A 143,222-nucleotide genomic window follows, 5' to 3' on the forward strand; every position below is an offset into this window, starting at 1 on the left:
TGGAGGTGATACCACAAATACCGCTGTCCTATCATAGGTTATAACCAGCATCTTGAATTATATTTGAATATCTACAGGAAGTCAGCACAGATCCAGAATATAGGTGTCACATGAGCATAACGATGAACTTCCATAACTACCTGCTCTACTGCATTCTGAAATAACTGAAGCTTTCGGATGATTTTCAAGCCCTGTTGAATAGTGTCTTGCAATAATCCCATTGGGAAGTGGCTAAGGAGTAGTAATCATGATTAAGGCTGCCCAATTCAAAAATAGGCACACATGGTTCACAGGACAAAGTTGTGTAAAGTTTCCCTTCATAATTACAAGAACTACGAATCCAGGAAGATCCACATACTATGTGCTGAATCTTGAGTGGCAGAGTGCAATTCTGATGAAATTTCTCCAGTTCCAGGACTCAAGAGGTGCAAAACTCACAGCGGGTCTTGATAGAATTTTGCTGGATATTTTCTATTAGGTACTGGCTTCAACCAGTAGAGACCCTGCTTAAAGTTCAGTTAGCGTTCCCCATTAGTTCTGAATTAGGAATTATGTTTAAATGGCATTTAATTAACATAAGAAACCAAGATCACATATTGGTTTATTAATGTTAAAAAACCTTAATTAAAAATTAATGGAAACTATTTAGTTGTGAATGAAAGTATGTATGTGGCCAATTTGTATAGATTGTATTTTGGCTATACATACTTATTGGGTAAAAGGCTATTGCTTGACAACATAATGGCAATCCCCATCCTCCTAAAGTTTATCCAACATTCCCAAGTTTTGCTAATTCTGTACATTAGAAGGTTCCCTGTGACTTCACACACTTCCTTTCCCCTACATCCTGGCCAGGAAGGGAATTTGAGATTGTCCTCGATTTCCCAATCTGGACTGATTAGTTCAGGGAGTCAGTCATCTAAAAGGCTTTTTCTGATGACACTCTTCTGTGTAACAAATAGTGTTGCTGATACTAGACGTTTTATAACTGCCCTCAAGGTGGCGCTTCATTTTATAAAATATTTAAATAGGGAGGAAGAGGTTGGTTTCTCTCATGCAATGTTGCACAATATGAAAAACATTATTCAACATGTAACTTAGGCATAGTAAACTAATCAGCCAACTCTACATTTTCTATACCTTTGGGGAGGTGGCACTGTTTTTATTTCAGTGGTTGCAAATTTTACAATCCGAGTTATTTCATTCTCTGCTCCCTGCTGAAATGGAGGCATTTCTGCCAAAAATATAAACACAACCATGAGATAAATCTTCCTGTGCAAGAGTGTAAAGCAAATTCATATCAATGGAATTTATTCAATAAAAGCATTGCCTGGAAGAAGAAGAAACCCTATTTCCAAGGGCATCTGACATCATCTGTTAAAGTGCAATATTAAACATTATTTTAAACATAATCACCTATAAATGCTAATTATTTCTTCAAGAGCTTGCCTTGCCTTGTAGCAAATAATGGGATCATTATAGTTAAATAAAGGTGAAAGCATAAACTGGTACCTGAACAGCAAGAGTTTTAAAAGGTGTGATGCCAGCTGTGGAATGAGTACGACATTTGAATTCTGCTTCAGGCAGCCAAATATTTTTGAAACTGCATTTTGTTTTAATGTGGAAGGGGAAGAAAAGGGTGAGAGCATTCTTCTTAAAATCCACCCCATTCTGGCATCTTTCACATTATTGCAAAGTTGAAAATAGACCCCTAACCACATTGATCAGGGGTCCCTCTATCCACTAATTATCCTCTGCATAATTCCTCTGCTACTGTGCTATCTGCCATTCAAGCTTGCCATGGTAAAGAGAGAGAAAATTCTTCAAATACCAAGTGTAGGAAGCGAAACCAGTCCTTTCTGCTGTCAATGGGGAAAGTAATAATCCATGGTTACATAGCACGGCAGATCTCTCCAAAGAGAAATGGCACAAGGAGAGAATTGGTACTTTTATATTTTTCTTGTCACAAGCCGGTGGCAGTTGACAGCAAAGGAGCAACAGTGGGTAGGAATCCTCCCAAAAGATCTCGCTGAGGGATCTCTCAGCTCTCTAAACCTAGAGAGGACCTAAAGCCAGAATCTTTGGTTTTCTTCTAAGGAAATAGTTTTGAATGGGATAGTTACCTTTCCCCCCTGAATTTTCTGCTTGAAAGAAAATTCCATTCTAGGAAAGGAAACCTGATTCATTTAACTACTAACACTGCCAATTCTTTAAAAGTACAGTATTGCTTTAAGATGACTAACTCTAACCTACACAAACATTTTCTAAATGGGGCTGGGGGGGGGGGGAGAAACCCAGATGTCAAATACTTTCACCTCTACAAATTTCATCATCTTGGCAATTCCTTCAAACTTAATTTCAAAATTTTGTTTAAAACACAAGGCTGCAATACTGTCTCCCATGGGGTCACAATATCATTGGATTCTCCTCATTGAGGTTAAAGGAATATCCAGTTGGATTCCAAGTGCCATCTTTGAGACAATTATTGATAGAAGCTATCTCCCTCCCTAGTTCACTACATCTCCCAAAAATGTAAATCACACTGAAATAAGTAGGATGGAAATACTTATTTTTACAAACAAGCCCAAGACACAAGTGTCAGTAGGCCAATTGGCTATGCTAATGCTTTAATTATCATTGGCATTTCTGTGCCCAAAAATGCTTGAAACAATTTTGGATGAGAACATATTGACTGCATTCACTTACCCCATTAAGCAGTAATTTTGGCTTAATAAACACACTGCACAATTGTATACAGTACAGTATAGTACAATGCAATAAATAACATCTGATGGCAAAGAAACCAGATGATGGTTTAATATAATAACCTGATCTGGTTCACACAACATATTAAGACAATAACTGTTTCTCAAGCCAGTTTATTCTAGTTGTTAAGGCACCAGGCTAGAAAGTGGGAGTTCAAGTCTTGCCTTAGCCATGAAAGTCAGCTGAATGACCTTGTGCCAATCATTCTCTTTCAGCCTAACCCACCTCACAGGGCTGTTGCTTTTGGAGAAAATAGAAGAAGGAAGGTGTGTTCAATAAAGAGGAGGAAAGTGTATTTGATATGTTCACTGAGTTATTTATAAAAATAATGAAGGTGAGATATAAATAAATAAAAATCACGTAACCTTATTTTAACTAGGCTAGCGAGCTACAGGTAGTTCTCAACTTACAACAATTTATTAAGCCGCTATTCAAAGTTACAACAGTGCTGAAAAACATAACCAACAACTGGTCCTCACACTTCCAAATGTTGCAGCATCCCCAGAGACATGTGATCAAAATTTGAGTGCTTGACAATCAGCATGTATATATCCCAGTTATAGCATTCTATGGTTATATGATGACTATTTGCAATCTTTCCAGCAGGCAAAGTCAGTAGGGAAAGACAGATTCGTTGAACTATTTTGTGATTCACTTAACAACTTTAATGATTTCCTTAACAACTGCAGCAAAAAGGTCATTTTAAAAAAGGGACTCGCTTAACAAGCACCTTGCTTAGCAATACAAATTCTGTTCCCTATTGTAGTCATAAGTTGCTGACTATCTGTATATGTCCCCAATCACTGAGAATAGAAAAGAAACTGTGTTAGATTTTTTTTTAATTAAAGGGGTTCGTTATTTGTTAAATCATAAATATTCAAATATGTTTCAATATGTAGGCTGACATACAGTCAAGATCTAACCTAAAGCTTCCCATACATATTGGACACTATATACAATATGAAGTGGTATAGTAGGAGCACCTTAGCCAAATATACAGAAAAAAATAAAGAATTGCTGTCCTGCAAACCATGTTTAGCTTTAATCCACCATACATTTTTTAAGAAGAACCTTCATCAGTTGGAATTAGTCCATGTTGCCTGCTAAAATGATGTGGTGCTGACTGGGGATATTATCCTGTTTTATTACATTTTAATCTATTCTAGAAAAAAAAATTTCTCTGGGAAGATTATAAAGGTATATGGCTATCTATTACAAGAATACTACAGGAGAGAGAGAAAAACCCATTAATCTCTGTCCAGCTTAACTGATACTTTTACAGATCCATCCAGTCAAGAAGGCATATTGGATGGATCAAAACCATTTTGAGACATTTTGGAGATGAAGTCTACACATTTTAAGAATTGCCAAGATTGAGAAACATGGGTATAATTGTATTGTATTGTATTTGGTTTATTTGTATGCCGCCCTTCTCCAGGAGGGACTCAGGGCAGCGAACAACTTAGGGGGGAAAGGGAACATAAACACAATACACATAATTAAAATACACAAAAATCACATGCCATACCAGTCGAGAGGGGAGGGGAACTCATCAACCCCAGGCCTGCCGGCACAGCCAGGTTTTGATGGCTTTCTGGAAGGCCTGGAGAGAGGTGAGGGTCCGGATCTCCACAGAGAGTTCATTCCAAAGGGCCGGAGCTGCTACAGAGAAGGCCCTCCCCCGGATAGTAGCCAGATGGCATTGGCTGGTGGACGGAACCCGGAGGAGGCCGACCCTGTGAGATCTAACGGGTCTTTGGGTATAAGCAACATTAAAGATTCAGTCTCTAAACAGAATGTCTGAATATGACCATCATGATAGCAGAAGAAACCAAGATCAATTTAAAGATTTTGTACGATTAAAAATTAAACAGGAAGCTAATACATTAGAAAGCAAATGAGCACTGTTTACAAGAATGTCCCTTTGCCCAAATAGGCATTCTCGGGAAAGAAAACAATAACTGATAGCAATCCCAGAAAAACATTGGAGAACTTTTATAAAAACTTTTATAAAAGTCTGAGCTGAAAAAAAAAACATTTAAAACTAAGGTTTATGACATTCATATTCACGACCATTGCATGCATGATCATGTCATCAGAGTTCAGATGCTTGGCAACTGACTCATATTTATGATGGTTGCAGTGTCCTGGGGGTCATGTGATCACATTTTGCGACCTTCTGACAAGCAAAGTCAATAGGGAAGCTAGGTTCACCCAATAATCATGTTACAAACTATATAACTGCAGTGATTCATTTGACAACTGGCAAGAAAAATAATAAAATAGGGCAAAATTCACTTAACTTCGCAACAGGAATTTGGGGCTCAATTGTGATTTGAGGACTACCTGTGCTTTCAATCCAACTCTTTATCAGATGGTAAACTAAGTTTGGAAAAGTAATAAAGATTATGTGTGAATCTGCAGAGAATCATGGAGTTGAAAAGAATATTGGAGGTCTAGTCCAAACCTTTGTTCAATGCAGAATTCACCAGAGCATCTCTGACACATAAATATTTGGTCTCTGAACATCTTCAAAGGAGAAAACCTCACTTCAGGTAGCAGCCTGCTCTACTGCCTCACAATTTGTATATTCAGGAAGTTCTTCCTGCTTTCCAGCCTGAATATACTTCCTTGTAGCTTTAATTCACTATTTCTAATTCTGTTCTCTGAAGCAATAGAGAATTAATCCAATTCTTTTTCTGTTGGTAGCTCTTGATTTATGATCATAATGGAGCCTACCAGTAATGGTTTTTTCTTACCTTCACTACTGGTTCAGAACTGGGAGTGTGTACGCATGGGCGCTTTTGTCATGTGCGGAGCTTCTGTACATGCGCAGAGCATCCGTGATGACGTCTGGGTGGGTGGATGGAGCCTCCCGCCATTACTGGTTCACCTGAACTGGGGCAAACTGGCAGAATACCACCTCTGGAGTCTACCCATTACAGTCGTAAATCATAATGGTTATGCAGCAGGTCATACTGTATCCAACACAATTTTACAACTTTTACAAAAGTTGTCAATCAGTGCTATGGGCTCTAAGTGAACTCATTCACTATGTGGCATTTTTGCTAAAAATGTAAAATAAACATTTGGTTTTTGGCAAAAATGATGTAACTTGCATTCAGATGCCTGTAGGATGCTGTAGACCATGGGTGTCAAACTCACCATATTACATTGTCATCATGTGACATATCACGGCGTTTTTCCCCCTTTGCGGAGCTGGGGTGGGTATGGCCTGCATGTGATGCATCCAGCCTAAAGGCCACCAGTTTGATACCCCTGCTATAGATGGTCACAAATTTGGGCTGTTTGCCAAGCATCTGAAATATGGTCATGTGATCATGGGGGAGGACAGCTGTCAGAACTTTGAAATAGCTTGTAAATATCTTTGGGGGGGATCCATTGTGATTGATAGCTGAGCAACTAATTGTAAATTAAGGACTACCTATATATGCCAACTCTTCAGATATTTGTAAACTACTCTCTGACCTCCCCACAAATCAGTAAGAGCCGAGGTGGCACAGTGGTTAAATGCAGCACTGCAGGCTACTTCAGTTGACTGCAGTTCGGCTGTTCAAATCTCACTGGCTCAGGGTTGACTCAGCCTTCCATCCTTCCGAGGTGGGTAAAATGAGGACCCGGATTGTTGTTGGGGGCAATATGCTGACTCTGTAAACTGCTTAGAGAGGGCTGAAAGCCCTATGAAGCGGTATATAAGTCTAACTGCTATTGCTAACTCTTTTGTGGATCAAACACATCCAGTTCCTTTAGCTATTCCTGATGGGATTTAAACACCTGACTCGGCACAAATCTAATAGCCTTTCTTTGAACTGGCTGAATTTGTCCATCTTTAAAAAAAAAAAAACCTGATACCCAGAACAGAACATTGTATTCCAAATGAAGTCTGATTAGGGCCCAGTAGAATGAAACAATTAATTCTCATGATATGGACTTGATGCTATACCATAGTAACATTTATCATTTTAAGTAACTGTAACAATCCTAGATGCTCTTATCAACCCTGGGGTTGATCAGACACCAGATCTGTTTCAGATGTATCAAGTTTCCCCATCTTAATCATGCCTTTTATTTGTACTAGGCAGATTCAGAATCTCATTTCTTCCTGTTAAATTTCATTTTAAGTCACTGCTTGAGCCTGACTAGATCTAGATTTTGCCATACATTGGGTAGGGCTATTAAGATTAATGAGTTTTTTGTTTGCCAAGCCCTATTCCCATAAGAGTGCTGTAATTCTGGAACCAATCCATGGCTCTAGAGTAAATAAATAATGGAAGGTGTAAAGGAATATATGAAGAAAGATGGGTCCAAGATCTGAGAAATAAAATGGCTTTGGAAGGTTGGGGAAATACATGATCTTGTAATTATAACCTCTCTTTAAATTAAATCAAGAGAGAAAACTTTTTTAAAAAATAGAGTAGCATTTTGTTACTGTGTTTATTTTCCATAAAATAATACTTTATCTTCAAACATGAAGTTTATACTCCTTGTTGGGTTTTTTTTTAAAGAACAAAATCTTCAATAATTCCAATAAAGTTTTAAAAGATCACAGATGTTGTTCCAATGTTGGAGCCAGCTGTGATTTCTTTAAAGTTTTAATGAAACAATCTCAGAATTACCTGGGAAACAATTTCACTCGTGGGAAATAGGCTCCTGTTGTAGACCCTCATCTCCCACCCTGTGACCCTGATCAAGGACATTCGGTGGATTTTGAATTTACCGTAATTAGTGCATAAACAAAAAAAACCACGTAAGAGTCATAGCCTAACACCACTCCTCTCAATTAGCCTCCAGTGCCCTCCCTCTTTTTCACCGTCCGGAGGAAGTTCCTGAATATTCTCTCTATAAATACCCCCAATGGAGAACAGTTTGATTCACAGCAACCCAGGCACCAGCTCGCCAGTGACCTCCCGCATCACAAGTGCGTCGTTTTCAAAGAAAAGGGCGGAGAAGGATGAGTTCGGCACGGAGTAAGTAGCATTCGGGGCAGGTCCTTCCTCGTCGCGGCCGGGCGGGGCTGGAGACGAGAGGGTAAGTTTCCTCGTGGTGGCACCTTGCTCAGGCGAAGGTAGCCTTTTTGGCGTCTCTAGGGGCGAGGGCTCTCCGGAGCGCTTTTCCGCCGCCTTTGGGACTATTGCCCACCTTTGCGGCTGAGGAAAGGAAGAAGGACGAGTCCCGGCTTATCTTCCCGACCGCTCGCTATTCCTTAGCACCGCCTTCAGGAATGTTTAACAAGTTTTGAAGTGGCCAGATTGCAGGTCCGGGTTTGATTGTAGGAGAATAAAACTCTTAACCGGTTAAATTGTTTTATTTCCAGAGGTCAGGACTGGCCTTTGTGCGTTTAAGAAGGAAGGAAATTATGGTATTTGCCTCGAAATTCTCCCAAAAGTTCAGAGAAGACGCGGCTTCGTTTTCCAGCCTACTGACATTTTCACCTTTTTCAAACGAGCTGGGCAACCGGGTTTCGAAAAACCCGCCGTAGCTCTTGTGGGGACTCGCGTCAAGCGAAGCCAAAGATTGCCACGTGATAGAGACGCCCCCGACTTGGAAAGGTTGGGGAGATGAAAGCAGCAGGCTCGTATTTTAGGCTGAGTTCCACTGAATTTGCTGCACGTGCTAGAAGAATGATAAACTAATTCTGACGGAATCCGTCTTCCACCCTCTTGCGCTCATAGTTTCGTCTTGGCTCGAGCTATGAGGAGTTGAGCGGCGTCCCTTCAGATTGGAGCTGTGAAGCTCCAGCTCCACTTTTCCTTGTTTTAACAGAAAAGCGGCAGAGATGAGATAGTAAGTGAAGACTGTGGGCTGGAGCTGATAAATGATAATTGATCATATTATAGCTATCTAATGGTTTCAATCTTTTATATATTAGTTATCAGCTAGATATTTTAGTGCAGTTCATAGAAGTGGTCCAGTTTGTTTTTTAAACGACCAGTCTCTCCTGACCATTGTATATTCTTTTATTTTCCCAGGTGGTCTTCTTCTTGTCAGTATTGCACTTTCTTGGTTAATGTGCTTAGCTGCACCTCATGCAGAATTTTCTGGAGATCCTGGTTTACATCAGTTTGTTTCGAAAAATAAGGAGTTTGCCATCCGGATAAAGGCTGATCTCCTTGCATTGAATAGGCTTGTGGTAAGTATACGCTGGGTAAAGAGATCTACAAAGAGATACATATAGTTTGTCAAACAAGTTTCTCAAAGTTATTTTAAAGAAGTTGGGGCGATGTTATCAGCATTTATGAATTGGCTTTTGAATCAATATGTATTAAATTGCTGTATACCAAGTTTCTTTCCAACAAAAAGTAAAGAATCTGTAGTGGGAGAGGGAAACAAGTAATCTATAGATTCCTTAAGATATGTTGATGAAAATATTTGCCAGCCATATTGGGTAAATTCTCTACTGCAATGATGCAAATAAAGTAGATATAAATCTTGGTAGTTTTAGTTTTTTCTTCCAGTATTGTTTTAACAATATTTTTAACCTGGAGATTTGCATTTGGGACTAGATTTCCAAGCCAGTATGATTATTTACTATGAAAGCCTAGACATTTATGAATTTGAGGTGTAATGTAGCTAGATGAAGTCCTATTTTTAAATTAATCTAAAATTTATAAACTCCCTATTATATTGAAATGATACAGCAGAATCTCAGACTAATGGAAAATGTTGAATAGTGGAAGGGGAACAAAGTTGCCAGATTAAATGTATTGAAGTAATAAACTTGAAGTCTTTTGATTTTCTTCCACTGAAATGTTACTTCATAGAATCCCAAAGCTAAAAAGACCCTTTAAATCACTACTTAAATCAATGCATAACTTTAAATAACAAGGAAGGATTTGGAGAAGAATCTGAGTAATATAAAAAACTTATATGTGATAAGGTAGCACAAATGTGGCTTTAAACCATTACTAATTTTGATGGTGTGCTTTCAGTCTACACTTAGATGTACTAGTGTACTGCTTTACTACTGATATCTTCTGTAGAAGTTCTTCTTGCATTCTTGAACAAAGGAATTAAAATATTAATCAGTAGACCAGTTAGGATACCTGGTTATAACTATGACCATGCTACAGTAGAGAGTTTGCAGTTGACATCTCTGTTAGTAGAAGATTCTTCATGTTATAAAACCACATGGGCCTCCAATGCAATTGTTGAATTTGGTCAACAACCTACCAAACCCATCCAAACTCTTGTGTGAGTGAGAAACTAGTAATCTTGCACATGTCGAATTTCAACTTTTAGCACCTGTAATGAAGAAAACCAGCAATTAAAGCCAGCAAACTACTGCAGATCATAGAGTTTAAATTTAGGAGTATGGAAAACTTGGCATGAAGAGTGTTACTTAGAAATACCTTGATGCCCATTGTGCCAATATACCTGCTCCTACCATAGTGACATAATTGAGAAACATGATAGATTAAAGTAATTAGAGCATTATACATACATAAAACCAAATTCATAGTTGGCTGAAATTTTCCCATAAACTACTTGGAACATCATTCAGATATGGGTTCCTTTGCTAGTACTTCCCATAAATTACAGCTCAGTCTTCCAAAAAGCCTTAATCTTACGCATTTCCTAGCATAAAATTATCTACTAAAATTACACAAATGTTTCTGTCTGGTGCTTCCAGAATACATGTAAGATTGTGCCAATTCAGAGTGTCAAAACTCAAAGGAGAAAATTCTTTGCAAACAAGCCAGCAAAGTTTGGCATTCTTGATGCATTCTTCTTTGGGTGTTGGGAGGGAATATTTTGATTGAATCTGTCAAACAAATAAATATATTATAATTAAGATTTATTAAATACAAAGGGAGAAAATCCAACGGAGTGGAATTACCTGCTTGATGCTCCTTTGCAATTCTTTCAAATAGTTTTTTTCGTTTGGATTGTGTGGATAGTGATTCATATAAGAGTAGCTTATGGTGAACAAGACTCTAAATTCAGAGGTAAAATTTAGTATTTATTTTAAGAACAATATCCTCATTGTAAATTGTGCCAAGTTATACTCAGTTTTAATGGGTTGAATCGAGGTTTCACTGTACTTAAGGGGAGTCTCAATGAATCCAATAGGATTTTTTGACAATTTCTCCACTGACTTCTGGTGTCTTCATAAAATCACTCAGATGTTATTGAAGTGATATTAAAGTTCTCATTACTGTTGTTTTGGTCCAGCAATGGCTGGATAACTCCAAAGGTGCTGTAAGCTATTAATGAAGAAATTACCTTAGTCACAGCTAACTTTAAGTTTGATTGGTTTTCACTATTTAGCTCTGTGGCTGATATGCATTCAACTTCCTATTTTTAGTAGAGCATAATTTGTTAATTATGAAGATGATGAATAGATTTGTTAATTATGAGGAAGATGAAAAGAACAGTCAAAATCTCTTAATTGCTGGAAGTCATATCCAACTGTACTCATTAGCTGCTGAGATTTCCATAGACATTACTCATGTACTTTAAAGCATTCTGCTTAAAGATTTAGAAACTTGGTGGGAAATTTTAAATAGTGAGTCTCAAGATAAGTATTTGCTGTGTCAGAATGCAGCATTATTCAGTCCTCTTCCATTTTGCTATTTGCATATCAGCCACACAGAGCTAAATAGTGAAAACTATTCAAACTTAAAGTTAGATGTGACTAAGGTAATTTCTTCATTAATAGCTTACAGCACCTTTGGAGTTATCCAGCCATTGAGAGACCAAAACAACAGTAGTGAGAACTTTAATATTGCTTCAATAACACGTGAGCAATTTTAAGAAGACACCAGAAGATAGTCAAGAAATTATCAAAAAATCCTACTGGATTCATTGAAGCTCCCCTTAAGTATAGTACAGTGAAACCTGGATTCAACCCTTAAAATTGAGTGCAATTTGGCACAATTTACAATGAGGACAGGATTTAGGATTATTAAAATATTTATATTCATATAAGTAAGTTAATATGCATTTTAATAAGTTCATGTCAGTATTAAACGTTATTCAGATTCTCTGAGCTTTGTTGGGTTTTGAAGTATAGTAAAAATAGGATTGTGGGAAGGGGAAGGATTTTGTAAAATAGTGCTTTTAGGGAGCAAAGATATAAAAGCACTCACATATGTTTGCTCTTTTTTGGGAATTCCAGAAATGTCTTTTCAGACAATATTTTCTTTTTTTCCCCTCCAGCGTAAAGCATTCAGCTTTGGCAGCAACAGAGAACTGATAACGATAGAGAAGCTTTTGGGCATTCAACAAGTTAATATCTCTCATTGCCAGCAGGATCCCTGTGACATGGTAAGTAGCAACATCCATCTCATTGTAACTTAAAAGCATTTTCCCTCTCAATGAAAGAAGTACTACGGTAGCAGCACATAATTTTGTAAGAAATCATGGCAATATTTGGGATTTTTAAGAACATTTGTGAGTGTACTCACAAACAGCCTATGTGCTGTTTGTAAAATGGCTGCCTAGACTCAGCAAATTTAAGATATATGGATTTCAGCTCCTAGAATTCCCCAGCCTACATGACTGGCTAAGTGTCCTTCCTTATAAGTAAGCTGATAAGAATGTTTTTTAGTTACCTTTCTAATTTTTGGGGAGCCTTTTTTTACCCAGACTGGCTCTTTCTAGCTGCTGATAGTTTTGTCTGAGAAGACAGAGCATTTGATTCCAGCCACTAACTATTTTTAATTTCCTAAAAATGGTTTTGGAAACTATTTGGTTTTCAGAGGTATACTTGTAAGCAAACTGCTTTATTATATTGCCATCTCTTTTTTTCCCCCTCTTTTGGCTGAAGGAAAATAAATGTCTTTAAAATTAGAATGAGGTAAGACAGGACCTGTGCTGGTGCACATTAACAATTTACATATGTACAAAGATACTCTCTGGGGCTATATTATCCATAATCATATATTATAAAGGAAACAAAGCAGAAATAAAGCAATATTGATTTTTAAGCCAATAATGGGACTCACTCCTGCAAATGTCCACCTACCTTGTCTGTGCATAAACTCTCTTACTGATTCTATCTCATATTTTTTATACATTCTCCATAACAATAATATGCACCCTTTGCTGTAGTTCCATGTAATATCAGTAATCATGTAAATCATTAGCTTGATTTCACTGGAGCTGAAATAATTGCATTGTCATTGGCCCATCTTTTTTCTAATCTTAATCTTAACCTTTTTAATGGGGCTTCCACTGACAATACACATGCATTAAGTGTAATATTTGACAACTTTATTATAAAGTGTGTAAGTACACAACTCCTTGATGGGTGCCTACTTTAAATTTGGCCATTAGTTCTACTGGTGTCAAATTCATTTTGGCAATAATGGTTATTCCTTAAAAGGTGAACACTCAAACCCTAAACAGTAATGAAATATGATACTTATTCTAATATTAATTTGCTTCTGCCATGCCCATGTCCTGGTTCTAAAAATGTGCTCTGGGCACATTTATTTTTATTTTTTTAAAGCAGACCTGTTTCAGAGTGTTCATATTTTACATATCTACCCAATATAATAATTTTGGGCTAGCCAACATCTCCAGAGAAGAATATTACAAAATAGGTTAATATCACTGATAACAGCATTAAGAGAAAATTCCCCTGTCTGTTTTCCCAATAAACATTTCTTAAGAGCTATAAATTCAAGTGTAGTGCATAGATAATCTACATCTATTTTATTGTTTAATTAAAATGTATGTTTATTCAAATCACATTTTTCTGGCTACCACTTTTTATAACTTTGTCAATTTTTCCACTATTAATCTATTAATTCCTAGTATATACTGGCTGGTCATTGCTTAAAATGGTAGAGAAATGGAGTCACTCTTTATGCTTTAGTTTATCCTTTATTGCTTAATTTAAAAACAGTAGAAATTGTCCATATTTATCCATATTAAGCCAATTCTAACATTTCATCCTGAAGAATGTCACTGTTTCCTTACCTTGTAATTAATATAGCTTTTAATTGTGGCACAGCAGAATCGGGTTTGTTTTCAGATTATGTATACATTTTATTGTGGAAATAACTTTTTCCATAATTTCAATAACCTTGTCTACTTTCTGGAGAACAGAGCTTGACTTGCCTCTCAATGCAGAAGTTGTACAATACCATTGAAATCAAAGAAATATTTTATTGAAATTTGTGTAAGAAAGGAATGCATAATAATTTTTGGTAATAATTTCCTATAATATTTATATCATGTAGGAAAGCTGCTTCAATCAGATACAGGCAGGCCTCCAAACCTACTCCGGCTATCTGTCATATATTCACCAAATCTTAACAACTTACGCTGACCAAGTACTTAATATTCAACTGGATATTTCCAACTTGTCCCGCAACATTCAACAACAGGTGAGGAGTTGCATAAATATTATTTAAGTCGGGAAAGGATCGAAGCCAGGTAGTGAGGGGAAACCACCCAGTTCTAAGGGGAATATAAGAAATGTTTAGTATATGTATGAATGTATGAATCTGCTATAATTTAGCAGGTCACCTACCTAGATATTAGCAATGTTCTCTTGGGGAATGTTGATGAACTACGAAGGTAAGTTTCTAAAAACTGCAGATATGGAGAGTACTTTAGATTCCATTTCCAAAGGATACATGGGCATGAATATAGCATCTGTTGCAACACTCAAGGGCTGTATCCTTTTCTGGGATCACACAATAGGTGTGAAAGGGGAAAGCCATTGGGATTTTCCTGCTATTGAACACAGGGGTTATTTTCATATTCCAGAGCACTTTTTTTAGTATCAAATCCAAAGTACTCTATGGCTTTAGTATTTGCAAGATGCATACTACTCAGTCCTCTTAGAGAAGCCATGTCCTTTATATGGATCTAAGAAGCAGACTGCTTCAGCACTCAAATACACCCCAAAGTGCTGTGTTTGCAGGAAGATTCTTTTAATTATTCCCCCACTTCATCTTTGGGAATAACCTCTGTTGCTATTACTTATTGTACAGTTGTATATCCTGAAGCTTTGCCTTTGTCATTTTGGAAGCATAAATTTCAAAGTAGTAAATACTTAGGCTTTTGCTCTTCACACTTTGAATAATCCCGGGGCTTGGTTTTTGCACACTTTTGTACTGTACTGAACTTTATTTTATATGATATGAGCATTTTTCCTGTTCATGCAATAATCCTAACATAGACAAACTGCTGCACTCCATGAACTGAGGCAATCCTTCAAGCTTGCCTTATAAAATTGTTGCTGCAACTATGGTGGGACAGAGAGTAGGATGCATGGGGAAGTGAATATATCTGAGTGCATTATCTTGCTTACACTCGCTCAGATATGTACTTATGAGCAAATCCCTTGACCCACTGCTCCTTGTGGAACAAAAAGTTTTCTCTCTGCTTTTCAGAAGGCTGGGACCATGTTTTTCCCTGCTGGGTTACATCCCATTGTCCCTTGCCATGACAAACACACAGTTTATTTATTAAAATAAGGTCATTGAAGAGCACTTGGGGATTTGAAAGTGACAGCATTGGCTGCAATAGGATTGATCCAAGAGTAACATGCAAGGCTGATTTCGATACTGTTGGACTTAATATGCAAATGTGAATTATTAATCTGAGGTTCCTCAATTTCTTTAATGTTTGTTTTAGATGGAAGAAAGTAGTCTGACCAGTGTTGTCTATCCACCAGCAGAAAACGAGCCTAAATTTGTGGAAGTTCAAAGAGAAATTGGAAGCTACCTGGTTCTCTGCAAACTCCAGATATTTATGGATATGATTTTCCGGGCCCTGAGGCACTGTAGTACATAAAGGGAATCTATGGAGAATTCTCACTAAAGACTTGGAAGCTGAAATAGTTATGTGGGGAAAAAAGGAAGTCCTAAGACTTGCTTTTGCCTGACAGGACTGCTTTGACGGGTATAATTCCAGCTTCTCTGTCTTTGTTTTTAATTTATTTTAAATTTTTATACATCATTTTAATACACTGAAAGTAGGAGACAATAAAGTAATCCAGATAAATTTAGCTCTAAGAGAAATAAAAATATTAGCTGAGTTTGTGCAACATGTTAGATTAGATTAAAGCGGAGCTGGGTTGCTAAAGATTCAGCATGTTGTGAAAAACAAGCCATTGTCTTACATCGTGAACATTCCATTCTCTTAAGCCATTGTTTCTCAACCTCAGCAACTCTGGCTTTGAGGAAAATTGAAGTCTTAAGAATTTCTGAAGTTGAGAAACACTGGGTTAAGTTGTAATTTGTTTTAAAACAGACTGTAAATTTTTATAGATTAGCATTCACTTCAAATGATTATTGGTACGGTATTGAAAGAAGAGCATCTCACATGTGTATAGTACGTGGAAATGGGGAAATTTGCCTTCAGATCTTTTACCATTTGAGAGGTTACTGCAGTTAAAACATCAGTTGTTTAAGACTGATAATAATTAACTTGTAAGAAAAAATGATTTTTTTTTCAAATATCAAATATTTTGCAATGAAATGTATTCTTATGATGGCAAGTTCCCAGTTCACCCAGGCTCTTCTTTCCCTGTGGAAATATCACTGTGATCGGTTTTTAATAGTTTGTTATTATTTTAATTTATTAGCATATTTAATATTTATAGTGTCGGAATTGTTGAATCTTGAATTTGGACTTCAGTACTAGATATTTATTTATTATTTATACCAATGCTGTCAGATGAACGTAAAACAGTTGTTTAGATTTCAGCCATTCTTGAGTGCACAGTTCACAGGGCTATAGCCACATGTGGCATATATGTTGAGGTACATACAACATTAAACTACTGTTTAATATTTAAACATAAGAGTACTAGCTGGTGGTAGCTAGCTGAAACTACAGGATGAAACATAAGAGAAGTTTGCAATTCCTGTCTTTACTAGTATTTGGGGCCTACAGTATAGTCTGTGTCCTTGCCATTTTTTTACCGAGGCTAAATAGACTGCAGGCAGGCATGGTTTCTTTTTTAGAAGAGGTTCAGTTCATAACTTCCATCATCATCTATCATTAGCCACACTATTGTGCAGAAAATAATTGTGGTGTAAAAAGGTGAACAACTCCCAGACTGCTTAACCTTGCTTTATGTACAGTAATCCTGGTCCAAAATAAATTCCTGATTTAAGCAAACTAATAAACCTCTGCCATTGTGTCAGACTATTTACCAGACAGTTTCTGATATCACCAAGCCACCTATGTTATGTCAACAAGCATCATCACCACCCTTTTAAGAGTCTAGTGATAGAAACAGACCGACTCATTCTAACAAGGTCAAGTGGTTAAGTTGATAGCATTTCAAGCTTTAAAAATTCATAAGTATAAAGTGTGTGTTCATTTGCTATGGAATTCTATGTAGAGGTATTATTTAATAATTATCTATGGATCTTATTTATGTTACAGTTGAATTAAGTTATCGTTTAAATGATTTGAACACAAAGGTAAAAAAGCCACTAGAGTTGCACTCAGTTCCTATCTACTTGAATACTATGTTTGTTTAAATGCAGTCCTTTGCCAAAATCGATTCTGATTTCTATGGAATCCCATTGGGTTCAAAATAGCTATTCATTTTGGGAGAATGTTATAGTAAATTTATGTGTGTGTTTACACATTTACGTTTACACATAATTCTTGTCATTCAATTTCTCCAGCTGCTAGTGTCTACTGTAACTGAATGAATTTGAAATGATATTGCTTGAATATTGTACAGTGTCAGTATCTTGAATCTTGTTCAAAGGAGCAATTTTATCAACACCTTTGACAACTTTTATTTTCTAAATGCTGTTTTATATTTGTATTTAATTGTGGTATAGCCATCACATTCCATTTGAGGTAAAATGTCAGTATTTCTATCTGTCAGTTCTTTGAAGAGATGAGAAATAAATTGTAAATGGTTAATCTAAGCTGTAACCACTTGTATGATCATGACACTAAGTATAATGTTACATTTTTATCTGTTTTAAATAAATTTTATATCATAGCAAACTCTAGTGCATTATTATTATTTTTCTAAGCTTTTTTTAAAAAATGAAATTGAATGAGGACCATATAAAGCTACAGTTGTAATTTTCAAAAATATGATTAATGTAATGGCTCCTGACACCTTGCCCCCTTCTGCATGAGATCTGTTCCCACTCTCCTGATCTTCTATAAGGCCCAGAAGATTTGCTCTGCCAGGAGAAATTGGTTCACACTGGAAGTGGTTGATGGATCAATAGCACCTTCCCCATGCTTCCCCCACCTCTCTTTTTACCATAATTTTAATAATTTATAGTTTTACTGATACTAGATGTATATAAAACCCAAGAGGCAGAATAAGGCCAGGATAGCCTAGTGTTTTTACTGATGTCAGTTTCTAATGAATAAATAATGCAATTGCACCTGGGCTTTGAGTAGTACAAAACCCAAGCATGGAGGTACTCTCAGTGCAAGTTAAATTCTTCAAAATACAAATACATGCCCATGCTCCATTCTAATTTAAATAAAGTTTTACTGCAATACAATGAAAACAAACCTCAAATCACTATTGAAAACCATGTAATAAGTGTCTATCATTTGCAAACCAAGTAGATTGTGAGATTATAATTTATCATATATGAATGATATATTGGAGCTCAAGAGCTCTCATGGAAGCTGCTAAAGACCAGATGATAGACCAGTAAACAAAATATGATCTTTCCAACACCCCCCACATCCTGTCACTAATTTTTTCATTGCCCCCATCATCCTGCCAGAACAGATAAAGCTTCCTCAAGGAAAAAACAGTCCAGTTGCCTTTTGAAAAAGCACCTTTGAGACAACTTTGACCTGGATAATTGAGAATTTCCATAAGCTTGCTACCCCAACACTTTCTCCAGTCACATAATTTAAAAGGTACAGTTAATTGAATCTTGGATTCAATTTTGCTAAGGACTAGGGGAGGGACTACGGGAGACACGATAGCAGTGTTCCAATATCTCAGGGGATGCCACAAAGAAGAGGGAGTCAAACTATTCTCCAAGGCACCTGGGGGCAGGACAAGAAACAATGGGTGGAAACTTATCAAGGAGAGAAGCAACTTAGAACTAAGGAAGTTAGAACAATGAATCAGTGGAACAGCTTGCCTCCAGAAGTTGTGAATGCTCCCACACTGGAAGTTTTTAAGAAGACGCTGGATAGCCATTTGTCTGAAGTGGTGTATGGTTTCCTGCCTAAGCAGGGGGTTGGACTAGAAGAACTCCAAGGTCCCTTCCAACTCTGTTATTCTATTCTATTCTAAATGTAAAAGATCTGTCTACCAATCGTAAACAAGAGAGAGAGAGAGAGAGAGAGAGTATATTTTGTGTGTGTGTTTGTGTGTGTGTGTGTTTGTGTGTGTGTGTGTGATATTCTTACATGATTAATCATGTGGCCAGAGTTATTTTGGAGCTAAGCCAGAGGTGAAAAAGTTGGGGAGAAGGAATCCAGTGGACACTGTATTCACTGTATCCTGTCAGGACTGTCGTGAGAAAACATGACCCAATTTGTCCATTTGAGTTTACTAGGGTTAACTCTCTATGGCAGAGTTTCCTAGTTTCCATGTGCTCCTGAGCCTAGTGCAAGTCAAAGTTATGATACTATTGATTCTTTTCTTATTTTTTTATGAGGGAAGTGCTTGAGAAAGTTATTATGTACTATTTTATAAACCAGAAAAATCAAACCAGATACAGTATATCAGGATTATCAAAGTAATTCTAAAACTGGCTAGATTATTTTAGATGTGAAATTTAGTAGAAAATGGCATAGCAGAAAGAGGAAATTAAAGATTAAATGCTGATTGAAAACTTTGTCAACAGCAGATAAAAGTTTGGAATAAAAAACAAACAAAAAATCATATTAACAGCTTTTTGTCTTTTCTCTTGATGTGTAGGGCATGAATGGAAATGGTGGGTATGGGATCTGCTTCAAAATCTTCCACACACTTAACTATCAAAATACAAAGAGCAAGAGTGTTCTTAAAGATACGCACATGGCAATTTGAAGGTGCTCAGGATTTAACTGGATCCAAAAATGAGCAAAAAAAAATCCAGGTGCCATCTGTATTACCCACCCCTCTCTTAACCAACCAACTCCACTCTCAAGAATTAGGCTTCCCCTGACCCACTAAGAACTGGCAGACAATCAAAAGCATTTCTACTTATATTAAAACATAGGCTGAAATCAGTGGTGGGTTTCAATTTTGTTTACTACCGGTTCGCTCGTGCACACATACACGTTCACATGCACAGAAGTGTCCAGGTGGGTGAGCAGAGCCTCCTGCCACCGCCACTATGGCCCAGGATCTGGGCCAAACCAAGAGCAACCCACCACTGGCTGAAATTAACAAAGCACGTATCCCATTAAGAAACCGACAAACTCCCACTAAGTTAAACATACTAAAAGAAGTCTTCGCAAATCATGGAAATCTTTTAGCCACACAATGACAATACCCAATGTCACCAAAAACCCAACATTCCAATACAAAAAAGATTAAGAATTAATATACCCTGAAGCAGGGGTGAAATTCAGCAGGTTCTGGAGAACTGGGAGAGGAAATTTTGAGTAGTTCGGAGCCCCAGAGTGGGGTGGGAATGGAGATTTTACAGTATCCTTCCCCTGCCATGCCCACCAAGCCACGCCCACAGAATCGGAAGTAAAAAAAATTGAATTTCATCACTGCCCTGCAGGGTGAAAAAATGCATTTCTTCCCAGCAGCAACACCTCTGTAACCAAGTTCATAAACAAAGAACAAGTTTTTGTATAAATATTGCTGACTCTGCCATTCAATCTGTGACCACCTACAAGAGCAGTGCTCTCTGTTATGCTGCTGAATGAAAAGCATCCTCCATCTCAAGCATGTTGCCCAGTGTGTTTCTTCACAATTGGCTTGGAAACAGATCAAATAATGTTCCTCCAACAGTATAAAAAGGTAAAGGTTCCCCTTGCACATATATGCTAGTTATTCCTGACTCTAGGGAACGGTGTTCATCTCTGTTTCAAAGCCGAAGAGCCAGCCCTGTCCGAAAATGTCTCCATGATCATGTGGCCGGCATGACTGAAGGTGCACAGAATGCTGTTACCTTCCACCAAAGGGGGTTCCTATTTTTTCTACTTGCATTTTTTACATGCTTTCAAACTGCTAGATTGAGTAGAAGCTGGGATAAGTAACAGGAGCTCATTCTGTAACGTGGCACTAACGATTCAAAATGCTGAACTGCCGATCTTCTGATTGACAATCTCAGTGTCTTAGCTACCGAGACACCATGTCCCTTCTTCCAACTATAAACAAGTCTAATGAATCAAAGGAAGGAATAGAGAAAAAAATGGCATAATCCCTGCTGCCTTTCACTTTTTATGATTCTTAATAATTTAAATAGTCCTTTCATAAACAAAATATAATCTTCATATCAATTCATGCTCAATAAACATTCAGTTAAGAGCAACCAAAGGTTACAGTTAGGGTTTATACTAGGTTTATTTTTTAAAAGGCCTACCTCAAGTCCTGGATTTGGGCCAGCCTTAGAAAGACATTCTTTATCAAATTTGACATAACATAACCGCATTAGGCAACATGAATCATATAACCATGAGGAAGAAATCCTGCACAAATTCTGCCCCATACCCTTTATTCAGCTCCTTGTCATGCTGATAAGACTGTTTTCCCGAAAATAAAATCTATCCCAAAAATAAGACCTGGCATGTTTTCCATGTGCACCTAAGTCCTACCAGCCAAAATAAGCCCTACTTAAGAGCCTATGCAGCCATCCAGCCAGCCACCCATTCTGTCTGGTTGCTCCCAGTGCTGCAGCCACGAGACGAAGTGGGTGCCTCACATGCTCCACATTGGCTTACCCCCGCAGCCAGGCCATCCATGCCCTGAAACCTGCCTGGGATGGCATCACCAGCACTCATGTGCAGCAGGAGCCCACATGGCTGCGGGCCACTTCTGTTTGCTCATGACAGGGCAGGAGGCCATGAAGTATGACAATGCCACTGATGCAAGGTGGGGGAGAAGAGATGCCCAATGTGCTACATACCGGCTTACCTCAGGGCCCCCGCAGACAGACCATCCAAGCCCTGACATCTTCCTCATGGCAGCAGCACCAGCATCCATGTGCAACTGATGCCTTAATAAAATCATAAAACTCAAGCCAAGCGTCAAAAGAAATCCAGTTGCTTATTAGGAGCTTCATATCAGCCCAGACCAAGTGAGGCCAACTCTGACCTCACTTAATTTGCGCCTTGGCTCTGGCCCTCTCTCCCCCTCTCCCCAAGGTGTGTCATCAGCCACATTCCCCAATAAAGCAATTTCACGGGTTGTAGAAGTCACTGCCTCTGGCCACTGTTGGTCTCTGTGGATATGACTTTGATGTTGCTGGCTGGAACGTGCTTTGTTTTGACTGAAATGAAAGTTCTTTGATGCAGCTGCGAGGCTCGGTTCTCTATCCCTCTGCCTATGGCAACTCGAGAGCAGGTCAGGAATTCTTCACGAGTTGACAGTCACTACATGACCAGATCCAATTTTACATTTTTTTCAGCAGTTGTTAAGTGATTTTTTTTTTTACTCATTGGCCGTTTTTCGCTGGAAACCCAAAATTAAATATCAGGAACCAAAATTAAAAAAATTAAATTGTGGTCACATGACATGAGATGCTGCAAACTGCCTTAAATCTAAACACTCAAACACTCAAAATGTGATCATGTGACTATGGGACCATAGGCAAATCATAACTTCAAAATTAAATCCCAATAAGCTTTCGCGGGAGTCTGTTATAACTTTGATGATTGCTAAGCAACTGGTCATAAGTCAAAGATTACCTGTATAACAACTCAGGCCTATTTTAGAGAAGTGGGAAGGTAAAGAATGTGTCTACTACTTTCAGATGCGGACATATTCACATGCCCCTATGAAGAAAGAGGTTAGAATAATTCCCTCCTCCCCTTAGGGAATGTATGAAGACAGTAAGTTATGCTAAAGCAGGACTTTTTGTAGTCTTCCACAACAGTCTTTTTTAGCATAATTGCTGAAGATCGGTCAGTTGCTCACTATTCTGAGATCGTAAATACATAAAAATGATTAAGAGTAAAAACTGGCATTAATTTATGCCAAAATGGAGTGGAAAGTCAAACTGACATAATTAACATATCGTTAAAGTATCCTTGGAATCAAGAAATAGTCAGGCTGAATTATCCAAACCAGCTGCACAGAATTAGGACTTTGTTGGGGCTTGTTGATTCGTATCTATGGGTCCAGGTTCCCAGGTATCTTGCCATGACGTAGGAAGAAAACTTTCTTCACAAACTTTCCCAAATTGCTACATTTCTTTGGGAAAACTTAATGTTTATTTTCTTGTAAACTTTGCAAGACCAAAAATGTAAGCCAAAAAGCTGTATTACATTTCTTTGGAAGAATTTCATGTTTGTTTTGTTTCAGATTTACCAGAACAAAGATATAAACAAAAGGAGAGGTTTCTTTCATCAAAAAGCTGCCCTTGTGACAAGATTAGCCTACAGAAAGAGAAGGGGTAAAATGCAAAAATTGGATTGGAACAGATATCCTTTTCTAACCTGTTTTCTTTAAAAATGTAACAGTTTGTGTAATACTGGAAAAAAATGCAAGGCAAATTGCTTCATATTTCAGTGTTAAGTAACTGGAAACTGTGCTCACCACTTAATAACATATCCATCAAATGTGTGTGTGTGTGCGCGCGCACACACAGACAGACAGACACACACACACACACACACACACACACACACACATACATACATACATATATTGTAGGAAGAGAAATCCGATCCAATTCCAAGCCAAGAAAAAGGTAGGTGCTGGTAATAAAATGGAGGCCACATGGAAATAAGGTCTTTGTTTATTTGGATGCCAGAAACTTCAGTGACAGAAGGATGTTTCTGGGCTGGATGACCCCTTGGATTAGGAACAGGTGGATTTTTATAGGGTTTGGCATGTTCTAGGGCCCTGGTGGTGAACCTGTGACATGTGTGCCAGAGGTGACACACAGAACCTTCTCTGTGGGCACATGCTCTGTCATGCCAGCCCAGCTCCGTTGCGTTTCTCTGTCGTATTTCTCGCCATCATTTGCAGGGAAACGAAAGTTTGAGAGACTAAAAAAAAAAAAAGTGTGAAACAGCATTCCAACTTAGGTGCAGTACATTTGCCCCCATGGCCTGCCCCTACTCTTACAGCACCTTGTACACTGGGTGCTGAAATTTAGCGTGGAGGCCCAATGCACACTGAAATTTAGCGTGGAGGCCCAATGCAATCCTGCGTCAGCTGGGCAAAATGAAGCAACTGACATCCAATCAGTTGCTTTTCCTGCAGAGCTGCCTGGGTTGGGATGCCCTGTCTCCCAGCTGGTCTTCGCCATGCTGCTTCTCAGTTTGTTGGCCTCCAGAGGTCAGATTCCCACCACCCAGCACCAGTTCAGGAGTTCCTCCCCTCCCCCCCAGGGAGGAGGGAGAAAGAGGTAAAGAGAGAGAGGCAGAGAGAGAGGGAGGGAAAGAGTGGGAGAGGCAGAGAGAGTTAGGGAAAGAGAGAGAAAGAGGAAGGGAGGAAAATAGGGGGAAAGAGAGAGGGAGGGAAAGAGAGAGAGAGAGAGAGAGAAAGGAAAGGAGGGGGGAAAAGAGAAAGAGGGATGGAAAGAGAGAGGGAGGGAAAGAGAGAGAGAAACAGAGAGAGACAGAGGAAGGGAAAGAGAGAGAGAAAGAGAGGGGGAAGAGAGAGGAGGAGGAAAAGAGAGAAATGATATTACAAAAGTTTTTCTTTATTTATTGTTGCTAAACATAGTATTTCAAAAAAGCAGAAAAAAATAAAGGGGCATAAAAGTGCATTTATCATGTTTTTCTTAGAACAATTAGCAGAACTCTGTCTTGTTTATCATTATTTTAGGTAGTAAAATCTCATTAATCAGGTTAAATTGCCGTGTAGGCACTTTGCGATAAATAAGTGGGTTTTGGGCACTCGGTCTTTCACCATCACTGTTCTAGGGGGTTGTGCAGTGTAATGAGCTTTGTGTGTTTTGGTATTTCAATGATGGTGGATAAATCCTATTATGTCCTAAAGGCAGTGGTGGGATTCAGCCAGTCCGCACCACTTCGGGAGAACCGGTTGTTAACTTTCTGAGCAGTTTGTTGAACTGGTTATTGGAAGAAATCATTAGGGCAGAGAACTGGTTGTTAAATTATTTGAATGCCACCACTGCCTAAAGGTCATGTCCTGTCCTTCTTAAACCCATCAGCTGAATTGAAGGTGTTTTGTTAATGAATAGATTGGCTCAGCCTTTCTTAATGAGCACAAAATATCCATCTCTAAAGATTTGAGGCTGGTAGGAAAGACAGAGGTGGTTTTCTGCCTTTAAGAACATGTTTTCTCTATTTTTTCCCCTATTTGCCTCTTTTAATATTAATATTAAGAATAGAGAATATTTTAATCTGGGGAGGGGGGGCTTCCTACACTATTTTAAAAACTATGTATGCCCAGAAAGCAGTTGTTTTGTATTTTGCAACTCCCTAAAGGACAGCTTTCCCTGTTTATCTCTTGAAGTAATAACTGTGGAAAAGAATATGTAAGTAAAAGAACGAATACTAGAAGTAGTGCCTAGATCAGTGTTTTCAACCTTGGCAATTTAAAGATCTAGAGACTTAAATTCCCTGAATTCCCCAGTCAGCAGAAGTCCAAACAACTTAAAATTGCCAAGATTGTAAAACATAAGCCTAGATGAAAGAAGGACCTCCCTTGGAAATGTTAAGAGCATGTGGCAGGTGCCAGGGTGGGATCCAGCTAATTTAACAACCGGTTCATCCTAAAGACTGGATGGGCATGGCTGGATGTGGGGGATGTCATGTGACTGAATGGACGTGGCCAACTCAATGTCACTCACGGCAAGGCGGGACGGTGCAGGCAGGCCAAAGTGGAGATGGCAGGAGCCTTAGACTTACCTTTGTGCAGCAACAGTGACTCTCCAACGCCTCATCTCTTGCTGGGTTTCATTGCCTGACAGTCAGAATTTTTAAAAAAGTTTTTGCAGCAGGAAACGGCGGGTGGCTACTTCCGGCCTTTGTTGGTGCAGCTGGTCACACACAACCCCGAGAAACTGGCCTGCAGCCATTGCCTCTTTTTCTATGCGAGAAGCCTGCAGCCCCTGGTCTTTTTCAGCACAGCCATTTAGTAATATGCAAATGATGTTCTTTAGCATCTCTGTGGCATGGGCTGGGCCCAGCAGTGTTGGTGGAAATATATACAGCTCTATACAGTACTATGTTTGTTTCATAGTACTGTATACCAGGTTCCTCTCTGATTATTATATATACCAGACAACTCATAATCTCTTGTCATTTCCTTACCAGATTCCTCAATGCCTTCAACTATGCCTTCTAATGTACTTGAAAAGTTCTTAAAAATTCAGGGAGATATTCAGAGTTGTACCTGCTTTGAAAAAAGTTTGTGCTGAACTGTATAGTGTGCCAAACATCAGCACAGGATGACTTTTAAGACTTTGCATTGTTAGAAATGGTTTTATGATAATTTTTATGAGATAAAATGTTCTATGCAAATTGCCAAATTTTAGTTCCATATAAATTGTGGGCCCCCAACTTTGGACACCTTTTGTAATTTAGCACATTTGAAGCACCTTATTGTCCTAAAATACACCATTTTGCTCAGTTAAAGGGTACAAGAAAGAGAATTTTAGTAATATACATATGTGTGTGCATGTGCATCAGAGGTAGTATTCAGCCAGTTCTCTCCAGTCCGGGTGAACCGGTAGCAGCAACTGCGGGAGGCTCCGCCCACTCCCCTGACATAATGCATGAGCATTGTGCATGCGCAGAAGGTAGTGTGCATGTACAGATACAGCAGGTCAAAACGAAACACACATGCACTCACATTTGCAAACTGGTAGGAAAGGTAAGTGAATCCCATCATTGATGTGCATATACACATACGGTATATACAGATGTCTGCGCACGCGCACACACACACACACACACACATCTCTTAGGTCAAGAAGACATATCTCTTCTGCCTCCTATCCCCCTTCTAAAAAAAGACGTTTGTGAGACTGAAGTGGGTTATAAGTGACTGGCTTAAACTAACTTGCCCAGTGAGCTTAAATCACCTTGCTTCCCACCCTCTTCTTTTTCAATAAGAATTCGCAGTGATGTCTTCACTTTTTGTGACGTGAGCTTGTCTGTCCACAAATAACCTTCTTGGGTTTTCCCACTCTATTTTTCTTCTTTCTTCTTATGGAGGGGGAAAAAAGATAAGAACACCCCTCTGAAATCCTTATCATAGCAGTTCTTAAACACTGGGGTACCAGCAACTCCAAAAACATAAATGGGTTTATTCAAACCAGGGCTGGGTTTAGTCTAAGGCCAAATACAAGGATACTATATCACAGGGGTCAGCAACCCATGGCTCTGGAGCTGCATGTGGCTCTTTCATCCCTTTGCTGCAGCTCCCTGTCGCCAGTCAGCTCCACAATTGATAGGGTTAGGACAGGTAGAGGAAAAAGGAGGAGGCACTAGGAGGTAACTCTATGATGGGGGAACTGGACTTCCAGTTGCTCCAGAATTAAATGGGGGGCTTCCAGTTAGGACCTTTGTGGTTCTGTGAATGTTTAAGGTTGCCAACCCCTGCTATAGCCTAAAGTATAGTCTAAAACAGTGGTTCTCAACCTATGGTTCGAACGACTCTTTCACAGGGGTCGCCTAAGACCATCGGAAAACACATATTTTCAAAAAAATATGGAAAACATAAAATAATTTTATGGTTGGGGGTCACCACAACATGAGGAACTGTATTAAAGGGTCGCAGCATTAGGAAGGTTGAGACCCACTGGTCTACAGAATAGCCTTAAAAGCCTGGTGTCCTGAATGTAGTAAGGGCCATATTTCCCAGCTATATTGCCAGGAGGCCAACTATGCATTTATTTTTGATGTTTCTATTGTTTTTATTATTTTAAAATATTTTAGTAATATATTTTTTAATTGTAAGCTGCCTGTAGTCATTAACTAAGATAGCTATAAAAATTGAATGAATGAACAAATGGATGAATGAATGAGCACTAGCTACCAAAGTTTCCCAATTCTTCTAAAAATGCAAATCTTTGCATTGACAGGAGATGGCGCCAACAGTTAGTGTGACCCAGGGGTGCCATATACCCTTAGGTCAGCATTGGCACAACCCTGTACCCCCACCAATAAAACTAATGATTTCACTGAGAATCAAATTGGATTAAAAAAAGAATGTACTTCTTAGCTTGAATAGCTACATTTGAATTTATATACCCCAGGACTTCTCAACTATATGAGGCTGCAGCTGCTTGTTGCAAACCTATATAGGAAAAAAGTAAGAGCAAAATCGATGGGTTTTCTCAAGCAATTACACATGTATTTAAGCAAGCCTGATTAAATTTTTAAAAGTTGTGACTGTCTCTAAATTGATAGTGAATCACAAAGCCCTGCTTTGTGAAATAAGGCATAATGTGACAAATATTTCTGTGGATGAAATTAAATGCTGGGAAATAATTTCAATATTCTGTTTACTGCTGCCATGTGTGTGAAATCCAGATGATACCTAAAGGGCAACAAAGAGTTAGGGAATTCAGAACCTGTGCTGTCATGTAATATATAAATATAATATAATACAATACAATACAATACTATAATATTATATTAATTATTATTGCATTACATTATATTTATTATATTATCATATATCATATATTACCTTATCTTACACTCTTATATTATCATATATCATATGTTATTCTATTATATACAATTTACACACACATACTGAGGATAATATACATTATATGTATATATTCATATATTCTTTTGAGGCTTTTAACGTAGTTGCGTTTTTCCTTTTCTTGCATCCAAATCAATGATTTACCAAATTTTATTTTTAATCTGCTTTACAAAGGAGTGAAAATAGATTTACATTCAGAATTTTTTTTTATTTTTAAAAACTGGACTTTTTAAAAAGCTGACTTTTCATACAGCTCTTTAAAATACATTTACTATTTGTTTTTTTAACTTTTGCTCTTTCCTGGATCAAATGAATTGGCTAACTATAATACCTCCATCTCCACTTCAATTAGGAATTTCATCAAGAGATTCCATTGTGTCATTTTCATCACTTTTTAAAAATGCATTGTTTATATGCTTGTGATGTAATGAAATATATAGCATTGACAAGAAATAACAGATGGGATTTTTTCCATATTATTCAAATTGATTATTAATTTTATTGTTTATACTTTCCACTGGGCCCAAAGGCAGTAGGGACATCAATTTTATCCTTGGAATAATTATGCAGTAATTTAAACTGAAAAAGAAATGACCCATAAACATGCAAACAACTTTGTGGCTAAGTTTGGGTTTAAATCAAGGTGGCAATAGTTAGCTGACCTTGGCTAAACTAGCAATAGCTAAACAGGGTTAAAACTCGGATAGGGGACCACTAGGGAACAGATAGATATGATGGGAATTGTAATCTACCGCATCTGGAGAATCCCAAATTGGTAGTGCTAGATTAGACACAGTAGAGAACTGAGTATTATATCACACTGGTTATCTCCATTGATCTCAGCTTGTTACTTCTATAACTTACTGTATTGCCATAAAATGAATCATTGTAAAAGCCATTGGTTTCTTGGAATTATTTTCACTTCCTTGCTTGGTGCTGACATGGTTTTGTAGGTTAATTCTTCGATGTTTTCCTCATTTCCCCCTTTTTTGCACTCTCTGATGAGCCCTGCAGAAGCCTCACTTCCTAACTGAACTTGTTTTCACAAGACAGGGTAGGGTGGGGGTGCACATGAGCCAACTCATGACACGTTGAGACTGGAAGTCAGAAGAACTGTCACTAAGATAATAATTGCATCACCTAAAAGTTTGCTCACAACTGCAAAAGCAGTGAATCCATTCAAACTATGGTTATGGATGGGGGATAAGAACAGAGAAGTTAATAGGGATGCATTGGGAGTTTTCTCGAATGTTTTTTGCTCACCTATTGGCTTCTGCATGAACACTACATTTTGCCTTGTTTTGTTTGATAAGTAGATGTAATAAGTTCTGAGCAACTTATTTCCAACATTCTATTGGACTGGAAAGATCAATAACAAGATAAGAAAACAATAAAGTATGACTTCTTGAACTCTTTCCAATCATTTATAAACATTGGCCATAAGAAGTGTTTCCATGTCTTTATTACAGTAAAGAAAATGTGAACATTTCTTATGGCCACGGTTTATAAATGGTTGAAAAGAGATCAAGTAGTGTATTGTGCCTGTGAGAAGGATCTAAGGCAAATGGATGTTGTATGTATATGTTTCTTCTCTCCCACCTTTTTCTCAGCAAGTTACTGTACATCTGGCATGCGTGTATACATATATCTGAAATACATGTGAAAAACAAATGTCCTGATGAAATGCATTTTAGAATATTAGAGGAACTGGCTGAAGAGTATTAGTTAACTCTGAGGAATTCTGAGGAATCCTGGGGTAGTGTCAACAGATTGGAAGAGTAAATGTAGCATTTTCAAGAGGCTCAAGTAGTTAGTCCAGTAAGCCTAACCTTCCCAGAAAGATGTTAGAGCAGGAAATAAAGCAGACCATTGTAAGTATGTTGAAGGCAATGCTGAGATTCATAAAAACCAATATGACTCTGTCAAAAATAGATTGCATGAGACAAAAACCCTTCTCTTTTAACAATTTAACAATTGGTGAATCCAATGCTGTTGGTTACCTCTCTTCTGATTTTAGCAAAGCATTTGACAAAGTTCCATATGGCATTTTGATTTGGGTGGCTCTGTGGTAAAATAGGTCTCTAACAGATGGGCTTACCACAATTAAAGAAGTAGAGTAATTAAGTAGCATTAATTACTTTACTTTGGCTTGGAAATCAATAATTAGTGGGGTCTTCAGGAATCTGTATTCTGATCAGTATTGTTCAATATTTTTTTATTAAAATCTTGGATAATAGGATTGAAGGATGCTTGTATTTTGGCCCTTATCAAGATGACAGAATACAATTTCAGTCTAACCTGGATGGTTTGGAAGATGTGGCTGAGATGAATAATATGCCCTTTAATATCTTATTAGCAAAATGTGAGATAGATTAAAAAAAAAGATGGGGAAATCATGACTTAGAAACTGTATCTGAGAAGAGCTTGAATGTGGACATTGATCAGTGACCACAATGATCAGGTAAACATTGATACCCCACAGTCACATGATCAAGATCCAGACACCTTGCAATTGGCTCACACTTACAATAGTTGCAGCATCCCACGGTTGTAAGTTGCTCCCGCTGCTACTGCTTTTTCTCCCAAGGAGCCTAGTTATGGAGCATGCAATCCCGGAGATCTCATACTCCATAGTGTGTACCCATCCGCATTCCATAGCAGATACACACCTGCCTGGCTGCTTCATGCAACAGCATGGTGGCAATAACACGTCATTCTTCACACAGCAGTTACTACCCCCAGCTGGTCCATACTGGCTGGGGAATTCTAGAAACCAAAGGCTGCATATCTTAAAGTTGACAAAAGTTGAAAAATACTACCTTACAATATTAAAGATGAACTTTCTGTAGTATACAAATATTCTCTGGTTAATAACAGTAACTGAGACCAGAATTTTCATCACTAGGCTATACAGTCATAAAACACTATGGCTGCATCGTTTAGAAATGGCAATCCCAGTATTCCTGATAGTCATTGTTAAGCAAGGACTACAGATCCTTAAGTAAGTCCCAGGTGGCTTACAAGCAGGGAAGCGCAATGCAAGACGTTGTGCACAAACACAGTGGGGTTGGGTTGCTAGGAGGGGAAGGGTGTGAGTGACATCAGAGCAATTAGCAGCCTTCCTTGGTGGTTTCTCCATTGACTTTGCTTGTGAAAAGCTGTAGAGGGAAGGTTACAAATGGTGACTGTGGAATGCTGCAACCATCAGGTGTCCAGATTGTAATCACAGGTCTGCTGGGATGGCTGGAAATCATAACTATTACTTACTAAGAGCCATGGCAGCACAGTGGCTAGAATGCAGTACTGCAGACTACTTCTGCTGATTGATGACTGCCTGCAATTTGGCAGTCTGTATCTCACCAGGTTCAAGGTTGACTCAGCCTTCCATCCTTCTGAAGGCCTCCAGATTGTTGGGGGCAATATGACGACTCCGTAAAACCGCTTAGAGACGGCTGTAAAGCACTGGGAAGTGGTATATCACCCCACTGTAACTCTGAATGGTTGCTAAAAGAGTAGTAATTAAACAAGGTCTACTTGTATATCTACCTGTAGTCTTCGACTTATAAACATTTGTTTACCAACCATTTCAAGTTACAATGGCATAGTAACTCTATGGTCATATGGTACAAATTTGGGCACTTGGCAGCCAGAATATATTGTTGCAGTGCTCTGGGTTCACATGATCACTATTTGCAATCTTCCCAGCTGACTTCAATGTGGGAAGCCACATTTGCTTAAGAACTGCAGAGATTTGCTTAACTGTGGCAAAACTAAGTTATAAAATCAGGCATGACTCACTTAACAACCAACTTGCTTTGCAGTGGAAATTCTGGCCTCAATTGTGATCGTAAGTCGAGGACTACCTGTAATGTTTATGTTGAGGGCAACCATTAGGCCTCAAATATATTTCCACCTTTTTTTGTAAGCCTAAACTGAAAAGTTATAGATCAGTGGCAACTTGAAATTTCAGGCTACAAGACACATTTGTTCAAAATGTTAAATAAACAGTAGCACAGAACATCAAATCAGGCAGTTTGCTATATGAACTTCCATTTACCTTTCTAAATGAACTTCCCATTTATCTTTCCAAAAGAGCTAGTTCTTTTTCTTACTACAGTGGTGAAATTCAAAAATTTTCCCTAGAGATTCTGTGGGTGTGGCTTGGTGGTCATATGACCGGATGGATGTGGTTTGGTGGTGATGTGACCGGGTAGTCATGGCTGCACAATTGACTCATACACAATGTAAAAGCAGCTAGATTTCACACAAAGTGGCCCCTGCAACAAGCAGAAACCTCACAGACACAACTGATTGTCACATAGCTAACTGTCGGAACTTTAAAAAAAACCTTTTAAAGCATTTTTTTTAAACTACCAGTTTAGGCGAACACACCCGAACCTATAGCATTTCACCCAGTGGTGGGTTCCGAATCCCGTTGCAACCATACTGGTTGCAACGGGGCTTGGCGTCCACTAAATGAACCTGTGCAGTGCGCACGCATGCATCCTTCCCTCTTGCGACGCCTCCGCAATGCTCCAGCTGCTTGGCAGAGTGTTGAGCAGGTGCCGTGAGCTCTGTGCGTGGAAATGCCGAAGAGCTCAAATATAGGTAAGGAGCTCAGGCGGGCAGGTGGGCCCTCCGGAGCACCATACTGTAATGGTACCCGGTACTCCGGGCATGCACCGGTATGCCCGTACCGGGGCGTACCACCTGCAACCCATTACTGATTTCACCCCTGGTTTGAAAACTAACAAATAGATGCCAGTTCCTAAATTAATTGGTAGAAGACATATTGGGAAATAAAGAGGCTGGCTTTATTTCAATGTAGCTAATAAGACCCTCACTTCTGAACAAGGGGTTCCACTGCTGTTTCCATTGAAGTGTTTTTCCAATAATTAATTTAAATCTGCCTTCCTGTAACTAAAATCCATTATTTATATCAAGGACTCTGAAACATGAAAGAACAGGTCTTAATTTCTTATACATGACTTCCTGGTATTAAAAGAGTGCTATTATATTTTCCCAACATTTTTTCTTAATGAAATCAAGGCTTTGTTCATTCAATCTCAATTTCTTAGTACCTGGTTGACCTTATTACCCCTCCCAGAATCTCTTCCAATTTCCAAACCTTCTTAATATGAAATGCTCAGAATCGAACAGAAGGTTTGAGGGTGGTCTGACCTAAGTAGAATAATTACTTCTCATTATGTGAAAACCATTCTTCTGCAGAGGCACCGGAGAATTGCATTTGCTTTTAGAGACATGATGAAGAATTTAAAATGAAAATAAATTGGAGATTGGTTGAAATGAAGAAAGAGAGACAGAAAGATGATACTTTTAGAACAACTACATTAAAAGTAGATTCTTTACTCGTAATTCTTACTCATTTCATGTATTTGTCTAGGTAGCTTTCTTGGTTAAAGGAAGTGCCACTGCATTTTTCTAGGTTTTTTTCACAATTTCTCAATTTAATCTGTGGCCCAGGAATTCCCCAATGAATTCTTGCTGAGCAGGCCTGACCTTGCTTGACTTTGAAACTTGAACACTACTAAAATACAAGCAGAAAACTATTTGAAAGGTCACCAGTTAATATAAGAAACATTAAAAAAAACCACATAGTATACAGAATGGAAGAAATAGAGAAGAAAAAAAGAGACGAAAAAGGTGGGAACACAATGCATTTTAAGCTTGTACTTTTTCTTAGCAATTAAATGTGTTTTTATTTTCCATTTTCATTTCATACAGTCACATATATACTGTGCATAACCGGGGCCATATAACATTAAACAATAAACACAGCCATTCCTCTTGTCAACAATACCCCCCAAAATAGAAACCCAATGTACCTCTTCGACCCTCCATACACCCTTTCTTTCGCCCCCCTCCAACTTTCCATCTTCCCTCCAACATTCCCCTCTACCCTACTTCCCCTTCCCCTCTACCACTCCTCTCTCCCAGTATACTCCCTCCCTTCCTTCTCACCCTCCCTCCCATCCTCTCTCCCACCCTCTCTACCCCTCTTTCTTCTATCCTTCTACTCCTCCCTTCGGTGTATTTCTACTATCTATTAATATATTCAGCTATTTTTACAGTGAAATTAAAGAACAACAGTATACAAGTGCAGTCACGTTACTTTAAAATCTAACACATACTATATATCCCCTCTCCCCCCTCCCCCCTAACACCCCACCTCCCTTCCCCCCCCCCGACTTCCCAGAGCCCGTACACGGTATAGGTTTTTAACAAATACAGTCTAAAATATATTAAGACAAAGGAAATAAAAAAAAGAAGTTAATAACATCTCTGCATTAAACTCAGCTTCTTCCTGTTGCACTAACTTTAAGCAGTTTACATTATTCCTAATCTTAAACATAGGCTATCTGTAATTTCTTAGTCCCGTATTTGTTTTGTATATAGTCAATCCATTTTTTCCAGTCTCGTTTATATCTCTCATTTGAATGGTCTTTAAGATATGCTGATATTTTAGCCATCTCGGCTAGGTTTGTAACTTTCAATGTCCATTCTTGAGTTGTAGGCAAGTCTTCCTTCTTCCAGTATTGCGCCACCAACAGTCTTGCTGCCGTTATTAAGTGCAGAACCAAATTAGTCTCTACCACTGTAAATTCAGTACATATACCTAGTAAAAATAACTGAGGAGTAAACTTTATGCTTCTTTTAAAAATATTTTGCATAATCCACCACATTTTTATCCAAAATGCCTTAACCTTTTGACAAGTCCACCATATATGAAAATATGTAGCATCGAGAGAACCACATCTCCAACATTTAGGCTGTACATTCGGGTACATAGAAGCCAGTTTTTTAGGATCTAAATGCCATCTATAAAACATCTTATAAAAATTTGCTCTCAGATTTTGTGCTTGTGTGAATTTCACATTTCTTACCCATATTCTTTCCCATGTGTCCAACATTATTGGTTCTTCAATATTTTGAGCCCACTTTATCACACAATCTTTAACTAGTTCTGTTTCCGAATCCATCTGTATTAGTACATTATATATCCTCTTTATATGCATTAAACTTTGATCTCTTATTTGTTTAAACAAATTATCCTCAACTTGGATAAAACCACTTTTTTGGTCTATTTTCCACCTGGCCTATAATTGGCCATACTGGAACCATGTTTGAACTACCTTCTCCTCTTTCAATACCTCTAAGGATTTTAGTTGTAGAACCCCCCTTTCCAAAGTGAGAAGTTGTCTGTAGGTGGTTCTATCCTGTTTTTGTGCTATATTCATATTTTCAATTGCATGTCTAGGAATTGCCCACATGGGTAATTTGTCATTTAGTTTATATTGATATTTTTTTCCAAACCCACAGTAAAGCATTTCTTAAGAAATGACTTTTAAAATTCTTATCCACTTTTTTGTTGAATAACAAGTAAGCATGCTAACCATATCCTGGGCGAAGCTTGTACTTTTTCTTAGGAAAGGGTTACTAAATATTTCACAACTTTTATACAATATTATTAATTTCTGAGAATGAATATGAGAAACTGTGAGCATTAAAAAAGCACTCTATTACTGAAATTAATTTTTTTCATTACTGTTATTCCTACCTAGCTGCTTTACTTTGCTTTTTTTGCCCGCTATTAAGGTTTTGATTGCTTCATTGTGCAATTTAAGTACATTAAATGAAATATTGCAGCATTTTAATTCAGCGAATAAATTAAGGTCATTGTTCATTCAATATTTAGGAAGAATTTTCTTCAATTCCCCATTAAGATCCAACTTCACCCAATTACCCTTCAACCATGAACAGTAATATTGCTCTCTTTAGCAATCAAAGCTTTTAAATTTCTGGTTGGGCTGTCAGTTTGTGCGTGTGTGCGTGCATGTGTGCACATGTATCATTTTTATGGATTTATGTTGTACTTTGTTTTAATCTAAATTATGGAGATGGGAATTGTATGTCACTTGGCCTATTCTGGTTAGTTTATTAGCTTTGTACGATTAATCAATGCAAGCATTCGAGGTTATTGCAGGTAGTAGCCTTCTTCGCCAATCCTTTGTCACTTAATGGAGGCAGAATTCTTCTATCGAGAATGCTACTATATAGGAAAGAGGAAAACATTGGAAGTTTGGTGACTATTTATACGTATCAAGTCTTAAAAGAGTGTTTCTGCAAATGTGGCCTCAATTATCCCAACACCTTAGATTAACCAACACAACTCTCAATCAACTGTTGCATTTCTAGTTGCAGTACTGCTTAATAGTGGCAAAAAAAATAAGTTACACAATTCTTCCATACATCTTTCAAAAGTCATCAACTCCAGGAAGTTGCATTGGCCAAGTATTAGACCAATCATCTAATTTTTAAACATTTCATTCACAAGAAATCTGAAGAAAGATGCAAGTAAGCATTTTTGATTACAGTATAACTGCTGTCTTGTGTCAGCCTGAGTATATTCCCTAAAGTGTCATTGATGTTCTGCAGGCTTTCAAGCTCAACCACTGCTTCCTTCTGCAGCTAAACAGGAAGGAAACACAACTCATGGTCCAAGAGCAGCATGTTCTTCCTAGACTCAAAGCTAACCAGGTCAAAGGAGATCCCTTACATCAAGTTCAAACCGCAATTCTTGTTAAATTTCCTCATTTGGATTGGATCAGCAGTATTCCTCTTTTGGGATTGGCCAACTTTTTCATGTGATTAGACCACTGCCTAGTTGTCTCCTGCCAGCCTGCTTGCTGAGGCAAATATGATGATGATTTCATGCACCAATCAAATTGTGTACAATCTGACTGGAAACCCTTACGTAATACTTATGTAAGAAAAGTATTCCATTCACGTCTTAGGAACTGAACTGCAGTGGGGTTGCGGGTCGTAGGACTACATTCAGGAGAAATGATGACACCCACAATGTTCTTGAACAAACATACGTAGAAAATAAAATTGGACAATACTATTATAATAATCATGTCTCATTTGTGGAAATATTACTAAGATTTTTATACTAAGTACGAGAATAGAAAGCACAAGCCACAGGTTTAATTATAGGACCAACAAAAATATCTTGTGGGTATACAAGTGCATGTATGCACAGGATTAGAAATGCACTAGAATTCTATAGTACATCAGACTAGTGGTAGAAAAAATGCCAGAGATAAAGCAGAGAAGTAAGAAGAACAAACACTTAAGTCAGGTATTATGACTACTGGACCTACTGTATATTTTAAAGTCAGCTTAAAAATGGAAATTGGAACTTAATGCAATCTCACTAGGAAGATGTTAAAGTTGCCTGATTATACCTAATTTTCTGCAGAAAAAAAAAAGGAAAAGGAACAATTGAGCATCAACTCATTCTGCAAACAGAAAGATTGGCTGCTATCTCAGATTATCATCGGAGGAAGCAGACAGGCTCCAGGCAGACAGCAGAAGTGAAAAGAACATGGCATGTACAATATTTGCAAAGATGAAGAGTCTTTTTAGATGGTGTACTTGGCCACAAAAGTCCATTAAAAAAAACCCCAATACATGTAATCTATAGTTATCACAGCTGCAAAATGACAACTTATAACTATGGGGGAATAAAACAGAATAAGGTCCTAGATAGAATGGGACAACACATTGTGGACGATTTGCCACGGGACAACTCACCACAAAATTGCAGTGGGGGGGGAGGGGGAGCTTGTCTTGCTTTAGGCTTGAATCTTTTCAAGTGAGAAGTCTCTGTGGCTCAGGTGAGCTAGAGCATGGGGTCCATGTGGACAGAAGGGCTGCTGGGATTCTGTGCTCTGGCTCACCCCTGCCACGAGGACTTCTAACTTGAGAAAGTTCAAACCCAAAGCAAATCAAGGCCCACTGCAATTCTCTTCCAGCAAGTTGTCCTAGACCCAGGCCTACGTACTTTCTGCACTGTGTCACATAACAGACTATACTTGACAGCAGGAGGGGCTATGATTTAATATGAATAACCCTGCATACTTTCACTAGCAGCCTGCCTGTTTTGTGACAGAATTCTTAAGATGATATGTTGAATAGACACTTCTTATTGAATCAACTCTATAAGACAATCACTTTTTTGAGATGCAATGTCTTACTAGTAAATAATTACTTTAGCCAGTGTATTTTTTTAAAGTATAGTATTCCTCCCCTGTCAAAGAAATAAAAAAAATACATGAGGTGTATTGTGTTGCTCATATTTAAAATGAATTTTCAGAAATTCTGAAATTTCCAAATTGTATTGGAATTTGAGATTTTTTTTCAAGCCAGACCAAAAATCTAAAACTGTAATAAAATTTAATTTTGAAGTACATTATGCAAGTTTTGTACTATTTCAAATCAGAAAAGTTCTGTTGATATGTGAGTTCTACAAAAGGAAATAAATTTGACAACACTGGGAATTGTGCTATTTCAATACATGCTCTTATTTTGAATAAAGTATTCTGTTTAGTAAATCTTATGAGAGGGCATGGAGTTGTGTTATTCGTTCAATATATATGGTTTAGGTTCAGGTTTATATGGACTTATATATATTGAAGGCTTGAACAAAGCACACAATTCCATGCCCTCTCATAAGATTTACCAAACATAATACTTATTCAAAATAAGAGCGAGTATGTATGTATGTATGTATGTATGTCTGTCTGTCTGTCTGTCTATCAATCAGCAAATCCAGAAGCCTTGTGCTTTGAACATAATTCTACAATAGTCCTCAACTTGCGACCAAGTCCAACATTTCTATTAATAAATGAGAGTTGTTGAGAGAGTTTTGCCTCAATTTATGACCTTTCTTGCTAAGTGAGGTGTTAAGTGAATTACTGTATCTGTTAAGTTTGTCACACAGTTAAGTGACTTTATTGACTTCCCCACTGAATTTGCATGTCACAAAGTTGCAAAAAGTGATCACTTACCTCCGGCAACCATCATGAGTCAATTGCCAAGCATCTGAATTTGGATCACGTGATTATAGAAAATTACAATGGTCAGTGTAAAAAACAGTTGTAAGTCACTTTTTTCAGTTCTGTTGTAAATTCAAACAGACACTAAAAGGACCTGTTGCAAGTCAAGGACTATTTATATTTAAGAAAAAGCAGAAAGGACAATTTTTGATAAAGTTCTATGCAATTTTAAAAAAAAATATGCAACTGTTTTTTGAAACCAATGATAATTTGTCAATTAAAAAATTTATATCAACAACATCTGATTCCAGTGACATTGACCAAGAATGCAGCTCCTTTTGGGCATTTGATAATAAACAGGAGGAAAATGTTGCTTATAATATAAGGCAAATCAAAATAATTTTTATTTTATTCTACAAATATCAAGGAACAGCTTATGAGAGGTGTCACTGGCACTGTGGACGATGCTATTTGAAAGCAAAAAAAAAAAGTTCAATACTTGGTATAGCAATTGTGGCAAGTCCCCGTTGGGGAGTTCTGGACTGCACTGGAAGCCAACTTGGTTATGTACTTCATCAGTATCTCCCAGAGGTGCAGCTGCTGCTTCTGTGGAACAGCTTTGAAAAGAGTTTTCTCCACTGTTTCCTGTCTCTTGTGATTTTGCCTCTGGCCCTTGTAAGGTAATGGGAAGATCATAAGGCAGAAATGGCTTGGGCAGCCACTCGACGACCCAGAGGCAAGCTGAGGTCTGTGATGGCCAGTACGATTTTAGGGCTGGACATATTTGATGCTTTCACCAATTCCGAGACCTGGCCAGGAATAACAAATAAATCAATTGACCAAAAGCATACAGTAGCAAAAAGCCTCCTCCAAGTAGCCCACATCTCTCTGAAGAATCAATCTGTAAAAATTAAAGCTCTTATCTATAAGTAATGTTGAACTCCTTAGGGCAAGCTCTAGAAATGTATGTATATACCGTGTTTTCCCGAAAATAAGACAGGATCTAATTTTCTTTTTACCCCCAAAATAAGTGCTTGGTCTTATTTTCAGAGAGGTCTTATTATTTTTGAGGTGCAGGAGGAGCATGGTTACCTCATGTCTGCTGCTGTGTTGCAATATTTTGGAGGAGGGTTTATTTTCAGGGGAAGTCTTGTTTTAGTGCATGCGCTCAAAACCCCCGATTGAGCTTATTATCCGGGGAGGTCTTATTTCAAGGAAACAAGGTATATATGTACAGTTCATTAATGCATATGTACATCTTTATTATCTTGGAACAGTTTCACAGAAATATGAATATTAATAATTAAAATAAGATATTACTTATTGAAAATATTAAAGAAAAGTATGTGTGAATTTTAAAAAGAAAATGGTATGAATTTCCTGATCTGGGTTTCTTCCGTTTTCTTGCTTTTTGGTTAGTCTTAGTTTTATATGCACCATACTGCATATTATTCAGTGTTTTATGGCTGGTAAAGAGGAAGATAAAAATTACAGATGTGAGTGAGAGTAAAGAAGAGCCTATGTGAGTTACTTTTACTAGTGAAACTTAATTTAATTGAGAAAATTATGAGAGCACATTTCTTCCAAAGTTCCTTATCCTGGCAATTAGTAATAGCTAGGATCCATCTTAATAATTTTTTGGGGGGAGGGGGAGAAAGTTATATTTGCATCCTCAGTGTGTAGGAGCATATCTTATAGGGCAAGAGTATGCTGGGGTGCAAGATAATCTCAGATTTTAGTTTGCATAGAAGAACATAATCTCCCATGGGATAAAACTGGGATTTGGCTGTGTGTATGAAGCATTTTTCCTCAAAATAAAGAATGGATTGTATTTTCCCTTAATAGATTTTATACAAATATGGAGATACTGTATTTGATTTGAGCTTTTTAAAAAAATGGTTGGATTCAAGAAATACGTATAAATATTTATAGTTTTTATAATATTTCCATACATTAGTAATAACAAAACATTTATACAGATAAAATATGCCATTCTTTTATTTTCTTGCATTTTTAATATCTACAAAATTAATATATTTCATTTTCTAACATCTAAAAATTATGTATTTTATTCTGCAACCCACTGCATGTTTATCCCAAAAATAATACTCTGCAATGGGCCTAGTTTCAGATAACACAAAATGATCCCCACTTAATACATCCCAATTGCTTTCAATACTATTATTTTTTGCCAACTGATTCCCTCTAGTGTCAGAAAAATCAAACAACATATAAAGGAGATATTCTTACAATTTGCAAAATGCTGAAAATTTGCAAACCAGAGATGGCTGGTGCTTTAGCAGCCCACATCCCCAATAACAATGACATCCAGAAGAAATCACTTTGAAAGTGATACTTTAAGCTAGGATTCAAAAATGCAAAAATCTATTATGCAAATGTAGAAAGTAGCTCTGCTTGGGGAAAAAACCACCCCATCCTCGCCAGAAGATTGCGGTCTGGATGGAAGTATCAGAGAATTTGATAATTATTGGGGGCTGGGGGGATCTAATGGGAGGCTATTTAAAAAGGGCATACTACAGGGGGCGCCGTTAAGAAGACACACTTAAAAGGAAAGTTTGAAGAACAATGGGCGACTTGCCTAATAAAAAAAATGGAACTGGCTTACCATGGTGAAAGGCATAAACTGTAGGATGCTGCCACGGCTTCCTTGTTCCAAGCAATCCACACATTCCTCCATGAACCACTGCACAAACTGGGTATGTGTTCCAGCTGTCTTGGCTCCCAAGATGGAAGAGATCAGCAAGAAGAGGTTGGCTGGGGAGTATAATGCATATGGGAAAATAAATAATTGTCCTTGGGTGGCATACACAGCAGCAGATAATCCTACGAGGCATCGAAGTCAGGATAAATGTTCAACTTTTCTTGAGCCAAGCTTGCTTTTTTGTAACTACAAATACTCACATTTGTGGTTTGCCACTGACTCCTTAGGTATTTCTAGTTCTGCATAGCTTTTTTAAGACCAGCTAAGGGGCCTAGGAGTTGCCACCTACTGTACTGGTAGTTCCATGTTGATTTCAAAAAAGTACAGCTAGCGTAAGGCCACAACAATGAATTTGGTGCAGAATTTAGATTTTAAAACAGCTTGCTTGGATCACAGTTTTATCTTACAAAGTATAAACTCATGCACACAGATTCAGAAATAAGTCAGTGAAACGTATTTCTTAACAATTCTGCTTGCAAACATACTTAACATCTATTACATTGAAGAGTTTCTTTTATTTATTTATTCTTTCTTTGCATGACATCATTCATTCTATGTTAAGACACCTCTTCAAAATGTTAGGTGCTAGGGTTTTTCAATTCAGAAGCAAGGTTTTACATATTTTTCAGAAGTAATAGCGTGCAAAGAAAAGATGTTAATAAAATCCATCTTAATTCATTATGGTAAAACAGCCATCTCCCATTTTTTTTAGTTTGGAGGATGGGAGACTGAACAATGACTCCTAATTTTTTATCGGTAAAAGCAAAGCTGCAGTGATTATTCTTTCTAAGTACCATATACTTGAATTTCTAAAAATGCCATTCTGGTGAATCTAAAGCTAAAAATTTATTAAATTAAGAGTTTCATTCTTTACCCCATTTTAGTTTTGTCCTCTCCAAATAGTGATTGGTTTGTATTATTGTTTTTTAAATATCTTGTGATGTTTAATCACAATGTTTAATGTGATTAAACATGATAATGTGAATGATGTTTATCTTGTGATAAAATATTTTTCTTTCACTATTCAAAAGTATGATCTAACTCAGTATAAATCATTTATTGAACTTTTGAGACACCAGCTTTTCTCATTGATTCCAGAATTCAGAAAAAACATATGAACAAAAAACATGCCTGCATTTCAAACTCAAAGAGGCTTGGTAATAGTTAAATTTTAATTCCATTGTCATAACAAGAAAGCAGTATCAGCTCTACATTTCTGCACAGAGGGCTGTAAAACTGAGTGGTTAGGGTAAGTGGATAATTTTTGTTAACACCCCAAAGCTCATTTAAAGAACTCAGCATACAGTATAGGAATCCCTTGCCTTTGACTTCTAGCCACAAAAAATTATGCTGACCAGCACAGCTTGCCATGTGATTTGGAAAACTATGTACGGTATTGATTCTCACCTCAGTAATTATGAAAAAGATACCTCAAAAGTCTTTTCTGCACTTCTGTCATGGAATAACTAGGTTATTGTTCTAGAAACTATTTCTTTGTTTAATTCCAGACCGAAATGGCACCTTTCAAACTCTTCTTTATACAATTGGTTATAACTTCTTTGGCATTTAGATGTCTCACAGATTTTTGCTGTTGTGCATGTGATGCTATCTTTCTGTTTTTCTGATCTTCGACTGAAATAAAATATTTGAGATCTCTTCAACAAGGGTCCTATTTATCCTTTTGTTTGGGAAGCTCTTGCACAATATGGACTGCTGGCCAAAGTAATCTTTTGGCCTCCTTGGGGAATTTTGCTCCTGGCGCTTTTAATAAAAGCTGAAGAACTTACCAAGAACTCTGTTAAGGGGATCGCGCATGCTGACTGTGTGGAGTTGCGAGGCAGAAAGCGAGGTGCTCATTGTGCGGTCTGCTGAAAAAAAGAGAAACAAACCATTTCCATAACTAGAAACTTACCTATGAAGATGCAGACTAAATGAGGAAGACTTTTTCCAACCTGAATTTTGTTAGATGCTTTTGTGTTTATGTGCGTGTATTAGCATCAAATGTAATCTTTATAAATAAAATATCTAATCCTCATTAAGGCTCATAAGCACTTTAAAAAAATGGGAGGGCTGCAGCCCAATATTTTGCTTATAAACACCCACAAAAAAAATAAAAATCACAGTGGTCAAGAGCATACTAGATAGAATAATATCTGACAGGAACTCCTTTCCCAAATTTGTCTTCTAATGAGTAGGTTTTTGTAAACTGCAAAAGGCAACCATTTTGTGATAGGGCCTTCTTTCTGCATTCTTTCTAAAGTCTATATGTGCCTATCAATCAAGGAGATTTGCTTAAACAGAACTTCCTGACACTTTCCCTTTTGTGGCAATCAGTCACAGAGCTTTCAGTGACCAAAATAGGTTGCTGCTGGATTTCTGTTTTATCATTATTAAACAAATCAAATTAATGAAGTAGACTGTCGTTCTCAATGTTTGATAGTATTATTCAACTCAGTTTTAACAGTAGTATTAAAATATTTCAGAGTGTTCCACTGGAATCTTCAGGTATACTTCACCATCAGAGAAACTTATACAGCAGGCTTCGTAACAATGGAGACAACAACACTGATAAATATTTAGGGATTGTCATAAGAATTACAAAGGAGGTGGTATATGAAACAATTTAAACAGGTATTATATGATTCAGTCTTTGCCAAATGGTTGTCCAGATTACAATTCCCAAGACCAGCAGATGGCTATGAATTATGAGAATTATAGCCCAGCAGTTTTGGAGAGCACTAGCTTGGGAAAGACCAATATAAATGCAAAATATTATCATGATCATTGTTATGGCTGCTTTATGTTATCAAATGAGTCTAGACAAGGCTATAACTGCCTTTTCTGCTACTCCCGTCTGTCGTCTCCTCTTGGAGGAAAACATCTGTTTCTGATCGCAGATTAATTTTGAAATGGTTCACAATTAAACTAAAGTGAACTATTACCACTTAGGCCATTTGCTTGATTGATCAGCTTCAGAATTCTTTATAACCAAGAATAGACCTATGCGAATAAATAGAGCAGACCTATATACTCTGCACCCTATAACCAAGAGGAAAAGGGGGGGGGGATGGCAGAATTTGAATTAGAAAAGAAGGTTATAATTCCAATTCTGTCATGACTCCCACACACCCACACATTTACTCTTGGTTAAACTATTGACTTTTGTTTTTCCTATTAAGCTCCTGTAACTATTACAGCAGAAAGGAGGAGAACTCTTAAACTTCAATGAAAGGAAGAATCAGCACATTAAAAACTCCCAAATTGCAAAGTTATAGAGGAAAAAATGAAATCATAAGAAAGCTTAATGAAATAAGAGGAAATCGCAAATACTATGACAACAAATGTTGGGCAAGAGTCCAAGCTGATGAACAATCATATTCTTCATCTCTATGAAGCTCTGACTAATGCTGTAAATGGCTTGCTGTCACAGTCATTTTTCATTTGATAGTCTTTTCCTGGTTTTCTTTTTCTGTAGTGTTCTCTCTAAACATTTTTTTTGGGGGGAGGGGGGGGAAATGAGCTGAATAAGGCAAGTTCCAGAAAAGATTCCTCACCGTGATTCCACTTACTGGGGCTAGACAGAACGCTGGTGTCTTCCTCGTTGGAGCTGAGCAGGCGCATGAGTTTTGATGGCTGAGTATCATCCAATGGAAAAAGACTGATATAATCCTGGAAGAGGATGACCCCCCAAGACCAAATTGCAGTTACTGTTAACAAAACGCAAACTAAAGCAGGCATTCTGGGCCTCATCCTCCCATTCAAGTATAAGCTTGTAGTACAATCTCAGATTCCATGTCAAGCAGGCTAATTAAGGATGATTCACACACTGTATTTTGATACTTCCTTCTTTTGCAATGTATGAAGAGAAGTGAGTAGAAAGCCAGTAAAAGTATAAGACAGCAAGAAATGTATGATAGTTAAGAACCTGAGTTGTGGCGCATAAATCTCTGATTCAAAGACCACTGCTGCCCTAACACTCCTTCTGCAAAAGTATGAATATAATACCGACTTATCTTGCAGGACAGAGATAAGTGAAAATTGACCTAATGTATAATGGTAACTCCTAGTTGTCACTAAACTATCATTCATAATAGGCCTAGTCAGGATAGTTAATGAAGGGAGATATTGGGGATGTAGTTCAACAATATCTGAAAAGCTATAATTTTAAGAGGCAATTGTCAATTTACCATGATTCATTTAATGACTGTTTGAAGTTAATAGGATCTTGGAAAGAGCAATGTGTGGCCTGTAAAAACTTTGGCTGTCATAAAATATTGCATTTTACCAGCAATATATCCCTGCATTTTTGGCACTTGGCAACTGGCTTGCATTTAGAACCGACTGCAGCGTCTCTCAGTCATGTGATGAGATTGGCGACATGTTTTTCTACTTTGATTTGGTTATTTACTGTGTGAATCTCTTAAAGACCCTAGGATTTGGGTTTACAACCACAATTCACTTAGCGAGTATTGTAAAAGCAGTAAAAACAATACACAGTGCCTCAACTTACAATTGCAATGACTTATGATCAAAATTCCAGTCACAATTGTGATTGTAAGTCGAAGACTACCTACATAATAGGAACAAGGATTCTAACACTATAATTACAAGAGCTCTACAATAGTTGGGTTTGATTCTATGCTGAGGGAGACGATATCTGTGCTCTCTGCAGTCATGGAGACTTTCACGGACCCAAACCCAGTCAAATTCACTCTCTAGTCACTTTGGGAAATGTTCAATGTAACTATTTTATCAGATATTAGAGAACTTCTTAAGGCAAGCTTAATTTCACACCTGCTGCTAATTTGAATGTTGATTTATTTATTTATATGCCGCCCTTTTCCCCCGAAGGGGACTCATTTACACTTCCCTGCTGCTTTTACATATGAACTCTGCTATAACATATAATATTGCCAGGTTCTACAGAACAGCATTCAAAGTATGTCAGATGATCTGTGCCAGAAACCAGTTTTAAACACCTAGCTCTTTATTATAGAGTGTTCGTTATATTTTTATTATTATGGGGCCTGAATAGAATAAATTAAATTATTAATTTTAAATTGTTAATTTTAATTTAATTTCTAAATTTGATTTAAGTTGTCAATTGAAGATTATTGGATTTCCTATTTAATCTTTTTTAACTTTTGTCATATGTGTTTTTATGTTGTACTGCCCTGAGTCCTTTGGGAGAAGGGCAGCATATAAGTCCAATAAAACCAAACCATATGCATTATGCTTTTTGATTCTCTGTACCCCACCCTTTTTATGTAAAGGCTGTACCCCACCCTTTTTATGTAATAGCAATAGCAATAGCAGTAGACTTATATACCGCTTCATAGGGCTTTCAGCCCTCTCTAAGCGGTTTACAGAGAGTCAGCATATTGCCCCCAACAATCCGGGTCCTCATTTTACCCACCTCGGAAGGATGGAAGGCTGAGTCAACCCTGAGCCGGTGAGATTTGAACCGCTGAACTGCTGATCTAGCAGTAGCCTGCAGTGCTGCATTTAACCACTGCGCCACCAGAGGCTCATAATAAAGGCTTTATTTGATTTGATAAATAGTCTCAAAAATTTAAAATATTATTCAATTGGCCAAAAGCAGAAAAAATATTTTGATTTAAGAAAGTTTTAAATTGAACATATTATTTGATTTGGAATTGGTTACTTTTGATATAATAAAATAGCATATAGTAATTGCACTTAGACTTATATACTGCTTCACAGTGCTTCACAGCCCTCTCTAAGCGTTTTACATAGTCAGCATATTGCCCCCAACAATTTGAGTCAACCTTAAGCTGGTCAGAATTGAACTCCTGGAGTGAGCAGTGAGTTAGCCTTGCAGTATTGCATTCTAACCACTGTGCCACCATGGCTCTTAACACTTGGAGAAACATATATATATAATCAATATACTGCTGGGAAACAACTGAAATGGAACTAAGCCCTTATTAGAAACTGATGCTTGATGAATGGATAGTGAGAAGAAATTCTGCAGGATGCCTCTTTATTGGAAGAAACAAATCTGGATATCGAATGGTTCCAAGAAGTAATCCTCTAATGATGTTACTTTGTGCAATTTGCAAAGTGAGTGGTGAAAACTTTGAAGACTTCTTTTAAATATTGAAGTGTTGAAAGATCAAATCCTATGATGCCATATAAAGGTGTATAAAGTTGGACTATTTGAACATGGATAAGCTATTTGATATTTTTGGTGGCTTCCAGTAGACTTTTTGAGGAACCTGGACTGAAAAGATGATGATTTTTGGATTGAGAATAGAAAAAGCTAGGGTATAGGGAGAAAAAAAAATATCTGTAACTTTACAAGGTGAAGAGGTAATATAATAACCTAGTGAGATGAAGCCATTTTTTTTGTTATTGTTTCTTTTCTATTTCCCCCCTCCCTTCCCCATCCCCGCAGTTTATGACCGTGATGGCACGCGGAGCAATTTCTGAGGGAATACAAGGTATTGCCCTGTTAGCTCCAGTGTGCGCCAGCTAATTTTGGGGCATTTTTCATCCTCCAGAGGCTTTCCTGAAACCTCTGGAGGGAGAAAAATGGCCCAATGGGCAACCCAGAAGTTCGTTCCCAAACCTCCAGTTTGCATTTTGGGCCATTTTTCGCCCTCCCCAGGCTCCTAAAAAGCCTCTGGAGCCTGGGGAGGGCGAAAAATAGACCTACCAAACCCACTGGAAGTTGGAAAACAGGCCGTTTCCAACCCAGGCTCCAAGAAAGCTGTGCACACGTGCACGGGGCAGCAGGGGAAGGGGGCACATGCACATGCGCAATGGCACAGGCCAGGGGGGCATTAAATTAGGGGGGTAGTACACGAGCAAGCATGATAGCGGGTAAGCTTTTGGCACCCGAGACAAAAACGGTTCGCCATCGTTGGTCTATGATGACTTGTTCCTGCTTAGCTTGGGGCAGCCAGCAGGGGGCAACCTTTTCAGCACCATTAACTCAGTGCCGTCATTTTTTTTGCACGGTATCTCAACACCGGAAAGTCACTGTGGGGATAATTTGCTGCCGGTGCTGGATGGAGAGCCAGATGAGCAAGCAGGCTGTCAGAGGGCGGCAGAGGTAGGTTGGCTCCACCACAAATGCAGTTTGGCTGCAGCAGGAGATAGGTGAAGGGTGGGAAGGCAGTGGCAGATGGGGCTTCCTATTTTGATACTCCCCGCTGTTGCCTCTGAGCCTTGCCAAGCTTTGGTCTCTGCCACTCCACAAGCCCTGTGGCTTTAAAAGAAACCTTGCAGAGCCTTGGTACTTAAAAAACAACAACCTTGCAGAGCCTTGTGGCTTTAAATAAACTTTAAATCAAGTCTTGGCACTTGCTCCCGCCTGCCACTGCCTCCCCACCCTCCACCTCATCCCCTGCTGCAGCCAAATTGCCAGTTCAGTTTGGGGCAGAGCCAACCTACCTCCGCCGCCCTCTGGCAGCCTGCTTGCTTGTCTCATTCTCTATCCAGCATCCACAGCAATTTAACCCTGCAGTGACTTTCCAGTATTGAGATATCCTGCAAAGAAATGGCAGCACTGAATTGATAATGAAAAGACTGCCCCCTGCTGGCTTCCCAATCTAAGCAGGAATGGATCATCATAGACCCTGCCGAAAGTACAGAAAAAACAGGGGAGGAAGTAGATAGAATTCTTTATTGGCCTAGTGTGATTGGACACACAAGGAATTTGTTTTTGGGGCATATGCTCTCAGTATACATAAAAAGCAAAGATACATTCACCAAGAATTGTCAAAAAAAAAAGTAGAAAAAGAAATGACAACAAAGTTGGCAGAGCCAAGAAGGCCAGCGCCATGCCAAGCTAGTGGCATGGAGTTCTCTCATTCTGTTTCAGCATTTTTATTTTTAAATGCAAATAGGAAAATACTAGAAATGGTCTTAAGGTGCTACTGTGTGTATTCTGAGACTCTGAACCCATAACACTGTATATGTCTTTTCAAAATGCCTTGTTTTGAAAAAAAGGCTGGCTTTTGGATTTTTTTTTTAAGGTACTAAGCTTCTAGCTTACATGGCTTGAGAAGAAAAAAATAAGACCTCATTTCCATGATTAGAATTAATAACAACCAACCTTCAACATAACAAAAATTATTTTTTAAAGTCAAGATATATTCATGTCTTAAGAGCGCAGAGTGAGCCACTCGGTGCAATTTCAAAAGTCCCATACTCCTATCTAACATTATGAAGATACAGAATATTGCCAGAGTTGGAAGGGACTTGGCGGTCTTATAGTCCAGCCTTCTGTTGAAGCAGGAGACCCTATGGCATTCCAGACAAATGGCTGTCAAATCTCTTCTTAAAGGCCTCCAATGATGAGCACCCACCCGCAAGCCATTCCACCGGTGAATTGTTCTGTTAGGAAATTTCTCCTTAGTTCTAGGTTGGATCACTCTTTGATAACTTTCTTCTTGTTCTGCCCTCAGGTGCTTTGAAAAATATGTTGATCCCCCCTTTGGTGTGACAGCCCCCACAAATATTGAAAAATTGTTATGTCACTCTTAGTCCTCATTGGATTAGTTAGTTTTCATTGGATTAGATATATCTAATTCCTGCAACTATTTTTCAAATATTTTAGCCTCCAACTCAGAAGTTATATTCAGCAGGTTCTGACCAGTTCTAGAGAACCGGCAGCGGAAATTTTGAGTAGTTCAGAGAACTGGTAAATAGCACTTCTGACTGGCCCCACCCCTATCTATTCTCTGCCTCCTGAGTCCCAGCTGATAGGGAGGAAATGGGGATTTTGCAGTATCTTTCCCCTGGAGTCGGGAGGGTATGGAGATTTTACAGTATCTTTCCTCTGTCATGCCCATCAAGCCACGCCCACGGAACCAGTAGTAAAAAAAATTGAATCCCACCACTGTGCCAACCCCCTAATCATCTTTGTTGTTCTTCTCTGAACCCTTTCTAGAATCTTAACATCTTTTTCGTATTGTGGATTTTTATTAAAAAAAAACATTAGATATTTAGATATTATAGCTAAAAATGCTTGCAACAAGTTATTAATCACAAGAATACTGTGTTCTTTTCAAAACTTTCTTGCCCTTATTCTCAAACATTCATTCTTACATTTTTAAGTCCACCAACTTCATTCTCTCTGGTCAATCTCCAGCCATTTTTTATTTTTTCCCAACGTCTTAAAGCAGTGGTCCCCAACTTTGCAGCTTGGTAGTTTGGGGGAGAGGGGAACCGGGCCATGCCAACAGTGGGCTGGTGTGCACGCACATGCAACTCAACTCGTATGAGCAGTGGACCAGCACGCACATGTATTCACATGCAGCTTAATTACAAGTGGAGCTGCACATGCATGGATGTATGTGGCCTGCCATTCACATGAGTTGAGTTATGCACATGTGCACGCCAAGCCACCTCTCACATGGGCCAGTTCTGAATAGGCTGCGGCCTAGTACTGGCTGCAGCCTGGGGATTGGGAACCCTTGTCTTACAGTAATTCCAGTGTACCTCTATGTCTTCTCGGTGTCTCTTTCGCTGCCAGGGAGATACCTGCCCCTTATTGTGGGAGGAATAAGAACTTGAAGCACACCATACAGATAATCTGATTGGGGATAAAAAGAAAGTCAACTTCAAGGCTGGGTTATATTAACTTCTTCTGCTTTTTACAAGATCTAGGAAATGGATTGATAATCTCAAATTGTATTAGAAAATCACAGAATCTTATACCATATTTAGAATCTATCTATCAATAAATAAATAGGCTTCATTCCTGTACTGGACCCAAACCCAAACATTCACTGCTACCCCGTAAAGAAAAAACCTGTGATACTGACCAATAGAAATGTCTGTGTATTAGGGGAAAAAATTCTAGTAATGGTTCACTCAAACAATGGTGAAGCAGTTTTCCTCTATCTGGTGTTCTCCAAATGTATTGGGACTTGCAGATTGGTGAAGACTGAGTAGGTATTAAGAGACTCAATAAACTGAAATGAGTTTACTAATGTCACTCTTTTCACGATACGCAGTTGTATCTGTCCGCCCCATGCCAACTCAATGAAGCGGTGGACGTGATGAACCGGGGTCTTGAAGCCGTTAGGGACTGGATGAGGGCTAACAAGCTTGTACTCAACCCGGAAAAGACCGAGTGGCTGTTGTGTTTTCCTCCCAATAATTTGGCCAGTGTTCCATCACTCAGGCTGGGGGGTCAAATATTACACCCCTCAGACAGGGTTCGCAACTTGGGAGTCCTTCTGGATCCACAGCTGACCTTTGACTACCACCTGTCGGCTGTGACCAGGGGGGCATTTGCCCAGGTTCGCCTGGTGCGCCAGTTGCGACCCTACCTGAACCAGGAGGCTCTCACAACAGTCATTCGGGCCCTTGTGACCTCTAGGCTGGAATACTGCAACATGCTCTACATGGGGCTGCCCTTGAAGAGCATCCGGCGACTTCAGCTAGTCCAGAATGCAGCCGCGCGAGTGATTGTGGGTGCACCTCGGTTCGCCCACATAACACCTATCCTCCGCGAGCTGCGCTGGCTACCTGTTAATCTCCGGGTGCGCTTCAAGGTGCTACTTACCACCTACAAAGCCCTTCATGGTAGTGGATCTGGGTACTTGAGAGACCGCCTCCTGCCAATTACCTCCTCGCGACCCATTAGATCGCATAGATTGGGCCTCCTCCGAGTTCCATCTGCCAGTCAGTGTCGACTGGCAACTACGCGGAGGAGAGCCTTTTCAGTAGCAGCTCCGACCCTTTGGAACGATCTCCCCGTGGAGATTCGTACCCTCACCACCCTCCAGACCTTCCGCACAGCCCTCAAGACCTGGCTATCCCGTCAGGCCTGGGGTTAAAGATTATAATCCATCCCCGCCCGAATGATGAATGTTGCTCTATTCTTTTAATTATGTATTGTCCTATATGTCATTGTACGTTTCCCCTTTCTATATAAGTTGTAAGCCACCCTGAGTCCCCTCAGGGAAAAGGGCGGCCTATAAATAAACTTAAACAAACAAACAAACAAACAAACACTGCAATATTTTTTTTCGTTGTTAGTGTTTCTGAAAAAAAGATGGTGTCCTGTGATCCCAAGACATCATAGCACCTTTTCTAACAGGGTCAAGCAGTTAGATTAAGGAATAACAAGTCCTTAAGAAAAGACTAAAGGTTCTAGTTTTGCATTTAAAAATATACAATCCTTAACAGTATATACTTTAAAAGCTTCATTATTTTGATGGAGTAACAAGATTTTAATGTAGATTAAAGTCTTGTTACTCCATCAAAATAATGAAGCTTTTGATTATCATTATTTCACATCCCTTTACCCTCAATGGAATGCACTCATTTGTAATCATAACATAAAAAAGCTGACTATGCAAATCACAAAGCCCCTATGTATTAAGTTTCAACTTGCAGGAATCTAGTTTTTTGGTGTAGTTCATTGAGATCTGTCTCTTACTTGGCAAGGGCCTTGCCTGGTGGATCCATTAGCATATGCCATTTGGAAGAGTCCGTAAGCAAATTGGGCAAGATATGTCCCAAGAGGGTGAGTGTGAGCTGCTGCATGTCCAAACAAAAAATAGAATAGAGCAACTCCACAGCTCTCATTGCATGCTCTTTCCGTGTCTCTTTCAGGAGTTCCTGAAAAAAGAAGAGAGGCAGCAAAAATAATGCAAAGGCCCTTATTTTCCACTGAATTACAACAATCAGTGTAGATTTTAACCTACCACAATCTGAAAATCCTAATCTGGTTTACACAGTTCATGCATTCAATATGCTAAGATTCATACTTTGGTAAGAAAGAACATAAGCACTGTGATGATCAGACCAAAGACCTATAATCCAGTACTCAGTTCCCACAATGCCAAAAACCTCAGAGAAACCCATACCTATCAGATTTCTCTTCATTTGCTTTAATAAATCAAATGTCACAGATGGACTTTGGAGAATACAGATTTGTGGTAAGTTTACTGCAAGAACTAATGAAGCTATTCCAATGACTGCTGTGTATTAAATGCAAGCTGTATTTATGATGAAATAAAAGTTCAAAATCATGCAGCTTTTTCTCCTGCAACACAATAAGCTTGAGGCATGCCTGTTTTGAACAAAAATAACTACTTCCTTGTTCTAGAAAGAGAATATTCCTGGTTTCAAGGTATTTGCTTCTGAACTTGCCAGAACTAATTCTCACAACAGCCTAACAACAGCCTCCCACTAATGTTTCCAAGCAACTAATCCTGAAATAAGTATGGCCTCTGACACTGGAGCTGATACATAGCCATATTGTAACTACCAATATCCTGATATTCCGATAATTTAGTACATCTTTTTTTCAATCCTCCAAATTGTTGATCTTCACTTATATTTCTCGTTTTCCATACCTTGACAAGATTGTTGCAGAACCAATAGACACCACCCATGTGTAATAGTGTATCAAAGATATGAATAGAATGGCTGTCCACCCAGCCTTTTTCCAGGACTTTGGAGAAGATGCTCATCAGCACTTTTTTAATAGGTTTTTTGGCAGGAAGAAGATTCCAATAGGGCATTGTGTCAACTCCTGTAGCCGGGAATTTGATCTGTGCAGCTGTCTGCTGAACAACATCAGCACACATGTGCTCAAGGATTGAACTCATGATCACCACTCTGGATAGGGAAGGAAGAGGATAAATATTCAGTCATTACATTTGTTTTCTTTTATGGTTTGCTTGGATGTGGCTATGTCATTAATGTTCTAAAACAATCCTTTCCAAAAGGAAGTGGATTTAAAAAAAAAAAAAACTATAGCTTAGAATTGGGGCAATCATATCAGATGTAGCTGGGGGAATGGAATATCAAAAAAAATGCCCTTGCTTAACTCTTTATAGACTACCCTATTCTGCAGACTAGTTTTCATACTTCAAACAACGCAATATATAAATAATGGAGTAAAATTTGAGATTCAGACTTCAATTATATATAAAATACTTTATTACACTGAAATGATAAACTTGCCAATAAGGAGAAGATGTAGATTGGTACAAAGTAGAACAATAAACAAAATCTTGTAGCCTTCACCCTATATTTTAAAATGCTGTAAAGTGCCTCTAATTCTTAGTCACAGGCCATGCTGAGTGGGAATCATGAGGACTGTGATCCAAAACAATGTTGGGAAAGCCTGATTTAAATACAGTATACAATGTTTTTTTCCTTAAAGAGAGCAAGATCTGCTGTTTACCTTTCACTGTAGAATTGCAGGGTGTTCTCACCATATAGGGGATTGCCCAGTTGTCGAATCATCTGCAGTGATTTTTCTCGTTCATCTAAGCCCAGCATTCGGACATGAGCCACAAGCCAAGCCACAGCACATACTGCCATGCTGCATACCTTTCCCTTGATATTATCTGTGATTTTCTGGGATGGGAAAAGAAGGAGTCATGAACATAGCTGAGAATTTTAATACAGAGGAGAAATCTATGGAACAGAGAGAAGAAGACTTATACTGGGACATATATTTCAGGGGTATTCTTTAGTGTAGACTCATGTATCTGAGATAGGCAACCAAATACACTGAATAAATAAATAAAATAAATTTGGGTGTAGTGAAATAAGGAAGACCTTGGATTCTAGTTTCCAGAATAATTTTGTTAGAAATGTGGCAGCATATAGTCCGATAATGAATATCAAATTAAGTGATCAGGATTAAGGGTATGCACACCTTTTTTCACATTTTATATGGAACCGTTCGTAATATTATTTTGTTTAGTGTATCCACAAGGAAATTATAAGCACATTTGGCTGAATATGCTTACATACCTATTTATATATGTAACTTTTATTGAAGCTTTTAATTACAGTAGTAAAAGCAAATACAACTAAATTCAGAGAGAAGAGAAACAGAAAGAAAGAATATAAAGATCTGGCCCCCGTAAACTCCATTTTGGCCTGTGATGGGCTGTGGGAGGCCCAAGGAGGGCCAGACATGGCCTGCAGAGGTTCCATTTCGACCTGTGATGGGCCAGGGAAGGCCCACAGAGGACCAAACGGAGCCTCAGACGACCGGATTTGCCCCTCAGAAGGTCCATTTTGGCTGGCAAAACGCGGCCTGTGAAGGCCCAAAGTGCTCACCGGAGGGGCATACATGGCTGAGAGGCTGGAGAAGAGACTGCTTGCTAGATCTTCACAAAGTAAGTGACCTGGCATGGCATGTTGGGTGCGGAAGCAATTGTGGGGAGCATGAAATATTTCAGTGAGTTGGGGAGGCTTTGGATGATTTTAGGCAGGTGGTCTGTTCCATCAGTAGGCCACCCCATGGCCTTCCCCATCTTGAAATACCTCATGTGCACTTAACGAGCCTCGCATTCGATTGGCGAATGCATAGGTGAAAGGAGGGAGTGATCCTGTGTAAGATATGAGATTCACTCCCCAATTTATGGGTTACAAATGGAATGGGCAAGTTATGTACATTCCCAACTCGAGGACTACCTGTATATCTACTAAAAAGTCATTATCTAAGCCAATGCTTATTATACATATTTCCACTTTGATTCTCAAAGCTTTAACCAAGGTCTATCTGTCTTTCTTTCTTTCTTTCTTTCTTTCTTTTTCTTTCTTTCTTTCTTTCTTTTGGGGGGGGGGTAAATCCAGTAGAAAGTCTTCATCCGGGCCATTCTGTTGACTTGTTTGTGTTTTCCATTTTGGCTGCTTTGTTTGTCTTATAATCATCATTATTTTACCATTATCATCATCATCATATGATATTTCTGCATCAGGTAAAATTTGTTTCATATCTCTGTTCCTTCTTTAACATCTTTTGGACATAGTCTATCCATAAAAGCAGACATCACATCATTGCTGGCATTACTGACATTGCAGTTACTAATTTCTAGCCCCATTCTTTCAAAATCTTTTGGGGTATATAACCTTTTGAGCCATTTTGAAATCCCTATGCTAACCAAAAATCCTCATTTTTCCTCTTCTGCCTAATCTTTAGTCCCCTCTATTACCCAATTTCTAAAATCAAAAAATCTCAAATCTTTGCTAGAACTTGCAACCAGCTTAGAACCTATGGCTGTTGCAATATCCTAGTGGTCATGTGAATGTGATCTAGGAAAACCTCATCTGATCACCTTAGGTATTTAGGTATTTAGGTATTTATTAGTATTTATAGGCCGCCCTTTTCCCTGAGGGGACTCAGGGCGGCTTACATAAAATGGGGAAGGAGGGTACAGACAATAGACACAAGACAGTACATAAAAGTAAAAATAGTAAACAACATTCATTCATCATTCGGGTGGGGGCAGATTATCTTTATCCCCAGGCCTGACGGGCTAGCCAGGTCTTAAGGGCTGTGCGGAAGGTCTGGAGGGTGGTGAGGGTACGAATCTCCACGGGGAGATCGTTCCAAAGGGTCGGAGCTGCTACTGAAAAGGCTCTCCTCCGTGTGGTTGCCAGTCGACACTGACTGGCAGATGGTACTCAGAGGAGGCCTAATCTGTGCGATCTAATTGGTCGCAGGGAGGTAATTGGCAGGAGGCGGTCTCTCAAGTACGCAGATCCACTACCATGGAGGGCTTTATGCGTGACAAGTAGCACCTTGAAGCGCACCCGGAGATCAACAGGTAGCCAGCGCAGCTCGCGGAGGATAGGTGTTATGTGGGCGAACCGAGGTGCACCCACAATCACTCGCGCGGCCGCGTTCTGGACTAGCTGAAGTCGCCGGATGCTCTTCAAGGGCAGCCCCATGTAGAGCACATTGCAGTATTCCAGCCTAGAGGTCACAAGGGCCCGAGTGACTGTGGTGAGGGCCTCCCGATTCAAGTAGGGTCGCAACTGGCGTACCAGGCGAACCTGGGCAAATGCCCCCCTGGTCACAGCCGTCAGATGGTGGTCGAAAGTCAGCTGTGGATCCAGGAGGACTCCCAAGTTGCGAACCCTCTCTGAGGGGTATAAAATTTGACCCCCCAGCCTGAGCGATGGAACACTGGTCGAATTTTTGGGAGGGAAACACAACAGCCACTCGGTCTTCTCCGGGTTGAGTACAAGCTTGTTAGCCCTCATCCAGTCCATAACGGCCTCAAGACCCCGGCTCATCACGTCCACCGCTTCATTGAGTTGGCACGGGGCGGACAGATACAACTGAGTATCGTCTGCATATTGATGGTATTTTATCCCGTGCCTCCGAATGATCTCACCCAGCGGTTTCATGTAGATGTTAAATAGTAGGGGGGATAAGACCGAACCCTGCGGCACCCCATATGTTAGGGCCCCCCCCCACTAACACCGACTGCGACCTGTCCGAGAGGTAGGAGGAGAACCACTGCAAAACAGTGCCTCCCACCCCCACCTCCCGCAGTCGTCGCAGAAGGATACCATGGTCGATGGTATCGAAAGCCGCCGAGAGGTCGAGGAGAACCAGGATGGAGGCATGGCCTCGGTCTCTGGCCCTCCAGAGATCATCGGTCAATGCGACCAAAGCGGTTTCTGTGCTGTAACCGGGTCTGAAGCCCGACTGGAAGGGGTCGAGATAACTTGCTTCCTCCAAGGACCGTTGGAGCTGGAAGGCCACCACCTTCTCGACAACCTTCCCTACAAAAGGGAGGTTGGAGACTGGTCGATAGTTGTTAAGAACAGCTGGATCCAGAGATGGCTTCTTCAGGAGGGGTCTCACCACCACCGCTTTAAGTGCGGCGGGGAAGTGCCCCTCCCGAAGAGAGGCGGTAACAACCGCCTGGATCCAGCCTCGTGTCACCTCACTGCTGTTGGCAACCAGCCATGAGGGACACGGGTCCAGTACACAGGTGGAGGCACTCACAGCTCTCATGGCCTTGTCCACATCCCCAGGGGCAACATCCTGAAACTCAGCCCAGAGGTGGTCAACCAATTCATCCTCTTGTGCCTCGGCTGGAACTGCAGGGATGGAGTCCAAATCCGACCGAAACCGAGCAATTTTGTCCGCTAAGAATTGGGCATAATCCTCAGCTCTACCCTGCAAGGGTTCCCCCGTATCCCTCCTATTTAGGAGGGAGCGGGTTATCCTAAACAGGGCGGCTGGGCGGGACTCAGCGGACACAACCAAGGTGGCAATGTGAGATCTTTTTGCTGCCCTAAGTGCCCTGATGTACTCCTTGGTGCTGGTTGTTAAGATTGCTCGGTTCGACTCGGACTTATCGGACCTCCATAGGTGCTCTAGGCGTCTCCTCCGGCGCTTCATCTCCCGGAGCTCCTCGGTAAACCAAGGGGGTCTCCGGGATCCGCCGCCTCAGAGGGGCCGTAGTGGCGCAATCCGGTCAAGGGTCTTCGATGCTGCCGAGTGCCAGGCAGCAACCAAAGTCTCCACCGGACTGTGGGTGAGAGTATCAGGAATAACCCCAAGCTCCGTCTGGAACCTCAAAGGCTCCATAAGTCGCCTGGGGCGGAACCACTTGGTCGGTTCCTCCTCCCTACAGTGGGGGTTTGGTCTCCGAAAGTCGAGCCTCAGTAGGCAGTGGTCTGACCACGACAGGGGTATGATCTCATTACCCCTCAGACCAAGATCACAAGTCCACTGCTCCGAGAGAAATACGAGGTCGAGCATGTGACCCGCTGAATGGGTTGGGCCTCGGATTACCTGGGTCAAGCCCATGGCTGTCATGGAAGCCATGAACTCCTGCGCCCCATCAGAGTGTTCACCGAGCGAAGGCAAATTGAAGTCCCCCAAGACCATAAGTCTGGGGAACTCAATTGCTAGCTCGGCTACCGACTCAAGGATCGAGGGGAGGGCTGCTGCAACGCTGTTGGGAGGCAGGTACGTTAACAGCAAACCCACTTGACCCTTGAGGTCCAACTTTACCAGCAGAGACTCACACCCGACAAGCTCCGGAGCAGGGATCCTACGAGGTGCTAACGACTCCCGGATAACGATAGCCACACCCCCACCCCTTCCCTGGGCTCTCGGCTGATGCAGCACCTGAAATCCTTCTGGGCACATCTCTACGAGGGGGACTCCTCCCTCCGGGCCCAGCCAGGTTTCAGTAATACATGCCAGGTCTGCCCCCTCGTCTAAAATTAAGTCCCGGACGAGGGGAGCCTTGTGAACAACAGACCTGGCATTTAGCGACAACAGCCTGAGACCAGGGTCCTGATTGCTCGCGCCATCTGGCCTCGGAGTGGAACTCATAGGGCCGGAAGGAGGGATCTCTGTGACGTAGCGAACCCTCCTTCCCCGGTAATGGCCAGCCCTAAAGTCCCCGCCATATCTGCCCCTCCCTGTTACGACCGTGATGCTCCGGCCCACTCCCGTGTCTGTAGTTCCCTCAACCACCCCTATAGCTCCCGCGTTCCCCGGCAGGCCCTCCGAATCAAACACACTCATTTATTCACTCAGACAGTCCCCACGTAATAGTTAAAACACATAAAATACAACAAAATGGAATAGTAAAAGTGGGCCATTCATTCAATCACAACCAATCCCATACACTCACCATACTATTTAAAATTGCGCAGGCACCTTCCCTATTGACCATTCCAAAAAGTCAGCCTGATTATCCTAAAGGTGTTTTTTTCAAAAGGGAGGCAACTGGACTTTCTAGTTTTTCTTTGAAGATGTTTGGTTCTCATCCAAGTTGAAGAAGCTTCTTTGATTAGTAATGAAACATCTTCAAAGCAAAACTAGAAAGTCCAGTTGCCTCTTGAAAAAGCACCTTTGGAAAGCTGTGACCTGGATGACTGAAAATCTCCATAGACATCAACCTGGTTGGTTTCTGACTGAAATTGGTCCATCCTGAAATCCAACCTTGGATCTTAAAGTGGACCTTGTGCAGCCAGCCTTCCTGAAAACAAAAAAACTGCTTGTTGGAGAGATTTCATCCTGCAAAGGCTCTTCAAAGTAGTATTTCTGTCCTCTAAGCAGTTGCTTAGAAGTTTGTTGGCTAAGACATTCCTTCCAAGGAACTCTTTTCAGCCAGCCACCTTGAGAACAAGAAACATTACTTGCCAGAGAGATTCTTCCACCTGGGGTAGTCTCTTCAACAGGTAGGAGGAGAACTGCCGTGTTGTGCCAGACAAAAAGCCAGGATCACAAAGTTTCACAGTTTTTCCTCTACATCCACTTAAAGACTGCATCTAGGAAAGCCAAGATGCAGTCATAAAGTCAAGTCAGGTCACATGATGGCCTGCTTTACAATTGCCACAACTTACACCCATGGCAATTCCAGGGATCAACTACCCTCAACAACTGTAGAGTACTACCAATATTTTCCAATTCATTAAATTGTTAAACTTATTAATTTTTACTTTGTTCAGGAATAAAGATAAATTCACTAGGGGGCTTTTCAAACATTATTCCAAAGATCTCTAATACCATTAGATAGATAAATACAGTAGGCAATTTGCAAAAGTAATTAGAAAGTAAAGGTAGCAAACCCAGTATCCTTTTAAAGTTTCCATTATGGTTGAAAGCACGATGACTGGATCCCTTTGTCTCCTAGCCTACACGCCAATTCTTTAATCTTTGCCACAATTTGTCTTCTCTCTTTTGGAGATATCCTTAGTTCCGCATGCCTCCCCCCAAAGTCCCTGAATATGCTTTCTTGAATTTCACATTCTCCAGACTACCCAATCCTACTGTGGAAGATAATGCTGAATTTTCCAATTAAAGATTAGCCCAATTCTAGAACCCGAGGCGCTTAAATCCAGTGTTTCCCTTCCTTTCTTTTTTTAAAAGCTCTAGAGTCTAGATTGTCATATATGTGTGTTGATACAATCCCTGGGTAAGAAAGATACCTGGACGGATTCAAAGGTGAGAACCCCATTCTCCCAGGCATTCAGGATCTCCAAGATGGCAGCAGAGATGCTTAGACATGCTTCTTGCCATTTCATCTGCCTTCTCAGTAGTAATGATATATAGGAGGCAAAAAAGCAAAATGAGTATAAGAACGTATCCAAGGCATTATTCTCCCTTACCCAGCTCCCCAATTACCCTTATTTTGTTTTATGTTATTTAATTTTCAACCTGTTTTTTCAAAGCCTAGGGGCTCCTCACTAAATACTTACACCAACTTCATTTCAGAAGAATTATTCAGCAAAGCAACCAGAGTTTCCACTTTGGTGGAATCAGGTCGGAAGCAAGGGTGGTCAGGGTTGAGAATTTTCCCTTCTTCTGGCATGCAGGTCTGCATCCAGGTCTCAAAGAAAGGCACTTCCCCTGGAGGGCTAGCTTCTGATAGGATCACCTGAAAAAAGCCAACCAAGAAATAATATAGCATGAAATTCTTAAATAAGGATAATAGCACCCTCTAGTGGCTAGTTGGACAACCATAGGATAATTCTGGAAATACTTTCACAGTATGCTACTTACTGCATTGTACAAATACAAGGGAGTAAAAGAAAATTTTATTTCACTCCAGAAATAAAAGGAAGAGGCTTTAAGACCCATACATAAAAGAATTCCCCAAATTAACATAATTTGTGAGAGCAATTTAGAGTTAACCACATGCAGTAATTAAACTATGTGTATGTCTGTAACATTTTATTGCTATGGACTCTATTTCCCTTTAATGGCTTTTACATTTACAATTGCTTTTATTAGTATGCATAATAAATTTCCTTCATCAGTCTATTTGGAAATGTGACTCACTAACCGCAGAAAAGAAATTTAATTTTTAGTAAATAAAATACATGAAATGCTCAATGAAAAAAGTAGTCCAGTTTCTAACAATTGAACTTTATATTGTTGCCTGACACAAGGTCCCACTACAGATAAAGAATTTTGGGATGAAAATAGTTTGGAAGAGGGAGGCAGAGAAGGCATTATAATCTGCTTCCCTATTTTGTTTGTTTGAGGGTCAGTCTCAATGTCAGAGGTAAGTGACCATTGTAATTTTTGCTTTATTATTTCCTTTGCAATTTTATGGACAAGAAGAGAATCCCAGAGATAATTTCATGCCCTAAGTCTAGAGGACAGCAGAGAGGACAACCAAACCTCTGATACAAGAATACTTTGATTACACCATTTTGCAGTACAAAGAAAGATGTAACTTCTAGGTAATGCTTCGTTTTGCAGTTTTAAATAAAGTTATCTTCCAATTTTCTAGCCCAGCAGATCATTTGTGTCAGGGACCTTGATAGTTTGTAAAAATGTTCTCTTTGAAATGCTCATACATGCTGCTATGAACCTCAATTTTAACCCAAATGACAGAATTATGAATACTGTATCTAAAGTGCTCGAGGTCGGCAGGTGGTTCTTTATGATTTGCTGAACAATTTTATATTTCTCTCTTGGAATAATTTTGATGACATGACCGTTTTGGAGAAGATTCACTACTGTCTGTTCTTCAATTTAATGCTGTCTGACTATGGATTGGTGGAACTCCAGAATTTTAGAAATTATTTTATGTTTTTCTAAACTGATGGGCATCAACACTATGCTCTAATTCTTATTCTTTTAAAAAAAATACGTCAGCCTTCCTAAATCTGGTACTATCCAGAGGTTTGGGAATATAAACCCCAAAATCTCAGCCAGCATGTAGGGAAGAATGGCAAATAAAAGATGTTCTGTCCAATACATGTTCAAGGATAAATATCTGAGCTGATTCTTCTCACTATTTTCTCTATGTGATGTAATACAAAAGTCAGAATGTTCCTACCTCAGAGCCATAGGTCTGGGCAACATGACACAGCATAAGAAATGAGATGTCGAAGAGAAGTGCTCGGACTGATGCTCCCTTAGCTGGATTTCAGATGGAGAAGGAAGACATAAAAATCAGAACAATTGACATATGTAAATCAAAATGTTGATGTATGATAGGTAAGACGTGCTTTGTAGCCACCATCACACTAAAGTACCATTAATGGAATATGCCAACTCATTCATTTTTATTTATTTAAATAAATCAAATCTCATCTACAATGGTCCTTCAAGTAAATGGAAATTTGATTTCCAAAAACTTTAGCCATCATAGTCCATACTCTGAATATAACTTCATTAATTTATTCATCTATAACAAAACATTGATGTTTTGTATCTAATTCTGCCAAAGGAAAAAGGATTCTAAAGCATAGGGCACCAAACATATTCGGAAACAAACAGTTAAAACACTTCCATCCATCTCTTCCCCCAGATTTCAAATAATTTTTTAATGAGACATATACATAATAAAAAAGTTCGTGTCTTTTGCTCTAATTTGTCCCAAAACAAGTATTAAATTATATCATTATGCTAAGTGACAAATGAAAGAGATGCTATTAAAAGACATGGAAAGCCTGCTCACTTCTATTTTTCTGGTTTCTGAAATTTTATTAAATCCCCCCTTCCCCGGGAATGGTTTATGATGAAATTATACAACTTTTAAAATAGCCTTCCCCAAACTGTGTTGGATTTCCACTTCGGTAATACTTGGCTAGAGGATTATAGGAACTGAAATCCAATTTATCTTGAGGATAAATCTAGCTTGAGTAGAACTGCAACATTCACACAAATGAAAACAAAATAACTCTTTCAACAACTGCAAACTCCTTCCTGATTTGTCCAGTGGAAAGTCAGAGAGCTTTTGCGTGTGTAGTCACATGCAAACATATTCAGATTCCTTATCTTGGGATGAGTGGGATTCAAACATCACTCCATCCAAAGGACGACATGGGTGCACAAAGCTTAAGATTGGGGGGGTGGGGGGTGGGGGGTTGGAGGGAAGGAAGCAGACACACAGCTGCAAATTAACCCTTTTTCTTCAGGGTTGAGCACCCCACCCAAAGCGCACAAAGTCACTATTCTTGGGATTGGAGGAAAGGCTGGTGCACGTGGTAGCCAAAAAGACAAAGAGACCCCAGTCATAACTTGAATGTCCCCCTTGTTGCATTAGGAATGCTGAGCTGGGCCAGCCTACGCTGCCAGGCACCATGCTCACTTTCAACTCTTCCCTGACCCAGGCCCCCTTCCCTGGCAGATTTTTATGGTTAACCCATGAAAGCCTGCATTACCAGGGTTAGCTACGCAGACACTTGATGGCCGGGGGGGGGGGGGAGATAGAAGAAAAGAGGGACTTACAGCTTTCTCCACTGATATGTTTGGTAAATTCATTGAGCCTGAAATGTGTAAAGAACGAAAATACAAAATTTTCACTTTAACTGTTCTTCAACAATTTATTTATTTTTTTTAAAAAACCTGATAGCTTTAATGTGCAAAATAATCTAAAAAAAATCAGGTGGATCACAATTATTCCCACTTTCCAAATGAGGCAAAAGCAAAGTCAGAATACAGGAATTCTGTATCTTCAGACTTTGGTAGGCCATTATTACCTGTACCCTGTACCCTGTACCCTGTACCAATTATACTGAAGTAAAATCTTCCCAATCCTGGTCCATTCTCTAGTAAATTGCAATGTCACAGTTTGTTCAGAATTCTCTGGACTTTTTTTTTCTAAAGTTTGGAAAATCCTGGCTGGTAAAAAAAAAGTCCTTCATTAGAAGATCATTATTTGGCCTCTTCCTGAAACTAGTCTTCACCAATATTGTAGATTACTAAAGAGACAAGCGGTGGCAAGATTATAGCTGCGCTCAATCCAATAATTCCCCAGACCTTTAATGTACTCTACACAGGATAAATAATGTATAGAGCTGGCATAAAAAATACTTATTCCTAAAATGAAGGAAAGAGAAAATAGATTAGCTGACTATAATTAGCTCTTAAACTGCTTTGAAAAAGGACAGCAGAATACATGCCATGAAATAGAGAAAGAAATTTGACTGAGGTACTTTTCTTATGGATTCTTTATGAATGTTCTCTCTGGTTTCTTCAAAATGTCACTCCTTTAATTACTATTCAGTATATTCTTTTCTGATTATATTAAATTGAATACAGTATCAATGTATTATTTTCTGATTGTATTAGAATTATATTTTTGGTTGTACTTTATCATATCATCTGGTAATTATAAATCACCAATACATCTTTTAAAAAGATGTAAAAAAAAAGCATCTCTAAGGCAAAAAGACAGCAAATAATCTGGTAATAAAAGTTATTCAAGAGTTGACTGCTGTTGCAGTTATTTGATTACAGCCAATTAGCACAAGTGCGCCAGACAGGAGGTCTGGTGCTTACTGGACAAAAATCTCTAGAAAGTGATCTAAAAAAGCTAAATCAGTTGCTACGATTTAGCCTTTTAAAAAAAATGCTTTTGGCCTGGATGATTTGAGTCTTCATTTTCATATCTCTCTACTAAGGGATTATTAGGTGTTGAAACAATATCTGAATTCACGTTTGCCTTGTTGCTATTCAAATCCTCCCATTCTTATAGAATTTTCCCAGAATCTTTCCAACAGTTGCCATTAAATTATAATTTTTAATCAGAGAGGAAAAGGATAAAAAAATCAGATGATAAATTACCAATTGTATTTCACTGACTGACTGAATATTAATACTTTTAAATAAATAAAAACCACATTTTTAAATAATTCTGGGGTGTGTTTTTTTTTTATTTGAGTGTTGCTCCCTGCACATGTCCTTTACTCTAGAAATTAAGGACACTCCTAGCTTGGAAACTATTCCTATCTCAAACCAACTACACCAGAAGTTGACCATAATTCGTTCCATAACTTTGGTCGCAACCGATTTGGTTGTGACCCAAAGTTTTGGAAATTTGGGGCTTACAAAAAAATGGCATGGAAGGGGAAATTGGCCATGAAAAAAAAATTGTGAAATTTTTGGAACCTGATTTGGTTGTAGTCAGAGGTTTGTGACCAGATATTCTACTGTAACTTAAGAGACCCTGTAAACTTTGACCACCAATTAGTATCCCTCCATAGAAGAGAATATTGTAGCTCAGGGTTGAACTGTGGGGTTCTTGATGCTCCCTAAACTTGGTTGTTTTCTTACAGACATAATTACCATATTTTTCACATTATAAGCCACACCTTTCCCCCCCAAAAGTGGGTGGAAATGTATGTGGGTCTTAATAGAGCAAATATTGCAGTGGGAGGGAGGGGGACTGGGGAATGCTGGAGCCTTTCTGCCAAGCAGCTGATTGGCAGTTGGATCGGCCTCCCAGAATACCACCAATCAGCTGTTCTAGGTGGCGGGGATCGCTGCTGCCTATCGCCGCCACCCATTCAGTGCCTATTGCCACCGATTGGCGGCAGCAAACAGGCAGCGGCAATCAGCAGCGAACAGGAATACCGCTGATCCTGCAATACTGCCGATCCAACCGCCAATTAGTTGCTCAGCAGCGAAGGCTCCAGCCTTCCTGGCAGAGATAGCAGACAAACAGCAGGCAGCTGTTTGCTCAAGGACACTAGCCAGATGAATACTGGATGGATGCTAAGATGCAGAGGCAGATTTTTTTTCTTGTTTTCCTCCTCTAAAACTAATTTGTGTCTTATAATATGGAGTGTCTTATAGTGCGAAAAATATGGTAAGTAACATCACCTGTGCTATTAAGAAATGGAGTTTGTTCTCAATTTATATTCTAGTGGTTTGCTCTGTCAGTGTTGGTAGGAATGGTCTGCCAATCCATCATTACTAGTCTGTATAAATTATTTCTATAGAGCGATCACTCCCAGCAACACTGATCAGGGCAAAACACTACTATATAAAATGAGAGCAAATTCTATTCTCAATTAGCACTGATGATGTTACCTAGTTAGGTGATTAAATGTCTGCAAGAAAACAACTAAGCTCAGAGAATATCAAGGACCCCATTATTCTCTCTGTTTGACTTCTGAACTGTGTTTAATTATTCAACTTGTTTTTTTTGCTTGTGTCATGAATGAAAAACTGGAATTGTTAGCTGACTATAATTTGCTCTTAAATTGCTTTGATACATGCTATTAGGCTAGTTTTCAGCATAATATCAAAGAATACAGGGCAGAGTTATTCTATCTTCTTTAGCAGAAATGGGAGAAGCAAATAAACTCTGCATTTATTTAGTGATTTCTGTATTATTCATCTGGTAAAAGAATATTTGTGAATCTCTTTGAAGCTTCTGTAAGCCTGGAACAGTATGACCTACAGTGTTATCTGAGTTTCATCTATGACCTATTAGTAGATAAAAAGACTTCGTTAAATAGATGACACACGACAGAATGTCATTTCTCTATGGAACATATTAAGCCAAAATTCACTGACTTCTTGGAAAACATATGGGACATTCTAGATTTATTAACTTGTAGCACTAACAGCAATCGCTTTAAGCAAGCATTTCTAATACCTTTTGATCATATCAAATTGGAAGTATTTTGGCCCACTGCTCTTTACAAAACTGCTTCAACTCATTGATGTTTGGCTATCTTGCATAAGCTGCCCTTCTCATATATTATTGAACATTTCTAATCAGTAATATTCAGAACTTTGATTCAGCCATTCCGAAATATTACATTGCTTCTGCTTCAGCCATTTGGTTATAGATTTCTTTTTGTGGGCTACATGACCTACATTAATTTAAACTTCAGCTCACAGATGAATTCAATACCCTGATAGAATTTGCTGTTTCAATCTAGAATCTATTATTCACTCAATTCACCGCAAGGCTGTAAAGCAGCCCCAAACCATGATATCCCCATGCTTCACGGCTGAGATGAGGATCTTGTTGGAATTACAGCATCTTTATTTCCCCCAACATAACTTTTTTCATTACTATTCAAAAGTCCAACTTCTCTATCATCAACCAGATGATATTTGTCAAACCTGAGGCAGGCAGCAATCTTCTTTCTGGAGAATAGGGGTTCCCTTTTTGTTTTTGTTTTCTTCTGTTCAATTATGTCTGATTCTCAGTGACTCTCAAGGAGACTGCCTGGGAAAGTCTTGGTAAGATTTTTCAGAAATAGCTTACCAATATTTCTTCCCTAGGGCTGAGAGAAAGTTACTAGCTCAAGATCACCAGGTAGCTTTGTGTCTAAGGTGAAATTAGAACCCATGGTCTCATGGTTTCTAGCCTGGTGCCTTGACCACAATGTCAAACTGGCTTTTTTGGTAGACCCTCCTATATATGTAGATTGCTCTTATTCAATGTTTTACTTATTGTGAATGAAAGAAAGGACTGCAGAAGCTTTGCTACTTAGCCTGGAGTTGTTCTCAGTCTCCCATAGTATTGTACACTTTGATCTTGGGGTAATTTTTATTGTATGGTATGACCATTCATAGAAAGAATATCAATGATGCATTTCTTTATTTGTATGATGATGGACTGATGAAGGCCAAATGCTCTAGCAACAGTTCTGAAACTATCCATAATCTTGAGCACTGACATCCTTTTTCCAAAAATCTACAGAGATCTCTTCTGGGGCATTGATGACTCCCAAAACCATACCTTATGAAAAAGATTCTGATGATGATAATTTTTTTTAATATGGAAAGTCCCCTCATGTTCAGATCTGATGGTCATCTCATTGATTGGAAATCTAATTTAGCTTACTCTCTTAAGAGAGCTGATTATTTAAGGCTTTACATAAGCACAGTTAATGTCGGCTGGAATACATTCAATAAAGGTCAGAACACAGTAACCTGTTCCAGCTGTTGTTTATTTAACTAGAATCTCTTTATTTATTAATAGAACTTAAGATAAAATTCTGATCACAGTGTAGGTCGCAGTGTAATCTTTGAGGATGATACAGAGCCCTATAGTTTTTTTTGCTCACAACTTTATAGCCTTCAAGGCAGGAATGAGCAAGAAGCAACCTCTTTTTGTAGTTTCCAAATATTCTGTATCTTTGAATAACAATGGGGTTTTTTAACTCTATAATTTGCAGGGGGGGGATTCTTAGGTAAAGTACAATCTTAACTTTCTAATAATTAAATCAATTTTAGTTAAACACCTCATTAAAAAGGGGAGGGGGAGTAAGGAGTAAACAAATAATTCTGTCCTCTTTCCATTCAGTAATGATACTGTTTAATCACTATGGCCCTTACAGCAGCAGTAGCTGTAGTTGCTCTCACAAATAATTTTTGAAAGTGCAATCCTGAGTCCCAGAAAGGTTGCCACTTGCTCCCTGTATCAATTTACTCAGGCAAAATGAAATTGTTGCATTGCAATTTCCATAGGCAACTCCATAGCCAGGAGCAAACAACCTCACTAAATGATGGTATTACACCACACTCTTTAGTTTATTGAAGGAAAGTCAGGCAACCCTGACTTTCAACAACTCATCATATATACTCACTTGATGAATTTCCGAGCAAAGGATTTCAGTTTTCCTGTAGCAGCTGCAGCTGCCAATAGTAGGTCCAAACTCTTTCCTGAAAGCATATGGCCCAAGACTCCAAGTAGTCCTTCTGGGGATTTTGAGTGATCTGAATCCATTGTCTGGTATAAAAATAAATAAAATAAAGATGGTGGATCTAGATGCATAAAGCATAGAGATTTGACTAAAAGAAAAATCAGCTTCCAAATTTTTAATTAAATGACCCTAGCTATGTGTAACCATACAGGAAGCATGCACTGGAAGATGGTATCCAGCCCAGACTCCATTCTTGCTTAAAATATTGTAACTTGATATTGTTAAATCTGGGGACCAATTTTACCTTATATTTGCCTACTCTTGCAATGATATGAATTTAGAATTTAGTTTTTCTCCCCTTATATTTAAATTTGACAGCCACATTTGGAGGCATTTGGCTAAAAGGACATTTAAGTCTGTAGCAGCATATAGTCTAATCTTGTAATTTATTACAAACAATTCCTATTCTTAATTCTGAATTAAGTAAAGGGATATTAAGTTATATATGGTGGTTAGACAGAATTATTATTCCTCTAAAATAGGAACAGAATTAGAATAGAATTTGATTCTGCCTTCATTTATATCATCACATTCAGGAATTTGAACTTTGTTTGTCTGAAGTGCTCACAGTGCTGAGCCATAATGTGCTATAATTTTGGTTTAATCCTATGGGAGAACCAAGCCGCTATGGCTTTTCTAACAAGTACCAATCCTATCTTGGTATTATTGTAAACTGACTAACCAGAATTATAAACTACAGTTTCAGACTGTCTTATAATCTACAGGTGATCTGTGCCAAATAGACTTTAGCATGTTTGTTGAATGGATAAAATGAATCAATGCTTCATTCCCAGAAATTGCTAAAATGTTTGTGTGTCTCGAATTAACTTTACAATTAATACACAATCAAAAGGAACCCTTAAATATCAATTTTGGAGAAAAAAATCATGAACTGAGAAAAGAGATTCCTCACATTAATTGAAACAAATAAACATTTAATGTAAATTTACATAATTTTATAAACCATCTAGTATTATAAAATTATAATTTTATAATTAATCAATCACTTTGCAGTGATATATACTAAACCTCAATATAACCCTATTATACCAAAAACTGCTGACTTTTTTTTAAAGAGAAACAGTGTCCCAGGATAGCTGAAACAATTTATTTAGTTGGAAAACTTTGGTTCAGACTCCTTTTAAGTTATTAGGCCTACTGCTAATCATAACCACAGAACAATCCAAAAATAACCCTTTAAAAATTGTGTTAAGCTTCTTGAAATACAGCCAAAGAATTACATGTCCTAGCTATGTTTACTCATGTCTGTGCTGAAAATACTGAAAAACCATGAAAAACATGCATAGGATCAGCACCAAAACAGGACCTACTTTTAAGATATTGGTAACAGTGGGCTCTGCTCTCAAGATAAGGCCTGGGTTGGGCTGAATGTTAGCATTTTCTGCAGATTTTAAACATGGTGCATGTTCTCGGTCAGCAGCCCTGGTTGGGAAAGGAGGAAAGGCATACAAGGTTTTATAAGGGTGGTGCATTTGACACTTTTCAGTAAAACTCAACAGACATACTGGTTCATAGTAATGCTATTCTAAATTTAATACCTTTTCTGGTTAGCCTTAATCATGTTTCTATATTTTTATTAAATGAAACAAAAATCATATGACAGATTTAGAATGAGATTTTTACACAGAAAGATATTTTATTTGAACTTGCACTTTCATATAATAAATGCTTTCATAATCTCAAAAACATAAAGAAAAATGCTACTGGATTAAAACAAAGCAATCTGCTTTCAAGATTTTTCCACCTAAGGAGAAATATTCAAAAGAAGAGATTGCTTTCAAACACTAATATTGCTGTGATTACATGGTCAATAATATGCAAACACACTAATATTCTTGTATGTATATGCATATGCAAAATTTCTTACTTCAGTTTAAATAGTTGAAAATATTTCCACTTGGAAATTAATAAATTAGGGGAAAATATATGATTCCTGAAAGGCTGAGGAATGGCCTTGGGCTCTGGCAATTCAGACCCAAACTTACTGTCTACTTTTACTCCAATTCATGATGGAAACCTAATACATTTTAATGGCCTAATACATTTGAATTTGGCTCTTGTTCTTTTCATGAAAAGTTTTTCAAACAACCATACCTTTTTGCTATGAGATTATTCATATTGATTTCAGACAGCAGACCTTGCTTGCTACATTCCTGGAGGAGGAAGTTTGTGCAATCACAGCTAGAACAACACAAGAAACACATGTACAAATTTCTGAAGGAACATGGCTAAAGACAGGTAAATGTCATCTGGTTTAACTGCCACCTATATGGTCAGTTTTCTACATCCTTATGAATTTTTTAAAGAAAGTAGCTCAACTTGCTTTAAACAAGGTTATAAGAATGTGTAACTTGCACCTTCAATCAAGATTTAAAAGCTGTTTGCAAACATTCTAGATTGTTGGTAAGACTTAACTATACTTTTACCAGTAGCCTGTCTTTTGAGGGGGGGAAGGGGGCAGGGAGTGCTGGAAGGGAGTTGAGAGAATAACAGATCCATCCATGTTCAAGTTCTAGCTTCACTTACCGCTTGCCAGGCAAACTTATCAGTTATTTATTTGGAAATGCAATTCTTAACAGAAAATAAGCTGCCTATCCAAGTCTAAAGGACCAGGATGTTGTTACGGTTTGTAGACTTACTTTCTTAATATATCTGTAGAATATGAATTTCTGCCTTATCTGGCATTAAATATATATTCATAAGCCTCTCACTCTGATATATAGGTTTGGACTCCAAGTTTCCCTTAGTTCAGTCCTTTCATCAAGACCTCTAATGGCGAACCTATGGCATGCGGCTCTCTCTCTGTGGGCACGTGAGCCGTTGCCCCAGTTCAGCTCCGCTGTGCATGCGTGCGCACCTCCTGTCAGACAGCTGGTCTTCAGGTCTCTGCCGCGCTTGCGCGGGATGTGTGAGGGTGCTGCACACGCATACATGAGGGCGGGGCACGTGTGTGGAGCATGCACACCTACATAGGGGGCACATGTGGGGGGCATGCATGGGAAGGGAGTGGAGCGTGTGGGGGTTGTGCATATGTGAGGCGGGGCACTGCAGAGGGGCCATGCATTCACATGCGCTTTGGGTATTCCATCTGGAAAAGGTTAGCTATTACTGACCTAGCCAAATCCCTTTCTCCTTAGTTGCTCCTTCCTCCAGAATATCAACCGAGAGGACATATTGTGATTGATATTTAATACCCAATCACATACCATTATGCACAGTTTGATGCTGCAGTACCCTACCCTAAGCATCACTCTCAGGGAGTCTGAATTGCAATATATTATAAAGTTTCCGTGGCATTTGCCTGCTCAGGTAAATGCTGTAGCAACTTCACAATATATTACTTCAAAGACTACCTCAAAATGACTTCTCTAGAGAGCAGCTGGTCAGGGCTGAGTGGGTGTACACTTCTTCTAGGGGAAAAAGGGGGAAAGAAGGGTACATCTGGAGGAGTAGCAAATCCCCCTCTGATCTCAGGCAGCTGTTGATATCATTTCTCTTCTAAAATGTATAATACACAATATTGACTTTTCAGATGTTAAATAGCAGCACAAAATTCTACTATGTTATTATCTCATTAGCAACTGAAATGATTTTAATCATTCTTGTTCTATGCCCAATCACAATCCAGTGTTGGGATAAAAAAATGTAGAGGTTTGGGGCTACAACATAAAACATGCCCTTTTAAGGAATTATGTACACCATCTTTAAGAGCTATCTGTGAAAGGCCTTTATCTGAATGCAATATTTTCAGACTATAATTAAAATTTTCAAGGTTTGGGGAAATGCTGAAACCCAAACAAAAGATATAATATGAAAGCTGTGTCACTTCAACCTTCACAACGGGGGAGTATCCCAAAGAGACAGGAAACATCAACAACAAATAGCCTTGGATTGAGAAAGGCAAGCTTTGCACAAGGAATCTGCCAGGACAAAACAACCTCCCTAAATATAAAAATATAAAAACTAGGAGAAAGTTGAACTGCGCAAAAATATCTATTTTTTATGCTCTTAAGGTTAGCCACCTCAGGCAAATCAATTATTCTAAGCATGAAAAACAAACAGAATATTGATAATATATTATAAATTAAATAATTTTCCAAAATTACAAAATTATTTTGCAAAATATTTCCAAAATTATTGTAAGGAGCTTACAGTTGTTATTCAATAATGATATTGGCAATAAGGTCTTGTTAAAGTCAAATTGTCTCCCTCCTTAGTTACTGAAGCTAAATTACCCTTTATGCTGTTTTCTGACTTTTTTCCCCTCTCTAAAATAGAATTCATTGTATTTTGTAAAGATTGTAAAAGTTCATCCTCCTAGCATTTCTGGTAAGAAGTCAGTAGCCTAGGCATCTTTCCTGTTTTAGTCTTTTTTATATAGGTTTGCAAACTTCTGTTATTGTTATGAATTCATTCTTTTCTGTTTCTTTTATCTATGACCCTGCCCTCTTATAGGCTTTTCACAATGTGCCCCAACTACCATATTTTTCAGAGTATAAGATGCACTGGAGTATAAGATGCACCAAGATTTTGAAGAGACAAAAAAAAGTTTTTGCACTCTACAGACCTCCCAAAAATGGCCTATTTTTCACAAAAACAGGTCCAATTTTTTTCAAAAAAAAGAGCATGAATATCCTTTAGGAGGCTTATAGAGTGCTCCTGGAGGGCGGGCCAAAAATGAGCAAAAAAGACCTGTTTTTTTTGTGAAACAGGCCTGTTTTTTAGCTTTTAAGTGGCTTATAGAGTGCTCCTGGAGGCTGGCAGAGGCAAAACTGAGCAAAAAAGGGCCCATTTGTTGTTCATTTCTGCCCTCCCCAGCACCCAGGAGCACTTTGAAAGCTTTCTAAAGGCTATGCAGGCCATTTTGATGAAAGGGATGGGGTTTCAGGAGGCAAAAAATGCTGTATTCAGTGTATAAGACACACCCAGATTTTCATCCTCTTTTTTGAGGGAAAAGGGTGCGTCTTATACTCTGAAAAATACGGTACCTGAAAAGAAGTGGCAAATGATAATAGAAATTTCTCTGTGGAAATGCTTTCTTTAAGAGCCAGGGACAGAAAGTTGCTATTAATGCTTTTTAGTAACAGGAAAAGACTTACCTTATTTTCCATGGCCTTTCAACTATGAAAATATTTCACGCAATAAATAGTGCTGCACTGTTCTACTTGTTGCTTCACATTTTTATTTATATTTTAATCTTTTTCTGATATGAAGGACCAGATATAAAATTGGTTCTTTCTAGCCCGTTCATTGTTAACAACAATAAACCCACATAGGATTTCAAAGGCAGCTTCCAGCACTTGGTGGATATGGAGTCATCCAAAGTTTAAATTGACTTTATGCTTCCTGTCCTTCCAGGTGGCTCATCCAGAGATAATGTCAAAGTAACCTCCCAAAATGCCTTGGGCAGTAAGGTTGAGATATGATGATACAGCTAAGCTAATTCAGTCAGTTTTCTGACTCACGGAGAAGGACAAATAGTTCTTGCCTGTCCAATCTTCCAAATGCTAAGCTTATGTACAATTTTCATCATTCCTAATGCTTTCTAAAAGTATATACTGCAAAATCTGTCATTGGATACTGAATTACCAGTCTGTGACTGTTATATTATATAAAGAATGTACATTTGTATTGTCTGCTTGCTTTAGATATAGTAGTCCTTGCTTAATGGCTGCCTTGTTTAATGACTATATAAAGACTATATATAATGATGGTGTTAAAAAAGACAGCTTTGCAACCAATCCTCACACTTTGACCACGAGTGTCTCTCAAAGTGCCTGAATAGGATCACATTCAGGCACTTTGCAAATGGCATGCATTTACAACTGTCATAACACCCCACAGTCACATCTTTGTGTGCTTTTGGAACAAACAGAATGGAGAACATAGAAATAAAACCATCAGTTTCAGTCACATGATATATCAGTCAGCAAATGCTTAACAACAGAATGGGAAGTAATGCTATAAGTCTGTTGTGATCATGTGATTTTCTACTTAGCAATCAAATTGCCAGTACCAATTTATGGCAGCTAAGTCAGGACTACCTGTATTCTATCATTAGACAATGAATCAGAAATGGAATTGATTGAGGAATGGAACACCTCAACTCACAATAGGTTACTTCTCTTCCTATGTAAACAGAATACATATTGGTAAGTAAACATATGTCACTAGTTAAATATCCTCAGAGTTTGATCTGAAACCTATCCATATTTTCAATTATTCAGACCCTGTCAGATAACAACAACATATTTAAGAGGCTAATTTTCAGAATTTAGCCCAATATAGAATTTATGCCAAATATATTGCCTGCTTTCCCCATTATCAGTCCTTCTCTCAACTACCATGTTTAAATATTATCCTCATCTTAATTCTTGCATTTTTCCCCTCCTATCTGGCTATCTCTTTTCTCAGTAAACTAATGGGTATTCACTTACTCTTACAAATGAAAGCCAAGATGAATGTATGGCCAACATTTTGCAGGTGACTTATAGTAATAGAGACAGAAATTCTAAGTACAGATAGTCCTCTAGTTATGAATGTAATGGAGCCTACCCATTCCATTCGTACCTCAAGGATTCATGAGAGTGAATCTCGTATCATGAATGAGATCACTTCCTGCTTTCACCCATGAAGTCACTAATTTAATGTGTTGGCAAATACATGGTTTGTTAAGTACACATGAGGCATCTCAGGGTGAGGAAGGCCATGGGGGGGGGGGCTAGTGAGGGAGCAGGCCCCCAAGGCCTCCCCAACCCACTAAGATACCTCATGTTTCCCCCTCCCTCCCACACCAGACTCACCTTGCAAAGATCTGTCTCCTCTCTGCCATGGTTTCTTTCCCTTTGAGGGAGTCTCGAGTCGATGGAAGCTCCTGGGCACGAAAAGTGTTTGGGGCACCTGTCTCCTACTCTTCCTACTCTCCCTTAACTCCTTTCTGGACACTTTTTGCCCAGACAGAGACTTGCCAGAGAATGGAAGCTTCATCTGCATGCAAATGAGGCCTTTGAAAATGAAGGGATTTGCTCCATTTTCAAAGGGTTCATAGGCATTTATGGTGCATTTCAAAATGGAGCAAATTCCTCCATTTTTAAAGGCCCCATTTGCACACAGATGAAGCTTCCAGTCTCTGCCAGGTCTCCATCTGGCCAAAAGGTGTCCTGGTGGTGGCGGAAAGGAGTTGGGGCGGGGGGGAGGAAGAGCAGGAGACAGGCACAGCAAACACTTATCATGCAGAGAATGAAAGTTTCTGGGATCCGTGATCTTGTGAGGGTTCAGGCACCGAATCTCTGCAAAATGGGATGGGTGCCTGAACTCACACGACATTACAGCACCCAGGAGGTTTCATCAACTCTTCTCTCCCTCAAAAGCAAAGAAATTGTGGCAAAGAGGCGGCAGATCTTCTAAGGTGAGTCCGGTGTGGCAGGATGGGAGAGGGAAGCAGTTTGGGGAGTGGGAGCAGGGATAATAGGTTGAATGTTGTGATGCTGCAACATTCATAATTTTGGGACTTGCTCATAAACACTTGGGGTGCTTATCTCATAACTTCGAAAGGGTGCTAAATGAATGCTTGTAACCCGGGGGATTAGCTGTAGAAAGTTCTACATCTTCTATTTATGATGTTACTACGAAAGGGACCTACTTGCACCGTTGATCAGCTTTATCCAGGAGTGGTGTCAGCTTCAGTAGGAATTCAAAGGCACAATTCACATCTTCTGTGAAATCCTGCAACAGCAGAACAGTACAGTATATTCTCCCTTAAATCTTTAAAAATCTAGGAATTGAGCCTTGGTAACTCTACCCCTAATTTGTTATAAATTTTAAGATGGGACAGTACATTTCAATAAGATATACCGTTAAATATTTTAGAATAACTGGAATATGCATTTTTTAATGTTTAATGAGGTTAAAAAATAATTATTTCACATTTGATATCCTGATAATTTTTCTGTTTCTGTTTGTAGTGTGCAAAGTGAAATTTTATAAAGTGGTTGCTTCTTTTTCCATACCTTTATACGTGGTAAGCTGTTATCTATACTTTATGCAATTACCTTGGATTAAAAAATGATTGCTGCTTTGGGAAAGACACTCCTTAATTGTTTCCAGCTTTTAGTTGAATTTAATTATGAAGGGTAGGCTGGGTTTGTGTCTGCATTAAGGAGGAGGAGGAGGAGCAGAAGTAGCAGCCAATCATAATGATTTCCAATTTCAAAAGGGAGAATTTTGAGAAGTCAAATAAAAGCTGTTAATGAGCATTTAATTTTCTTAAAACAAAATTTTTCAAAATTATACTGCACGTCAATATAGGGACTTCACTCTTCATAGTCACTGATACGGCAAAGTCACAGTTTATATGATCACCACTCCCCTAATTAATAATTTTCTGTTTGTTTCTGTTTCCCATAATTTGTTGGTTCTTTTCTGTTTCCCATATTTTAAAAACCAAACATAGGAAACAAAACAGAGCATTTAAATAATGCTCAAATATCACTCTGGTATATTTGTTTACCTTTTCTCCTGGAGAATACTTTTTCAATTTCACCAAAACTTGTGGTATCTAAAAAAAAGAAAGAATAAAATTAATCATTTAGGAATCATTGTTCCTAGTCTTTTCTCCTCTGTCCTAACAATACCAAGATCTTCATGTCCATCTAACATTGTTTCTTCCATATAAATCTATCCCTAATCCTCCCATAAACTTTGGTTCATTTTTCAAGATGATCCTCATATCAATTTTATTAAAAAACCGCAATTAAAAAGATAAAAACTAATACAAACTAGAAAAAATTAAAAAAAATAGAAAATATGGGAAACAAAAACAGAAAGCAAAACAAAAAAACAAAGAAAAAATAATATAGTAAGGAATTTCATAATTTATCTCTGGCCAAATTACCTTTGATTATTGTTTGTTAACTGCTATTGATAACAGCTATTAGGAAGCCCTCAGTCCAGGGGTGGGTTGCTGCTGGCATTACTGCCGGTTTGGTGCGCCCACAAGTTTGTTTGGCTTGCATGCACATTTGACCATAAATGAAAAATAATAGTTCTGCGCATGGACAGAAGCAAAAAACAACATGGGAGAACCAGTTTGGGGGCGTGGCAAACTTGGGTCGAAGCCAGTTCCAGCGACTCAGGCTGCCAAACTACTACCAGTTCGGCCAAACCAGCCTGAACCAGTAGAAACCCACCACTGCCTCAGTTAACAGGTTTTATGGCACTGGGTTAATTTCCTTCAATACTCAGGGAAAGAAGTTTTAAATACAAGTTTAAAGACTTACAAAATATTTTGGAATAAAAGATTATTAGAATTTTGATTTGGAAATCAAATGGACTAAAGATCCAAATGGATTTCAAATAAGATTTTGGAATTAATTGGAATATTCCTTCCTTTGGGAAAATACTTCTGTTTTGAACTATCTTAAAAAAAAAAAATAGAATGAACTTTGAAGGTTCTACATTAAAGGGAATCAAAGGGCATTAAAGATTACAAATAAATAAATATTTAAATTTGACTTACTAATACAGAAGGATGCAAAATATTTTAATATTGGATATTCTGAATGACAATTTTTGAACAATGAGGTCATAAATTAATTTTAATAATGTCTGCCTCTATAGAGAGACTATGTTTAAAAGATGTCATGAAAGAGGACATGTTATATATCACAAGATAAAGCCACCTGATGCTTTAGTAATTAAAAGGGATATACAAATAATAGACCAAAACCTGGATTATTTTCCTATATTGGATTTGCAAAAGAGGTTTGTCAAATCTCCTTCTGTGGGAAGGACAAAGAAAAAATGAAAATAAATCAAATTTTAGAAGATTATTTGAAGGGATTAAAGATCAAGACTGTTAGCAGTGAAAAAAAGAAATATAAAATTGATTTATATGATCAAGGTTAAAACAGATACATCGTTCTCTCTAGTAACCCTTAATGGACTTTTGCTGATCAAGACTAAAATAAAAAAGTTCCTTTTATTCTTCATCAAATGTATATGCTGCCTGACTCACAGCAACTCTGGGTGATGTACAAATTATTTAAAAACATTTAAAAGAAGAAAACATCAACAACAAATGAAGAAAGATGGCAAAATGACAAAATCAGATGTGGAACAAAGAAAACAGTGCACATAATCTAGAGAGCTTCGGCCACTCACCAAAGGCCTGGGCAAAATGACAACATTTGTGAACATTTTGTGACATTAAAGAAGCTCAGCTAATGCCTTAGGAGAGTTTCAACCAGAGCTCTCTATTATATGCCATGCAATTGTAAATGTCTATATTCTTGGAAGAAATCTGAAGTTCTTCTGATATGATGGAGGTAGAAAAGGCAGATTTAATATCTCTGTTTAGCTATGACATTGGCTGAATATGAATAAGCATTTGAAGACACAGCAGTGACATTGTGGAGAAGATCCAAAAAAATAAAGGAAAGCTTTGATGTTTTTAATCCGATTTTCATGCTGTTTCACAAGTTAACTGTCCTATCTTTTATTCCATAATATTCCAATGTTTTATTCCATAATATACACAGGCTGTGCCTGTGTATATCTGTTTGTCTTTTTCATGCTTAATGTATTCATCTCTGCATGGACAATTGGATACATGATGTCCTTGAGCTGCAGTAGTGATTTATTGAACAAGCCGGGAATGTTAAGTTGCAATTTGTTGAGTCTCTTTTGGGGAATCTAGTAGCGTCATGGTGCGTTTACCAAGAAAGCCAGGAAGAAGAAAGACATAGCCATCTGGCTTATGTTTATATTACAAAAAATATTATGCAGCTAAATGCAGACTTCTCCATACTCTACGAAAAGACACCAGCTTAGAAGAAAGAACAAAGAATAACCTGGGCTTCGGGTCGCTAATATGGCAATGAATGTCACCAGATACACAGAGAAAGAATAGATCTGAAAATATATATTTATGCAGAGTCGAAATCAAGAATTAACATGGCTGCAGTTTTCTGCCACAATTTATGCCAAAATATCTGAAGAAATGGATCTGATAGGTCTGTAAATATCCTTATACTTTAAAAAGAACATCTAATCTTTGGTATATTGCCCCAGAAATAGTTTGACCTGGAGTTGCCAAGAGAAGTAAACGATTCCCCTTATGTTGGGGAATTCATACCATCAATGAATAGAGTCCCAGCCAAAATAAGTAAGATAATCCCATGTTCTTTCTCTCTTTATATCATCTTCTTTTTCCCTCATCTTTCTGCTCTCCCATACTACTCCTCACAGGGAACAAAAATGTATATCCTTTGTCAGACACCTGAACAGATTACTTGCGGTGAATTTTTAAATTCCTGCTGAAGGCCATAGAAAATCAAAGTAAGGACTCTTGTCGTTTAGAAGCTAGCACTTCTAGCTAATACATGGTCATGTACTTGAGCCATTCGCCATTTTAATTCTTTAATTCTCTAAAAGTAACTTTTTTTTCAATTGCAGAAAAAGCAAAAAACAAACTTACAAATACATCCATAGTTCATACAGAAAGCTAAAGAGCTATCTGAATGCACTCCTGACACTATCATTCTACAATGAATTTCTTCTACACACTGCAATGAAGAAGAAAAACAATCCACAAAAGTAACTAACCAAAGAAAAGATGTACTGAATGAGCATGAATTGGTTGAAATGCAAAAAAAAAAACCAGATTCCTTGGATATTTAATCAGATTTGTGCAATGCCAGAGAATGTAAAAGAGTTTGCAGAAGATGTAGAAAACGCAAACAACATTGAAACCATATTTGTAAAGAAATAGTACAGATTTTAGAAAGAGTTCATATCAAATTCCTTCCATTCACTTAAATCACACCATTGGAATACACAAAGATAAGTGACTAAACAATTTTCTCTATTAGGAGTGAAAGAAACTGCTTTGTATCACTTCAGACAATTGGTCTATCCAATTTGGATTTGCCTGTAATAATTACAAACTCCATAAATAGGTTTTTGCAGCTGTGTGTGTGGAAATATCAGGAATTGAACCAAGGACGTTGCACATAGTCTCCTGCTGAGATATTGTCTTCTCTGACCTTTTTTGAAAGCCAGATGATTATCATGAACACTCTTTCATGACAGCCTTCTGGTCAGAATCCTACTGAAGGCAGCTAAGCCCAGCTGTCTTTCCCTGACATTTAGGCTTACCTTGAGGAAAGTGAAGGCTGTCCATTTCAGCTCTTCTGTCCCCTCAGGAGATTCAATCAATCCCACAAAGCAAGCTTTCCAAATCTCCAGAATAAAGAGTGGGGATGGGATACGCTAACCAAGAACAGAGGGAAAAAAATAACAGAAAACTTCATGTCTGATCAAAAGGAAATTACTTATAATACAAAATGATCTAGGGTTCACCATAAGCTAAATATGTAAATGTATAGTCTAATCATAGGTTTTCTAGAAATTCCATTTCACCCCAACCTCAACCAAACAGTGCAAATTCCTGCTCTCTCAAAAAGTTTCCTGCTGCCAAGAATCCAAAAATTACTTGGTAGTCAATAATATGTAACAGAGTTTCTGAAAAGAGCAGCATTTTTTTTACTAAGCCAATTATGCATATTTAATTCCACGGAAAATGGAAAGGGAAAACTTTTGGTCAGGTCTCCAATCTCTGTGGGCTGATGGGCATGTTTGAAATGTTAGGATGTCATCAACGCTATGCTTGCAAAAAAGGTAAAGAAAAGCTTTGCCATTTTAAAAAAAGAGCTGAAATGGTAAAATGGCAAAAGTTCCATACCACCACTACTCCCAAAAAGAGAACATGGAACCCCAAGAGAATCAACAGTATGTAGTAGGCCAAGAGTCTCATACCAAGAATTCTAATTTGCTGGAAGGAAGATGACTTCAAAAAAATGGAAGAGCAAGGTCAAGTAACTAATATCTCTCCATTTCTGGAAAGGAGATTGGTTGTCTGAGATACCAGATATGGAGACATAAAGAGATACATGATTGTAACATGGTCTTATTTACCAGCCTACCCACCAAGAAATTCCTTAAATAATTCATTGTATGTCATTGTATCCCCATTCAAAAAGGTGGGTCACTCTAGTCTAGATAGTTATTATATAGTAAAATAATATTGGGCTGTACCAGCTCAGAATGAATACTAGTGAAATGTTCTAACTTGATATTCCAATTATATGTTCTGCATATAAAAGACTATGGCTAGATCATATATCTGGCTATTCAAAGATTTAGCTGCTGTATATTGTTGAACAAAATGAAACAATAGGCTCACACCTGAATGATAAGCCATTTGGTTGAGTTCAACATATACTACATCAGGCCTGTCAAACTGGTGGCCTGTGGGCTGGATATGGCCCATGCAGGCCATGCTCATCCGGGCTCAGCAAAGGCAAAAAAACATCAAATATTTTCTCTATAGAAGGCCAAACAGAAAGACAAGTACAGAGATACTGAGAATTCGTCTACGATCCATCCATACCTGCATCCTTTTCACCATCATCAGTTGTTCGACTAAAGGCTGTGGTTCTCCAGTCAGATTCATGGTTCCTTCTAACAGCACCACAGCATGTATGGTGGGGAAGCCTGTTTTGTTTAACTGTTCTGAATGAATTGAGAGCATGGTAGGGATACTGTACAGAGAATTGTGACACAAAGAAAGAAGAGATTGGTTTAACTTTACTTGCATAAGGAGAAGAAAACTGTTTATTCCTTAACCTGTGGCTGTTGTTTGCTCACCTTTTGACAAGATTAATGCACTCTTCCAACTGATTCCGCAACTGATTATTGTTAATATGTCCCACATTGTCTCCCAATTTGGCAAGGGACTGTTCAATTGCATTCCAGGAAGCTAAACAAAACACCATAAAGGTTACATTTAATCACATAGTTTGTCCAACAACCCAAAATATACCTCATATCTCATTTATTTTTCTTCTAGAAAATTCTATCTATCTATCTATCTATCTATCTATCTATCTATCTATCTATCTATCTATCTTCAGACAAGGTTAAGACTTCTAGTCTTTCTGGTTTAACTAATAACCTCACCAATTTGCAGGCATATACAATTTTGCTGGATGTAAAAGAAGCCTATAAAGTTCTGTTTTATATCAATTCAGTCTACTCATCTGCAGTTGCTATCCAAAGTCCTAACTTCATTTTAATCTAACCAAGCATGTGTACCTAGATTACTGTAAGTGTGCTATTGCTTCCTTGAGTTTCAGGGAAGGGTTGGAAATAATTGTTAAGTTTATAAGGTTTTGTGGATCCACCACAAAAAACAATAAAAAATAAGAATCACTAAGAAACTGATTCAAGCCTTATAAAGAATCTCAATAAAATACTTCTATAATCAATTTAATTCAAGTGAGCGCACTAGTGAGTCTGAAGCCTGGAGACTAAATGATTTGTATTAAAATCTGCAGTATGTTGCTCTTTTCATAATGTTAAAAAATATCTCTTCCATATGAACACTGGCCACATACATGTATCTTCCAGCTTGGCAATATGAATCAGGGCCCGATTTTTGGTGCTCCCCAGGATTTTCACCAGACGCTCCAAGCACATGTTGAGCTGGTTCTCTGCAGCCCCCTGTTCCATCAGTTCTTTCAGTTTTTCTGTATAGAAGGCAGCACACCGCAGCATCCAAATTAGAACACTCATCAGGGCACGACAGAGGCCAATACATTCTTCTGCCTTACCATGGCAGCTGCAAGTGGAGTAAGAAAGGTACAAAATAAGTCATATCTAGCAAAAAAGACTATCTTGCTTGGCATGTAAACATTTACTGCAGAATTTCTATGGTCTTCAGAAACACAAATGTAATAATCCTAGCTCCTTTAGAGGGGTGTGGGAGAAATGCGAAATCTCACAAAAAGTATCAGAGAAAGACTTCCCCTACTAGAACATGGGCTATGATGCAAAGAAAGTAAAAAGATATGAGACAATAGGAAGAGGAACCTGAAAGAAAGCTCTGGTTTTCATCATCATTCAGTTGTCATGGTGGCCAGATAAATCTCAACTGTGAGATTTACAGAAAAGATAGATGATCTTATTTCTGAAAGCTTCAATGATTTCTGTAAACTTCTTTCCACTTGCCTGCCTACCACTGACATCCCAGTTTCATAGCCACTGCCCATTCTTGAAAGGCCATATTGTTGCATTATGCTACTGGGTCCAATCAAGTTTAGTCATGGACATACTTTCCTGTAGCTACATCTCAGTTGAATTTAGCAAGAGTAAACTCCGTTTATGGAAATGATGAGCTCAATAGTAAAAGCAGTAGAGCAAAATGGTGCAAGAGTACATGCCGCAACACTATGTTCAACACAGTAGTTTAAGCCACAAAGACCTATAAGTACCCTATTATGAGAATAACTTGCCAATTACAAAATGCCCATTTCACATCTTAATTATGTGGTGAAATTGCATGAGTGCTTAATCTTAGCCTTCCATCTGTAATGTTAGCATAGAACTGCTACAGCATACGTGTAATCTGAATACCTCAAAATATAATATAATGCAAAATGTTATTACTTTGATTTTTCTAACCAACTTCCTGTCTGTTGCTTTCTTTTGGGGATTTCTCAGGAAAGAGTAAAATATCAAGGGATTTGTATTATCAACCAGGGGTATCAAAGTAGTGACATCAAACATCTTGCATAATGTGGCACCACAGGGCAGGTTGTCGCTTTCATTACAATTCATGTCTTTATTTAAACAAATTAAAAAGAGAAAATATTCAATCATTCAGTGATTAACATAACTGGGCCCAAAAAGCAGATGGGGGCTGAGAGAAAAATCTTGTTGATGGGACGAGTACTTTTTCAACAAGGAGCAATAATCTCGGAGCTGAAAGGTTCTGATCAAATTAAAAAGCAGAACATTGAATTAAGCAGAGAGAGGATTAAGTATTGGGCTTTGTATCTGGCTGTAACAGGTGTTTATCAGTGTTCTGGTAACAATTTAATATTCATTGTTTCTATTTTCTTATAGGAAGAGAAAGTTTCTGTTTCCTCACATTTCAATCCACTCCAGCACCCTCCCCTGTTATCTCTATATAACACATTTAATCTGAATTTAGAAAGGTAAGATCTTTACAGAGTTTTAATTTTTTTGAAATAAAAGATGAAGTAAAGTAAAAAAAAAAAAAAAGCCTTATCTAACAATTGTGGTTCTCTCAGGAATATTGAAAATGAGATAGGAGAAATTAGCGTACATGATAATTCTATATATATTCAGTTGCTAATTTTAAAAATCCAAATGCTTCTCTTCACACACACAGCATAGTAAAATATTTTTATTCCTCCTGTTCTTTTTTGTATTCTTTATGTTTTTTTTTTAATAGCAATAGCAGTAGACTTATATACCGCTTCATAGGCCTTTCAGGCCTCTCTAAGCGGTTTACAGAGAGTCAGCATATTGCCCCCAACAATCTGGGTCCTCATTTTACCCACCTCGGAAGGATGGAAGGCTGAGTCAACCCTGAGCCGGTGAGATTTGAACCGCTGACCTGCTGATCTAGCAGTAGCCTGCAGTGCTGCATTTAACCACTGCGCCACCTTGGCTCTTTAATCTAGCTCACTACCTTATCGTCAATATATATATGTTATATTTGTGCTGATAAATAAATAAAGGGAGACTAGTATAGATCTATTTCAAGCTATTTAGCTCTCATCAGCTAGCCATGGCTAGTTGATGAGAGCTAAATAGCTTGAAATAGATCTATACTAGTCTCTATTTATTTATCAGCACAAATATAACAAATGTAACAAAAAGGCAACAGTAAAAAATATTGGGTTTCTGTCTGGATGGTCTCTTGTGACGAGCCGAAGGACAGAGAATGGAAGTGTGATCTTCCTCCCATATTTGGGCATACCAGGGGTTGTGACTTTATATATATATGTGTTAGAAGTACATGATTTTTAGAGTTGTAAATTCCATTTATTTGTATTGGAATTTCAATGGTCTATCAAAGAATTTTTGAAAAGTTACAAGAATATATGACTGCATGTAATTAAAGCATTATTAATAGGATTTGAGTGATCTGAAATATATGGCTTTATTTCAAAACGTAAGAAATCTCTTGCTCAGATTATGGCAACTAAGCAGAAATTACATTGTTTACTTACATGCAATTCATTTACCAGGATACTAAATGTATCGCTAATAAAGGAGAATATTTGTAACTCAGGGTTGACATGAGGGGGTCTTTGGTGCTCTCTGAATTGGCTTGTTTTTTTTGCAGACATTTCATTACCCAAACTAGGTAACATCATCAATGATCCTAGCACCTCCACTAAATGTATCATTTTATCTCAGTGTGCTTATATTCATAAAATCCATTTTCAGTTTTCACAGTGTTTCAATCTTCTTCTTTTGTTCTCTCTCTCTCTTTTTTTAAAGGAACTTTGGCTCTTTTTGTTAACAATGATTCTTTCTCTAAGAATCACTTGGCTTCAAAGATTGCAAAAAGAATTTTGCTTTTGAGACAGTGAGTTTTATCAAGAGCTTACGCTGTGAATAGAAAGGACCAAAGAGACCACACCATCTGGGAACTGAAGTCAGTGCAAATACTCATACATAAATACATTTTGTGACTGTAATAGCATAATTAAAAGACTGATCTTAGCAACCAGCAGGCATTAGATTAGCCACTGCCTGATAATACCAGTGTCTCATCTATGTTCAACACATATGCACCTAAACATACAATTCATTCCCTACCTTAGACGGTCACAGAACATGTCCATAATTTCGAGTAATGACTGGACACAGAGATCTCGGGAGAAGTCATCAAACTAAATTAGGGACCACAAAAACATTATAACTGGTCTTAAGTAATACAAAAATTAAGGCAGACATGGTCTTGAATATTGTAAGGTTAATGTTTCCTACCATTTTTTTCTTCTTTTTCACTTCAATGTTTTAAGAGTCTTATACCAACATTATTAATAGATAATTCTGTTCCCATTATGTTTTATAAAAATGTGTCATACTTTATATTTTACAATTAAGTCTCAAATGGAAATATGTTTCTGATTTAACAAAATATCACCAAGTATTGCCTTCTTAAATGGAGATGCAGTCCAGTCTAAAATTGGAAGATAATTACCATCTACTGAATCTTTACCTTTTTTTAATTCACTCTACCCGGCGTAGCTTTTAAAACTTCAGCCACATCTGATTTTAAATCTTCCTTGAAAATGGATGATCCCAGGCAAGAGGAGAGGAGACTTGTCATTTTAACCAAGTCTTGAATCCAGCTTTCAGTGCAAAATTTTGAATTAGGTGCTAATTAGCAAATTAGAAATTCTGAAAATAAATCCTGGAGAAAATATAGAGGCAGTCCTCTATAATTGAGTCCAAAATTTTCATTGCTAAGCAAGGCTGTTGTTAAGTCAATCATATCCCATTTTACAAGCTTTTTGCTATTGTTATTAAATGAATCACTTGGTTAAGTAAATCATGCAGTTGTTAAGGGAATCTGTGTCCCCCATTGATTTTGTTTGTCAGAAACCTCCTGGAAAGGTTGCAAGTGATAATCCCAGGACTTTGGGATACTACAACCTGTCAACCCTGAAGATGCCCTAACTGTGGCCATTTTCTTTTCTGGAGCTTTCCTCTAAGGAGGTTTCTTTTCACATTGCTTCAGGGCTGACACAGCCTGGAGCTAAGGGGCCAGGAAAGAGGGTGTAGAGATAGCTGGGGTGTTGCAGCCAAAATAAAATTCTTTCCCCTGGGAATCAAGAGCGTTCGTCCAGGTGTTAGAAAGATGGGGACTGAGATCACCTAGCAACTGGACTACATGTTGATTGGACTGGAGACTCTGGGGGGAAGTGACAAAGTTTTACTTTTAATTCAATGTAAATACAGCAGAAACTTAGAGATGGTTTTCCACCAATTTGAGAGCCAATTTGATGTGACCCAATAAATGTTCTTTAAGGAATATGCCTGCCCCGGAGTTCTCATTGAAGGGGATTTATTACTTGGAACCTTGACACAACCATTATACATACATGCCAGTTGCCAAGCACCTGAAGTTTGATCACATGACTGTGGGAATGATACAATGGACATAAGAGTGAGAACTGGTCATAAGTCATCTTTCTCAGTATCATTGTACCTTTGAATAGTCATTAAATAAATGGTTGTAAATTGAGGATTATCTACAATACACTCTTTATATTTTTATTTTGACAGCCAACTGCTAGTCAGTTACACTTAGGATAAATTCCCCCATTTTGTTATATCATTGTGTAGGTAATGTTACTATGCTTTACTAACTCAAAACTAACTGGGTCTACACCACATGCTAAACCATATATTGTACTGTATCTTGAAAACTACAATGGCTGAGTCTATACAATAATACAAGCCAAACTGTATAAACTGTATCAGGGTCAGGATTAGCCATGAAAGCCAACTGGGTAAGCCCTGTGACTCACCTCATAAGGTTGCTGTTGTGGGGAAAATAGGAGGAAGAAGTGTGTTGGATATGTTCACCCCCTTGAGTTATTTGTAAGAATAATAAAGGTAGCACACAAATCAATCAATAAATAAACTTGCCAGAGTGAATGAATGCAGCCTTAAAACATAATTAAATACATGATTCTAGATTTAAAATTCAAAGTTTAATTCTGGGAAATGGCAAATAAGGGATTTGCCCAGGGTAAGCTGACCAGAATTACTGGGAGTTGGGCAGTGTATGCATTGTATAATTATTTCTCAGGAAAGGGAGAGGAAAAACTATAATGATTGTGGACTCTGAGGCCTCTATTATCACATACCAGTTTGAAAGGGTTCCAAGACTATGACATTTCAGGCTAATGAAATATATCTGCACATATTTTATGAATTTTTTTAGTGAAATGCATATTTACACTATTTGTTTCTTTGTTAAATGGATGAGGAAAGAAAAATTTGTTGAAGACAGGTCTACAAAAGCAAGCAGATGATAATTAGGCAATGCTGCCAAGTGAATAAGATTTTATAACTTTAAATCTTCCTCTTTTTCTTGTTTTACAAAACTTGCTAAAGTACACATATAGAATCAATATTCATGGTACTATATTTTCAAGCATGAATTATAGAAGAAATGGTAAAATGTTGCACTCAGTCATATGGGCTAGAATTTGCAATAAAGCTCTAAGGGGAAACTAACACTTCTCCCTGGCTCACAAAATCTGCTAAATTGCACACCTGATGTCATATCTGAACAGGTTTATGGGTGTTCTGAATATACATTAGTGCCCTCTATAATGAGCCAAGCCTGCAAAGGGCAGAATGACAAAATTCAGAGGAGGAACACAGATAAATGTTTGAATACTACCTTGCTGATGGCCATCAGAACAGTAGAATACGACACCATCTGTAAACACGAGAAAGGGGGAGATGGTTACAAGCTAAAGCTAATATTTAATCAAACCCACAAACAAGGTCTGCCATTTCAACTGCTGTGTAAAAGGGTGAGGGACAGCAAGGTCACCTATCAGCAATATAGCTTTGCTGAAGCACTGACCTGGCACAAATTTAAACAGACATTTTTAGGCAATGGCATAGTTTCACATCAACATTAGAGTGAGCAGCCCAAGAAAAAAAGGAGTTTTAAGTGAAACAAAACAGCTTCTCTTATGGCAATTTTTTACCAAGAATCTCACAGCAATGGGGCAATTCATAGCAATGGAAAAACAATAAAAACAGTCACCTCTTTCATTTTGGGAATAATGATAAGAAAACACACCACCACTACCATCATCATAAAATTTGTACAAGGTATCTAACACCCTTTTGAAGAATAACAGATGTATCCATTGTACGGGGGGGGGGGGAGACACCCCCAGGTTAGCCTAAAATGAGTTGATTAGCACCTTTTAAGACAATTTCTATTTTAAGGCATAGCCTTTCACAACAGTTTTTATTCTTTTGGCCATATAAGATTTTTTTTTTTAAATGGCTACAAAAGCATGAATTAAATATTCATATTTAATCCATTCAAATAATTGAACCCACTCCCCACAATAAAGTTAAAGACCTGCAATAGTTCTGCAGATCAGCATGAAAGCAAAGAACAATGAAATTCATTGATTTCACTAAAAGAAACATTAATCTCAAAATTTAAAGTGGACATGTGAATAAAATCAGGGGTAAATGTCTATGGAGATTCTCAGTCACCCAGGTCATGATCAAAATACGTTTTTTCAAGAGGCAAATGGACTTTCTGGTTTTTCTTTGAAGACGTTTCGCTTCTCATCTGAGAAGCTTCTTCAGCTCTGTTCTGACCTCAGAGCTGAAGAAGCTTCTTGGATGAGAAGCGAAACGTCTTCAAAGAAAAACCAGAAAGTCCCGTTGCCTCTTTAAAAAACATCTTTGGGAAAATCAGGGATAGCATTTCAGTGCCCTGCACAAACCTTTCTTACAATTCAGCAAAATGAAAATAATTTACACAAACTGAAAAAGATTAAAATTGCACAATTATTTAAAAATTGCTCCATGAGCTACTTAAAACTGGATTAGCCCAGATTTTTTTCAATTTTTTTCAAAGATTGTCCTATAGCTAAAATAATATTTAATCCATTAACATTAATTTACATCCTCTGAAATTGAAAGGATTTATGATGGGGTTATTACCTGAGAACTGATGGCATATTTCAGATAGGACAGGAGTAATGGATTTGGCGATGGGCCAATCATGGCCTGTTCAAGAAGTGCTTCTGTAATTTAAAACAAAGGAAATTCTTTCTAGAAAAGTACAATCATTTTCACAAAGAATAACAACAGCCATAATTTGGCCTATTAAAATCACTCATGAAATTGGATCACTTTCAAGAATCACCAAACTCCTATACTTTTGCAGTGTTTTGCAGAGTAACAGAAGCAAATAATTCAAGGGAGAAAAAGAATTTATGGTATCCTTTGTTCAATTAAGCCACCACTCTCTCCTCACATGCTAGATACACTGCAAAGGACATGACCCTATATAAGTTCTGCAGCCTCAGAACTGCGGCAGAATCTCTGTCAAGTGTCTCCTTTACACTCTGTGTTTCTTAGGAATGAGACAGAAAGAAGTTTAAGAACTGAACCAAAAAATATCACAAAGCATACTGTTGGCATGAACTTCCCAATGGCAGCTTTCACTGGATTTAGTAAAAATAATCATGATATGGTTTTGTGATCACTTCATATCTTTTTGGGGAAATGTTTAAATGTTAAATAATACTTTATGATGCTGAACTATATACCAAGGCTTTGCAATCTGAGTGTTTATTAAGATTTTTGGTTGTATCAAGCTGTGTGGTGGTAAAAATGATACTAAAAAATTATAAACGTATTTGGTTTATAATTTTGATTGTTAAGGAATGGTTGTTCAAAATTTGTGATTTATCTGTTTTGTCAAAGGATGCAGGAGGATGATAGAGATGTTGTGGTATTTAACAACACTATATTATAATATTGCATTTAGTAAACCAGTGAATATCGATAAATGTAAAATGAGAGAGATTTTTGTTTATTTTCTTTTTTTCATTGATTATATTCTTTGATTTGAAATTTTTCTAATTTTTTTAGATGTAAAGGTATTTGTTAATTGCGCATGTTAAGTATGTTAAATATAAAATAAAAATAAATAATTTTAAAATAATTTATTAAAAAATATTAAAACTTTTTTCTATAAAGACAAATACAGAAGTATATAAAGAAAAGAAAGGAAAAAAAAGAAAAGTGCAAATAAGAATACAGTTTAAGAAATTTAAAAAGATAGTTAAGAAATGACTTTTGTCCTTCTTTCCAGTAGTTACAAACTCATATCAGATAACCCTCAACTTACGACTACCGTTGGGGCTGGAATTTCTTTTGTATAGTGAATCATTGCAGTTGTAAGTCAAGTTGGACTCAATTTTGCAACAATTTTTATGGCAGTTGTTAAGTGAATCTCCACAGTCTTTAAGTGATGCTGCAACCAGTTGTGTATGTAAGCCCGGTTGCCAAGAGACCAAATGTGATTATGAGATTGCAAGGGTGGTGTGACAGTTGTAAATGCAAGTATAGGTCATAAGTCACTTCTTCTAAGGCCATCATCACTTTGAACCATCCTTTAATTAATAGTCATAAGTTGAGGACTACTTGTGCCCCCGCTCCTTAAAATTACAATAATGTCTTCAGCCCTTTATTCACCGTTTTTTCAATCATCAAATCTAGGAATCACCACATCACTTTTTCCATTTATAGCAAAGTCTATAAAAGATTTCCAGGCTTTTATAAAAGTACTTACTGTTTCATCTCTGACCAAACAGGTCAGTTTTGATATTTCTGCTACTTCTGCCTTATTCACAATGCATTCCTTCCTTTTAAGTACTTTGGTTTTTCTCCATTTTTTTTGAGTATACAATTTATGTTGTTAAGTGAGAAATTTGTTAAGTGAATTTTGCCCCATTTTACGACTTTTTTCACCACATTTGTTATGTAAATCATTACAGTTCTTAAATTACTAACATGGTTGTTAACTGAATCTAGTTTCCCCATTAACTTTGCTTGTCAGAAGGACACAAAAGGGATTGTATGACTCTGGGATATTGCAACAGTCATAAATGTGAGTCAGTTGTCAAGCATCCAAATGTAAATCACATAACTATGGTGATGCTGCAACAGTTATACTAGTAAATGTGAAAAATTATCATAAATCACTTTTTCAGTTCCATTGTAACTTTGAATGGTCATTAAATAAACTGTTGTAAATGGAGGACTACCTGTAGTAATCTTGCTGCAGTTACCATATATAAATCAGTATTCCATAAGTTTTTTTCTAACAAACTTCCCTTAGGTCCCAAATAAAAAGAATTCTGATTTCATCTCAATATTAATCTTCAAAATCCTTTGTATCCTCATATATTCTCCGATTTCTTTTTTTTCCTCCCCACAGGTCAACAATGCATAGTAAAATATTCCTTCATGTCTTTCAGATTTCCATCACTGACTTGAAGTACCTTTATACAACTTAGATAATTTTTCTGATATTCTATTCTACCAATACATCATTTTCTAAAATATCCCTTAAAAACACATGAATTTCAATCTCTCTATCCACATTCTCTCCCATTGATCCACCTGTATATTGTAACCAATACTCTCTGCCCATTTTCTCACACAATCTTTAATTTGTTCCTCTTCTGTTTCAAATTCCAACAGTTTATTTTCTTTTGGAATTATATGTTCATCATTTGTACACAATTCATTTCAAATTTTGTTTTAGGTTGTTTAATCTTCATTATCTTTTAATCTACATTAAACCTTTATCTTAATTGTGCATATAAAAACCACTGAAAACTAAATCTCTCTGTAATTAGTTAATTGTTCTCTTAAGTTCATCTTCCTGTGTTAATAAGTTTTGATATATTAACAATTTCTCTTTGCCTGTTGTTTCTCATCTATAAAATACTTCCTTTGCTGAGGAAATGTTTAATTATAAAGCACTATAAAATACTTTCTCTGAAAAGTTTTAATTAATTATTTGAACAACTACAGATGAACATAAAAGGGCACAGGGAGAATCTTCAACACATAGTTATGGTTTTATGGTTTTCCTTAAGTTTGCTTTGATTAAGTTGTTTCTTATCCTCAAAATTCCATTTATTCTCCCATTTCTAATCAAGCCACAATTCTTTGTTTTGGAAACATCAGCCTTTCCCATGAACATTAATCACAATCTCACAGATTAGCAATCTTAAAACTATTTGCAAAGCATCTAACAATTTCTGAAAAATTAACTATTAAAATTTATTTTAAATTTACATGCTTTAGCCAGTGGACCTGGGTGGGAGACAGTGTCTGTCTCAAGCATCCTTGAAATCAAAATCAAAATTATTTGATGCTGAAAAATAATATAATATTAAAATCTCATCAAACAATCATGAAAAGTGGTAATGATAGTGAGTACATCAATTTTAATTTTCAATATGCAAAATACTGATAAATATAATCTACACGAATAAAAGTTCATTTATAGCCTTCTATAATATTTAAAAATGGGAAGGGGATCTGAGAGAAAAACATTTAGGAAACATTGCCCTAAAATACCAATAGGCAGAAGAAAAGTAAGTGTTCTTTCTTCCAACTGTTTAAATATAGCACTACCGTATTTTTCAGAGTATAAGACGCACCAGAGTATAAAACACACCAGAGTATAAGAAGCAGCAAAGTTTTGAAGAGGAATTTTTTTTTTTAAGTTTTTGCACTAAGCAAACCTCCAAAAACAGCCCGTTTTTCATGAAAACGGCCCCGGTTTTTTTTTTTAAAGGGCATGAATAGCCCTTAGGAGGCTATTCGGCTTAGGAGGCTCCGGGGGTGTGTGTGCAAAAACGAGCAAAAAATGGCCTGTAGAATGCTGCTTCTAAAAGCTTTCTAAAAGCTATGCATGGCCATTTTGGCGAAGGGGCGGAGTTTTGGGAGGCAAAAAATGCTGTATTCAGTGTATAAGATGCACCCAGATTTTCAGCCTCTTTTTTGAGCAAAAAAGGTGCTTCTTATACTCCGAAAAATACAGTAATTTATCTTCATATCTCCCAGCAAAATACATGAATTTCTGAAATTAAGAAATCTGGAGTGAAGAATAATTTTAAACTAGAAAATGTCTACCAGAAATCTAGCTGCCAGATTTGGGGCCAATTAAAATTTCCATAACTTCTTAAAGCCAGTTTCTTGAAGATCTAATTCTAATGGTTTAATCAGGAATTTATGATTATATGGGTAAATGTGGCTAAATCATTCACAACAAAAAAGGGTCCAGTTATGGGGATGGCAATATTATATTAATCACTGCATTAACGTATGCGTACATGGACATCATGTCTCAGATACCCCCAAATTGTGGACCAGATATTTAAGAGGGAAAATGCTCCCTTTGGAGATAGAAAGTATTCCCTCAAATTGATTAACCCCCTTTCTCCTACCATCAAAGCTTCAGGCTTGTCTGGATTTAATTTTAATATTACAACTCATGCTGTGTGTAGCACAGTCTTGGCAGGAGACAACCAGAAACCCAGCAAATCTGACAAAAATTGAAAAGGAAGGTGTATAAAAGTGCCACAGAATTTTACCACTTTTTACAAGCTTTCCCAGCAGTCTCATAAAAATAGTAACTAACCTGGGGAATAGAACTAAGTCCTGTAATAGTTATACTTAAAAAAAAAAAAGAGTGAAGTGAAAGTTCCCTAGTACTACTGTGTTAAGCCTACTCTTAACTTGGGAGCAGGGCCACAACAAAGTCATCTTATAACTCCCAAGTCTCAAGGTAGTTCAGAAGTTAACGTCAGAGACTATTAAGGCATTCACAAGAAGAGACAAGTTGTCCTTATCAGGCTCTGTTAATAAATAATCTATCAGGACAACCCATACCATATCTATGGCATTGCCTGCCCTAAAATAGATTTAGATAATTGATTTCACTCAAAGAACGTGAAGTTGTTCCACCATCATCCTCTCAAAAATGGGAAATTCAAAGATGGCCTGAAATAATTAAAAAGCAAACAATCTATTATTGGTTTTGTAACAGGTGGCATATCACTGGTACTTCCCCAACATAAGGATAATTACGGATCAGTATTTCCCTGATTAATCTCTCAAGGATATGTGGTTGCACAGATTCATCAAAACACCATCTTCATAGACTGAAACTGATCCAACAAGCCAGGACAAATCAATGCAACATCATTCAATGATGTTATGAATATAAACTAAGTTGCTTATATTCATGGTCAACGGTAAATATGGCCAAGAATATAAGCAACTTCATCTATAAATGAAGTCTATAAAGATATCATGCTTTGCTACCAAAGATTCAAGGAGGACTTCATTCTTCTAAAAGGGCCACATTAGTCCCAAAATCACTTGAAAAATTAACTTATCAATCCCAAATCATATAAATACTATAATTTAGAAGTAACTAAATTCCATTAAACTTTTCTTAATATCATATAAATTTAAAGCTTTGTGGTAAGTCCCATCCATAATCCATATTCTTCAAAAATGAGCTGCTTTCCTTCCTATGTACACTCTTTTCGACTACACAATGGAAACCCACAAGTATGTTATTATAGCCTATGTACTTTCTTCTACTTCTTCCACTTAACATGTTTCTTACAAGTCATGCATCCACACTGCATGACTTTTCCAGCCTCCTACTTCTATTTTCCTGTAAATACTGGACCTTGCCTTTTCTTCTGCTGACACATTCTTTTACCACATATGCCACCATTAGTACTGTATATTCCAATGTGGTTTTAATATCTATTCCATTGTTCTTTCCACTACTCACACACATATACCAAGAATGTGTATGCCTTTCCCATCAATCTTTTAAGGAGAACACCAACATATGTTAACATTTTTCAGGACAAAGCATGGATAAAAAGAAGTTACTAGACTTCCAAACAACCCTAACACAAGTATCTTTCCTTTTTATACGTACACCTTGTGCATTACAGTTTTAGTTATTGGAATTTGGGGTTCTAAGAAGGGAAAAAGTAGCATGCAGAAAGCTTTCTGTGTTCTACAAATAACAACTCACTAGAAAGAACCTCTGCACATGAGAACTGGTATTTCAAACTCTACATCTTTCTAAGAATTAGTGATTCTTCTAACAATTGTTCGGATGGATTGTTCCATGCATCTACTGTCATTATTCCAAATGCAACTGTTAAAAATTTCAATTTTTCAGTAATCAATAGGTCTTGCCAGGGGTGCTATACTTAGCAGCCGTTCAGCTCAAATAACCCCACTTCTCATACCCTATATTCTGGGTTTACCTCTAAAGCAATTTTAGAAAAGCCATACTTGCTGCAAATTCTGGAAGCGCTAATAAAGTTTTACTGTTTTATATTTATATTAAGTGTTTTTATGCACATTCTTTCTATGTAAATTAGATATATTTGCACAATGTTATTTGTAATAGGAAAATTTATGGTGCAGGGTCCTTGATGCTCTCTGAGCCTTCTTGTTTTCTTGAAGACATTTCATTACTCTAAATAGGTAACATCATCAGTGCTAGTAAGGAGTGCTATTTGCTGCCAGTTTATATTTTTGTGTCTTGCCTGTTTGTGTGGGTGGCAGCGGTCTTAGAGATTCTTTGGTTGGGCTATTTACTGATGGCTGTTTGGCAGTTTCTTGATTGAGATATAGCTTACTTGATTGTTAGTCTGAAGTTGACCTTGGAGTGAATCTATGCTGATCTGAGTGCTGATTATTGATGGAGAGGTGCTGTAGTCTTTTTCTCTTCTGGATTGGTTGATTGTCTCTTTTGTATAATCTATACATGTTGTTAATGTTTACGTGTCTATTGATGGCTGATTTGTCAGAGTGCCAGGCTTCTGGAAATCCCCTTGTATTTTTGGACTTGGCCTGGTCTAGGATTGTCAAATTTTCCCAATTGAAACTATGTATGTATGTATGTATGTATCAGGGGTGGGTTTCTCGCCCCGTTCCAACCGGTTCGGTTGGAACGAGGCCGGCGGCGTCCTCGCGCACGCACGCGGCGCACGCATGTGGCATGCGCATGCGTACTAGCGTCTGCGCGATGCTCCAGCTGCTCCTGGAGGATCGCGCAGGCGCTGTATGCATTCTGCGCATGCGTGGAAAGCGCAGAATTCGTAAAAACCGGGTAAGGAGCGGGCGCGGGTGTGCGGGCGCGCGCGGGCGCGGGGGGGGGGGCTTCGCCGTTCCCGGAAGTTACTTACTTCCGGGTTCGGCGACCAACCGGATCGCAGGGACCGGTGCGAACCGGTCGAAACCCACCCCTGGTATGTATGTATGTATGTATGTATGTATGTATGTATGTATGGTTAGATGGATGGATGGATGGATGGATGGATGGATGGATGGATGATATAGATAGATATAGATATTCATCATGTCTTCTGGCTGCCAATTGGTGTTAATGGATGTGTTCTACCAATTTATTGTGCAAGTTGAAAATTGGCATGGGCTAATGATTTTATAGGCAACGTCTTGGAAAATACACATAATTTATCTTAATATTTTTAGAAGGCAATCAATCAGGAGAAAGGAAACAGATTTTGACAACCTCAGTACTGCTCTCTGATTACCAGAAAACATACCTGTGATATCCATTCGTTTACTTAATCTCCCATTTCTACAAATTCACACTTTTGATAATTACCCATGATTTTTACAGGATGGTTTGTTTGCATAATTATGCAGAAAAAAGTATTCTGTCTAAACAAAGAGCTAAAATTAATAATGTTTGTTTAGATTTCAATATTAATCCAAATATGTTGTAAAATTAAACCGAAGAGTATAGAGCTTTAAAAGTTTTATAGCCTTAAAAATGTTGAGCAGACTTTGAATTCCCAAGCTTGCACCATACAAGAAATTATACTAGGATTATTATAAAAAGGACATCTTTTAAAAAAATATTAAGAGAAATATAAAAAGAATGCAAAAAGTGAGAAAACTCAGAAATCTATAGTGATAACACATTTAATTAATTAATGCAAAGTTCCAGATAGATATTCTACCTACTCCTACAGAACTACAGGTAGTCCTCAACTTACAACCATTCGTTCAGTGACCCTTCAAAGTTACAACTTTGGAAAAAGTGACTTATGACCATTTTTCATACTTATGACCATTGCAGCAACGCTTGGCAAATGGTATGATCCCTAGTTGCAATGTCCAGGGCTCAAGTTATCACCATTTGCAATCTTCTGACAAGCAAAGTCAATGGGGAAGGCAGATTCAGTAACAATTGAGTTACTAACTTAACAAATGCTATGAATCATTTAGCAACTATCCAAGAAAAGTCATAATCTGGGGCAAAAATCACTTAATTGTCTTGCCTAGCAATAGAAATTTTGGGGTCAATTGTGGTTGAGCACTACCTGAAATTTCTAATAATTTTATGAAGACTTATGAAGTCTTCTAAAGAAGAATATCATGAGGCAATGAGTAACAAGAAGGAATACCTTCATTGAAAAATTAAACCAAGGTGAGACCAGCTTAATTTTCTCTGAAATGGCATTTTTCATTGTATAAATGAGTCATGGTGAGCCTTTGACTTATATATTTTCCTTTTCCCAATTTTCTATATGGAGATTTTTTTAAGTATTGTAATTCCATTTTTAAATAATCACTGTTTTATTTATCCAAAGGAATAAACCACAATGAGTCTTAACTATGATGAGACAGAAATCTATTTTATTAATTATCATTAATTCAAATAATCATTAATTATATTACTTGTTTCTCTAATACCACTTTGAAATAGTCATATTTTGTCTTTAGATTAATCTAAAATTCAGTAAACAGAAGTAAAAGTTTTTAATATATTTCCAGTACAAGAAACTAAGAAAAAATTTGGAAGCTACAAGCTCTGACTGTATCTCCTAAAAACCTCTCAAGAACTACAATTTTATGAGAATTCTGCTTAACTGCCTATTTATTCCAAGACTATTATCTTTTACTGCTAAAGCTAGAACAATTTTAAGGGTGGGAAATTGTGTGTGTCAGTCCAAAAAAAAAGCAGAACAGATTGAGGACTTGTAAGGGGTGTGAAAGATAGAAAGACATACTGAGAACCTATCTATACTATAAAAATGAACTTGTTCCAAATCAATTCTGTAGATTAGGCGATTTCCATTAATGTAGTAAGTCATATTGGCTTTCTCTAAATGAGAGAACAAAGCTCTGCATAAACTATAATTTATCTCCAAACTAGAGTGCTTTTATGCTAAATCTGAATAAAAGATTGGAGCAAAGCCAGAAAATGTTTATAGTTGGGCAGCCAGGCTACAAGCCAGATTTTGCACACATATTCAGCAAAGCAGTAAGAAATTTCTCTCTTTGGGCATCTCAGATTGGCAGCTGAGCTGTTTTCAATCACAAAGACATAGATTCTTATGTGTTTCCTGGCAAATTGTCCCCTTTTTCAAACCCAAGTAGGCAATTGCAATATCAGTAGCATCTTATATGGCTTCTGAGTACAAAAAATATGCTATAATAATTCCAAAGTAAGAAAATGTCACCAGATGTAGGTGAGGTGTTGGTCAAGACATTTCTAGCCTCCCTTTCTCAAAGGAAACCCAAAGCCAGGAATAACTGCAGAAAAAGTTGATTGATAATATCCAATCAAGAGTAAAAATTAGTCCATTTCCTATACTGACTATTATTTAAGAAATATATTTTTATATTTCTGTTAAACAGTTCCTTCAGTGGCAAAAATAAATAGAAATTACACATTATGTTGTTTTGAAGCGTTTAATTTTAGATTAATTGGATGTGTGCATATGGGGTGTTAGTGAAAAAAATATGGTTTTAGTGCAGTAAATTACAGAATAACAGAATAGTGCTATGGACGACACTCTGCAGATGCTATTAGGGCAGAGAAATAATGTTGTTTTGCTGCTCTTATTGCCATGACATAGGCCTTAACAATGGCTCTAAATCGTGTCCTATCGAAGTCATCCTTTTGACCTCTGTAGAGAACATACGCTAAATAATAAATTTTAAAAGTCATCCTTTGTTTTCATCCAGTGTCATCTAGGCATCTTTTAAACTGTTTCAAAACCCACAGTTCCTCCATGAACCATGGGGAAAGATGGGAGTAATAGATTAAGAGAGCTCCATAGATACAAACCTGTCCAGAGCTTCAACAGCCTTTCATTCCAGGTTATTACTAAGGCTTTGGCAGGGCTGTGCAGCAAAGCCTTTGAAGTATCCTCCAGTTCCCTCTGGAACCCATTTGGGTCCATAGGCCTCTGGGAGCAGATCATACAAATGAGTCCAGTTTCTCTACAGAGTGGAGAGATTTAAGAAAGCCTCAAGAACCCAAGCGCATGATCTGACCGTGACAGAGGGATAATGCTAGATTCCTCACCAGATCACACTGATATTACTCCAATTCTAAGAAGAATATCAGGTCTGGCTTGTGTTCCAAGTCAGACCAGTGATAATCTGGAATAGTCCATGGCTGTCATGAACTCTTGAACCGCTTCTGAGGCCAAATCCAGGAAGGCAGATTGAAGTCACTGAGAACCATAAGTCTGGGGAACTTCACCGACAACCTTGCAATGGCCTCTAGCAAATTGCCTATAAGTGAGCTATATCTGCAATGAAATACATCAGAGCAGCTGCCAGTCTCTTTTTGAGAACAAACACATCAACTCTGAATCTGTCCTCCTGTGTCCTGCATTCCTCCTTGTTATCTGAACCTTGATTCTTTGATCTGACTGGCAGGCTGGCTGACATTCTGGATTCTCTCAGAATTTCAGTCTTTGAACCTGTACTCCACTGGCTCTGTACTAAGATTTCTAACCATTCAGATCTCTGGCAAGACCTGACCCTCCTACCTATATTTCTTGCAACTTTCTATCTGCTTTCTGTGTAATTACTTGCTACTCTATTTGTAGCTATACTTGTTACATATAATTTAGTGTGCATACATTCAGCCTGAAATAAGATACCATACTTTCTTCAAGCTACTGAGCAACCAGAATTTGACACATTTACTCTTCTTGAAGGTGTTTCACTATGCCAATCTTCAGGAATGCAGTTCTATTAACTGTTTCACACATTTCCCATTCCAAGAAAGCTACGTCATGGAAGATGAGGTAAAAAACACTGGCTGAGTGCTTCAGCCAGCATGGAATCCATTTATACACACAATATGAAAATGAAAAGCAGTGTTTCCTATTATGCCTGATACAGACCAAAGCCCCTAGCGTGGTGCCTAGTATTATGCATGGATAAAAGCCTTAGTGAAATGTTTAAATCTCCAAATGTAAAATAGTAAAATAATTAGTAAGTACAGAATATTCATTTGCATAACACAGTTACAAGTTCAACTGTGTTTTTTTCTTTTTGACATCTGTAATCCCTTAATTTGGAGTAGTTTTTATAAAGTTAAAAATGTTTGACTATATTTAATAATCCAAAGGAATATTTGCCAGTGTTCATCTTTCTTATTAGCCTGATAAATCAAAATATCTTTATTTCATCACATACCATGAGGGAAAAGACAAGCATTTTAAACAACTGCAACCCTCATTTTTTAATTGATCTGCTTCATAATTCATAGAAATCTACTTACCAAAGACTCTAGGTAATAGACATAAGGAGATTATAGGACAAAGATTTCTTTTCCAAAGGAAAATAATAGCTACTTTGAATACTTGGCACCACCTGCATAATTTCTAACACAACCTCCTTGTCTTAAAGTAACTAAGCTTGATTTAGCACTGCACTTACTAGGCTCTGGAATTCACTGTAAGGCTTGGGTTGTCTGAAGTACCAGAGTGGCCAAATACAAATGCATGTGCTGCTAAACAAGAAATAATTTGTCATTCACAGCAATTTGTTTTTCACCGAAGACCACAACATTTAGGATCAACCCACAGTTTAACATTTATGATGTACAAAAGGGATGAACCACACCTGCTAAGTTCAGGATGTCCCAGGTAGTCCCCTTGGGGAAAAATTTCTTCATATTTATGGCCCACTGATAATCACTCCACCTTTCCTTCCAAGCCTGGAGGATGGCCTGTTTGAGATTGACTACTTTCATCATCTTCCTTTCCTGAAAGAAATAGAGAAAATGTTTACAGTATGCATGTCCAACCCATGGACCGTAGTGGCCTATGGTCACTATTAGCTGGCCCTACGTAGTGGGCAGCTAATAAAGCTGGCCCACAAGATTGTAAACTTTTAACATTATTATGTGATTTTTAGCAATATTTTTAGCATTACAATATATTTTATATGCAGCTAAAGACAATTCCTCTTCAAACCAAAGGTTGGATACCCATAGTTTACAGTAACTCTATCACATATCATCATCAGGTTTCTGATTTCAGATATATAACATTGTATTATATATAAACTGTGTAATATTGCATGTTATAAACAAAATTTTTACAACTCTCATGACTTTTTGCCCATACATATGGCCAGAATATTCAGGAAGCAATTCTCAAACAGAAAGTGGAAAGAAAAAATATTAATACATCAGATCACAAAATACTATAGCACAATCATTTCACACATTGCTCTGAGGAGAAACAAGGACACTTATAAAAAATGTCATAAGTGCGGGAATCCCCGTATTTTAAACAGAGAAAGTTTAAAATACAGGTAATCCTCTACATGACCCCAATTGAGCCCAACATATCTGTCACTAAGTGAGGCGTTAAGTCAGCTATTAAGTGAGGTTTGTGTCATTTTACAACTTTTTGCCATTTTTGAGCAAATCGCTGCAGTTGTTAAATGAATCATGCAGTTGTTAAATGAATCTTTCTTCCCCATTGACATTGCTTGTCGGAAGCCAACTGGGAAGATTACAAACTCTGATCATATGACCCAGGGACAGTGCAACTGTCAAAAATAAATGCCACTTGCCAAACTCCCAAATTTTGACATCGATCATGGGGATGCTGCTGAGATCATGTGTAAAAACCAGTCAAGTGTCAGCTTTTTCAGTGCTTTGTAACCACTAAACAAATGGTGTAAGTTGAGGACCTCCTGTACATATTTTAAACTGTAAGCTTCTGGGGCAGAGACTCATTCTATGTAAAATATATTGGATCAGTGATACAGTTGCTCAAAATATGTCCCCACTTGTTTTGCTTTACTTTTCAAAATGTATGTTATGTTTTGAGGATGCGGTGGCTCAGTGGCTAAGATGCTGAACTTGTCAATCAGAAAGATCAGCAGTTCAGTTCAGTGGTTTGAATCCCTAGTGCCACGTAATGGTGTGAGCTCACATTACTTGTCCAAGCTTCTGCCAACCTAGAAAGCATGTAAAAATGCAAGTAGAAAAATAGGGACCACTGGTGGGAAGGTAACAGTGTTCCATGTGCATTCAGTGTTTAGTCATGCCGGCCACATGACCACTGTGATATCTTTGGACAGCACTGGCTCTTTGGTTTTGAAATGGAGATGAGCATCGCCCCCTAGAGTTGGGAACAACTAGCATATATGTATGAAGGGAACCTTTACCTTTACCTTAACATCCATTGACATCAGTTTATATTACACATTAGTTTAAAAAGTTTTGTTAATACCACTATTTTGTGTGTGCAAGCATACATACATACATATATACACATAAAATAATATATAACGCTTTTTAATCATGTACTGTGGCTTACCATGTTATCAAACCATCTGCCCTTTTGATTTCCAAAAGTTGAGGTATGCAGTCTACAAAAAAACTTAGATACAAGACCCAATCCTCCACAGTAGCTAGTTCCATATTGAGCAAATTAGAGAGGTGCAGTTTTGTTAAAAAGCAATGCATAAAGGAGAATAAAAAACAGTAGTGGGAAGTATATGCCTGTTCATACTCCTCAGCTTAGAACATCATGAGAACACTTCTTACACTGCTTAAGTATTATAGGAATGAAACCTTTATTTATATAAAAAATGGAACATAAGTGCTATGGTATGTATGAAATCATACCAAATTATTGCAACTTAACTGAAATCAGAAAAAAATATTTTCTGTTCACTTTTTAAAAACTACTATCAATAACCATTTATGTTTTCATGATGAAGCAACTGGGAAGTACAAAACTTTGATTACAAGCATGTTAGGATCATTACACAATTAAACTTAAATTCAGAGATCAGAAAAAGTACCTTTTGCTCACTTCTTATTAACAAGCAAGTTAAGATCCTTACACTTTTATTTGATTACAAATATTAGATTCTTTACACTTCATGAATTTTAACATAATCTCTAATAAGGTCCTTAAATCTCCTCAAATTTTTCATATGCATACTAATGTATAATCTGCATAGCAGATTATTATGTACTGGAATTGTCAAAACATAAACCATTTATATTACGACAGACATTGATTTTAATCAAAAAGGCATCGTTAGGTTCTTAAGCACATTCACTTTAAGTATGAGTGATAATCATGGTAATTTTAAATGGTAATTTTAAAAAGATTCGTTTGAAGCAATTTAGGGTACTTACTGCCAAGCAGTTACACATATCACTAAAAACTCCCATTTTACGGATGCCCTGGAATCCCTTAATAACACTATGATATTAAATTTCAAGCAGATGAGCCAACTACGGAAACAGATTAATAAAGTAGCTTATACCAGAACTGAAATACATTGTTATTCCTTAGTTTCTGTTACCGGTTTGGGGACACGAAACGTGATGGACTAAAGCGGAAAAATTAAACAGCGAGAGACACTCTACAGCTCATTTATGATAGCGAAAAGAGAAGGATGAACATCCTATATTAGACTTACCAGCTCCCATTCACTTATAAAGGAAACACACAGCCTTTACCTCCTGGAATCCGCCATCTTTGTACCTTAGAAAGAGCCTTTCCCAGATTGGCTAGAACAACCTTCTGCACTGCAAAGGCTCTTGGGAGTTGTAGTTCAAAAGTGACAATTGTTTAACACACGTGTTAAGCTCAAATTAGCAAGGGAAAATGGAATTTATTTCTGAATATACATACATATGACACTATGACAAAGAAGATGACTAAACACTAATTTCATAGCCTGACATTACACCTTTTTTTCAGAAGTTAGGGAAGCATTTTTATGAGTGTACTTAATTATATTTAATCTTGTTTCTCAGAATTTTATTGCATTCTTTAGTGCCTCATTTTTACTACTGAAGTTAAAATCCAGGAGCCAAAACAGACGTTCAAATGGAGAAAATTCTGTTGTCAGTAATATATTCAGATATTGTAAAACAGATTTCTTAAATGAAGTGCCCTTCTCACCTATTGTGATTATTATATAACCTAGTCAACAGGCCAACTGGAAATATTTAAAAAACGTTTTATAAAAATTAAAAACAGCACTCTGACTGTGGAAAAAAATAGTTCAAAATTCAAATATGCTCCCCACGCTTTAAAAATGTAATGCTAAAATAAATAGAGATGCATTTAAAGATGTCAGAAAAAAAATCTGGCAGATATTTAATCCAGTTTTTATTTTAACAAAAGCTTTATACAATAGGGGGAAGAAAGTCACAGTCTTTCTTTTTTTTACTCCTTTCATTAACAAAACCATGGAGAAAATGTATGTGGCATTAAGAATCTACAATGGTTTGGTGGCATGTAATCATTATCTAGCGGACCTGGTAGCTCAGTGACTAAGACACTGAGCTTGTCGATCAGAAGGTCAGCAGTTCAGTGGTTCAAATCCCTAGAGTTGTGTAACAGAGTGAGCTCCCATTACTTGTCCCAGCTTCTGCCAACCTAGCAGTTCAAAAGCATGTAAACATGCAAGTAGAAAAATAGGGACAACTTTGGTGAAAAGGTAACAGTGTTTCGTGCGCTTTCGCCATTAGTTATGCCAGCCACATGACCACGGAGATATCTTCGGAAGTAATGGCTCTTTGGTTTTGAAACAGAGATGCGTACCATCCCCTAGAGTCAGGAACGACTAGCACATATGTGCGAGGGGAACCTTTACTTTTACTTTTAATCATTATCTATCACCAACAAATAATACATTCAAATAAATCGTGGAGTTGCAGAGCACACCCCAAACATTATTCTAAATAAATGTTTCAGACCTCACATTAACCCTTCTATGCTATTCACTACAAAGCTCAAATGTTTTCACACTCATGCAGAAGGCTAAAAAAAGCCCAAAAACTAGTGTGAAGATAATTGTACTCACAAACTTTTCATACTCATGGCCACATGAAATTTAAAGAACAGCAAACATCACTAGATGAGACTGGAGTTCCCACTACAGAAAAACAACTAGACAGAAGTTTTACAGAGCTGCAGCACTTCAAAAGAAAATACTAGATTTGCAGTGACTTGAAATAACCACAGAGATGCCAATAATAAATTGATTCGGAGCCCAGATTCTGCCAACTTTGTGAGACTATGCAGGGTTGGAACTGTTGTAAAGAACTTATGTGGGTTTGACGTGCACAACTCTTAAACTCTTGACTACATTTGCATGATGAATTAACAATGATTCACTGATTTTGCAGACCATCATCATCAGTTAAGCCTAATATGTTGAATTAACCCGAAGTGGCGCAGTGGTTAAATGCAGCACTGCAGGCTACTTCAGCTGACTGCAGTTCTGCAGTTCGGCTGTTCAAATCTCACCGCCTCAGGGTTGACTCAGCCTTCCATCCTTCTGAGGTGGGTAAAATGTTGTTGGGGGCAATATGCTGACTCTGTAAACCACTTAGAGAGGGCTGAAAGCCCTATGAAGCGGTATATAAGTCTAACTGCTATATGGCTTTGTATGTCATGTGATCTAGATCTGTTATTTATATTTCTAGAAAAAAATGGATCCCTTGTGTTCTGTGTTTTTTCTTAGCCTGCTATTCAGGCTCTAGCTACTGAGAGGTAACTTCAAGTTATTTGCTCTCCGTTTTCGGAATTATTTAATCTACTTTATTGTGGAGTAGAAGTATAATTGTGACTAGACTATCCAAAAAAGGCTACAGTTGTATCAACAGCCACAACTAGCAGAGATCATTTGTTCTCTTCCTGTCACAACCTGATCAGTTAAAACAGTACTTTCAAACTGCTAATTTGAATATTCAAATAAATTGCCGTACCAAGCTATTGAAAGACAAAGCATGCCATAAAAACCTTGTTCCCAAGTTTATTTACTTTGTCCTGAGTTTCTGCTTTTATCCAGGTTGGGAAAAAAGTTGAGGTTATTCCTCTCTTCATTGAGTCAGGAGATCAGGGTAATATCTCTAGGCCCATTATTTCTATTTCTTTTTTATTGCTACTGATGGAAGTATGGGAAGATGAATCAGGAACACAAATGGTTTGGGGCTCCAATTCTGATCTGGTCATAACAGCAATATCCAATAGCACTTATATACCATCTTTAAAGGTAAAAGTTTCCCTTGCACATATGTGCTAGTCATTCCTGAATCTCCATTTCAAAGCCGAAGAGTCAACATTGTCCGAAGACATCTCCGTGATCATATAGCATGACTAAATGGCAAAGGCACACGGAACGCTGTTACCTTCCCACCAAAGGTTGTCCTTATTTTTCTACTTGCATTTTTACATGCTTTCGAACTCCTAGAATGGCAGAAGCTGGGATAAGTAATGAGATCTCACTCAGTTACATGGTACTAGTGATTTGAACTGCCGAACTGCCAACCTTTCTGATTGACAAGCTCAGTGTCTTAGCCACTGAGCCACCCCATCCCTATACTATTTTTACATTGGCAAATATTTTAAAAAAATACATGACATAATGAGCACTGTAAGAATACCTGATATGTTATTAAAGAAAGCTATTCTAGGTTTGATCAAGGCAGTTATGGATTTCTTGATCATCTGACATTGGATGAAGAAGAAAGTAGCAGCTGGTTCACACCAGACTGACTGAAAAGTGCTATGCAAACATGTGCAAATATAATATTATCCTATGCTAGTTGAAAATCACCTCCTTCATTTCAGTTAAAAATGAATGTTCATCTTATCAAGACTGAGCTTCAACTGCTGTTCCTCATTCATACAATTACCACCCAGCAGTTATTTAAAGCAGTTTCAGGTCTAAAAGGGGGTCAAAATGGAGAGCACGGTATATAACTCCAGTAAATATGCTTTTAAACTTGTTTACTGAAAAGGCCAGGGTGAGGAGAAAGGCCTTGGTTCTTTTCCTGAGAGCAAATAGATAAGTATAATTCCTCTGGAAGTATATACCAAAGCTTGAGCATCCTCGCAGAAAATCATGAAGCACATGGACCTTAGAAAGTACAACTTCTTTTGAAGGATCCTTGCCCCCCCCCCAACCCCCAGGGATCTTGATGTGCAGACAGGCGCTCAGTTGAAATGTTTTCTATCCATCAGTGAGTTGTGGGGAAAACCAAAAACCCACCCCAGTTATTGCTGTGTAATGATTAAGGCATTGGACTAGGAAACAGGAGACTTGGATTCTAGTTCATCTTCAGCCATGAAAATTCATTGCACAACATTGGGCCAATCACTCTCACTTAGTCCAACCCTCTTCTCAGTGTTCCTCTTGTAGGAAAAATAGAAGCAGAGAGCACTGTGTAAAGCACCTTGAGGTTCTATACAAAAGATAGGATATGCATATAATGAATAAATAAAACTATACCAGCATGGCTCTGCTATCCCCATTGCCAGTCCCTTTCTTCCTCAACAGATGAACCTTGAATTATAGCCATTTGTTTAGTGACCATTTGAAATTATGATAGCACTGAAAAGGGGGACTTAGGACTGGAGTTAAGATCTCAGTTGATTGACAACCACAAGCACATCTATAATGGTCACAGTGTTCTATAGTCGCATGATAGCATTTGAAACCTTCTTGACTGGATTGAGACAAGCAAAGTCAAAAAAGAAGCTGCCAGGGAAGGTGACAAGTTGTGCTCATATGATATTTTGTTTAACAACTGCACCACTGAAAATAAATCTTCTGATCCTTATTGTGTTCATATGTCAAGGAATAGCTGTAATGTATTTGTTTCTACTCACTCCTCAATCTCTGAATTCCCTCTAGGGCATTGCTTTCCAAACCTGGATAAATTACCGTGTCCCAAATTGGATAAAAGTGGTTTTTCTTTGGGTAACAACACACAAACCAATCATAATAGGAACATTTAAATTGACTTAGTGTTTTATCTACATTGGATAAAAAAGGTTTTCTTATAAGTGGTTTTCAGAAATAAAGGAGCGTTTGCTCCAGGGTGTCTAGGGTAGTGGGTGACAAAGTCTAACATTGCATTTTTGGAGGGTGTTGCTGAATAATATCAAAATAATGGGGAGCACATACATAGTTATAAAGAGCTACAAGAATAATCTGGAGACACAGGAGGAAGAGCCACAGCCAAGGCATCAGTCTGATAATAGAATGAGTCCAAAACAGAAATGGGAGGTGGAAAAAAATGTCTCAGAACTGACCTTTCCTATTGTTCTGAAACTTAAAGGCAGGGCAGAGGAAAAATACTTTTGGATTCCAAGGTTCTGCTATTGCAACCTTACAATAAAAGTATTTTTATTCTCATTTTCTGATCTGGACTACCTTGTATATCTAGTTTGATATGTAGAAAATAAATTGATTGATGGTTCTCCAGTTGCTTCCTTCCTTATTGACGGGGGAGGGGGGGAATCCATCTCCCGTCGTAAACTGCCTTTAATCATATTCAAAGCACAAAAACAAAGGTCAAATAGTGCACTTTCAAATCAGGTTGTCCAACCTTGGCAACTTTAATACCTTTGGACTTCCACCCTCAAAATTCCTCAGCCACTCCTATTTTAAATAATATTAATGACAATGAAGACTAAAATAGACAGATGTCAGTGATCACGTCACAGCAATTCTATAGAATGTGAAATTGAAAGCAAAGGCAAGAAAGCAGATTGAAGCCAGGTGAGCATTCCAGAAAAGCCACACAAAGCAGTCATGCAAGAAGATATACTGGTAGGAAATAAAACAACAGCTTGCTCCTTGTCAATTCAGATAGTTGCTCAAATCTAAATTAGTTGCAATGCTAAATGCACGACAGTCTCTCAAAGCTCACTTCCCAGAACTAGCCAAGCTAAAGATAATTAGCACCACTCTGGTAATCTCCTTTTTAGATTGGAGCACAGACTGGCTAAATTTGTAAATTACAATACCATATTCTGTAGACACAACCTGTTTGTTGTTTTTGCTGCAAAAAAAAAACAAAAACAAAAAACCACACAGCAACAAAGCTCTCCTCTGGAAGCTTTTAAATTAGCAGATTAGAACTCCTCCACTGTTAGGAAAAGATAGTAGTGGCTAAATTCACATGATTAGTGTGGGGCTAGCATTGAAATAGGCACCCTCCAACTTGAAAGCCTCATGTCTTGATCGCCAGGCCCATTTTTGTAGGTGCCCCCCAATGTCCCACCAATATCACACCACCATGATTTTCATGATCTCCATGTTTTGTTTTGTATTTGTTTATTTTGGCAAATTAGGTAAAGGTAAAGGTTCTCTTTGCACATATGTGCTAGTCGTTCCTGACTCTAGGGGGCAGTGTTCAGCTCCGTTTCAAAGCCGAAGAGCCAGCACTGTCCGAAGAGGTCTCCGCCGGCATGACTAAACACCAAAGGTGCATGAAATGCTGTTATCTTCCCACTGAAGGTGCTTCCTATTTTTTTACTTGCATTTTTACATGCTTTCGAACTGCTAGGTTGGCAGAAGCTGGTACAAGTAACAGGAGCTCACTCAGTTATGCGGCGCTAGGGATTCAAACAGCCAATCTTTCTGATCAACAAGCTCAGCGTCTTAGCCATTGAGCCACCGCGTCCCATAGTAATTTGGCAAATTACTATGCTCCAAAAGAGATAGCTGAAGTTTCTGGAAGTCATTAGAATTAAACAGGGGTAGATTTGATTAGTAGTTGGATAAAACCTCACCAGAAAATACAAAGGTTTCAAACTACACAACTAATCTTTATCTCTTCCAATACTTGGCTAGGCATCCAATCAAATCAACAGTCTAGGTTGAATTCTAATGTTTTCCCTTCTTTCTTCCCCCTCGACAGCTCCAAATGTTAAAAATATATTGAGCAGCAGAGATTCCATAACAGCCATGAATTACTAGGTAGGAGAAAACAATATTTTAGAGAGCAGTCCACGGCTCTCCTTTCACTGAAACTAAAGGAAAATGTTTACTCAGTTACAAAATCATAATAGGAATCAAGAAAAACATGACAAACAAAAGGAGGGAGGTTTTTCTATGTTCCAGAAAAAAAAAAACTGCAGGGAGACTTCTGTTTTTAATAGACTGAGGATGGAACATTCATTGTCATATGGAAATATCTTCCAAGGATAATGGTGATGGGAGGGGTTATGTACGGATAACTGGATGAAATGGAGAACAAGCAGGGGTTTAAATCATAATATAAAAGCACAGAACAGATACAAAAGAAAACTCAATTTAGTCTCCAATTCATGGGTATAATGCATGTTTTGCAGTCATTAAAACTCCATAGTCATCCCCCAGCTTTTCCAGTTTAAAAATATCACAGTTAGGCCTAGAAAAGCTTTGAGTGTCTCAGGCAAGGAGAATAGGCAAGTTTAGAGAGCTAAATTGTTCCAATGACTTTGAAAGAAAAGAGCTTTAAATGTTAATTAAATGCAGCAACCCTAAACACACACCCAGAATTTAACTGATACATATTTTGCAGACCCAGAAATAAATAAGCTGTATCTGTTAATTTGTTATATATCAGAAGATATTAAAACCACAGGAACTAGGCAATCCCATCTTTAAACTTACCTGCTTCCAGGAAAGTTAGGCTCATTCCTACCCTCTGTAAAACAGATGGAACAGAGGCTGAAAAAATAAAACTAAACACACAACCATATTATATTGTGACTTAACTCTGTGAATCAGTTTACTTTAATGAATTCCTTTTAAAGGAAAGATTGATACCAGGAGAACGCTGAATTATAATTCATTTTTCCCAGTATCCTCTATCAGAAATATGTTTGCTTGATGTATTAATCTACAGTTCACGTGGCCTGGTTTACTCAATTAATCCAATTTTCTGAGTTTAATGACCCTGAAACAACCCAGCAATATGCTTTAAATTTGCATGTTAGACTAAATACAGTTGGTTGTTTTTGTGATTCATTCTGTCCGCCAAATGCAGCCAAGGGGAGATGTTTGTAAACAAATCTAAATGTATTTATTTATTTTGTTCCTCAGGAAGTTTTCTATGCCTCTGAAACAACAAAATAGTCAGATATTCAACAGGAAAAAAATTAATTGTCATCCCAGAAAAAGTTCAGGTGCTGGTTTGTAATTGCTATGCAATTATTTTAAAAATGAAGACTGTTTGCAAAGAGTAAAACTGGCAAAGATCATCCACAAGCATAAAAAAATGAGTCTGGAAAAAACATAAATTTTGCTCCAGGTGAGCTGATGGAATCCAGGCCAGGAATTCTGGAGGCTTTACTTTAGCAGGTATGGGCAGGGGTGGGGAAATGAGAGAATCTAATCAGCAGGAATGTGAGTTAGAGACCCCACCCAATACCTTGAGGCCTCATATTCTTCAATTTGTTGGAAAAAAGCCAAAGAGGTTGGTTTGGACAGGGTGGGAGGTTAGCAGATGAGATAAAGAAGGCAGGGTGCAAAGAAGTTTACAGCATTGAACATTTCTGAAAACACCATAGTCCCAATATCTAAGGAATAAAAATGTCACACCGTTGTCTCCCCCTCTTCCCACTTCTGCTGTGCCTCAAGTGTTTTCCTCTGAATAAACATTTTGCCATTACATAAAAAGCAAAATGTGTACAGTACCACTATAGCAATATAAATGGTATGTAGACGAAAAACTTGTATTTTACAAGGATTCCTAGCAGGTTAAGGCTAGCCACCAAATTTCAGCAGGGAAGTGATTGTATTTTGGCAATGTCTAATTCTTAAAAAAAAAAAAGATTAAATCTGGTTTAACACATTGTGTTATTCCAGGGGTGCAAAACCTATGGCCTGCCCATGCTTCAACTAACATCTTCCATAATTCAACTTTATAACTCTGAATGGTTGTGAAGATCCCAGCCATAAATCAAAGAATGCCTGTATTGAATTTCTTTCTTGGCCCATGTGTCATCCTTCTGACAGTGAGAACAATTAACTAGTAGAATGGCTTGCCTTCAAATGTTGTGGGTGCTCCATCACTGGAGGTTTTTAAGAAGATATTGGACAGCCATTTGTCCAGAATGAGTCCTCTACTTGTGCAGGGTGTTGGACTGGAAGACCTCCAAGGTCCCTCCCAACTCTTCTATTATTCTGTTATTCACCATTTTGGTACTTCACAAATATCAAGTACTCTATGCTATATTACTCACAAAAGTTTTTGCCTCAAATGGTCAAGAACTTTACACTATAAGCACTTGTAGAAAGAGCATCAGATTGGTGAAGACTATTATAAACATTGGAAACCTTAGCTCTCCAAGGATATCTTTGACCCCAACTGTTGAAACCAATGGCATAATTAGTTTTTAACTGGTCCCACTCACTGTATTCCAGTGTTTTTCAAACTTGACAATTTTAAGATGTGTAGACTTCAATTCCAGAATTCTCCAGCCAACATGTTGGCTGGGGAATTTTAGATATTGAATTCCAATACAGCTTGAAATTGCCAAGCTTGAAAAACATTGATTTAAAATATTCAAATTTGGTTTTGGCCATCAAAGGATTCCCATTCTTCTTATACAAGATTGTAGAGTTTCAGAAGAGAGATAGCTATAAGTTACATCTATGTTTTAGCCAAGGCTTGCCAATGGGCTTCAGCAAATTTCTAATTTAGTTAAATGGGCTTCAGCAAATTACTAATTTAGTCACAGTCCCCTCAATAATTTTAGTGATTGTTTAAGCTGCTTTGGTTCTGGATGCATAGCTGATAAAGGATTTATCCTGCCTTGCTAACCTGGGCAAAATATGCTCTGCTAACCTTCTGACTCAGTCTCCATCGCATCTCCAGCCCACTGCAGATTCAGCTTACATTAGTTCTTTGCTATTCCATTTTGAACTCGTTTTTTCCTGTTCTCCCAAAATAAGACTTTTTGTTCAACATTCTGTGATGTCAATGAGAAAATTAGAAGATTGTGGCCTGGGATCTTCTCAGCCACTGGACACCTGAGGATGCTATGATATGCAACTCCCATTCCCTTGCTCTGATAGTTGGCTTATGGTTTTCTCAGATGCTTTGGAGAGATCAGACATCTAGCTCTTGCAATGGCTTCTGCCTGTCTAGTGCCTGAACAACACTTCATAGTGCCATTTAAGCATTGCACAGGTTTTCTTTTAGGTACATAGAACTAGCATCTTCTGGGAAGAATGTCAGACCAATTTTAAAAAGGGGTTTTAACCATGTTTTGAAAAAGAAGCAGCAGCAGCAGACCCGTGTTTATAACACAGAACTAATATTTTCTGCCTCCTTTGATTTTACTGTGTCTATCCCAAATGATATACAGCTAGTCCTCAACTTACAACCACAAGGGAGCCAAACCTTTCTGTTGCTAAGCAAGGCAATTGTTAACTGAGTTTTGGCCCATTTTAGAACGTTTTTGCCACATTTAAGTAAATCACTGCAGTTGTTAAGTTAGTAACATGGTTATTAAGTGGACCTGGCTTCCTCATTGAGTTTGCTTGTCAGAAAGTTGCAAAAGGTGATTTCATGACTCTAAGAGACTGCAACCGTCATAATACGGGACAGTTGCCAAGTACCTGAATTTTGATCACATGACCATGGGGATCTGCAACAGTTGCAAGTTTAATAAATGGTCATAGGTCACTTTTTCCAATGCTATTTTAACTGAAAAGTCACTAAATAATAGTTATAAGTTGAGGACCACCTATTATAGTTTCTGTTTATACTAGTTTTTCATGGCTAATATTTCACTCCACTGTTGCCATTACTGATATGCAAAGATTAGAAAATATTGATCTAGAAGTTCAGCTCTGTTCCATAAAGCCATTGGAATAACATTTTTGTTTTCCAAAAGCTTCCTTACTTAATATACTTCATTATTCAGTGAAGTTGGGTAGCTATCTGAAAGCTGTGAGAGATTAAGGACCCACAAAGTCAAACTAAGATTTAGGATCAAATATGATTCTTAATGAATTATTTCTATTGGACACTGAAAATGAAATTGACAAATGGTAAGTTCTATTTTTAAGAGGAGTGCATCATTCAAGTGATTATTTCAGTATTAGCTCTTTCCTGGCCTCCTGTTGCTTCAATAGGTAGCAATAACTGGCAGATATTGTTAATTCAAAAGCTAAGCAGGATTGGGCATGGTTAAAACCTGTATGGAGTTTACCAAGAGCTGGACTTGGAAGTAACAGAATAACAGTAGGAAAAAAGTAGGAAAAAGTAGGACAGCATCTTCTAAAAAGCAATGGTAAAATGTCCATCCAGTTGCCAAGAATATTATATGATAGGTTCACATACTCAGGAGTTACACTTGATTTGAAGTCCATCTTCTCAAATTTAAAGCTCAGAAAGGTCAATGCAGAGAAACTGCAATTTCTCTGATAGAAATGACATAGATAATAGAAATAGATAATAAATATTATTTATTTCTAGATGAACTCTAGAATGGAAGCCCATGGAAACTAGACAAGTCTGTGAAGCAAATTTAACTGTGAAAAAATTCTGCTCAAATATAGCCCCATAAATTATCCAAATAGGAAAAAAAGTGGGAAAGATACATAAGCTACTGGAAGATGGGTTCATAAGCTATTACAAGTTGGATAATCTTCAGAATATAACTATAATAAATATATTTATTCACAAGGAAATACTGGCTGGATGACAAAATATATCTTAGGTTTATGAAATGCTCACTGCTACAGGGGAAAATATACTCCCTGCTCCCTGAGAAAAATGTTCGGCTGGATGCCAGCAGCAATGACATATCTTTAATCATGGGGTTGCTTCATTCATATGGAAAGCAGGAAGGGGGGATTACAATGTTTACTGAATGGGAGTGGGGGAGAGTAGCTGAATCCTTCCCATTTCTCTGCTATGTCCTGCTCCAGGCATTTTTCTCATGGAAAATAAGCAATGTGGTGAGGGAAAATTCCCAGGACAACAAACTGTGACAGAATTGGGAAGGATTCAACAGCCTCACCCATGCATCCCAGGTTTGAAGTTAAAATTAGATATACCTATGGATGCCATATTGCCCATCTAGTCAAGTTTATCACAAACCTGTACAGAAATAGAATAAGACTTTTTATGGTAGTTAAGTCATATGTTAGAAATACTAAGGTTTCTAGGACCTTTCCTGCCAGCTTAAAAGAAAAATACACGTTAGACACTCAGTTATTTTTACAGCAATTTAGTTCTTTCTGATAAATGGTAATATAAAAGAGGGTTGCATAATCTTTTGACAGAATATTTTCTGGGGGTTCCCACCTAACACTTTGAGAAATAAAAATGCCTCAGAAAATGTTGAGTGAGGAGAATCATAGGTATGAGACCAAGGCCAGAAATTTTCATTTTTGGGGGGACAGGTTGTGGACATTAGTTTACACTGTGTGATCCATTTTAAGCATGTGTGATGATATTAGTTTTTATGTGTTTCTGCTTCATGTCAGGAGATGATGATGTTCCATTTTCAGCAATCATCCCATCAGCACAGAAGTAGACATTGGAGGCCATCAAATAGGGTTTCAGGGCCCAATAAGATCCCCAACATCTAACAATGTCTACAGAGCAGTTCTACTCTCTGGATGATGATAATGTTACCACTTCACATACATTCTCTTCAGTACTGTAACCTCTGAGACTAATTCTCAATCTCAATCTCAATCTCTCTCACTAATTCTAAAAACAGAGCATTGGGATTTCATAATAGATGTTTCTTAGCACCTTCTTTAAACTATAATCCCATAGAATCTTGTTATAGGACTGTTGTAGCAGTAGCTTGGATGCATTTTTTCCCCACAAGGACAAAGAGCACATTCCAGATGTGGAAAATACACATGTCCTGTTCTGGACACAGATCTGTGTCCAGATCAGGAAAATGCAGCATTCATCTGTGAAGTATCATTTATAGGAGTTAGTCAGACTGAACTTGGGGTCAATTGTAACACAGCTAACTAGTCTCAATAATTTTGTTTTCATTAATCTATAGTTCTAATCTATTGCTGTAGAATTCAGGATAGGGAAAAAAATTACTCCAATGAGTAGATAAGTACAGAATTGTAATAAATCCTGTTTTTCAATGCATACTGACTCTGCCTATATATAGGCAATCGCTTGGAGAGCCATGATTTATTATAAAACCACACCTATAAATGTCAAGCTAGAACATTCAAAATTACAAATGCTGTGTTCACACAATTAAGCTTTAGCTCGTTTAACCATAGTTGCTTAGCATCAAGAGCTGGTTTTACTCAGTGCAAAGATACAGATTAATTATGGTTTATAACCTTAGCAATTGAGTTCGTACATTGAACATAGTATGTAGCTTCTTTAGTTTCATGTACTGTATACATAATATCTGCAAGTAAGGACCAGTGCCATTTTTTTCTACTGCAGTTGTGTTCCTCTTCCCTGGAGAAGTCAAGCAGGCTGGCCATTTAAAAGATTGTCTACACAGAGACATTAAGCATACCATTATTGTTTTTATCTGAAAAAGGGACCAATTTTTTGGATGTTCAAAATTGATTGACAAAGAACAGGAAGAAGTTTGTCTAGCAACTTTTCCAGTTTCCAGCCAATCAGTAGCTCCAACTGCAAACAGGATGAACCGGTTTCTCCTGAGCTTCATTCGGGGAAGAATGCATGTCTAACCATAATACTCTGAAAGAGCTCCATTAGCAAGCTTATCATTAAAATTATGTACATCTGGATTCACTCTTTATGTAGTATTTGTCTTGGAGCTAAATTGATAATATCCTAGGAATTGTATATTAAGTGGAAATACAAAAAATATTAAACTTTGTTCAGCATTCAGTTAAGCAAAGTTCCAAACTTAAAAACTCTAGTGCCATTGAAGTGCAATACTATTCTTAAAATTATACCTGCAGATAAGAACCATGTTGAATGTTTGCACTGGCTACATATACTCTGGGCACACTTCAAGGTATTTATTATAGCTAATAAAATGCCATATCTCTTGTATTATTGACCTTGAGACCATTGTCCCTTCTCTTCTGTCCCTTAATACTGTATTTTCATATCCACTGGGGGTGGAAACACTCTCTAAATGTCATCTAGGGTAAGGCTTGATCAGCAAAACTCTATAGTAACAATTTTGGTGGGATTCAAAGGCTTAAACCCATTTCCAAAGAAAGATTGGATCCATTCCAAAAGAAATACAAAACAAATTTGGAAAATATTAGAATACCTGCTTGCTTTGTGAATTAGAAAGGAATAAATGATATCAGTTACTAATGCGGTGATAATTCTAGTTTGACTAGCACTGATGATGTTGCCTTGTTTGGATAATGAAACCTCTGCAGGAAAACAACCAAGCTCAGAGAGCATCAAGGACCCCTCAATTCTAGCTTGCTTGTTTTTATTTTTGCTTGCTCTGTCATATGCCATGAACCTTTGGGATGGAGTAAATCATGGATGTCCAACCTTTGGGCTTGCTTAGGCCACATTGAATGAAGAGAAATTGTGAAATTTCCTTTATTTTTAAATATTTTTATCATATCTTGTGGGTTGTATTACTAGTTGTCTATGGGCCATGGATTGGACATGCCTGGATTGGCTATCTTCTGAGATATTATTTTGCCTAAGTTTATTCCATTTGTAATTAGTAATTGTGAATAGATATATGCTGTTTAAAACCTTGCTCATCCAGACCTTCTGTGATTTCACCAGCAATTGTCCAAGCTATTTCAACTTTATCTTCACACTCTTATTTTTGTTCCTATGAATTACATGACACCCACATTTCTAAAGAGCTTAGATTACCCACCTGATTCATTTCTTGCACTTATTAATTGTATTATTATATCTAGTATTTATATTCTCCTTTTTTTTCTTAGAGCTCGAAGTAGTTTTCATGAGAGGTGAAATGTTTCTTAAATTTTTTACTGTAGGCTAACAGAATAACTATCTTAGTTATCCAGAGAACTCTGTGCTGAATGTGAATCTCTCTAGTTCTAGTGCAATTATTGAATCAATATTTTACATTAACTTTAGAGAATACACTAATTCTGGTGACATAACACACTAATTCTAATAAACTATAGTTAGGAAATGACAATGCACATGTTCACTCAATATTGGCAATGTATATGTTCGTACCACACACTAAATCCAAAAAAGCAAGGTATCCTATAATTTGACATGATGGCCCTAGACAACACAGCATACTAGGAGCTTAACTGTTGAAATTTGTGGAAATGTATCAAAGCACCTTGGGAGTTGTATGTGGCTGGATCAAAGGTCATAACTCACCTGGCCTTATCCAAGAACAAAGAGATATGGAGCAAGTTAGAGGAAAAGATGTGAAACTTGTCTTTTTTATTTCTGAAATGCATTTTATCCATTTGTTTATTGCATTTATATCCTTTTTTCTAAAAAAAAAAAATCAAGTCAATACAGGTGGGTTCAACTTAATGCTCCCTTTCTGTTGTATCCCTGTGCTTTACTCATTCTGTAGAATACTGTACCTCATAAGAGACAATTCTCAAAGAACACATATATTTTGGAAATAGAAATAGAAAATAGAAACTTTTCCTACCATGAATTTCCTTAGTATAATTTATATTGGATCCAACCAATATTTACAATAGGGAAATACTGCTGGCAATTTTCCCAAAAAATTTCCCCATACCAGAAAACTCTGTTATCCTTTTTATTAGCCTAACTCCAATATTTTTAATAAGATATTACAAAATTATCAGATAATAATTTGCCCATTGGTTTCCGTCCCAGGAGATATGGGATATAGAATTTTTGGCATACATAACTCCTAATACTTTTTGGGGATGGGGGGAATAAGAAAAATCACAGACAAGTTCATTTGAGTGTGTGCCATATGTTTTTCTTAGCAATGAGAATGTTAGTTGCTTGGAGATTGTTTGGATAGTCCATGAGCATCTTTTAAACATGTCTATTGACAGAGAAAATGACTGTGCAAATGCTGCTCTGGTTGATATATATTCAGCTAATAGACATAGGATCTGTTAAACAGGCCAATAATGCACATATTATGAAATTCCTCTAAATGCTTCTTGCAACTTAATACAAGATCTTAAAATCCTAATCTTCATTTGCAGTATGTAGCTCCACATCACATATACAATAGAGGTATTGGGTATTTCAAGCATGTGCTGTGATGCACATGCACATGAATAATAAGCAAGTCTGGATACCCTTCAAAGATGCCCAGAAGCCAGTGAAATGGATGAGAATGAGAAGTGAGCAACTTATTCCGAGAAAAGGGATGCAGTACTGGCTAAAAATAAGGCTGATCTCAGCAGTAATTTGCAATTGGTTATAGAAGGGTCTGCTCAAATTTATAATTTGAAGTTACTTCTGGTCCTATAACCATGTAGGTTATAATGATAGCTAGAAATGTGCTTTTGTTTGGATACGTCAGTTTGCCTGGTAATCATATATGTATGGTTATCTTCCAGGCTAAACAACTGCACTAGACAATCCAGAAATCTCAGCTTTTCCTACTAACTTCCTAAATTCAGTTTAACATGCTAGCTTTCTAAAGCTTTTATGACTGGGAACAGATTATTTGAAGAATATTTCACATGTTATAAAGCTACTTTTGCCTTAAGGACAAATTCAGAGATATAAATATGTAATAAATTTCAGAGATACAAGGATGGCATTTTTTATAATGACTCTTGGTTTTGAGAATTTCCTTCCCTCAAAACTTTGTTCAATACCCTAAGTTAGCAGAGTTCACTGTTTTGTCAGATCTTTCATTAAATTGTCTCTGGCTTTCCTCTTCCATTCCCAAATGGTTCTGCTGCTGTTTTTAGACATTCAAAATGCATTTCTATTGTCTTGTTTAAATGCTATTTTCCTGTATGCCACTTTCAAAGGACATACCTCGAAAGGCAGCTTATATGTATTTTTTTTCCTCTTTAACACTGCAGCCTCTAATTCTGGCAACTGCCTAAGAAGATTGTTACAATAAATAATTTGACCACTGGGCAAACAATCTTGTTAGAAATATTTTTATCTAAGTTCTGTCTTTGTGGCAAGCAACCAAGTATTAAAAAATGAATACTTAAAGGAGTCACCCCAAAACAAAATAAACCAGCTAGCAGCAGCTGCTGTCTCTGGGGACCCTAAATTAAAATAGTTCTTTTAAAAAAGGAGGATTTTCTTGCTATTAACATTCTCATGCACTTTTTTTGTAGAAACCGCTGGCTTCTCTCTTCTATATGTCAAGGTCAGCTTCTCTTAGCTACATCCTGTCCATTGTAGAGCTCAAATAGCTTATGGCCTGGCTTGAAATTGACTCTTAGAGAGCCATCAAGCCCCATCACTGCTGTAGAATAATTTTTTCCCCAAATTTCTTTTCTGAATTGGTATTTAATCCTATTTCCTCCTACTGCTTTCTTTGAATATAATTTGGCAGGATAGCCCTTGAGCTGTTTGAATAGATATTGGTTAATTCAGCCTTAAATGTGGCATTTTTGTTACTTTGCACTGCTTGTAACAAAAACAATTAAAAATACACAAAAATAAATACTGGGGGGCACCAAAAGGTTATGGGAACTGTTTAAGATTGTTTTTTGAGCAATCCTTTGGGTTTATCAATAAACCTAGCTGATACAGACATATTCTCAGAAGCTCTGTATTTTCCCCCTTTTCCTACTCTGGCTAAAACTTTGTTTTTTATTCTGGTTTTGAAATACAAAACCAGAGATGTCTTCTTCATTTCTACATCACAGCCCCTAACCTTTTAATAATTCTATTACTATACTATGTCAATTAATCAATATCCTATTCTGATTCTTATTCCATTTACCTCTTTCTATACCTGCCAACTTTTTCAGATTGACTCTTTGATGTATTATTTGGAGTGAGGGATGGGGAGGAGAGTCCACTGAAAAATTATATCCTGGAAAATCGTAGATTGCAATGAGTGAAATAATTTATATAATCAGCAAGTAAGTTATCTTATCTCTTCATGCAAATTGACTAACGATGTAGAGCAGGGTTGAAAGGATGTGTTGCAACTTCACAGCTTTGAACAAATCAAAAGAATAAAGGAGCATTGGAAACAGGCTATGATGGTGATAGATCCAAAATATAGCTAAGAAATAGAATTGGTCTGAATGGTCACCAGCTATAGGTCTAATCACAAAAGCAAATTCCGTCTAGAATTTCTGTATAGAAATTTCAATGAAAATTTTAAGACGTGGGTTGGTCAGACTAATGACAAGATCTTATTCAAGTTCAGTTAGCTATCATTTCTTATTTGGATATATGGTTTGGTTTGAGATTAGAGAAGGTTTATTATCAGAGGACCAAATACTGGCTCAGCTCCAGCAGGCTCAACTTTAGGTTCACATTGAGGAAGTGATGGTGTAGGATGCTGAAGCAGAGAGGTCCCAATGGCTCGTCTCCTTCTGAATCATTCTAAAAATGCAAACCTTTGCATTGGCAGAAGATGGCATCATATGGTGGTGCCATATATCCTTGAGCCATCAATGAACCCTGATTACTAATGCACTGTTATTTTAGATGCATCCCTTTAAGAGTTTGAGATCAATGTATATGGAACTGGAGGATAGGTGATGAACAATACTGTGTGTTTATTTCTGATATTGACACATTCAGATATATGCTTTTTCTGTCATCAGAGGCTATCCCTTATGCCTGGAACTCAAAACAACTTCACAAAGGCCACCTTCCTTCAGTTGCTTCCTCAAGTCCCCTCTTTTCTTCTTCTTCTCCTTCTTATCTCTTTTCTTCAACTGAAGGAGAACCTACCGGAATTATTTCCCATTGCTACTCATGATTGCTTACTATTGAATCTGGGCTGTCAGGAATAGTAGCCACCATCATAGGATGGTGGCTACTATTCCCTCAACATATGGAACAACAAACTATGAACACATTTTAACTCAGTATATTGTGCACATCCAACCCATGTTCAAAATGTAACACGAATGAAGAAAAATGAGTTGAATGTACCATGGTTAAATTAACAGTGAGTAAATGGATTGTATGAACAAAACTAGTGAAGCTTTTTGTTATTATCTTAAGAACGTGTTTTTAAAAAGATTTAAATTCCCCATATTTCTGTGGAGTGATTATTAGAATAGGCTGCCGAGAGAGCTATGAAGGGAAGGTTACAAATGACAATCACATGAGTGTGAGATGCTGCAATCATTGTAAGAGTGAGCTGGTTTGCCAAGCTCTCAGATTGCAATCATGTGACTGCAGAGTTGCTGAGGTGGTTGTAACTTCAAGGACCAATTCAAGTCCCATTCATTAGCACTGTCAGAGCTTAAAATGATTACTAAATGAGTTGTCATTAAATAAGGATTATTGGTTATCTTCTGCTTAAACTATTCATTTAACAACTGTTCAAAGTTACAATAGCAGTGAAAAAAGTAACTTATGACCAGTCCTCACACGATGATTGCTGCAGCATTCTCATGGTCATACGATCAGATTTTGGGCACTTGGCAAGCAGCGTGTATTTGTGATGCATTTGTGATGCAGCATCTTGGGGTCATGTAATCACCATTTATGACCTTCCCAGATGGCTTCTGATGAGCAAAGTCAATAGGGCTTGCCACATTTGCTTAATGACTGTGTGATTCATTTAATATCTGCAATGATTTGTCTGATCATGGCAAAAAAAAGCAGTGGCAGTGATCATGGCAAAAAAGATCAAAAATTGGATATGACTTAACAATAGTCTTGCTTAGCAATAGAAATTTTGGTCTCAGTTGTGGTTGAAAGTCGAGGACTACTTATATCTATGATGTAAATTATTTGTCCTTACTGCAAGTTATTTAATGCATGCAGACAGTGGTGGGTTTCAAATTTTTTTAGAACCTCTTCTGTATGTGTGGCCTGCTTTGTGGGAGTGGCTTGCCGGCCATGTGACTGGGTGGGAGTGGCTTGCCAGCCATGTGACTGGGTGGGTGTGGCCAACTTGTAAAATGTGGTGAAACTCACTTAACAACACTCTTGCTTAGCAACCAAAATATTGGCTCAGAAACTCTGGCATTTGATGCATGCAAGTCTTAAAGCTGTCAAGTTACAAGACCCTTGCATCCCTAGCCCTTTAGAAAAAAACCCAGGGATGTTCAAACTGGACAGCTTTAAGACTTGTGGACTTCAACTCCCAGAATTCCTCCTCTCGCTCTTCATCTTGATGATGTGCGGAAGGGCAGGGGGAGGGAGCTGGAACAGGTTCTAAACGGCACTGTAGATTTGTGGAACCTCTTCAATAAAAGAGGTTAGAACTGGCAGGAACCCACCCCTCATCTAGTTAAGGTGAAGCATTAAAAACACAGAGGTTCTATTAGAAAATAAAGTACAATAGAGAACATTGATACAAATAGGATAAATCTGACAAAAGGAAGGAAGGATGGCGGCTGAAATCCCTTACACCTTTAATACATATTTCCTTTTAGGAAATGCAAAACGATAGGGTAAAGTTGCCAGATGATTTGCAGATTTTAACTGGTAAAGCTCTCTGCTGGGTGTACATTTGATCACTTATTAAAGTCTACAGATGAATCTACTATTACAAAAAATCAAAGTTAGTTGATAATCATAAAGGGGTTGAGAGAAGCTACAGACATTGTAAAAATTAACTGATAGGTATGTGGAAGAGCAATTTATTGTAAACAGGCTCCATGGAAGCTTGCTGAAAAATTCTCATTATTTCTAAATGACAAGGTCTCCCCCACCCCACCACCACACCCTGTCTTTCAGTATTCAGTTACAGTCATTGCTGCTGACGAGCAGACTTGAAATTAAAGACTGATGTATTTGCAGAAGAAATTGTAAATACTAGGTGGGTGTTGAGGGGGGGGAGTGAGGGGGTGGTAATTGCATGAAAGTCAGTTTTAACAAAAGCCAGCTAATTCTCATCATTAGCTATGCAATAGGTTATGAATCTCCTGGGGATCAGGGAAATGTGCAAAGGGTTGGGTGAGGTTGGACATATATTGTTGATCTGAATAGAGGAGAATGTTGTTATTAATGACAGCTGAAATAAAACACCCAAGTGTCTTAGCCCTTTCCAGGAACAAGGGGAATACTATTTTGGCAACTCAAGTATAGGACAGGGAGAATATGCATGACAATATTTAAACTGAATTATTCAATGATAAAAAATATAATGTAGCCTTTTTCTCTAATATTACCAGGGGAGTTGAAGAAAAGACAAATGAACAGGTGCGTTTCTCTTTTGATACAAGTAAAATGCAAAACAAAATGGTATGACTCTATTTTTTGTAATCAGATTATATTCATACTCATGAAGGTAAATGGCAAAAAGGTGTTATTTAGGATCCTTTAAACCTTTTAAACTATGCTAGGGGCAGTGGTAGGATTCAGCCAATTCACACCACTTCGGGAGAATCGGTTGTTAAGTTTCTGAGCAGTTTGGTGAACTGGTTGTTGGAAGAAATCATAGGGTTGTTTGTTTGTTTGTTTGTTTATTGGATTTATATGCTGCCCTTCCCCCAAATGACTCAGGGCAGCATACAACATTAAAAAAAACACATATTACCAAAGTTTTTAAAAAATTAGATAGAGTATCCAAAAAACAAACCCAATTAAGATTAACAATAACATTAAAAAAAATCAATTAAAATTAACAATAATCAATAATAATGTTAAATTATTAATAATGTTAAATTATTTGAATCCCACCACTGGCTAGGGGGCTCAAATGGGAGTTGTATTTCAGGGCATTGAGAAGGTGGTAGATTAGATAATGCTATTATACATAGACCCATAGTAAACAGACATTTCTTTTTCTCATTCAGCAATAACATCAATATGCTATTCTCTTTTTCCTTTAAAGATGACAATTGCCACATTCTGTTTGACTGTAGTAGACTGAGTTCAGTTTTGTTAAACTTATTCTATTTTTTAATTAGTATTCCTGATGTCCAAAAGATATTTACTTATATGGATTCCATCTTCAGGCCATAAACCGATGATGCATCTAGTTATGTATAAGATAGCACTAACGTCTTTAAAAATCTGTGCCTACCAATGGCCAGAATAAAACAGCTGCCTTAGGTGTGAATTATTGAGTGGTAGCAAACAAGTATAAGGGCAATTGGTATTTCCAGGATTTCTTGCTTAAAGAGCCCCAATGTCTTGGGGAGTTTCAGTGCCTGCATTTCGACAAAGACAAGCCATTTCTTGATGCTTTTTTTCAGATAGTAAAATGTCTTAGGCCAAACCTGCTCTGAGAAAACTGCTGTACACTACAATGTATTAAAATGTACCATTATAACTATCACGGATGTTGCAACCCTGAACAACCTGAGCAACCTTTGAAAGAACTATTACACCAGTTTTTATAGGATGTTCACACACTTCCCGTTTGTTGGTGGTCACAGTTTTAGATGATGGTGTTAATTTGCAAAGCCGACAATTGCTTGGGTTCCCGGCAGTAGTGGGATTCAAAAATTTTTAGTACCCTTTCTCTGGCCGTGGCTTTGTGGGCATTGTTTGGTGGGCGTGGCAGGGGAAGGATACTGTAAAATCTCCATTCCCTCTCCAATCCAGGGAAGGTTACTGCAAAATCCCCATTTCCTCCCGATCAGCTGGGACTTGGGAGGCAGAGAATAGATGGGGGCGAGGCAATTCAGAGGTGGTATTTACCGATTCTACGAACTACTCAAAATTTCCACTACCAGTTTTCCAGAACTGGTCAGAACCTGCTGAATACCACCTCTGGTTCCCAGCATTTGCAGGAATCCAGAGTCAATGTTATAAGGCCTGTTTAGTATGCCCTTGTGGCAATGGGCTTTTCCAATAATTCTGGATTGCTGTTCCCATGGAAGTATACCTGGTGCTAATGTTATTGTCTTTCAGTGCCAGGTAAAGTCAAAGTTCTATTTTCTCCCCCTTTTAATATATCTGTTAATTGCAAATGTTCATGCTATAGAACTTTTGACAATTAGAATGGCAGTCATAATCATTTTTATTTTTGATTTACTCTGCTTTTGAGTTTTTTGTTGTTGTTGTTGTTGTTTTGGTTTTTTTTTTTTTTTTTTGTAATTTTATCAGATGTCAATGTTTTGAATGCCACCCTGAAAACATTTAGGCTAGATTTTTTTTTTTGCTGACCCAAAATGTATTCATCTTCTGGATAAAATAACTCTGAAAATACATAATGAATTTATATTCCCAAGAAGAGTTGTGGAATGCTACAGAAGGATGAAACTAGGAGACAAAACAGATTGATATTGCTTGGAAATAAGTGGATATTAATCACTGTTCCACATCAAAAAGCAAATATCATAGGCTCCCCTGTCTGAGGATGGGACATGGACTGTGCTTGATTAATTACATCTATCTATATGTTCTTCTGATGCCCACAGTTGTATCCACACCACCTTTTTGAATTAGCAAATCTGCATTGCCCCACAGCAAGAGATGTTTCAGAAGGCAGATAAGCTTTGATTATAAGCACGTCCTAAAGAATTATTTTAAAAAAGAAAGAAAAGGGTCCAGGTCAGGCATGTGCATCACAACTGGAACATTTGGGAGAATAATGGGGCTTCTGACCTGACATATAAGATTTTTGCTTTGTTTCTGTACTATAAAACCACAGAAATTCAGACACAAACAATCTGTCTATTGCCCCCTTCCCCAAAACGTCTTCTCAGCTTGCAGTGGCAATTTTTTTTACAAATTATGCAACATCCTGAATTCCATAACCACAAACTTTGGGACTAAAGGAAAGAGAAAGGAGAATATAGTGGATTAAAACAAAAGACAATCAGAAGAAAAAAAATCAATCTTATAAAGAGGGCATAATTGTGTTAGCAGTTAAGACTGATAGGAACTCTGGTGCCTTAATCCAGGCCCAATGTATTATCGCCTCTATAGACCTTATTTTTTTCCAACAAAATCTTCCTGTCTCTTTAACACCTTCATTTCAGGCAGTGATAAAGTAGATTAAATCTTTCTGCTGGGCACCGAGGCACAGTTACAAGGAAATTACTGCACCTGTTGAATATTTGCCTCTCATAAAGCACTTTATTGCCAGAGACATCTTTCCTGGAAATGTAATTAAAGTGTGGAAGTCTTAATTTTATGGGAGAAGCTGCACAATTGAAAATGTAAACGAAAGTCTATGTTTATTTAGGAAGCAATCATAAATAACCATTTGATCAATGAAAAACTGTCTAAAATCTATGCTTGGATAATATCTCCTTATTAGGCCCACAAAAATGGCACGCAAACCAAATGTAAAGCCCGTTAAGGTTTTTTTCAAGCAAAATGTAACAAAATTAATATAGACTAGAGCTGGAAAGGCTAGGCCTTGGCAGCTGAGAGGCAGCTCCTACCTCGAGTTGGTTAATTAATCTTATGCAACTCTGTAGTTTCTTCTTCAGGGGTATTAGTAAGAAAATAGATGAAAAGGGTTTTGGAAGAGCATGAGTTACAAAAGGAAAACAAATGTCTCCCCTATAAGAGTCCATGTTTTGAGAATAGCAATTGGACAGTAAAATCTTCATCTATATCAGTGATGGCGAATCTTTCAAACACCGAGTGCCCAAACTGCACCTGCGCGCATTTGAAATTTAATAAAATTTGTATGCCGCTCACTCCCTTGGGACTCTGGGCGGCTTACACACAAGATAAAAAGCATTTAAAAAATTAAAGGTAAAAATACAGTTGTTAAAATTACACACCATCCATTCTGTCTAAGTGGGGCTGGACATTGATCAACAGCCCCAGGCCTGCCGGAACAGCCAGGTCTTGGTGGCTTTTCGGAAGGCCGGGAGGGTGGTAAGGGTCCGGATCTCTACGGGTAGATCGTTCCACAGGGCCGGCGCAGCTACAGAGAAGGCCTGCCCAAATTAAAAGGTATTTGAGCATACACACATGTGTGGACATGCGCAGACATGTGTGTATGCACAGCAGAGACCCGAAGATCAGCTAGCCGGCGGGAGGCAGGGCATCCCAACACCAGCAGCACAGCAAAAGATAAGATCTTTTTATTTTGTGAGCTTCTGTTTGGTCGTTTGTAGGGAAACAGAAGCTCATGAAAGAAACGCCATCGAGATCTGACCTGGGGCGACGATGTGCATGCCAGCAGAGAGAGCTCTGCATGCAGGGGGGGTTCCTGTCAGTTTTAATCTCTTCTATAGAAGAGGTTCCACAAATCTACAATGCTGTTTAGAACTGGTTCCAGCTCCCTCCCCCCGCCCGTCCGCACATCATCAAGATGAAGAGCGAGAGGAGGAATTCTGGGAGTTGAAGTAGCAATAGCAATAGCAGTTAGACTTATATACCGCTTCATAGGGCTTTCAGCCCTCTCTAAGCGGTTTACAGAGTCAGCATATTGCCCCCAACAACAATCCGGGTCCTCAAGTCCACAAGTCTTAAAACTGTCAAGTTTGAACACCCCTGGGTTTTTTTTTCCTAAAGGGTTAGGGGTGCAAGGGTCTTGTAACTTGACAGCTTTAAGACTTGCGAGCTTCAAATGCCAGTGTTTCTGAGCTAACATTTTGGTTGCCAAGAAAGAATGTTATTGTGAGTTTCACCACATTTTACAATTTGGCTATGCCCACCCAGTCACATGGCTGGCAAGCCACACCCAAGCAGGCCACACCTACAGAAGAGGTTCTAACAATTTTTGAAACCCACTACTGTCTGCATGCCACCTCTGGCACATGTGCCATAAGTTCATCATCACTGATCTATAATCTCCTTTGGGATGCTGATTTGGAAGAAGGATTGGGGGTGGGGTGGGGTTGAAATCAGCTTCCTGAGAGCTGCTATCTGGCTGTCCACTGGGGCAGAGTTAAATACTTTTCATGCAAAGTTGAATTAATTCTGGTTTTAATCAGCATCAGAGGGAGTCCAATTATATATAGTGGGGATGTTGACTTGTGTTCCTGGGTCTTCTCGGAAGGAAGTGAATCCCAGTAGAGGCTCAGAAAATCCATGATTCTTGGGTCACAACCATCTTCAAATGGGAGCAATGGATAAGAAAGTTTGGTTGTATAGAAAATAAAACAGCAGACAAAGAAAAATGATTAATACCAAGATTTGCTAATACATGAAAATAGAGAATGTAAGATAAATTCAAGCGAATTAGCTACAGAGGAATGTGCTTTTCGAGGGTTTTCATATGCACAAGTAGGAGACAGGTTTAATATGGATAAAAAGCTACCAGGTATAAAAACATGTAATGAAATTTAAAGTGGGATTATAGACAATGAATTTGCTAATATGTGCAAAGTTCTGTTGAGATTTGAAATGAAAGAAAGGCAGAGTGAAGAGTGCATGGAATAATTGGCTAATAATTTTGGTTATAATATACAAATGGGAAAGAATGTGATTAAAAAGACTAAAGTTCACATTGTCTTATAACTTTTTATAATTTTTATAAAACGATGTAACATTGGCATGACTTGGCAGAGAAATTATCTAAAATGCATAAAGGGCTTTCTAATTGTTAGAAATTTGAAAAGCAGGAAGGGATATTTTACCATGCATGGTGCACTTGTAAGAAAGTAAAAAATAATAATAATAAGTAGACATTGTGGTGCAGAGTCAGATTTTAAGGCTCTCTCTGAAAGGAATCTCAGTCCAGCAAAGATCCAAAGAGTGGAGACCATGGCAAAAAAACCCTAACAGTAACAGTATAAAACAGTTGGAAGGGACTTTGCAGGTCTTTTAGTCCAGCAGTCCCCATTCTTTACACTTTGGCAGCCCAGGAAGGGTGGGGGCACAGACCCACGCAAGTGGTGAGCCAGCATGTGTGCATGTGCGCACCAGCCCACCATTCATGCAAATTGAACTGTGCACATGACACATGCACCAGACAGCTGCTCATGCTGCCCAATTCCTAACAGGCCATGGCCTGGTAGTGGGCCGCAGCCTGAGGGTTGAGGATCCCTGTTCTAGTCCAATCCACTGCTTAAACAGGAGATCCTATACCGTTTCAGACAAATAATTGCCCAATCTCTTCTTAAAAACCTCCTTCCACAACTTCTGAAAGCAAGTTATTCCATTGGTTAATTGTTCTCACTGTCAGGAAAATTTTCCTTAGTTCTAGGTTGCTTTTCTCCTTGATTAGTTTCCATCCATTGCTTCTTGTCCTGCATTTGGAGAATAGGTTGACCCACTCTTCTTTGTGGTAGCCCCTTAGAAATTGGAACATTACTATCATGTAACCCCAGTACTTATTTTCACTAAAGTAGACATACCCTATATCCTGCAATAATTCTTTGTATATTTTAGCCTCCAGTCCCCAATCATCTTTGTTGCTCTTCTCTGCACTCTTTCTAGAGCCTCAACATCTTATTTATATTGTGGCGGCCAAAACTGGATGCAATATTCCAAGTGTGACCTTACGAAGGCATTATAAATTTTGTGTTATCTTGACTCTAGGCCTCTGTTAATGCAGCTTAGAACGGCATTGACTTTTTTGGCAGCTGCAGTACACTGCTGGTTCATATATAAGTGATTGTATTTCAAGATCCTGCTTCCAGGTACTACTATTGAACCAGATACCACCTACACTATACTTGTGCATTTGTTTTTTCTTGCCTACGTGTAAAAGTTTATTTTTGTCAACACTGATTCATTTTGTTAGAAAGAGCCCAGTGTTCAAGTCTATCCTTCTGTATACTGAGTCTGCCTTCTGGAGTATTGCCTATTCCTGCCAGATTGGTGTCATCTGCAAATTTGATGAGTTCTCCTTCTAAATCATTGATGAAGATATTGAAGAGTACTGGACCCAAGACAGAGTCTTGGGAGTGCCCCACTGCACACTTCCCTCTGTTTAGATGTAGTTCCATTAAGGACTACACATTGAGTGTGATTTGTTAGCCAATTACAAATCCATCTGGTAGTAATGCTATCTAACACACATTTTCCTATCTTGTCAAGTAATAGGTTGTAGTCTACTTTATCAAATGCCTTACTGAAATCCAATTTCTGTAAGTAAATTATATCCACAGCATTTTGTTGTCCACTACCCTGCCATCTGAAAGTTTTTGACAAACTTCAAAAACTTTCAAATTCAACTCCCAGGATCCATAGTTGGCCTCTTCTATTGGATGGAGATCAATCAGAGTATGCCCATCAACATTTGGTGTTTTATATATATGATAACAGCCGTTAAATTGTTCTATGCAAAAAATTGAAAAAATACATAAATATCCATAATGGAAGAGTAAATGTAGAACTTGCAGAAATGGCAAAATATGTTTGATTCGGGAAAGAGTAACAATAACTATAAAAGACTGGAAATCCTTTATGGAACTTTTGCTGATAATGGATAAAAATAAATTGGTGATTTCTGGATTTATCAATTAAAAAGGGCTGTAGATAGGAAGAAAGAAACCATGTGATGCAACTTTGAAGGGGGAAATGGTACCAAGTATCTTTTCCCCGTCTTTTTCTTTGCTATCTGTTTTCAACACTTTTATCTTTCTTTCCTACTTTTCTGTATACTTTTTCATGTTTATTTTTTAACATTGTCAAAACACTTCTTTACTTAAAAAAAAACTATACAAAAAAAAAAAAGAGTTGTCTCAAAGCCAGAATATCTGGCTTGCAGCTTGCAGCTCTTCCTCTTGGAGGAGAAAGAAAATTTATGAGAAAAAGAACTAGAGAGGAATTATGAACTCCAAACTTTGGCTCCTGAATGTCTTATACTTAGTTTACCGCAGGAACTGATCATGGCTGTGCTATGTTGGGAGCATTATGGGAGGTGATTATAATTGGGGTCTCCCTCTTTACTATGTCTTTTTCTCATGCCTTTCACCCACACTCCCTCCCCATAGGGACTTGCTTACTTACCCTGAGCTATCCCCTAGGGAGAAAGGTGGAGGTTATGTGTAAATTGTGTTATGTACGTGGTGTGATGATCTCAGCTTGACTAGGGGCTTATCAGGGCCAGACGGAGCTTGCACTTGGGGAAGGGGGTGGCCAGACACTGCTTATTTGCAGAGGATAAAGTGTACTGTACAGGCAGAGGCAACGTCACCCAGGCATGAAGGATCTTTCCCTTCCACTCTCCTCTCCCCCTCACCCTGCGCCTCCAGACGACACTGGCTTTCAACCCATCCATCCCCCAGACGGCAGAGCTTAGTTGAACTCCCTCATTTCCAAAGGGTAGCTAGCCAGTTCTCTCCCTCCCTCAGCCAATTTTGGGTGAAAAAAATCGGATGTTTTGTCCCTGTGACAGAGGAGATTGGGGTTATGGAGAATGCCTCTTCTTTTAAATTTGAGGGTGATAGCAGTCTTTTTGGGGGAAGAGGCATGCAATGGCAAATTTCGTCCCCTTGCTCCTGCTCCTCCTCTAACAACAACAACAACAACAACAACAACAACAACAACAACTTCTTCTCCTCCTCCTCCTCCTACTCCTCCTCCTCCTCCTCCACCACCACCACCACCACCTCCACCACCACCACCACTACCACCACCTCCTCCTCCTCCTCCTCCTTTGGTTCCCCTTGAAGTCACAACAAATTGAGCTTAACTCTAAAGCATGTTTACCTGTTTTTATGCAATGAAATGCTTTCCCACATCAAGAACATCGGGACTGACAGCAGGCATCTTAAGCTGACCACTTTTGAGCATATATGAAGTTATCTTCTCCCCCCCACCCATAAGAACAAACTGTTCTACAGTGACCTAAGTGTAAAATATGTCTATGATGAATGTGTATATAGGAGCATAAGTCACTGATATGAAGTATTTTCAGAATCTGCCTGAGGACAAAGTGCATCTGGGTTCTTGGAAAACAAGAATGTAGGTGGGGGGGGGGAGTATTTTACAAATGTAGGCAAATGACTTTGAGAAAAAAGGCTGGGTATAACCCTCCTCCCCACTTCCTTCAATCTTGACAACAGAGCTGGTCCGAAATGTTTTGCATTCCATGTACAGAAGTTTATTGGGCTGGTAGTTGAGGGTTTTCCCCCCAATTTGGCCTCTGCCATTGTACCCAAAGGCAGTAAGCTAAGGAAGGGACAATGCATGCAGTCTTTTGTCTTATGCCTTGCAGCCACCTCTCAACAAGGACTACTTGAAACTGTCACCTTGCTTTGCCTAATAATTGGGCTGACCCTGTTTGATGACTGTCCCTAACATTTTGACTGTGAACCAGGAAGTATGATTTTCTATATTAGCTATGTTGGATTAGAAGACTCGGCAGTAAAGGGAGAAAGTTACTCAGAAAATTCTGATATAATTTAGGCCTGAACCTTGTTTTCAATCTCCAATTATTAAATTCTAATTAGGGCCAATTATGGATTCTCCAATAAACCATGATTAAGTACTCCTCCGAGTTCCATCCGCCAGTCAGTGTCGACTGGCAACTACGCGGAGGAGAGCCTTTTCAGTAGTAGCTCCGACCCTTTGGAACGATCTCCCCGTGGAGATTCGTACCCTCACCACCGTCCAGACCTTCCGCACAGCCCTTAAGACCTGGCTATCCCGTCAGGCCTGGGGATAAAGATTGTAATCCGTCCCCACCCGAATGATGAATGAATGTTGTGTTCTACTTTTACTTAGGTATTGTTTTATGTCTTACTGTCTTGTATTCCCCTCCCCATAAATTGTAAGCCGCCCTGAGTCCCCTCAGGGAAAAGGGCGGCCTATAAATAATAAACCATAAATCATAAACAATGGTTTACTTAAATGGTTTACTGGGAAACTGAAAGGCACAAAGGGAGCAATGGAGCAATGGAGAGGAAGGAAGTCCTTTCCTTCATAACAAGTCAGAAAGAAAGGGGAGGGGGAAGTAGAGGAAGAGGAAAAAGGAGTGGGGAGGGGAAAGGGAAGAAGAGGAAGAAGGAGGAGGAGGCGGAGGAGGAACATTATGCTATGAAAGAGTTGTAGCCAAATATAAATGTATATATTTTGAACTCAATGCCAAAATGATTTGGAATCAGTCCAGTAGGACAGTAAGTGGGAGTTTCAGTTCTTAAGTTGACTTCTCATTTACTAGCTTGGTATTCTGATGTTCACTTTATAACATACTGAGCTTGCACACAACATATAGCAAGCTGCAGCAGCTAATATACACGCACTCCACATATATTTTCTTATGCATGCCATGAGTATTGCTCTATGACATTTGAAATTACTTTATCCCAGCATTGTACAAAAGCTAATATTTTGACACAGTGCTTTCTTTTAATTAATCGTCCACATTAAGCTCTTCCAGTGGGAAAAATATGACACTGATGTCTGATTTTCAGGATTCCTGTGGCACTTTAAAAAAAAGATTATTATTTTTTTATTCTGGGATTAGAATTGCCACCACATTTGCTCAGATGAGAATGAGATCTGGGGAAAAAGCATATGTGTTGCACTGGGAGGGAAAATCTATTAGCAGATTCAAATAAAAAACCTGAGTGTGTAGATTCAGAATAAAGGTTTTCGCAGGGAGAGTAAAAAAAAAACCTCTTCAAAATGGTGGTTGCAGCCATGCAATCATGTCCTTTTTTCTATATCTCATGTACACGCACAAATACCACAGTTGTGTATGACTCAGGATTTGGCTGTCTGTCATTGCATTTTAAATGTCATGCTAATCCATCATTCAATTGGTTTCATTTTGGCTTACTATGTTGTATAAAACACACGTGTAGTAGTTTGCAAACCATCAATGAATTTTAAAAAAATCCCTTTTTACAACCCCTATAGTCCCTTAAGTCAGGGCGACTGGATGGAGCTATCCCATTAATTTTGGTCAATTCAGTAGATCATGCTTAAGTATAATAATATGCATATCAGGCTGACATAAAGTGGCTTCATGACACTTCATTAAAGTATATTAAAGAGCAAGTTAGTTTAGAAAGAGAAATTAGAATGCAGCAGTTTTTTATAATAGGAATTAAGATGAATTGTGGGACCTATTATTCAAAACCAAATTAAGAGGAAATTTTTGGTTTGGTTTTTACAATTTATATTTTTTTAAAGCTGGGCAAAAGTATGAATTTAGCTTAAATGGCTGTGAAATTTAATTGATTGAGTGACTGAAAGGTTTTAGACATCTTCAAACACAATAATTAAAGTGCCACAATAAAGAATATATAAGAGGTGTGCATGTGTACATGTTTAATTTATGGAATTTATGCAAATAGAATCCAGCATATCTTGGAGCAGAGTTTGATGCAAAATCAGGATCTGTAAGCCACTTTTATAATTAATAAGTGTTGTATAGTTCAGTTCCCCAGACACAGTTTGCTGTTTATCTCAGTAATGGATTCTGACCATTCTTTGTATGTAGTTCTTGACTGCATCTAACTATGTAGGTAAATGTATTGTTGGCAGAGGCATTACCATCACCAGTACTGTATCTTAGGGCTAAATCTAAGCTGGGGTAAAACTTTAGATCTTTCTCCAAATGTCAAGTCTCAAATCAGAAATGACTGAAGTAACATTTGCAGTGTCTTTGGGCATGTATTTTATCAGTCATGAATATATTACTATATCCCATACGTTTAAGGCTTATGTCAAATGGAAAAGTCTAGGAAAATTTAGAAAGGGTGCTCTTATAGTTTATCCTTGGAGAAATTGTGAAATGATGCTCTGAGTTGCCATTATTTAAAAAAAAATACTCAAGATAGTCACTCAACTTACGGTATATAGTGCCAATTGTCTCCTCTATACATTTGTAGTTAGAAAGAAGAGATTGACTCTTCTGTTTTCATATGAAACCTCCATGGCTATGAAAACCAAAACCATCTCTTTCTATCAGCAAAGGAGGCATTCATAGTTCAATTTCAAAACAATCATCTTTACCAGAGCAGATGCAAAGAACTTGGCTGTATCTACTGATTTATGTACAGCCAGCTAGGCAACTCCCTGTGGCAGAAATATTTTACAGAGTTCCAGAATATTTGCATATTCTGTGTGTGTGTGTGTGTGAATCAGTAAATCCTGCCATCATATTAAGTTGCACAATCAAGAAGTGTGTATGTGCTTTTGTACATGCATATTGAGTTTATCTTCTACTTCGTGAGTATCCTTGTACAGATTTGTGTACAGTGTACATGATTATTATAAATCTCATTTTTAATTATTCAATTTTTTTACAACTCATTTTCTTAGATATTCTTTATGAGAAGACACAAATGTAATTCTTCTGGATTTGCAACTGTCCTATTGAAGACTCCTTATTTTCCCATCACTTATCAATCAATATTGTGCTGTTCTATAGATTTGTATAGTAGGTTAAAAATGTTTTAAATATAAAAGAGGCAACCAATGAAGTTCTAGCTCTAGCTTCCAAGCCCGAGAAATATATATACTAAGACTGAAATATGATAGCAAAATGGACATGTGTTTGTGTGTGTGTGAGTGAGAGAGAGAGAGGGAGAGAGAGAGGTATATCTGTATCCATCCATCTGCTTCTCTCTCTCTCTCTCTCTCTCTCTCTCTCTCTCTCTCTCTCTCTTTTTTTTTTTCAAAACCCAGTCTTTCAACCAGCAAACCCCACCTCTAAGAATGTCCTTGTGTTAAGAGTTCTGATCCATCACTCTGAAATTTTCAGTGGCAGATAAAATCAGTTACTAAAATGTGTCCAGACTGTGGCCGGAGGGGGGATAACATCTTTATTTCAGTAATTAAATAGTATATAGTGGATGGTAGCTAGTACTTAGTTAATGTAATATAATCTACAAGGGAAAATATAAAAATACAAACAAGCAAATATCTTTTTCTCTCCCCATCCAATAGGCCTGCATTCACAAATGGATTTGCAGCAGATATTTATGAGTTGTTCTAAGATGAGGAAGGAGACAAGTGTTCATATGTTATACTAAGCAAAATGTGGGTGTGGTCTGAGAGCCCACAGTGGCTTCTACAATAAAACATAGTAAATCAAAGCATGGAATGATGTTATGTTTGAATTTACTCTAAATCTCCAATAAGAAGGAAAGAAGGAGGTAGATTTCACTTCATTAATAGGAATAAATCCTGTTCTCTGGCCTGAATAATCTGCCACTGCACTGCAATTCAAAGCTATCTCTCAGAGCACAAAAGCCTTACCTGCTTCCAGACTAGGTGGGTACTTTGCACAGAGAAATCACCACAAATATCTAGGTTCATTGAACAGTGTCATGAACTGACCAATAAGATGTTTATTAGTCTATAAGAGTGAGTTAATAATTACAAAGACTGTTGATATTTATAATTTACAAATGAGGTCCATAATTACACCAAGTATTTTACTGTTCAGATAAGTTGACTAAAGTTGCAGCAAATGTGAGAGTGCACTTCTAATGAAGAATACTGAACTCCCATGTAATTCCATAAGACGTGCAGAGTGTTGATACCACGAAGTGAATCCCAAGCTTTGTATACATTAGAAAATTTAGAAATCAGGGTTTCATAAGTTGAAAAATACTAGCTGTGACTAAGTTTGAACTTTAGACCTATTTCCCTTTCAAATTTGAAACCTTCTCTTCATAAAGCAATCAAATAATCTTAAAATAAAAGTCCAAGGAAGCAAAAGTATCCTGGGCCAATAAATAAATAAATACACCATGCCTTTAATAGGGAGCTGCATTAATCAATGTGCACCTGTAATTTATACTGCTATAATCAGAAATAACTTGCATGTAGGATTATGTTACTGACAACCAAATTGCAACTGGAAAAGATCTATTATCTTATTGAAGGGTTACAATTTCCTCCCTCTTAACAGATCATTCTGGAACAAAGCCCTCTGAAAAGGATACATGCTTAAACCACAGAATGTAAGATTCATTAATTTATGGCTAAGTTGCCTGGCCAAAGGAGTTTTCATCCTCCATTTGCATGACACACTAACATTTTCTTGCTATGCCACTTCACATAGGAACCAAGGCGTGCAAGTGGGTACTATCCATATTTAAACATACAGAATGCCATGAAACATTTTTGGTCTTCAGAACAGAGGGGAAAAAAGGAAAAAATAGCCAACAGTTGTGCTATCAAATAATATACAATACAATAATGTTTTTCAGACTTGTGTTCAGAGCGGGAAGAGATTGCACAAAAACAACTTAATAAAAAGATGAATAGAGTTGGTATATTTTAGCTTAGAGATAAGGTAAGTGATAGATGAGCGCTTTGCATAGATCAGTATCTCTCAAACTTGGCAACTTTACGATATATAGACTTCATCTCCCAGAATTCCTCATATTGGCTGGCGAATTTTGGGAATTGAAGTTCACATTTCTTAAAATTGCCAGGTTTTAAGAACATTGGCATACAGTAAAACAAGTGGATTAAAAAGATGATCATCACCACTCCTTTATCATAGTATTAGAATCTGGAGGGCATCTGTCAGAACCCTGACAAAGTCATCTTAACAAAATGCAGATTACGGATAGATAAATCAAACCATTTCTTTAGACAATACACAGCTAAAATTATGGAATTTGTTCCTGCAACCTATGATGTGATCCATTTAGATAGATTTGATGGGAAATTTGACAGATTAATGGAGAATAAACTGTCTGTGCCTAACAGAGATTACCCTTGAATAAAAATAATACTTGGCTCTACTTCCAGTTGCTAGAGAGGATCAGGACAATGTTGGCTCACTGAGACCTTTGGTGATGGAGAATGAAACTAGATGCTTCAATCCTTCCTTTAATCTTTTATCAGTTTTATTGCTATGTCTTTGTTTAATTGTGGTTAGCTGCCTGGAGTTGTTGTTAACTCTGTATAAATTATTGTTGCTGCTGTTACTGTTATAGTATCATTACCTTTGTGTTCTACCTTGCCCTCCCTGGGTATATTTTGCTGGCTGAACAAGGAACAAGCTATCCCTTTGACATGATGCAGCAGCAGGCCCTTCTATTTTCCCAAGCCTACTAACGGTTTCCCTCGCCTCGGTTTTGCCAGTGTTCCCCTTCCTCAGCAGACACACCAGTATGCAAATAGTTTTTCTGGAAAACAAGGAGTTTTCTTTATCCAGAAGACTAAGAGAATCAACTGGTTGGTGCTCATGTAATTATTATTTGGATTTTTGATTCTTTTCTGCCTTCTGGTTTTAAAAATAATTGTTATGCTATATAACTATTTGATGTTGTGTATAAATAAGTAAATAAATAGTCGTCTGTTCAGCTGAGTTACTGCTCCCGCCTTGTGTCAATTTTTCTTTTAGGCCCTTCTGAACACAGTTCGCCTTTGGCGAGAAGACCAAAGCCAAGTACTATACCGTAGGTAGTGAGGAGCTCCACCCTTTTCTAATTCCTGTTACTATGCCACTATCTTCTCCTAGCAATGGGCCCACACCTTCCTTTTTCTTCCTTTTACTACTCCTATTGCAAACAAAGCCCTTTTTGTTGCTTTAACTTCTCCAAGCCAGCTCTCTTTCTGCCAATATTAGCTACCTGCTGATACACCTCCCTGGTCTCCATACCAGTTTCCATTTCCTGTACCTATTCTTTTTAAGGCTTAGCTTAACTGAAAGCTCCCAATGCATCTGCAATGGTTTCTTTTTTTGCTAAAGTCCCCTCCCTAATTATTTTTGTAATTGGAATGGCATGCAATTATGTTTCCAATTTCTTATTTTCTAGTCTTCTCAACTCTCCTGCCTTCCATTAGACCTAAGGTAATCCATCCATGTGATCAAGCCTAGAACCTCTCTGAAGTTATACTAAAATGGGTCTCTCGAAACTTAACATATTCAGTTACTATTACACTAGTACGGTGTTTCCCAACTTCATCAGTTTTAAAAATGTGTGGATTTCAACTTCCACGGCAGGTTGGAGAATTCTGGAAATTGAAGTTTGCACATCTTAAAGTTGCTAAGGTTGAGAAATACTGCTGTAGTGTTTTGCATTCTAAGATGCCATTGCTTTCCAAAGCTCCTGTGGCTTTTACCCTTTTAGCCAATTTTTTTGCAGTTTTGCTCAGAGGTCTCCTCGGCACACTCTATGAGATGATTGAGCATGCTAGATTAGACCATGCTATAGAATGTCCTCTTTGGAGTTTTCTTAACAAATGTGTCAATTTGGAAAAGATTTCTTGAAGGATAACTTGTTTATAAAACACCATGGTGATGCTAAGCAGAGCAATGGCTAAGCCTTTATGGCAGAGGGCTGTGAGTTTGCCAGACTGTCACAGTTAAAACAAACAATACTAAACTTAAAGACTTCAACTGCGTTTTACATGCACCTCCCAGTGCCAAATGGTAAGAATGGCTACTGCTAAATTTTCAGCAAGTTCGGGATTACTGTGGCCCTGAAAATTCAGGCTGCCCAATCCATTCTTCAGGTATATAAAAACAAGTTCATGGCTAGATTGTGTTATTGAATCTGAATTCTATAAAATAAGTACAGG

The 143,222-nt window shown here is 37.9% G+C and overlaps 2 protein-coding genes across 5 annotated transcripts; one reads left to right on the forward strand and one right to left on the reverse strand.

The window, feature by feature from the left end:
• The first annotated feature begins 7,738 nt into the window (after positions 1-7,738).
• Positions 7,739-15,540, forward strand: LOC116521232 (myelomonocytic growth factor-like). The gene is made up of 5 exons (XM_032235922.1): positions 7,739-7,754; positions 8,757-8,917; positions 11,947-12,054; positions 13,977-14,123; positions 15,382-15,540. Exons 1-5 carry the CDS (start codon positions 7,739-7,741, stop codon positions 15,538-15,540), a joined length of 591 nt encoding a protein of 196 aa, XP_032091813.1.
• A 24,203-nt stretch (positions 15,541-39,743) lies between these two features.
• MED24 (mediator complex subunit 24) lies at positions 39,744-106,614 on the reverse strand. Of its 4 annotated transcripts, none has more exons than XM_032235417.1 (26): positions 106,538-106,614; positions 103,706-103,847; positions 91,898-91,980; positions 90,600-90,638; positions 87,995-88,068; positions 84,754-84,977; positions 84,005-84,116; positions 83,748-83,898; positions 82,454-82,567; positions 78,807-78,854; positions 77,940-78,022; positions 72,392-72,478; positions 71,608-71,719; positions 70,160-70,302; positions 65,055-65,092; positions 63,658-63,740; positions 62,066-62,244; positions 61,796-61,895; positions 55,272-55,447; positions 54,436-54,700; positions 53,514-53,695; positions 51,563-51,656; positions 45,661-45,760; positions 43,879-43,956; positions 41,996-42,144; positions 39,744-40,178 (listed from the first exon to the last, which is right to left on the reverse strand). In XM_032235417.1, exons 2-26 carry the CDS (start codon positions 103,836-103,838, stop codon positions 40,062-40,064), a joined length of 2,964 nt encoding a protein of 987 aa, XP_032091308.1. In that variant the 5' UTR covers positions 103,839-103,847; positions 106,538-106,614; the 3' UTR covers positions 39,744-40,061. The 4 variants fall into 4 exon arrangements, with proteins under 4 accessions (XP_032091308.1, XP_032091307.1, XP_032091306.1 ...); XM_032235416.1 differs by having other exon boundaries at positions 43,879-43,959; XM_032235415.1 differs by having other exon boundaries at positions 45,646-45,760.
• Positions 106,615-143,222: the final 36,608 nt, after the last annotated feature.

Source organism: Thamnophis elegans, chromosome Z, assembly GCF_009769535.1.
Source record: "Thamnophis elegans isolate rThaEle1 chromosome Z, rThaEle1.pri, whole genome shotgun sequence".
NCBI lineage: Eukaryota > Metazoa > Chordata > Lepidosauria > Squamata > Colubridae > Thamnophis > Thamnophis elegans.

Excerpts from the sequence above, each read along its gene's own strand:
- MED24 (XM_032235414.1), bottom strand. The coding sequence starts at position 103,838 with ATGATGAAAGTAGTCAATCTCAAACAGGCCATCCTCCAGGCTTGGAAG. Across the intron at positions 83,899-84,004 it reads TGCATTAATCTTGTCAAAAG|TATCCCTACCATGCTCTCAA; the intron begins GTGAGCAAACAA and ends TTCTCTGTACAG. Across the intron at positions 53,696-54,435 it reads TCTGCAACAATCTTGTCAAG|GAACTCCTGAAAGAGACACG; the intron begins GTATGGAAAACG and ends TTCTTTTTTCAG.
- LOC116521232 (XM_032235922.1), top strand. Across the intron at positions 12,055-13,976 it reads AGCAGGATCCCTGTGACATG|GAAAGCTGCTTCAATCAGAT; the intron begins GTAAGTAGCAAC and ends TATATCATGTAG. Across the intron at positions 14,124-15,381 it reads CCCGCAACATTCAACAACAG|ATGGAAGAAAGTAGTCTGAC; the intron begins GTGAGGAGTTGC and ends TGTTTGTTTTAG.